At 38.1% G+C, this 144,179-nt stretch overlaps 3 protein-coding genes, 2 long non-coding RNA genes and 1 other non-coding gene across 10 annotated transcripts; 3 read left to right on the forward strand and 3 right to left on the reverse strand.

Moving 5' to 3' along the window:
- Positions 1-41,343: 41,343 nt before the first annotated feature.
- On the reverse strand, positions 41,344-43,919 carry LOC130994752 (bystin-like). 4 transcript variants are annotated; one of them, XR_009091910.1, is made up of 6 exons: positions 43,791-43,919; positions 43,521-43,572; positions 43,250-43,415; positions 42,645-42,727; positions 42,074-42,144; positions 41,344-41,654 (listed from the first exon to the last, which is right to left on the reverse strand). XR_009091910.1 is itself a non-coding variant. In XM_057919814.1 (4 exons), the coding sequence occupies exons 1-3, from the start codon at positions 43,885-43,887 to the stop codon at positions 43,277-43,279; spliced, it is 288 nt and encodes a 95-aa protein (XP_057775797.1). In that variant the 5' UTR covers positions 43,888-43,913; the 3' UTR covers positions 43,018-43,154; positions 43,250-43,276. The 4 variants fall into 4 exon arrangements, 2 of the variants coding, with proteins under 2 accessions (XP_057775797.1, XP_057775796.1); XR_009091909.1 differs by having other exon boundaries at positions 43,235-43,415; XM_057919814.1 differs by lacking the exons at positions 41,344-41,654; positions 42,074-42,144; positions 42,645-42,727 and adding an exon at positions 43,018-43,154 and having other exon boundaries at positions 43,791-43,913.
- Positions 43,920-49,156: 5,237 nt separating this feature from the next.
- LOC130996482 (small nucleolar RNA R71) lies at positions 49,157-49,263 on the reverse strand. Its single transcript, XR_009092651.1, has one exon. It is a non-coding gene; the product is annotated as a small nucleolar RNA R71 (small nucleolar RNA).
- Positions 49,264-55,690: 6,427 nt separating this feature from the next.
- On the forward strand, positions 55,691-58,295 carry LOC130994375 (protein FAR1-RELATED SEQUENCE 7-like). The gene is made up of 3 exons (XM_057919420.1): positions 55,691-55,703; positions 56,179-56,842; positions 57,332-58,295. The coding sequence occupies exons 1-3, from the start codon at positions 55,691-55,693 to the stop codon at positions 58,293-58,295; spliced, it is 1,641 nt and encodes a 546-aa protein (XP_057775403.1).
- A 724-nt stretch (positions 58,296-59,019) lies between these two features.
- LOC130994754 (uncharacterized) lies at positions 59,020-70,717 on the forward strand. 2 transcript variants are annotated; one of them, XR_009091913.1, is made up of 4 exons: positions 59,020-59,061; positions 60,883-60,947; positions 69,794-69,858; positions 70,454-70,717. It is a non-coding gene; the product is annotated as an uncharacterized LOC130994754 (long non-coding RNA). The 2 variants fall into 2 exon arrangements; XR_009091912.1 differs by lacking the exons at positions 59,020-59,061; positions 60,883-60,947 and adding an exon at positions 67,848-67,972.
- A 12,673-nt stretch (positions 70,718-83,390) lies between these two features.
- Positions 83,391-86,328, reverse strand: LOC130994753 (uncharacterized). Its single transcript, XR_009091911.1, has 2 exons — positions 86,190-86,328; positions 83,391-83,667 (listed from the first exon to the last, which is right to left on the reverse strand). It is a non-coding gene; the product is annotated as an uncharacterized LOC130994753 (long non-coding RNA).
- A 780-nt stretch (positions 86,329-87,108) lies between these two features.
- LOC130994376 (uncharacterized) lies at positions 87,109-98,715 on the forward strand. Its single transcript, XM_057919421.1, has 8 exons — positions 87,109-87,252; positions 95,701-96,540; positions 96,620-97,297; positions 97,384-97,578; positions 97,662-97,946; positions 98,019-98,097; positions 98,192-98,250; positions 98,440-98,715. The coding sequence occupies exons 1-8, from the start codon at positions 87,232-87,234 to the stop codon at positions 98,713-98,715; spliced, it is 2,433 nt and encodes an 810-aa protein (XP_057775404.1). The 5' UTR covers positions 87,109-87,231.
- Positions 98,716-144,179: the final 45,464 nt, after the last annotated feature.

The following is a 144,179-nucleotide window of genomic DNA, read 5'->3' on the forward strand; positions in this document are numbered from 1 at the left end:
TTATTGAAGTTCCCTTTCGACTAATAATATAGTTTACCTAGTTCTGTCACTTATTTTTCAACATTCGACTAGAAAAGTTGCTCAGTTTTAGTGTGAAGGACGTGTGGATTATTACATTTTGCATTTACGGCGAAGAAGAAGAATTCCTGGCGGGGATATCAAGAATAGAATGGTTGTAGCATAGCACATGCAAGTAATTTGTAACGTATTGAATATGATATGATCACAAATTGTTCGCATTTCAACACTGTAACCACGTATCAAAAAATAAATAAAAATGGTGCATGGTGCACATCTTTGGAGGGCCATCGAAATAGGCAATTTTTTTGGCTGACAAAGGACTCGTAGTTTTGTTGCACCAAAACCAAACTGAACAGCTACAACCCATGAGTGAAAAAAATATAGTTACAAGTTTCTTATTTGTTACATTTAACATTAACTTAATCTTCTTTCCCTTTTTTGGCACACATTCAAAGTGAAAAATGTTAATCCTCCATCAACGTATCGTATTATTCTCATCAATTGGAGTAATGACTAATCACAAATTCTTCCTAAATTTTGTGAAGCGTAGATCTCTCATAGACTACTTCTTGTTCTTGTCAGTATCATCATAAACGCACATTCCTGTTTCTACCAATTCAACAAAGATTATGCAACGGAATCAAACACATCAAGAGCACACAACATTAATTAAACATATCTCTCTCTCTCTCTCAACCATTTCATATAAATACCTAATAGTATTAATAAAAGGCAACGTTACATCCGCGCATTCTCAACTAAAAGCAAACACAAAAGATTAAAAACAATTATTGCAATTTGCAACCAACTATATATATATTTTGCTCAACTGAAAGTGAATCTGATTCATCACAATGGCATCATCATGGCTTCTTTTCCTAGGCTCACTTCTTTCATTCCTCACAGGTAGTTTTCCCTTCCCACAGCTATCATGCAACAGCATTCCAACTAACTAATACTCTCAATTTCAGGATCCAAAGCTGCAGTCTTCACGTTGCAAAACAGGTATAAAGAAACTATATGGCCCGGAACCCTCTCGGAAGCCGGCCACCCTCTTCTCATAAACTGCGGCCTGCAGCTCAAACCAAAATATTTATCGTGGCAATACTTTTTGTCCCACAACATATATGTTTATAGTGACAACGACATGATTTTCACTAACTTATAGTGACGATAAATACTGACAAAAATAAATTGTCACTGTTACACATTTTTGTGACGATAATATTTATTGTCGCTATATATATATTTATAGTGATAAAATTATGGTCGTCACTAACATATAGTGACAATAATTACTGACAACAATAAAATTTGTCACTGTTACGGTATTTTGTGACGACAAAAATTGGTGTCACAATACAGACGTATGTAGTGACAAATTTTTTTTCATCACTCAGATTGTCGTCACAAGAACTTATTTTTCTTGTAGTGTTACTTGCTTTCAGTTGTTTCCTTTGTTTGTGCTACACTGTTTTCAACTAAACTGGATTAACTTAAAAGTGTAACTAATTTTACAAGTGACAAATATTTTCTAAAGTTTATTCGCACTAAGTTTAAATTCCGCTACTGAGTTATTAATCCTACTGACGACTGATAGTCAGAGAGATTAATAACTCTACTCAGTTTTACAAACTAGACTAAAGCCTTACTTGGATATCAGTTAAGCCCATTGCTCGATTGTTAACCTCCTCTCATACACCTATCAGTCAACCCTCTGGGACCCCAACAATTGGTATCAAAGCAGGTTGTTCACAAGAACAGTTTGTTTTGACCTAGTTCTTACAGAACCAGATCCTCACGAGGGTTGCCTTTGTTTTCAATATTTTCTTTTCTCTTCCAACGTGCTCTGTGTTTCCACCCTCTTCTTTTGTCCCTCTCCTACTTTCTCATGGCCAGGAACACTGAAGACTCCGCAAGCGACTACATCAACATCTTCTTCCGATGAGTCAATAGGCTTGAAATTGGATCTCTGGACTCCGACTCTGATGATTCCTTCGTTTTCCCTGAAGAGAATGAGAGTCCTAAATACTCACCTCTGGGAGAAGTGAGTGTGTATGATCAAGTCTTACTCAAATACCAAGACTTGAGAAATATCTTTGAATACCTCATTAGGGAAAATCAGAGACTTGAGAAAGAGATCCGAAATGTTTGGTTTGATTAGGAAACGATCATCATATACTTTCCAGATGAAACATATATGGATAAAAGGATTGTAGAAGACAATAGGCTGATGAAGATAATGGAACTTCTACAATCAGAAAAGACGAAGCTGTGATCTCTTCTTGAAAATGCTGAGAATGATTTGAGGCGTTCATCAAAGGAACTTGAGGAAATTATTCGTGAAGCAACTCGTCAGCATACACTGACGAATCAATTGAAGAAGAGCAATGAGAAGGACAAACAAGAGAAGGAAACTCTTGTTTCTGAAAAACTAGTTGAGAACAAATCAATCGTCTCCTCCCATCCTGAAGAAGAGCTCATGAAAACATGAGTGGCATGTGAGTCATCCTGTTCATCAGCAGTCAAAGCCTTCTCCGAAGAGAATAAAGTCAAACAGATGGATAAAGGAAAATGGACTGCTGACTTGGATACAAAAGCTCACTACTCTTTGTCAGACAAATCTTCAAGAGAGACTTCAGACTCAGATGCAGAAAATCAACTCTTCCGCGCCAGATTTGGAGAATAAGATTTTGGTGACTCTTCCTCTGAACCGATGATCCATGAAGTGAGTGAGCTGGAACAAGTTGTATGCTCCTACGAGGATCTAAGGTTCAAATTCGAATACATCCTCGTGGAAAAACAGAGACTTGAAATGGATTTCGCCATGACCTCATCCAGAGTAAATGAGATCTCTTCAGTCATCCATGATGGAGACCTTCAGGAAGAGATAATTCAAGAGATCACCAGACTAGAGGATTTGATGCAGACTGAATACGACAAATTGAACGAAATTCTGACTCATCACAATTGGCTCAATTTCATTCATTCAACGCCGTGTCACTTTCTGGAAGAAAGAGTGATCAAGGAGTTCTACAACTCCATTACTCTCGATGTTGTGACTGGATTGGTCACTGCACAAGTCACAATCTTCACGACGCCTGATTTCTCAACCTCAGAGAAACATCATGTCAATATTTCACAAGCCATCACGGAAATCTTTCATCTACACTTCAACGGACTTGTTCCCAGCTTCTCTGACGAGGACACTGACAAGATCATCCTTACAACCTTAAAGAAAGATTCACCTCCTCTGGTTCAGCCTTGGCTGATGGCGGATGGTTGGGGGAGGTTTTTGGGAGCAGCGCGCAACTCTTTTACAGACTCCGGGCGAGCTTGGGTCTAGAGCTGTGTTGTTCGATCTCTGTTGGATGCTTGTCAACAGGTTTTTGGTTTGTTGGCGAGCTTTTTGGTCACCAGTTGGACTGTCATTGTGGAACTGGTGATGGGTTTTTTTAACCCTTATGGTCATTGTGCTTTTTTCGTTTATTCGCTTTCTTGCCAGTTTTTGTTTTTGTGCTCTCCGTGGCGGTGAAGGGGTCCGGAATTAGTTAGGGGCGATGGTTAGGCCGGAGCTCCTGAAGTTTTTTTTTCACCCTTCATTGTTGTTTCTTCTTTGCTTTTTTAGGTTTGTCTTTTTTAGACGAGTACTCTTTTTCCTTGATAAGGGTTTCCCATTGTCACGACCGGCCTTAGTTAGAGATAATTAATCCGGGAAATCGTGACTAGGGAAGGGATTTAAGAAGCGGGGTTTAGAAAGGGCACATTTGACTCATTCATAACTCGATTATAGACATTAATATCTAGCATTAATTCTTGAAATAAAATTTAAGACATTGAAGCATTGACGCATATAATTAAAAAAATACTCGATGAACCCGAGTAAGCATTAGATATTTCTTTGAAGAGTAATTGGCATATAGTTATAGACTTGACTAAATCATAATCAGTGTTTGCAGCGGAAGGCAAGACTGAGATACATGTATGCAGACACATATCCTTTCTGAGCCTATTCTAAGTTCGACAAAAGCTCCACTTAGCAACACTTCATCGTTCATCACAGCTCAACCTGCACATTCATAAACATATGCAGGGCTAAGTACAAAAGTACTTAGTGGGCAGTTGCCAAAAACTAAATTATAAGCTTAACATTTTATCATCAACCACAGCATCATATAAGCGACATGAATCTTCTTTCAAGTTCTTTGCATACTATCATTTTCAAATTCATAAATAGCGTAAGTGCATTCCTCATCATCAAAAGTCATATCAATAAGCATCGTGTCGTGAGGAAGACCCTCAACGAACACAGGCATCGCGCCGTGAGGGAGGCCTCCCTCAGCGGACACGGCATCGTACTGTTGAGGGAGGCCTCCCCCAACAGACGCTAGCATCGTACCGTTGAGGGAGGCCTCCCTCAACGGACGTTTGACCGGCCAACCCTCTCATTGACTCACGGTCGCGTTACATATATAAATATATATCCTGACAAGATAGCTATCCGCTCAGGAATCGATTTCGTTAACATCATCACATAAGCATTAGATAATAAGCATAAAGCATTAAAGCGTAACTCACATAGGCGTTAAATAATAAGCGTAAAGCATTAAAGCGTAACAAAGCGTGAACCACATAGGCGCGTAACAAAGCGTAACTCACTTAAGCGTAAATCACTTAAAAGCGTAACAAAGCATAAATAATAAATAATAAAAATTTAAGTCGTAATTAAGCGTAAATAGCATAGCGTATATTATTAAAGCGTGACAAGCGTAGATAATAAAGAGAAATAAAGTTTTAACTCATTTAAGCATAATAAAGTAAATAGCATAGTGTAAATTATTAAAGCGTAACAAAGCATAAATTACATAGGCGTAAATAGTATAAACAGCATAGCGTAAATCATTTAGCGTGAAGCATAATAAAGCTTAACTCATTTAGGCATAATAAAGCATAAAACTTGCATAGTTCTTTAATAGCATTTTATCTTACGCGTAAGAAATTGCCCACCTGATAGCAAGGTTTTGCTAAGGTACTGTGACTCCTTGAGTAATTCTTACTCTCGCGTTTGACCTTAATCACGAGAATATAAAATAAGACATTGGCTCGAAAAAAATTCTCAATTAATGAGAAAGCGTAATTTAACTGTGCATGAATCTTGTATGCATGAACTAATCTTCTGAGCGATAATCGGGAATTCTACTATTAATCCTCGTTAATAGATTTAGCTAATTCTCGTCTAGCGTGGTCGAATAGAACTTTAAAATCCTTAATATGAATTATTTTGAATCATTTCATCTCAACAAAACTGTAGAGACTCAACTTCAACTAATAAACTGCTTTGACTCCGAACTCATATGGAGTCTAATTTTATATCAATAGAAACCTCTTTGAGTCTAGTTTAATTGAAAAAAAAGTATGTTGAAAAACTCCAAGTAGTTTAAGAGATATAGCGATTTTCCCATCGCCTACCAGATTCGGCAGTTTCTGCCAACTGAAAGTCCAGATTTTTGAAAAATAGCAAACGTTACCGGAATGACCTAAAATTGTATATGCAGTTAGCTAACACATATATCGTTATACAATAAAAATTTGAGAGCTAAATATCAACATATGGTTACTGAAATAATTAACCTAATCATCTTCCTCATGACAGTTTCAGCAGATACTGGCAGTAGACATCTTGAATTTTAAAAGGGTAGTAAACAAAGTTCAAATGACATGAAACTTTGTACGAATATTCACCACACTCCCATCTATACCCCAGAAATTTCCCATAATATAATAGAAACGGGAATGCATCGAAATAAGGGCGTCAACTTACCCCTGTCCAAGTGAGCACTAATGGAAGTTGTTCACCGGGGGTTTTTCTGGTCGTCGTTCCGCGATGGTGTTTAGTCGCGAAGGTCTACGACTTAGTCTTCCTCGTGCGAGGTAGATCAGGCTACACAACGGTGGTTTCTCGATCCTTTTTCGTCGTAAGGATAGTGAGAAACGAAGGCCGTAAGTTGGCCGGTGGCTAAGTCGGGAATTCGACGTTGGCCTCCGAAGGATATTGCGGCCTTTGGTCAGGCAAATACAAAGAAGGCTTCGGCCTTTCGATTGTTGGATTTGGTAGCCTGAAGATGGAGGAACAAGTACACGTTCCTGGTTCACGTCCTAGTGGCTGGTCGGCGAAGAAACGGGCCGACGAAGGGAGCTCACTTGAGCTCTTGCAATTAAGAAACTTAAGATTTTACGATAATGGGGTATTGCTTTTGCGGAAGTGGAATAGGTGTGGTGACGAGTATTGAACTGATAACTTGTGAATATATAGAGGAATTTCTGCAGACAACAGAATCAAAATGGTGGAAATTTTTTTGGTACCGGGAGTTGCAACTTTTGAAGATTTGCATGCTGCAATTGTTGAAATATGCATCATTTGACAATTGTGATCTTGTCGTGAAATTTCTTCCTTGGCGTGCTGAAGCTTTTGAAAATTGAAGATGAATAGTTGTAGTAATGATATGATGAAGGGGTTGGTGTAATAGTGTAGTGATTCGACTATTTATCGTGATCTAATTTCTCATAGTTCGTACTTGTTTCTGTAATAATTCTCTAATTCTCGATAATTAAGTACTCGTCGTATTTATCTAAATTAAATCCTCAGACTTGGGATTTAATACTTGAAAGTCGGAATTAATTCACGACTTCCAAGTAAATAATAGAAATAATCTTTCTATCGCATATAAATTAATAACTTGACTTTGCTAAGTCAGTTATTAAACTGGAAAATAAATTATTGAATGATTCAATAATTCAATTGCGATCATATCACGCAATGGCATCAAATTCAGATTTCTGAGCTGAATTAGTTGATAACTAAACACTGGATTTACCGTAACTGAAGAGGCAATATAACAATTATTGCAATCACTGGTCTTAATAAAAAAAATAAAATAAAATAAAAGAGCGGGCTACTACATACTACCTCCCTTAACAAAAATTTCGTCCCGAAATTTGCATACTCCGAGATGCTTAAGGTAACTAATTTGTCCCTTATCTTCTACACTTCTTGATCGCAAATTATTTCAAGTATCTCGATCATTTTGGGTTCTTCCGGTATGGCATTATGGTTTCTGCGATTGTTATTGCTTCTCACAGAGCGACCCCTCTTAGGCGGTATTCTGATAGCAGGGATGTGTCAATTAGTACACTCTAGCATAATCTAATACAAGCCTCAAAAGAATTCTTGTAAGGTCAACTTATTATAACTTGTAAACAAGTCATGACTTCAATGACAACATTGATGTAATAAGCTTTAAGGGTCATTAGCATCTCAAATCCATGAGTCATAAAAATTATTAAGCATATAATATCACATCATCTAAATTGGATACTTAGGCATAAGTCATGGAGATTTATAGCGGCTATAAAATCACGAGTTTAAAAATTTATTCTATACGTATCACTTATCTTGTTGTCCTCACTATAGTCACCAAAAGATACAGTCGAATTTCTTGTATGTTTGCTTCTATGTTCTGTCGTAGTGGTGATCTCATATCTTAATAGCTCTATGTTCATAGGGACTCTTACCATAGGCATACTTAACCGTGCTTGCGTAAATCATTTCCTTCAAACATACCATAGCTATTGACAGTTACACACTTTGTTATTACGATAATTCGCACTTTTCGTAAACATTAACTCAAAACATGGAAGAGCTTACCATTCTGCTTCGTTGAGTGTGATGCGATGAAGTGCTGAGCTTTGTCGATTGAACTCTAGACACTTTAGTGTTCCATTCTAAGTTTGGCTTAAATAAACTCTTAGACTCAGAGCAAACGAACTGCTCTGATACCATTCTGTCACGACCTGCCTTAATTAGAGATAATTAATCCGGGAAATCGTGACTAGGGAAGGGATTTAAGAAGCGGGGTTTAGAAAGGGCACATTTGACTCATTCATAACTCGATTATAGACATTAATATCTAGCATTAATTCTTGAAATAAAATTTAAGACATTGAAGCATTGACGCATATAATTAAAAAAAATACTCGATGAACCCGAGTAAGCATTAGATATTTCTTTGAAGAGTAATTGGCATATAGTTACATGGGTAATTCTTCAAAATTTCTGAATATTTGATGAAGCAAAAAGCTTTCCCTTTTCTATTTGCTCCCGTTTACGCAGAAACGCTTGAAACTAAATGGTTTATGTTGTATAAATAGTTGTTTATCGTTTCCACATAAACTGCTCTCTTGATGCATTAGGAAGAGAGGAATGGGGTAGGATAGAGAGAATGAGTTTGGATCCACTAACGCCTTCTATGTCGACCATTGTGCTGGGTTTTCTAATACGGTTTTCTTCTTTAATGTGTTTTTCGAGCTAATATACAGAAGTAGAGTTTTACCTAGAGCGCACTGCGGGTCTCTCTCATAAAAAGAAAAAAAGATGAAAATTTATAGGGGAGAAAGAGAGTGAATAATATATCGACAGGTTTCTTTGTTGCTTCCTAACAAGTTGGTGAGAATTGACTGGAGTTCCAAGAAGTCGGCGGTGGTTCCCTGAGTGGATGACGGCGGCACATGGTGGTGGGCGGTCTGCCGCACGAGTTTGATTTTCTTCCTCTCAATGTTCACACTGCATTTACTTCTTAGTCAATTTAGTCAACACTCTATTTAATCTTTTTGCTCTGCCACCCACATTTTCTCCATTTATTCTTCACGACTAGAATAATTCGGACCCCCCCTCCCCTAAACTAATTGCTTAAATACCCCAATTAATTATTCTGGGTAGCCTTTTACTATTGAGTGGAGTTTGACATTTTTCGGAGTTTGGCATATAACCAGTTGCTTCATCAAGTATTCAGAAATTTAGTGTTCATTGTCTTGTTTCTTCCTTTTCTCTAATTGTTTGCTCATATATATATAGTCTGCATGCTGGAGACAATATATTTTATATATATCCATATCTGTAATTTATAGTTTTGTGCTGCAAATTAATTTACAAATTTATCATGTGATGTGATCAGATAGAAATGACTTAATTTAGCCGCCAATTTTAACCCAAGTCTCTCATGCCACTCGCACTATGTCTAATATATACAATCTCCTCATTCTTTCTGTCTTTCTTTTCCATTGCAAATATCGATCCCCCAAACTCTCTCTTTCTCTTTTCAATCTCCTCGGACTGTGCCGCCTCCAACCCCTAACTCGCTCTTTTCCACTGTCGACTTTGGGCCGATTGGCCAGAAGCACAAAATACAGCTGTCGTCCCAGAAGTCCAGCCCGACTGCTCACCGGAACCCTCCCAACCAGCCACGCTATAGCCGTCTCCCCCTCTGAGCATCGCCACCTACCACCATCGTTGCTCGCTGATTACAGACGGTGGCAGATCCAGCTTTTTATTTTTTTAATAAAAGAAATATAAGAGAGAATATAATATATTGTTTTAATAATCCTAGTATCCACGTTAATTGCCTAATACTTTCACTGATTTTGTTATATTAATTTGTTAATGTTTTTGTTATTTTTGTTTCATTTCTCTTTTTTAGTTAATTTTTAATGTTGAATTTGAGTCAATTCTCAAGTTAAAGTAATCTTATAAACTACTCCATCCGTCCCTCAAAATTGTGGTTTTTCCTTATTTGGAAATGACCTCACTAACTTTTCCTCTCACTATTTACAAAAAGGTGTGACACTCAATCTCTTTTGTCCACAATTTTTAGGGACAGAGGGAGTATTAATAATGAAAATTAGTTTTTTTGGCATCTGTTTTTATTTCTTCGGTTGTTTGTTCTTGGTCGTGGCGGGTGCGAGCTGGGGAGGTTTGGGGGCGATGGTTAGACCGAAGCTCCCGAAGTTGCCTCTTCCGCTCCCCCGCCATGTTTATCTTAGTTTCCTTTTTTAGACGATCGTAGACGATCACTTTTTTTTCCTATCTAGGGTTTTTCCCTCTGGGTTTTTTCTCTAGATAGGTTTTAATGAGGTTCAAACCTTAATTTGCTCCTATATATGTTCTTTAAAGGATTCTAGGTTTTTTCTTTTTCGATTTATATATAACTGTATGTATTAATAAATAAAGAATCAAGTATTTGGGTATACCAGCAAACCTATAAGGTATACCCGACACCCTAAAAACTAGCATACCCATCATCATTCATGACCCGTAATTTGATTTTATCGAGTTTTTGGATACCAAACTCCCTCAGCCCTTCAAGAGTGTGGTTCAATTAATTTTGATGGTAATACTCCATCTGTCCCATTAATAATGGTTCCCTTTCCTTTTTTATCCATCCCATTAATAATGGTCCCTTCCAAATAAGTAAACTACCCTCTCTCACAAAGCGTTGTGGGCTCCACTATTATCTATCACTTTTATCCTTTAATTACTCTTTTTTTTTTCTTAATTACCATGCCAAAAGTAAGGAGCCATACTTAGTGGGACGGAGGGAGTAAATGTTATGTGAGTATGTTGTGAACAGAAAAAATGACTCATTTTATTATAGTGTTATGCGGTGGGATAGTTTCCAAAAATAGAAAAATGAACACTTTTGTGGAACGTATCAGAATGACAAAAATACACACCATTGTGAGACGGGAGAAGTAATTCAATTGAAAGATTAATTAAAGTATGGACCGAGTTATCACGAGTTGAATCACACCAACCAAATACTTGATTGAGTTGGACTATTAGTTTATCAATCATGCCTTATCATTTAAACAAATGCATGCTTTAGTATTCATAATGCGACCAATGTGATTTTTCTATTTTAAATTATATTTGCATGCAGTTTGTTTTAGATAGATACTTCTTTTTCTATTCTAGATCTGGTATTTTTTCCACCCCAAAGATGTTTAGTAAAGTTCAATTCTTGAATTTGCAACTACTTATGCATTCGAGAGTTAAATTTGTTATTTTTTGATCTTATACATTGCTTCATTTTTTCTTAGTATTGTCTACAAATATTTATCACTTTTTATGTGAAATAAGTTGCAAGTTATCACTTTTTGCTACCTGTTGCTAACATACACATGAAGAGCATAAAAGTGTATAATTGCAGATCTTCTCATGATCATTATGAGTAATAATGTTTTCGTGCATCAAATATCTTAATTTTTAATTTTATCCAGTCATAAAATATCTTTTTTTTATACATAATTTCACTAATTATCACCATCGAAATTATCACACACACACATACAGTGGCGGAGCCATGATTTTTTTTTTGGGGGGGGGGGGGGTGTGAACTGTTACGGTGGAAATTTTTTTTTGGGGGCATTCAATACATTTTCGACATTTTTTACTAAAATACAAATATAATAATAATAATAACAACATTTTCATAGATAATATTTACTAAAATTTTTTTGGGGGCATTCAATACATTTTAGACACTTTTTACTAAAATACAAATATAATAATAATAATAACAACAACATTTTCATAGATAATATAGTTCAAAACATTTACTAAAAATTTTTTTGGGGGCATTCAATACATTTTAGACATTTTTTACTAAAATACAAATATAATAATAATAATAATAAGAACATTTTCATAGATAATATAGTTCAAAACATTTACTAATTTTTTTTGGGGGGGCATTCAATACATTTTAGACATTTTTTACTAAAATACAAATATAATAATAATAATATAATAACAACATTTTCATAGATAATATAGTTCAAAACATTTACTAAACATTTTTTTGGGGGCATTCAATACATTTTAGACATTTTTTACTAAAATACAAATATAATAATAATAATAACAACATTTTTAGACATATTATAAAAAAAAAATCAAAATTTGGGGGGCGGCTCTAGCCCCCCTGGCTACGCCCCTGCACACACACACACACATATATATTTATATATATATACATATATATTGTCATAAATAAACCCACTAACTATCACAATTTTAGCTAATTCGATTGTGGGATTTGCTCTTCATTTACCAAATACACAATAAACTTTTCTTAAACTCGTATCCACTTCATGGAGAAAGGAGTTTCGTGGACAAAAAGTATAAATTAAATTAATCATAAAACTGTATGTTTTGTTGCCTATCTTATGTATATCTATTAGAGGGATAGGATTAATCTTATGTATGTTACTATGTCTCACTCTTATATCTATTATTTAAAAAAATAAAAAAAATAAAAAATTTATTATAGTACTATAAATTATACTTAATTTTTATTTTAAAAAATAATTTTTTTTAAAAAGTACATGTCACGACTTTGAATTTATCAACCTATTATTAACTAATAAAAGTGAAATTAAATAATAAAAAATAATTATATACCCTAATTTAATGGAATAAACCCTAGACAAAATCACAAAATTAAACTATAAAGTTGAAATTGAAGAAAAAAATGTATATAAGAAAATAAATAAAATTGAAAGTGAGACACGAAGTGGGACATAAAGTATGGTAACTGAATCTCATTCCGCAAATGTGGCTTATTTACGCCAAAATTAATAATAAATGGTCCAAATTTGCAAGCCCGAAAAAATGTGGCTAATTTTGCAAAGAGCCCTAAGTTAATGGCCTACAAAAAGTTTGAACTCCTTAGATTTACAATCCCTTTTCCTCTTTGGAAACCTCATACATGGCGTGTGTCGCATTAATTACTGAATAACATTTCGGTGCCAAACTTCGAATTTTGCTGCACATACGTGGCTCATATTTTACGATATATCTACCTTAAATAACACATTTAAGTCCATCAACATTATTGTTCTAATGAAGAAGTTATCCAAAATCCAGATTACTAAAGTGAGCGCTATCGAATTAGCGTAGCTACCATATATAGCATACAGCCTCCTTAATTTCTCAAAGAAAATCGGAAAAACAATTTCTTTTAGTTAATTAAGGGTTTTTGGGAGCGGCGCGCAGCTCTTTTACAGACTCCGGGCGAGCTCGGGTCTGGAGCTGTGTTGTTCGATCTCCGTTGGATGCTCTGCAACAGGTTTTAGGTTTGTTGGCTTCGAGCTTTGTGGTCAGCAGTTGGACTGTCATTGTGGAACTGGTGATGGGTTTTTTAACCCTTATGGTCATTGTGCTTTTTTCGTTTCTTCGCTTTCTTGCTAGTTTTTGTTTTTGTGCTCTCTGTGGCGGTGAAGGGGTCCGGAATTACTTAGGGGCGATGGTTAGGCCGGAGCTCCTGAAGTTTTTTTTTCACCCTTCATTGTTGTTTCTTCTTTGCTTTTTTAGGTTTGTCTTTTTTAGACGAGTACTCTTTTTCCTTGATAAGGGTTTCCCATTGAGTTTTAATGAGGTTCGGCCCTTAGTCCGCTTTCCTGTGCTGTCAAGGATTTTTTTTAGGTTTTCTCTTTTTTAATAAAATCATTATTTAATATATTTCTTTAGAAATAAAATTTAGTATAAATAAATAATAAAGTCTTTGTGCTTAAATGGATAAGGTGTTTTTTCTGCTCAAGATAAACTTAGTATAAATTTAGTATAAATAAATAATAAATAATATTCTCGCACATTGTTGCCTCCTGTTCAAGATCTGCTTATTTTCTGTCGTGAGCTGAGAATTGTGAATTTACTCCAATAGGGAGTTAATCATGATCTAACTAATTAAAATAAATAATTGGGCTTTTTTTTTTTTCCTTTCTACTGACCATTGGCCCAAAATAAAAATGTAGTTGGGGTCCTTAAAAAAAAGGGGTCCATCTTAATTAAATTAGATTGATTATCAAGTAATTGATTTTATATAATTATAAATTAATTTTAATCCAATACATAGAGATCAGTCCACTAAATAAAATAATTTAGATCCTTATCTTAAATTCTTATCTAAACCAAGATATAGTCATTCAAGCTTCATAAGTTTCCATAATTTTTCGAGCTCTAGATAAGATAATGTTTAGAAGTCTGGTGCTCAGAAATTTGATGTGGTTTTTCAAATTATGAAATGATCAGAAGTTTCACACATAAAAGTAAGATGTGGCCTTTGGAGGTCGCGATGAGATTATGCTCAAAACCCTATATCATTAGGTCAGTTTTAGTGTTTCAAGTTCCAGATGAGATAATTCTCTCAAAATACAGTTATGGTCTTTCAAGCTTCAAATGAGATGATAGTTAAAAGTTACTTCAAATCTTTTAAACTCGATCTAGATGAGATGATGCTCGAGTGTTTGATGTGGACATCAAGAATTCACTTATCAACATGTGATCAAAATTATTTTTGAATCGTATTTGGGACTAATACGAGTATATAAATTATAAACGAGTCAGAACACTAATATCTACATACAGCTTTTAATCTTTTACTTATTTATACTATTTATTATTAATGTTTATATTGTAATGTTTGACTTTTATTTAGACAAATAATCAATTACTAAACAGATCCAGAAGGTTAAACCTTAGAACATAATTTTGAATATAACGTCTGCGATTGTAGGTGTGTGAAACAACGTCTGCGATTTATAAGATTTTTACTCATGAATATAACATAAAATGATTATCCATTGAAACTGGAGAGAATATACAACTTACATATCATATCCAAAAAAGTATTATCCTTATATTATTTGTTTTGAGAACAAAATTCTAATTAACTTTTTTTAAAAAATAGCATAGAGTCATTTCCCATTGAATTTATGCGGACTATAGACTAGTTATCCATGATATATATAGCATGCTCTTTCTTCTTAATTACAAAGCTCATTAAACATTTTCGGTGCCGGATAATAATTTGAATTGCCACAAAATGACGTTTTAATCTTGAATTTAGCAAATAGAATTAAAGTCGTAAGTTTGGCAGGAACTTCGAATATCTCTAGCTAGTAGCTACCTCTCCTCTATCACTAGAATTCCAACAACTGTATTTTGCATTAATTAGCATTTCATTACGTGGTTTATGCATTCAACTATCCAATAATTGAGATCGATATTTCATTGTCTATAAATAAACTATTTAGGATCTCATCAATCATCATCAAGATTAATTTAAGAGTGCAATATACACAAATTAAGTAAGAATATATATATATCTGAGAGCTGCAAATTAACTGATCGATATGGCTTCAAAGTTGGTTGTAGTTCTAGTTGTTATTACCGCTCTTGTTTGCTCCGCCACTGCCCGAAACCTCGGAGAATCTGCCATTAATGATGAGAAGGAAGTGATAGTTATTGTGCCAGATGAGGGAGGTATTGGGGAAGGAACTGTTGGGGGACTCGGTTATGAAGGAATTGGGCAAGAAAGAACTGAAAGAATTCCATGATAAAGGAAAAGAAAAGTTCTCAACATATTATGTATATATATATATGTACATTGCTATATTGTTTGTATGATGTAATAAAAAATTAGCAATGTCTTAATAAACGTCGTCGAATCACTTCACTTGTTTCGTCATTTTTTTGTCTTGTTTCTTCCTTTTCTCTAATTGTTTGCTCATATATAGTCTGCATGCTGGAGACAATATATTTTTATATATATCCATATCTGTAATTTATAGTTTTGTGCTGCAAATTAATTTACAAATTTATCATGTCATGTGATCAGATAGAAATGACTTAATTTAGCCGCCAATTTTAACCCAAGTCTCTCATGCCACTCGCACTATGTCTAATATATACAATCTCCTCATTCTTTCTGTCTTTCTTTTCAATTGCAAATATCGATCCCCCAAACTCTCTCTTTCTCTTTTCAATCTCCTCGGACTGTGCCGCCTCCAACCCCTAACTCGCTCTTTCCCACTGTCGACTTTGGGCCGATTGGCCAGAAGCACAAAATACAGCTGTCGTCTCCCAGAAGTCCAGCCCGACTGCTCACCGGAACCCTCCCAACCAGCCACGCTATAGCCGTCTCCCCCTCTGAGCATCGCCACCTACCACCATCGTTGCTCGCTGATTACAGACGGTGGCAGATCCAGCTTTTATTTTTTTAATAAAAGAAATATAAGAGAGAATATAATACATTGTTTTAATAATCGTAGTATCCACGTTAATTGCCTAATACTTTCACTGATTTTGTTATATTAATTTGCTAATGTTTTTGTTATTTTTGTTTCATTTCTCTTTTTTAGTTAATTTTTAATGTTGAATTTGAGTCAATTCTCAAGTTAAAGTAATCTTATAAACTACTCCCTCCGTCCCTAAAAATAGTGGCTTTATTATTATACTGAGACGTCCCTCAAAATTGTGGGTTTTCCTTATTTGGAAATGACCCCACTAACTTTTCCTCTCACTATTTACAAAAAGATTCTATTTTATATAGTAAGTGTTCTAATCATAGCCCATTAAGATTCTATTTTAACATAAAAGTGAACTGTACGAAATGTCAAAAAGATTTGGATCGGGGGCTTCCGCCCCCAAACCCCTCACAAATACTTTCAGACGCCATATTTGAACAAATATCCTCCTTAACGACAAATACCTGGATCCACCCCTGAACTACATTAATAGTGGCATCGCCTTCTCTATCTGGATCGACTGACGAGCCCCAACACCCAATAGGCTGTTGAGGCCGACACCTATCCCTCTCTTTTCTCCCTCAATCGACCAGTAAGCTACAAGATCCGCCGCCGCATTTCATGTGTCACGGTTATAGAGTAGACTTTTTTTTGAAAAAAAAAAGAGAAAATAATTCTTCTGAGAGAAAGGTTTGGGTGTTTTACCAGGATCGCCCAACGTCTTGGCATAGGTTGAAGTACAGTGTGGGATCATGGTGCTAGTGGTTGGAGCATCTCCCGCGTTCTTTTACAGCTCTCGGGTGCTTTCGAAGTTGGGATCTGGGAGGTCGGGCTTCGTTGGTTGCTCCGCTGCTGGGGAACGATCTCTTTTCCCCTTCCGGCATTGAGTTTTTTTGGCATCTGTTTTTATTTCTTGGGTTGTTTGTTCTTGGTCGTGGCGGGTGGGAGCCGGGGAGGTTTGGGGGCGATGGTTAGGCCGGAGCTCCCAAAGTTGCCTCTTCCTCTCCCCCACCATGTTTATCTTAGTTTCCTTTTTTAGACGATCGTAGACGATCACTTTTTTTCCTATCTAGGGTTTTCCCCCTGGGTTTTTTCTCTAGATAGGTTTTAATTAGGTTCGACCCTTAGTCTACTCCTATATATGTTCTTTCAAGGATTCTAGGTTTTTTCTTTTTCGATTTATATATAACTGTATGTATTAATAAATAAAGAACCAAGTATTTGGATATACCAGCAAACCTATTAGGTATACCCGGCACCCTAAAAACTAGCATACCCATCATCATTCATGACCCGTAATTTGATTTTATCGAGTTTTTGGATACCAAACTCCCTCCGCCCTTCAAGAGTGTGGATCAATTAATTTTGATGGTAATACTCCATCTGTCCCATTAATAATGGTTCCCTTTCCTTTTTTATCCATCCCATTAAGGCATTAATAATGGTCCCTTCTAAATAAGTAAACTACCCTCTCTCACAAAGCGTTGTGGGCTCCACTACTATCTATCACCATTGAAATTATCACATATTTATATATATATAGGGAGAGGTTCAAATAAGAACCACTAAATAAAATTAGAACAGAGAACCATTTTAAGCCATTCGATCATCAAGATCTACTGTGGATGCATCATCTTGGTGGATGAATGCAGATCCTGGGTTCGAATCCTGAAGGGAGCAAAAAATTTATTATTTTCGGATGCATTAAATTTAATAGCGAATGCATTAATTTATATAGTAGTTGCATTGATTTTAATGGTTCTTATGTACTCTTGAGTATGATTCATTTTATGTTTCACTTCATCTCACACCTGGACCTCTCTCTCACATTCGCTCAATTGCAACGGCATGTTTTCTTGCCTCTTCTCCGACAATCGCAAACAGCAGCGGAGAGCTGGCGTCTTCTTCAAGTGGGCATCTGATACAGCAGCGCCTCCAATCTCTACTATTCATCGAAGACTTTCCAGCAGCGCCTCCAGTCCGGAGCTCGGCGTGGCGGAGAGGCTGGAGAGAGATCCAGCAGCTGAGAGATCCAGCCTCATCGCCGATCCGCCTCATCGCCGATCCAGCAGCAGTTGAGAGAGCTCGCCGATCTCCGGTCTGCCGCCACCACCGACGACCGGCGAAGATCAGGCGTTCGGTGCAGCACAGCAGCGTCGGCCTACTGGTCGAAGAGGAGCAGCAGCAGCGCGGCTCTCCGTGGCGGCTTCCAGGAGTTCGGTGGCTTCAGCAGCGTCCGGCGAAGAGTTCTGCGCGGCTCGTCCGTCCAGACGCTGCTCGCCCTCTGATTGAGGCGGGCTGCTGGATACGGCGACCGCAAAAGCTCTGGACGCAGGCGCAGAGAGGGTTGCAGACGCTGCTCGCCCTCGGATCCCGTCGAAGGTATACACGTTCTGGTGGGTGTTGGCTGGTGTTTCTGGTGGCCCGATCTGGTGGCTCCGCCACCCAGCGTTCGCCACCTCCGCCTCCGCCCTGCAGCCATTGGTGAAGGTCCGCTCCCTTCAGGAAAATGGATTTCTTTGCTGAGATCGCCGGCACGCCGTCGAACGACCAACCGATGCCGCCAACGTCGATGAGCAAGTCATCGACGCCAACCATGCAAATCAACCAACAACAGTTGTCGATAATGGTTGATAAGTCAGGGCTGAATCTGCCGAAAGTTTCCAATAATTTCTCTAGTCATAGACATGGAGAATGTCACGACAAAGAGAAATTTGCTGCTGAATCTACTAAGGGTGTGGCTGAGGAATCTACGCCGACGACATCCAATACTAGGGTTCCGAATTTGATCAAGGAAAACAATTCTAAGAATGCATCGGCGACGGAGCTTCATCGGCCGAGCACCACTTCTTTTGCTTCGCTTCTGAGGAGACCCCGACAAATTGAACGTACGCCGGATGTGCTTGTTCATCGCTTCACTTCGCTGCAACCGGATTTCTCTGGTGAAATACCAACGCTTAGGGTGCCAAAAGAGCATCTGCTGCCCAAGATAAATCAATTTGAGCATGCTTTAATTGGTCGTCTTCTTCTTAGGAAAGGAGAGAAGCCGCGTCTCCTCACGGATCTTAAACGTGATCTTCAGGTGGCTTGGAATTTTGACAATGATTGGCAAATCATCCCCATGGGAAAGAGCTTCTACACTATTAAATTTAATACCGCTGAAGACAAGGCGTTAGTTCAGAAAAGCACCTCTTGGGAGTTACCTTTCGGAACCATGCGATTACGCGAATGGGTAAGATTCTTCGATCCCTATAAAGAAATTTCCTCACTTTGTGAAGTTTGGATGCGCATTTATTATTTGCCCTTAGAATTTTGGACTCTGGATGTCATTACGGGTATTGGAAGGGCGATGGGATCGCCTATTAAAGTTGATGGGGCTTCTGCACGTGGTGCTGCTGGTCATTATGCTAGAATTTTGTTGGAAATTGATCTCTCGCGTCCTCTTCCGGAGGCTTTGCTGGTTGACGGGGAAGAACGTTCCTTTCACGTCGAATTTGAATTCGAACAACTCCCGGCCTTCTGCTCTAAGTGTAAGATCACTGGACATTCTATTGATAACTGCAATAGAATGAAGAACAATTACAAGGAGGACAGCAGGAAGGGGAAGGCCAAAGACATGCCGCTGGGTAAAGACAATGAAATAATTAATAAGGGAGCTGCCAAGGATGTTAGGGCACCTAACTGGAAGCCTAAATCTTGGGACCAGAATAGGACTGCCCAAGCTCACAGACAGCAGATTATCACTGAAAATCAGTTTGGGGTTTTGGAACAGGTGGCTGTCGAAGAAGAGCAGATTATAAATCAGTTGGGGGTTTTGGAACAGGTTGCTGTTGAAGAAGAGCAAATTCAGACACCGCGGGGAACAAAGAACCACAATCAATCGTTGGCTTTAATTGATAGGAATATTGATTTTGAGGATGTTAATGGAGATAGATTGACATCGGGTCCGGATATCTTACAGGCGATCACTATGCCGGTTATGGAAGAGAGAGATTGGGGAGACGAGTCTGATGGGCAGTCGGATGTTGGCAATACACTGCCTGAAGCAAATTCACAACAGATCGTTATTTTTGAAAGTTCGGACAATCAGGATAAAAATTGGGAGAAACAGGAAAGGATGATGGAAAGCGCTATCAAAGCTCAGCGGATAGTGGAAACTTTCAGGAATTGTGAGGCGGAGGCGCAGGTGAAAAAAAGGGGGAGACCGCCGAAAGATTTGGCGGCAAAGAAACCGATGATTCGTGGGGAAGATAGTATCAAGAGTCGTCTCCGAAAGTCGGTGGAGCAGCAACCTAACCAGCAACCTAACCAACAGGCTGAAGATTTCATCAAAAATAAACTTTACAAAGCTTGGGAAGCAGGAGATAAACCTCGAGATTTCATTATTACGTCAGGGAGCTCGAAGAATGATAGAGCCCTGAATAATGTGGCGGCCAAGAGTTGGGCAGCTGAAGTGGAATCGGGTGAAAACCCGAACACGAATTCTCAGTCTTTATGATGAATGTCCTCGTATGGAATGTCCGGGGCCTTACGGACGAGTCCAAACGAGTTTTAAAGGAGCATTGCGACTCCTTCTCCCCTGTGATTGTTGGGATTATTGAGCCTAAGACGAATCTCAAGAAGACTTATTCAAGATTTTGGCGTTCTCTGAATCTTATTCCTTGTTTTCAAAATTCAAGACACAACATGAGTTCGAATATTTGGGTTTTTTCTCATCCTTCTGTTACTCATGATGTGATTTTCTCCTCGGAGCAGGTGGTTATCATGAACTGCAGATGGTCGACGTGGAATTTTAAAATCGCGGTGGTGCATGGCGTTAACACGTATGCTGGCAGACGTCGTTTGTGGTTGGATCTTCTGGATCATATTGATGGTAATGTTGTCTTTATTGGCGATTTTAATGCGGTGAAAGGCGCCCATGAAAGAAGTAGTGACTGTATGCCTAACTCTACTTCTTGTGCGGAGTTCTGTGATTTCATTGAAGCCTCCGGTTTCATTGAGGCGCCTACGGTTGGTCTGCATTATACGTGGTCTGGTCATAGATTTATGCCAACCCATGTGGAGTCTCGTCTGGATAGAGCGATTTATGCTGACTCTTTTGCGAATCTCTGGAGTTCGGTTTTTGTTCAAGCTCTTCCACGTATTACCTCGGATCATTCGCCGCTTGTTCTTCATTGCATGGTGGATGCTCCTCCTCGCCATCGTTTCTTTAAGTTCCTTAACATGTGGACCTTACATCCGGATTTTCTCAATACGGTGGAAGGGTCCTGGCATATGGATACCGAGATTGGTTGCCCGATTTTTAAAGTTATGCATAAATTAAAGCGTCTTCGGCAGGTTCTTCGCGAGTGGAATCGGAATGTTTTTGGAAATGTGGATTCTTGTATCATGAATACTCAACAAGAGCTTTTGGAGATTCAAGATCAGATTGCCAGGGATGGTTACACGGAGGATCTCTTTGATAAAGAAGTGGAGGCCCAAGCTAAGATCAACGTTGTGCTTTCCAGGCAGAGCTCGCTTTTACAGCAAAAAGTCGGGTGTCTTGGCTTCAAGACGGAGACAGGAACACGAAGTTCTTTCATGCAATGCTTAGGTTTCGTCGTAAACCTCACATCGTTTCTCACATGGAGATCAATGGTGTTATGAATTATGATCAGACGGCTATTGGAGATCATATCGTGGATTTTTTCTCTTCTTTGTTTTCGACTAGCAGCCATACTAATACTGATATTACGGCAGTGGAGGCGGTTATTGAGGAGATGGTTGAAAATCGTTATAATAATTCGCTCATTCGTTTGCCGGATGAAGAGGAAATTTCTGCTGTGGTTTTTCAGATGGAGCCGAACAGCTCACCAGGGCCAGATGGTTTCTCGGGTAAGTTCTTTCAGCATTGTTGGTCGATTATTAAAGTGGATATTTGGTGTGCTGTTCAAGCTTTTTTCAGGAATTCTTATCTTCCTCAAGGCTGTAATTCTAATACCTTGGTGTTGATCCCTAAGAAAGATGTCGTCAATTCGGTCTCGGATCTGAGACCGATTGTTTTGTCCAACTTTCTTTACAAGATTATTACTAAGGTGTTGGCGTCTAGACTGAGTCAGGTTGCTGCTGTTTATGTTTCCCGTCATCAGTTTGGTTTTATTAGCGGCCGTTCCATTCACGATTGTATTCTGATTGGGTCGGAAGGAGTGAACTGTATGCATCGTACGAGCCGTGGTCAAAACATGGCTTGCAAGATTGACATCAAAAAAGCTTTTGATACTCTTAACTGGGACTTTCTGCTTAACGTTCTTCGTGTTACTGGCTATGATCCAAAGTTCATTAGTTGGATTGAGATTCTGCTTCATTCGGCTAGGATTTCTATTCTGTACAATGGTCAGCTAAAAGGCTATTTTGCGTGTTCAAGGGGTGTTCGTCAGGGCGATCCTCTTTCTCCGATTCTTTTTGGAATCGCCGAGGATGTTCTTGGTAGGCTCTTTGAAAATTGTGTTAGCGCGGGCACCCTTACACCGATGCAAATGAGACAGGGAATTAATTTTCCCACTCATCTTTTATATGCGGATGATATTCTGGTTTTCTGTCATGCCACGGTCACAAACGCTCATACCATTCAGAAAATTATGGAGTATTATGGTCAAATTTCTGATCAAATTGTTAGCCAGGATAAGTCGCAAATTTTTTTTACTAGCAAAGTTCCATCTCAGACCTGCAGGGCTATACGGAGCATATTGAGGTTTTCTCAAGGCAATTTTCCGATTTCTTACCTTGGGGTTCCTATCTTTAAGGGCCGTGTGCGTGCTTCATATCTTCGACCGATACATGATCGTGTGATCAACAAGTTCGCGAGATGGAAGGGATTACAGTTGTCGATGGCTGGGAGGATGTGCCTGATCAGGTCGGTTATCCAAAGCTCCCTGACGCACTCCATGATGGTTTATAGATGGCCGACAGCTCTTATTAAGGAGCTCGATGCGTGCTGCCGTAATTTTCTTTGGATTGGCAACATCAAGCAAACGCCGTCTTGTTCTGTGAGTTGGAAAAGGGTCTGCTCGATTAAGGAGGAGGGCGGTCTCGGGGTAAGGTCGTTCGAGCTCATGAATAAGAGCTATCTCATGAAAATGGCGTGGAAGGTGGTTGGTGGGCGTGAGTTCGGATATGATTTAATTAGAGATAGATATCTCGATCGCTTTGGGCGTAGTAAATCTCTGGTGGCTGCTTCTACTATCTGGATGAGCTTACGTGAGGAAATTGATGGTTTGGTGGCGGATTCGTACTCGTATATTGGTGATGGCGATTCTACTTCGTTCTGGTATGACGACTGGCTTGGGTATAATCTTTTGAATAAATGCGGTATTCCACATTTCATGCTTCCGTTTCTTACTCAATCGGTGGCAGATTACTTCTATGATGGAGTCTGGCATTTCACGCAAGCCTTTGTTAATGCTTTTCCTGAGATAGTGTGTGATATTTTTCTCACTCCTCTGGGCACTGACGGAGATGTGCGTTTCTGGAAACCCTCGTTGCACGGGAATGTCACTACTGCGCTGGCCTTCAACAAGCATTGTCATCATTTTCCGAAGGTGTCTTGGGGTTCTTGGCTTTGGGAATCCTTTGTTTCGATTCGACGTTCCTTGATATGTTGGCGTCTTCTTCATAATAGAATGCCAACTTATGATCGCCTTATCCGCTACGGTATGATCACGCCTAACGTTTGTTTGCTTTGCTTAAAAGGAAGTGAGTCTCAGGATCACCTTTTCTGGAATTGTGAGCGTGTGAAGAATATTTGGGTTACGTTCCTTGGGTGGTTCAATTTCAATCAAGGGTTGCAAGAGAGTGATATTCATAGTTTTTTGGTGGTAGCTTGGCAGTATAAACTTAGTCCCCTCATCGGTAATTTCTGGAAAGCGGGTATCATCACGGTCATCTGGGCCATTTGGATGCAGAGAAACAATTGTATCTTTGATAATCAAAAGTTCGAAGCACATCGTGTCATCCACACTGTGAAAGTTGCTTTCAAAGAGATTGATAATAACTTTGCTAAATTAGGCTACATGTGGAATTCTTGGTCGGATTATCTGATTCTCCGGGCAGTGGGGGTTAATACCAGGAGTGCTCCTCCTCCGGAGTTTGTGGAGGTACATTGGTGGCCACCGGTGGCGCCGTGGATCAAAGTGAATACTGATGGTTCAGCGACGGGAACTCCGGGCACTATTGCGGCAGGTGGGGTGTTTAGAGATAACTGGAATGTGGTGCGTGGTTGTTTTCACTTCAAAGGTGGCTCGGGTTTTGCCTTTGAAGCAGAGCTACTGGCAGTTATCTCGGCGATTCAAATTGCTCACAATCGTGGATGGCACAGACTTTGGATTGAAGCCGATTCCACCTACGTGATACTCATTCTTAATTCTCGTTCTTTGAATGTGCCTTGGCGATTTAAGGCGGCGTGGAATAGGATTTTAAAGATGTTAGATTATTTCTCGCTGCAGGTTTCTCACATCTTTAGAGAAGGAAACAAGGCGGCCGATTTAATGGCTAACCAACAACGTTCGGAAGGGTGGTGGCCGCACGAGATTGAGGAGATTAGGGCTGCGGTTCGTCTTGACATGGCTTCGCATAGCCATCTGCGTCAGAAACGGTAGTTGGGGCTGATGTGTGGCTGTTTGGTTCTAACCGCCCGTTCAGTTTTTTTTCGTGGGGTGAGAGCCGGGATAGTTTGGGGACGATGGTTAGGCCGGAGTTCCGGAAACTTTCCCTTCCGCTCTTCCCTACTTTCGTTTTGTGTTTAGACGAGTACTCTTTTTCCTTTTCACGGTTTTTCCCTCTGGGTTTTCAGTGAAAAGGTTTTAATGAGGTTCGGCCCTTAGTCTGCTCCTTCTGTGCTCTCAAGGGTTTTTTTTTGGTTTTTTCTTTCCTTTTTTTATATAAAATCGTCATTTAATAATGATTCATTTTATGTTTATTTCTAACGCATAACTAAGACGTTTGTCACTACCGGACAAGGTGACAAAGTATTACTCACATATTATTGAGGTCTCAGGTTAAAATCCCGCAAAAAAAAAATGGTTCTTATGTACTCACGATAAGTGTGGTTCTCACTATAACCGCACCCTATATATATATATATATATATATATATATATATATTGTCATTAATAAACCCACTAACTATCACAATTTTAGCTAATTCGGTTGTGGGATCTGTTCTCCATTTACCAAATACACAATAAACTTTTTTTAAAACTCGTATCCACTTCATGGAGAAAGATGTTTCGTGGACAAAAAGTATAAATTAAATTAATCATAAAACTGTATGTTTCGTTGCCTATCTTATGTATAGCTATTAGAGGGATATAAGATTAATCTTATGTATACTACTATGTCTCACTCTTATATCTATTATTTAAAAAAAATAAAAAATATAAAATTTATTATATTACTATAAATTATACTTAATTTTTATTTTAAAAAATAATTTTTTTAAAAAAATTACATATCAAGACTTTGAATTTATCAACCTATTATTGACTAATAAAAGTGAAATTAAATAATAAAAAATAATTATATACCCTAATTTAATGGAATAAACCCTAGACAAAATCACAAAATTAAACTAAAGCATATAAAGTTGAAATTGAAGAAAAAAATGTATATAAGAAAATAAATAAAATTGAAAGTGAAACACGAAGTGGGACATAAAGTATGGTAACTGAATCTCATTCCGCAAATGTGGCTTATTTACGCCAAAATTAATAATAAATGGTCCAAATTTGCAAGCCCGAAAAAATGTGGCTAATTTTGCAAAGAGCCCTAAGTTAATGGCCTACAAAAAATTTGAACTCATTAGATTTACAATCCCTTTTCCTCTTTGGAAACCTCATACATGGCGTGTGTCGCATTAATTACTGAATAACATTTCGGTGCCAAACTTCGAATTTTGCTGCACATACGTGGCTCATATTTTACGATATATCTACCTTAAATAACACATTTAAGTCCATCAACATTATTGTTCTAATTAAGAAGTTATCCAAAATCCAGATTACTAAAGTGAGCGCTATCGAATTAGCGTAGCTACCATATATAGCATACAGCCTCCTTAATTTCTCAAAGAAAATCGGAACAACAATTTCTTTTAGTTAATTAAGGGTTTTTGGGAGCGGCGCGCAGCTCTTTTACAGACTCCGGGCGAGCTCGGGTCTGGAGCTGCGTTGTTCGATCTCCGTTGGATGCTCGTCAACAGGTTTTTGGTTTGTTGGCTTCGAGCTTTGTGGTCAGCAGTTGGACTGTCATTGTGGAACTGGTGATGGGTTTTTTAACCCTTATGGTCATTGTGCTTTTTTCGTTTCTTCGCTTTCTTGCCAGTTTTTGTTTTTGTGCTCTCCGTGGCGGTGAAGGGGTCCAGAATTACTTAGGGGCGATGGTTAGGCTGGAGCTCCTGAAGTTTTTTTTTCACCCATCATTGTTGTTTCTTCTTTGCTCTTTTAGGTTTGTCTTTTTTAGACGAGTACTCTTTTTCTTTGATAAGGGTTTCCCATTGAGTTTTAATGAGATTCGACCCTTAGTCCGCTTTCCTGTGCTGTCAAGGATTTTTTTTTGGTTTTCTCTTTTTTAATAAAATCATTATTTAATATATTTCTTTAGAAATAAAATTTAGTATAAATAAATAATAAAGTCTTTGTGCTTAAATGGATAAGGTGTTTTTTCTGCTCAAGATAAACTTAGTATAAACTTAGTATAAATTTAGTATAAATAAATAATAAATAATATTCTCGCACATTGTTGCGTCCTGTTCAAGATCTGCTTATTTTCTGTCGTGAGCTGAGAATTGTGACTTTACTCCAATAGGGAGTTAATCATGATCTAACTAATTAAAATAAATAATTGGGCTTTTTTTTTTCTTTCTTTCTACTGACCATTGGCCCAAAATAAAAATGTAGTTGGGGTCCTTAAAAAAAGGGGTCCATCTTCATTAAATTAGATTTATTATCAAGTAATTGAGTTTATATAATTATAAATTAATTTTAATCCAATACATAGAGATCAGTCCACTAAATAAAATAATTTAGATCCTTATCTTAAATTCTTATCTAAACCAAGATATAGTCATTCAAGCTTCATAAGTTCCATAATTTTTCGAGCTCTAGATAAGATAATGTTTAGAAGTCTGGTGCTCAGAAATTTGATGTGGTTTTTCAAATTGTGAAATGATCAGAAGTTTCACACACAAAAGCAAGATGTGGCCTTTGGAGGTCGCGATGAGATTATGCTCAAAACCCTATATCATTAGGTCAGTTTTAGTGTTTCAAGTTCCAGATGAGATAATTCTCTCAAAATACAGTTATGGTCTTTCAAGCTTCAAATGAGATGATAGTTAAAAGTTACTTCAAATCTTTTAAACTTGATCTAGATGAGATGATGCTCGAGTGTTTGATGTGGACATCAAGAATTCACTTATCAACATGTGATCAAAATTATTTTTGAATCGTATTTGGGACTAATACGAGTATATAAATTATAAACGAGTCAGAACACTAATATCTACATACACCTTTTAATCTTTTACTTATTTATACTATTTATTATTAATGTTTACATTGTAATGTTTGACTTTTATTTAGACAAATAATCAATTACTAAACAGATCCAGAAGGTTAAACCTTAGAACATAATTTTGAATATAACGTCTGCGATTGTAGGTGTGTGAAACAACGTCTGCGATTTATAAGATTTTTACTCATGAATATAACATAAAATGACTGGAGAGAATATACAACTTACATATCATATCCAAAAAAGTATTATCCTTATATTATTTGTTTTGAGAACAAAATTCTAATTAACTTTTTTTTAAAAATAGCATAAAGTCATTTCCCATTGAATTTATGCGGACTATAGACTAGTTATCCATGATATATATAGCATGCTCTTTCTTCTTAATTACAAAGCTCATTAAACATTTTCGGTGCCGGATAATAATTTGAATTGCCACAAAATGACTTTTTAATCTTGAATTTAGCAAATAGAATTAAAGTCGTAAGTTTGGCAGGAACTTCGAATATCTCTAGCTAGTAGCTACCTCTCCTCTATCACTAGAATTCCAACAACTGTATTTTGCATTAATTAGCATTTCATTACGTGGTTTATGCATTCAACTATCCAATAATTGAGATCGATATTTCATTGTCTATAAATAAACTATTTAGGATCTCATCAATCATCATCAAGATTAATTTAAGAGTGCAATATATACAAATTAAGTAAGAATATATATATATCTGAGAGCTGCAAATTAACTGATCGATATGGCTTCAAAGTTGGTTGTAGTTCTAGTTGTTATTACCGCTCTTGTTTGCTCCGCCACTGCCCGAAACCTCGGAGAATCTGCCATTAATGATGAGAAGGAAGTGATAGTTATTGTGCCAGATGAGGGAGGTATTGGGGAAGGAACTGTTGGGGGACTCGGTTATGAAGGAATTGGGCAAGAAAGAACTGAAAGAATTCCATGATAAAGGAAAAGAAAAGTTCTCAACATATTATGTATATATATATATGTACATTGCTATATTGTTTGTATGATGTAATAAAAAATTAGCAATGTCTTAATAAACGTCGTCGAATCACTTCACTTGTTTCGTCATATTTTTGTCTTGTTTCTTCCTTTTCTCTAATTGTTTGCTCATATATAGTCTGCATGCTGGAGACAATATATATATATTTTATATATATCCATATCTGTAATTTATAGTTTTGTGCTGCAAATTAATTTACAAATTTATCATGTCATGTGATCAGATAGAAATGACTTAATTTAGCCGCCAATTTTAACCCAAGTCTCTCATGCCACTCGCACTATGTCTAATATATACAATCTCCTCATTCTTTCTCTCTTTCTCTTTTCAATCTCCTCGGACTGTGCCGCCTCCTACCCCTAACTCGCTCTTTCCCACTGTCGACTTTGGACCGATTGGCCAGAAGCACAAAATGCAGCTGTCGTCCCACAAGTCCAGCCCGACTGCTCACCGGAACCCTCTCAACCAGCCACGCTATAGCCGTCTCCCCCTCTGAGCATCGCCACCTACCACCATCGTTGCTCGCTGATTACAGACGGTGGCAGATCCAGTTTTTTATTTTTTTAATAAAAGAAATATAAGAGAGAATATAATACATTGTTTTAATAATTGTAGTATCCACGTTAATTGCCTAATACTTTCACTGATTTTGTTATATTAATTTGTTAATGTTTTTGTTATTTTTGTTTCATTTCTCTTTTTTAGTTAATTTTTAATGTTGAATTTGAGTCAATTCTCAAGTAAAGTAATCTTATAAACTACTCCCTCCGTCCCTAAAAATTGTGGCTTTATTATTATACTGAGACGTCCCTCAAAATTGTGGTTTTTCCTTATTTGAAAATGACCCCACTAACTTTTCCTCTCACTATTTACAAAAAGATTCTATTTTATATAGTAAGTGATCTAATCATAGCCCATTAAGATTCTATTTTAACATAAAAGTGAACTGTACGAAATGTCAAAAAGATTTGGATCGGGGCGCCCCCAAACCCCTCACAAATACTTTCAGATGCCATATTTGAACAAATATCCTCCTTAACGACAAATACCTGGATCCACCCCTGAACTACATTAATAGTGGCATCGCCTTCTCTATCTGGATCGACTGACGAGCCCCAACACCCAATAGGCTGTTGATGCCGACACCTATCCCTCTCTTTTCTCCCTCAATCGACGAGTAAGCTACAAGATCTGCCGCCGCATTTCATGTGTCACGGTTACAGAGTAGACTTTTTTTGAAAAAAAAAAAGAGAAAAGAATTCTTCTGAGAGGAAGGTTTGGGTGTTTTACCAGGATCGCCCAACGTCTTGGCATAGGTTGAAGTACAGTGTGGGATCATGGTGCTAGTGGTTGGAGCATCTCCCGCGTTCTTTTACAGCTCTCGGGTGCTTTCGAAGTTGGGATCTGGGAGGTCGGGCTTCGTTGGTTGCTCCGCTGCTGGGGAACGATCTCTTTTCCCCTTCCGGCATTGAGTTTTTTTGGCATCTGTTTTTATTTCTTCGGTTGTTTGTTCTTGGTCGTGGCGGGTGGGAGCCGGGGAGGTTTGGGGGCGATGGTTAGGCCGGAGCTCCCAAAGTTGCCTCTTCCTCTCCCCCGCCATGTTTATCTTAGTTTCCTTTTTTAGACGATCGTAGACGATCACTTTTTTTCCTATCTAGGGTTTTTCCCCCTGGGTTTTTTCTCTAGATAGGTTTTAATGAGGTTCGACCCTTAGTCTGCTCCTATATATGTTCTTTCAAGGATTCTAGGTTTTTCTTTTTCGATTTATATATAACTGTATGTATTAATAAATAAAGAATCAAGTATTTGGGTATACCAGCAAACCTATTAGGTATACCCGACACCCTAAAAACTAGCATACCCATCATCATTCATGACCCGTAATTTGATTTTATCGAGTTTTTGGATACCAAACTCCCTCCGCCCTTCAAGAGTGTGGATCAATTAATTTTGATGGTAATACTCCGTCTGTCCCTTTAATATTGGTTCCCTTTCCTTTTTTATCCATCCCATTAAGGCATTAATAATGGTCCCTTCTAAATAAGTAAACTACCCTATCTCACAAAGCGTTGTGGGCTCCACTACTATCTATCACCATTGAAATTATCACATATATATATATATATATATATATATATATATATATATATGGAGAGGTTCAAGAAAGAACCATAAATAAAAAAAGAACGGAGAACCATTTTCAGCCATTCGATTATCAAGATCTACGGTGGATGTATCATCTTGTTGGATGAATGCAGATCCTGGGTTCGAATCCTGAAGGGAGCAATTTTTTTTATTTTTTTGAGTGCATTAATTTTAACAGCGAATGCATTAATTTTTACAGTGAATGCATTAGATTTGATGATTCTCACGTTCTCACAAATAATGTAGTTCTCTCTAGAACCACACCATATATATATATATATATATATATATATATATATATATATATATTGTCATTAATAAACCCACTAACTATCACAATTTTAGCTAATTCGATTGTGGGATCTGTTCTCCATTTACCAAATACACAATAAACTTTTTTTAAAACTCGTATCCACTTCATGGAGAAAGATGTTTCGTGGACAAAAATTATAAATTAAATTAATCATAAAACTGTATGTTTCGTTGCCTATCTTATGTATAGCTATTAGAGGGATATAAGATTAATCTTATGTATACTACTATGTCTCACTCTTATATCTATTATTTAAAAAAAATAAAAAATATAAAATTTATTATATTACTATAAATTATACTTAATTTTTATTTTAAAAAATAATTTTTTTTAAAAAAGTACATATCAAGACTTTGAATTTATCAACCTATTATTGACTAATAAAAGTGAAATTAAATAATAAAAAATAATTATATACCCTAATTTAATGGAATAAACCCTAGACAAAATCACAAAATTAAACTAAAGCATATAAAGTTGAAATTGAAGAAAAAAATATATAAGAAAATAAATAAAATTGAAAGTGAGACACGAAGTGGGACATAAAATATGGTACAACTGAATCTCATTTCGCAAATGTGGCTCATTTACGTAAAAATTAATAATAAATGGCCTAAATTTGCAAGCCCGAAAAAATATGGTCTAATTTTGCAAAACGCCCTAAGTTAGTGGCCTACAAAAAATTTGAACTCATTAGATTTACAATCCCTTTTCGTCTTTCGAAACCTCATACATGGCGTGTGTCGCATTAATTACTGAATAACATTTCGGTGCCAAACTTCGAATTTTGCTGCACATACGTGGCTCATATTTTACGATATCTACCTTAAATAACACATATAAGTCCATCAACATTATTGTTCTAAGAAGTTATCCAAAATCCCAGATTAATATCGAATCAGCGTAGCTATGATATATTATATATAGCATACAGCCTCCTTAATTTCTCAAAGAAAATCGGAACAACAATTTCTTTTAGTTAATTAATTACGATTTAGGTACGTGGATGCATGAGGAGGAATATACAATAATTGATGATCCATAATCAATGTCTATAAATACAATCTCCCATTAACTCTCATGCATCATCAACATCTAAGAGTCAAGATTAGTTTGTAATATAATCTCTATAATTCTCAGCAAATTAACGATGAGTATGGCTTCAAAATTTGTTCTGGTTTTTGTTCTGAGCGTTCTTGTTTGCACGGCGGCTGCCGGCCGGAACCTTGGTGGCTCTGACTCTGAGAGCGGTTCTGCAGCCAATGACGAAAAGTTGATATATCCAGAGATTGGTGGTATCGGCGAGGGTGGTATTATCGGAGGCGGCGAAGGCGATGGTGGTGTAATAGTAATTCCATGAAAATTTTCAAGAAGCTATCAAAATATTATGCATACATAAATACCAGCTGGGCCAGTTGCTAGATTGTATGTAGGTGTGTAATAAAAGTAGCATGGTCTTAATAATGATAGTGTACTTAAAGAATTTTATACTCTATGTGCTATTATACAGTATACAGCTTCAAAACAATGTTGGAAATTAGGGTTTCTGACGACCCAAATTGATAGTTTATTATATATATAAATAAATCTCTTCTTGTCTATATATGTGACATTTTCATGCTCACTTTGAAAACTATAAATATAGTGATATTTAAGAACTTGTGCACGTTTAGCATATGTGATTTTATACTATGTAAATAAAATACTTAGATATTATTATATAGTTTTGAATATTTTTATTAATTAATTGTATTTATTAAATTGACTTATTCATTTGACTATAATTGAAATTTAAAAAATGAATCAATGAAACTATTAATGAATAAATTTACATGTAAGAAAGTAATATTCATAATATACCTCTAAATAAAAATGCAAAAAGATCTATGAAAAACATCCTAAATTGTCAAAGTATGGAGCAAGACGAATTTTAAATATTTCTTGTTTGATTTTGACAATTGAGGATCTTTTATTCTTATTTTTAGTTTGTAACAGAATATTATTCAGCGGCATATTGTCGTCACTTGTAATCTAAATGTAGTCAGCAATCATTTTCTTGGCTACTCTTCTTTTTTTCTTTTGCGGTTCTGTAGGCTGCAACTCCATCGTAGATATTTTTCTTTCTAGACGCTATTATTTTTTTTATTTCTTGAGTGAATGTTTCTTTTCCTCCTCTTAAGTTGGCTTTTCTTCTATTTCTCCAACATTGATGCTTTCCATTGGTTGCATCTTGTGGATTGCATTTTGCTACAATATTGAGATTTTCCCGTTGGTCGAATTTTATAGAGTTGAGCATCGTCATAAAACGCTTTTCTGTGTAGGCTTGTGTGCTTAATCTTCTATAGTATATCGCAAAATCTCCTGTACACCCGGGTTGTACCCGACCCGGATCCTGACCGGATCTGACTATCCTGCCCGAATGTCACGTGTTAGTTTTGTTCTCAACCTTACTTTGTATGTCATAGAAGTATAGTTGAAAAAATGTTGGAGATGTTTATTGTGGGATCAGTCTAGGAAGATCATGATAAATCATTCCTTGTGCTCGAAAAGAATAAACTCCCCGTCTTGCAAATGCAAGTTCTTTATCCAATTTTACACCCAACGAAGTAAATGAGAATATAGTATTATAAGTACGAATATTCCTTTTGAAACTAATAGCTTCTTTTGACTGCATGTACTATAAACAATTCATCCAACTCCGGAGAAACTTCAGAAAATGCAAGTTTAATTTTTCCATTATCACAACAAAAAGTAGGAGGTTCATATTCAATCAAATACCCTTTTCAATTCATGTAGCAATGAACCTAAATAGATAAACAATATAATTAAAAAAAAATCATAATGTATTAAACATATTTTTATCTTAAAAGAATGTAATAATTACAATTCAAATCACTTGCATTTCGTTTACGTTTCTTTTGCTTTTGTAGATTTCTTTTTTGTCTATATATCTCATTAGTTGCAATATATAAATATAAATATATTAATTTAAAAAATATTTATGTTGTGTGATATTTGGTGATTATAACATAGACAATATATATATATGTGTGTGTGTGTGTGTGTGTATTTTCCTTAATATAAATACTTAAAACCTTATCCGCTCATGCTATAGAAAATACCTATGAGCTTGTTTTGCCCTATGTAACATCCATGCTCATAATTAGTACTCCCTCTCATCCCCTATAAATATTCATAGTTGATAACGGCACGAGTTTTAATAAAAAGTTGGTTGAAGCATTGATAGACGTGGAGAAAGGGTCCCACATTAAGGGTATTGTATTAAGTAGATTATGAGTAAATAGTGTAAGTTAGAAGGATAAAATTGTAAAAATTATGTGCAGGATAGTGTCCAAAAATAGAGTATGCATAAATTTGGGGGACGTACCAAAAAGAAAAATTATGCATAAATATGGGGGATAGATGGAGTATATAAATTTCAAAATCCTGCAAATTAATATTCCCTCCGTCCCACTCCGATAGGCTCATTTTCCTTTTATGGATGTCCCACTCCAATAAACTCATTTTCCTTTTTGATAAAAAAGTTGTACTTAATTGGTGTGGACCACACCACTTTACTACCACTTTCCTGTTGATGGCCAATTTCAACGCTTCAAGTTCTTGAAATTGTATGGCTGTAAGCTGAGATGTTGGAATGCAGATAGTTGTCATTTTCCAAATCTGGAGAAGCTTCTTCTTGTTGATCTATATGAGTTGGAAGAGATCCCATGGGGTATTGGTGAGATAACAACACTCAAACTTATTCAAGTGGATGAATGTTCCAGAAACTCTGTCGCGATTTCAGCAATCAAAATAAAAGACGAGCAACTCGAGTGTCAGGGCAATGATGATGACCTTCAAATCCAAATTCGTGTCTCACAAGATGAACTGGAAAGGTTCATGGCAATGGTGGAAACAGAGGGCCTCACACTCAATAATGTTCAATTTAATCAATATGATTGATCTTCTTTCTTTTGATTGGTACACATCTTGTGAGGAAAAATCTTAATCCTATCATGATTTGTTTGTGTAAGTCTTTTTCTGAGTTTTCACATTGAGGCTCTAGTTTGGAGTTGGGCATACTACTGGTATGGTAACATCAAAGAAACAATTCTAAATGGTTTGATTCATCATTCTTTGGTTTCTAGGAGAGGGGCTGAGAAAGCCGTTGAAGAGCCCATTCAAATTTTATTTCTGTGATTTGTTGTAAAATCTGCCCATTAGATGGTTATATCACTAGTTGTTTTGTTGTTTTTGGGTACGTATCTATGTAGAATGCCGGGCAGAGAAGTCATCGGCGTTCTCGGTTTTGTGCTTGAGAACTTCTCCCCAATTTTCTATTCTATTGGTGAAATTGTTATTCTGCGTATAATATGAAAACATGCTTGAATGTTAAATTAGTATTGTTAAAGATTATGCATGTGATGTGATTTATATCTATATTAATTAGCTAAAGTAGGATGGTTGCTGCTCTCTGTTTTTTCTCGACTATGAGGATTGTTGTTCATTCTATACAAGAATAAATGAAATTGTAATAGCTACCTGTTTTGTGGAATTCTTGTGGATGATTGTGATGTTAAGATTTATAGAGTGGGGAAGAAAATGGTCTGAGGTGATTCAGATGAAGATATACATATACTGATATACTGTTGTGAAACAAAAAATGAAATCGTAATAGCTACCTGTTTTCTGGCTTAATTTTGTTCAACAATCTTGACTTTAATCTAATAGGGAGTCAATCATCTAACTAATTAAAACAAAATTGGGCTTTTTTTCTACAAACCATTGGCCCAAAATTAAAATGTAGTTGGGCTTCCTAAACAAAAAAAAAAAGTTGGTCCATCTTCATTAAATTAGATTGATTATCAAGTAATTGGGCTAATATAATTATAAATTTCAATCCAATATATAGAGATCAGTCCACTTGAATAAAATCATTCAAATTCTTATCTTAAATTCAGTTCAAAGTTTAATCCCCAATAACTCAATTTTAACTTACTTAATTTGGTTATTTAACAAAGAACTAGTCTTCTATACATCCGAATGCAGGCATTCATATAAGCAGCGTAGCGGTATATATATTTTCTACATATTATATTATTATTATCTTAAATAATCATTGCCAGTTTTGACATTTTCGAGGTCCAATAATCTAAAGATAATTATCTTTCAAGCTCCAGATGGTGATACCCAGAAGTCCAATGATTAATAGTCAAGCTCTAAATAAGATGATGTTCAAAAGTTAGAGGTGGTCTTTTTAAATAACACAATATTTACAACGTTTTATATTCAAAAAGTTAGACGATAATGTTAAGAAATTAATCTTGCGTTCTGAAACCAGATATAGTCATTCAAGCTTCAGATGATCAAATGATGCTCACAACAAGTCCCATGATTTTTTGAGTTCTAGATAAGAATCATAAGATGATGTTCAAAAGTCTGATGCTCAGAAGTTTGATGTGATCTTTCAAACTTCAAAATGATCAGAAGTTACACACACAAAAGTAAGACGTGGCCTTTCGAGATCCAGATGGCTCAAAAGCATATGTCACTAAGTCATTTTTAGTTTTTCAAGCTCTAAATGAGATGATGCTCATAAGTTCGATTCTCAAAATATAGTTCTGGTGTTTCAAGCTTTAGATTAGAAGATGCTCGAAAGTCTGACGCATATACATCAAGAATTCACATATCAACATGTAATATAAATTATTTTTAAATCGTATATGGGACAAATACGATACATACCTAGATGGTATTTTTCTATTTTTTAATCTTTTATTATTTATATTATTTATTATTAATATTAATTTTGTATTGTTTGACTTTTATTTAACGAATAACCAATTACTAAAAGGGATCCAGGTGGTTAAACCTAACATAACTTTTAATTACCTTTGTGCTCCGCCTCAATAATCGATTGTATGCGGGTGAAGCAACAATTGCGATTTATAAAACTTTTACTATTAAAATATAACATAAAGTGATTATCCATTGAAACTCGGAGAACATACAACTTATACATCATATCCAAAAGTATCATCCTTATATTATTTGTTTTGATCAGAACAGGTCATTTCCTGTCGAATTTTTGCGGGCTATAAACTAGTTATCTATTATATAGCATGCTCTTTCTTCTTAATTACAAATTAAAGCTCATTAAACATTTTCGGTGCCTAACTTCCTCATGGCTGATAATAATTAATTTGAATTGCCACAAAATGACTTTTTAATCTTGAATTTAGCAAATACAATTAAAGTCGTAAGTTTGGCGGGAACTTCGAATATCTCTAGCTAGTAGCTACCTCTCCTCCATCACTAGAATTCCAACAACTGTATTTTGCATTAATTAGCATTTCATTACGTGGTTTATGCATTCAACTATCCAATAATTGAGATCGATATTTCATTGTCTATAAATAAACTATTTAGGATCTCATCAATCATCATCAAGATTAATTTAAGAGTGCAATATATACAAATTAAGTAAGAATATATATATATCTGAGAGCTGCAAATTAACTGATCGATATGGCTTCAAAGTTGGTTGTAGTTCTAGTTGTTATTACCGCTCTTGTTTGCTCCGCCACTGCCCGAAACCTCGGAGAATCTGCCATTAATGATGAGAAGGAAGTGATAGTTATTGTGCCAGATGAGGGAGGTATTGGGGAAGGAACTGTTGGGGGAATCGGTTATGAAGGAATTGGGCAAGAAAGAACTGAAAGAATTCCATGATAAAGGAAAAGAAAAGTTCTCAACATATTATATATATATATATGTTACATGTACATTGCTATATTGTTTGTATGATGTAATAAAAAATTAGCAATGTCTTAATAAACGTCGAATCACTTCACTTGTTTCTTCATAATTTTTTCTTGTTTTTCTTCCTATTCTCTAATTGTTTGCTCATAGTCTGCATGCTGGAGACAATATATTTTATATATATCCATGCATGTCTGTAATTTAATTAATTATATTCCTGTATATTTTTTAGCAGTGCTGCAAATTAATGTTCAGAGTTATCATGTATAGAAATGATTTAATTTAATGGTGCTGCAATACCGATACGTACCGTGAATGCTTTGTAATTAAAGAAGAGATTTCAATAATTTGAAAAGAAAAAAAAATGAAGAAAGAAAATAGAAAAGGAAATATAGAAATTACAAATTTTGCACGTATAAATTGTAAGACATAGGATCCCAGAACGTGATTCAATGTATGTACCGCACTTTATGTCCCACTTTTTATCTCATTTTCAATTTTGTTTAATTTCGTATATATATTTTCTTCAATTTCAACTTTAATTATATGCTTTAGTTTAATTTTGTGATTATTAACTAGGGTTTATTCCATCAATTTAGAATATATAATTATTTTTTATCATTTAATTTCACTTTTATTAGCTAATAATAGATTGATAAATTCAAAGTCATGGTATATAGTACTTTTTCAAAAAATTAATTTTTTAAAATAAAAATTAAATATAATTCATAGTATTATAATAAATTTTATTTTTATAAATATATATTTTTAAATAATAAATATAAACATGTGACACAGTGGCACACATAAGATTGTGGGACACTGAATCTCATCCTATCTTTATATGTTTTCAATGTAGCTTGTTGAATTGATGGAATGCGAACAACTATTTATTATAGCAAGTGACTGTCATAGCTCATTAAGATTCTACTTGGACATAAAAATAAACTGTATGGAATGCTAAAAAAATTTGGCTCGGGGCTTTCGTCCTCGAACCCTTTGCAAACACTTTCAAACGTCATACTTCAACAAATTCAGCCCCCTAACAACAAATCCCAGATTCCACCCCTGAGTATAGCAGCAGTGGCGCCGTCTTCTCACTCTCGATTGACGAGCCACAACACCCAAAAGGCTGTCGCCAAGCCCTCTCTCTTCCCTCTCAATTGGTCAGTCACCTACAAGATCCGCCACCACATTTCGTGTCACGGTTTCGGCGTATGATTTTAGTTTGAAAACAAAATAAAAGAATTATTTTATTTTATTCAAATCCTATTATTAATAAATAAAGAATCAAGTATTTGGGTATACCCGCAAACCTACTGGGTATAACTGATACTCTAGAAGACCCATACTCAATCCCGACTCGTAACTTGAGTTTATCAAGTTTTTGAATACCTGATACCCGCTCATGTATAGGGTCAAGTCGATAAAATTTGATACCGACTACCATTTTGACACCCCTAATAAGATAGAATTGGAATTTTGGGATGAGAAATATAATACACCCTAGCTCCGTCCTTCAAGAGTGTGTATCCATTTTGATGAAACAAATTTTAATAAATATTAGGTGAGTGTGTTGTGAATGGAGAAAATGACTCATTTTATTGTAGTGTTATGTGGTCGAATAGTTTCCAAAAATAGAAAATGTATACTTTTATGGAACGTACCAGAATGACAAAAAAAATACACACTCTTGTGAGACGGGGGGGGGGGGAGTAATTCAATTGGATGATTAGAGTACGGGCCAAGTTATCATCACAAGCCGAATTATGCCAACTAAACACTTGATTAAGTTGGATTCGTTTATCAATCATACCTTATCACTCAAACAAATGCCTGCTTAGTAATCAGAATGCTATTCAATGTGATTTTTGTAATTTTAATTATACTTGCAATGTGTTTTAGACAGATATGTACTCCTTTTCTCTTTTGGTATTTTTTCCACCCCAAAGAGGTTTTTGACCGAATAAATCCCAGGCCAACTTCAAAATATTCTCTACTTTGATTGAGAATGAACTAGGGGACGTGCAAGATACCTCTGGAAAGCTAGAAGAGTCTAGTTTCCAACAAAAAAAAACTGAGTGAGTATTGAGTGTGCCTTCCGGTGTCAATTTTAGTAAGGTTCAATTCTTGAATTTGCAACTTATGCATTCAATAGTTAAATTTTGTTGTTTTTTGGTCTTATACATTGCTTCATTTTCTCTTAGTATTGTCTACAAAATATTTATCACTTTTTATGTGAAATAAGTTGCAAGATATCACTTTTGCTACCTGTTGCTAACATACACATGACAAGCGTAACAGTATATAATTGCAGATCTTCTCATGATCATTATGGGCGCATCAAATATTTTTTTAGTTTTCTATTTTAGTTTTATTTGTTCATAATTTTTTTTTTTTTGACATAATCTCACGAATTATCACTCTTAAAATTCTCATATATTTACATATATTAATGGACCCATGTACTTAAACCCACTAACTATCACAACTTTAACTAATTAAGTTGTTCGTGAGATCCCTTCTCCACTTACCAAATACACATATATGCAACTAACTATTTCTTAAAACTTGTGTCCACTTCATGGAGAAAGATGTTTTGTGGACAAAGAAAGTATATCATAAAATTGAATATGTTTCGTTGCCTATCTTATGTATAGCAATTATTTGTTCAACTTCTTTCCGACACGGGATTTAAATTAAGTGTATTTGACAATAAAATGAATAAGTGAGATGTTTCCTTACTTACATTAATTTATTGTATATAAAGAAATTGATCAACTTAGTTAGGACGGAAGGGAGTAATTAACAATCTCTTTTCCTCTTTGGAGAAACCTAGCTCACAGGTACATGCTGTGTGTTGCATTAATTACTGAATAACATTTCGGTGCCAAACTTCGAATTTTGCTGCACATATGATACGTACGTGGCTCATATTTAACGACCCCACCACTTAAATAACACATTTAAGGCCTAAGAAGTATCCAAAATGAGGGCCATCGAATCAACGTAGCTACCATATATAGCTTAATTACAGCTTCCTTAATTTCTCAAAGAAAATCAGACACTACTAGAAAAACGCTCATAGATAACGGATTTTATGAGCAAAAAAACCGTTGTGTATAGTGGTGTTATCTATTATAGGTGTCATACACAACGGTTTAAAAACCGTTATCTATGAAGGGAAAAGATAACAGTACAACCACACATACATAACGGTTATAAAACCGTTATCTATATTGATTATACATAACGGTTTTCGATTGTTATGTATTATGATTTATCCGTTATCTATTCCATAATATATATTTTTTCATATTATAGTTAACAGTTTTTTATACTTTTTATAACGGTTTAAACCGTTATCTTTGTAAGAAAAAGATAACGGTTTTCGACTGTTATGTATTAGAATTAATCCGTTATGTATTATATAATATTTCTTTTTTCTCATATTATAGATAACAGTTTTTTATACTTTTTATAACGGTTTAAACCGTTATCTTTGTAAGACATAGATAACGGTTTTGTATGTATTAGATGACAGTTTTTCGCATATTTTTTATTTATTCTTAATTTTTCCTTTTATGTATATCTAAAAATCAATAAAAAAAATTCAAATAATAAAATAACATTGACAAGATAATATTAGCATATATAACATAGCATCCAACAATTCGAGCTACACAAGTTGCCTGTTAATACATGTTTTACTACATGAAGCATCTGGCAGAGCAACTCGTTTCTTCTTGGAGATGGGTACTGGAGCTGAAGGCAATCTATGCCGGCTCGCTTCTTTTCCATTCAGAAGCTGCTGCTTTGTGATTTTAGCACGCTTTAGTGAGTTTGGCGCTTGTACAAGATTTTGTTCTTGCACAGGTGAATTCGCATCCTTCGTCTTCACAAGGTATATATGCCTTTTCCGTAGAAACCTGATTATTCCATTGTTATTTTGATCAGTGCAACACGAACATGGGGGATACCAAAATAAGACAGCGATGAACTAGGCATTTTTACTCGTCAATATTTGACAATGCGCGGAAACATATATCTGCGGAGAAGCCACATATACAAAGATAAACGTATGTATTTGGCTTCATACCTGATTGAATATCATGCATTTCATTGCTCAAGATCATAGCAATCCAACATAAAAAGCAGCAAAATCGCTACAAAACACTACTCCAACAAAGAAGGAAACATATATTGCAGACAAGATGTGGACCAAACCATTGATTTCCAAATTGTGTGCCATCAATATATAAAGCAAAGAAACCATACGACATACACCATGAGAAAATCTTGAAGGCAGTTAGATTAAAGGCATACAGTATCTAATCAAATTGCATACCGAATTTCAGCAGTGAGCATCAGCTTCCTCTCTTTCGCCGTCTCCAATTTGCTTCTCATAACATCAGCCTCCTGCAATATCATAAAGTTATGAAATTAATCTCCTAACAATCATTCAGCAACGGAAATTTCTATCTTAATCCATCACATCTACCCAAAATCAAGAAAAATATAAACGTAGAAACTCTTCAGACATCTCAACATGAAGAACAGAAGCATAAGCTCCTAATCGTATGTGAGAAATAACTCATATAATCTCACAAATTGTATTAGACCTAAAGAGCCTTCCTTCAAGATGAGATCTAATAACAAAAGATCAAGATGTAAAGAGAAATAGGAATACAAATTAAGGGATTAACAAACAATCAAAAAACCAATAGACAAACAAGAACAAAATGAGGCTGTATTATCAAGCCACTTCATAAGTTGGATACATGACATAGATGGATACATGAAGAAACCAGTTGTCTCAAACATATGGCAGCATGCAAGACATAGATGGATACATGAAGTATAAGGCACATTTAATCTAAAAAGCAAACAACAAAAAAGAGATTGGGCACGAAAATCACCTTAGCCCAGCTGCCGCACTCATTTGGCTAAGTTCCTTGCCCATTTCATCACTGAAATCTGAGTTCCCACTTGCTCTAATCCCCTAGCAAACAAACAATATAGACGCCAAGCAATTAATGAATAATTATATTACTTCAGTCTGTTCAGAGCTTCAAGCCCATCACTTGCAAGCAACACTAAAGTCTTAAATTGAAATTGCAAGCAAGCTCATCCATCAAAGTCAACAACTGACTCTTAAGTCTAACTAGTGTCATAGTAGCAAAATGTTGGAAGCATCGCAAAGTTAGTATCAACTATCAACTAGATGTATTTCCATATTATTCATGCTTAAAAACAGACAGGAAACAATCTACTTTGGAGTTCAATGAGTGCTAATGAGTGCCTTGTTGCATATCACGATCGAAACAGATGAAACCACTGAAAGACTCAACGCTCTAATCGTCCCCAGCTGATACTTCTTGCCTTCACTCATCTTCACACTCCACTATCTGATCCCAATTTCTCAGTATCTACTCATCAAACACAAATTTCCAGTCACGCGTCCGCGAAACTAATCACCAAAAGAGAAAACAAAGTAACATTCACATACCTCATTAGTTGTTACCTGAAAGCAAAGCAGTGTTCAATATTCTCAATTCAGAATAACCAAGAAAACAAAGCAAACTAGGGCTGTCTTGTATAAAACTTCTTCCCAGAATTGCAGAGAAGGTACGTGCTTGAAAGCTTTGGGCATCTTGCCAGAGGTGTACTTGTTAAGCAGTTTACCAACCCTGCATAATACATATGCCACCCAACATCAGTAAAATCATTAGCAAGGGAGGAACAAGCAGAAATCACACTGTAGTTGGTGATTGGTGACAAGGCTATAAGCATACCCCTTGTACAGCTCAATGATGGAGTTGTCCAATTTCGGCATTGGTTGTGCTCCTACACACAAACACACAACATTCAATAAACTTGCCAATAGCAGGACACAAATTGTCATCATTTCGTAAATTGAAAAGCACCTATGTTCGTATTAGCAATACAAAATATTTCATGAGTATAACAACCCCCAACATTTGATTTTAGTACCAACTTTAGACACCCCATCCAATATGAAAGGAAGAACAGGTTAATTATCATCAGCAAATTTGAACTCATACCAGATGAAACTTGGGCATCTTTTTCCTTGATCTTCTCCACAATGATGTCAGCCAATGTTCGTTCAGGGCGATCATCTTTTGATAGAAAGGCATCCATCAACTTTTCTTCCTCCTCATTAATATCATCCTTCATATCATAAGAGTACAATTAGCACCAAGCGATGGCTTCAACTACGCCTTCAACAAAACAAGCGTTCTGGAAAGATCTAACTACCAGCTCCACTAGATTTCTTGTTGCTTAATCACTCAATGGTTCTCTCTCTCTCTCTCCTCTTGTTACATTCCAAACCTTTTTCTCTCTTTCACCTCTCTATCTTAGATATAACTAAATTAATCTGACAGTCATAAACTGATTCCAAATCCACTGTTCTGCTTCAGCTTCTGTTAGCTTGGCTGCTGCAGCAAGTAGGTCAGCGGATGGCATTTCAGGCCCAATGACCCTGTAGGAACCAGCAGCAAGATCATCGAATAATACAGGTACAAGCAAGCTCGAATAACTAAACCAACATGGTAGGCTGCATTTAAATAATATTTGAGGTCCAACATCTTCTCAAATCAAATAATGTTTCAGGTAATGCTAAATAGGTAGCTATGCTGTGTAAACTATGCTGACAACGTGACTGTCCAAATAATCTTCATCTCACCTTTCTTTCTCAAGTTTTGATTTCAACCTCATCCAAACTAGATTTGATCTCCGAAGAAACATTGTAATCAGACTGGTCTCAGTAACAGTATGAAGAAATGAAAGTGATTATGTATGAGAATGTGTTTCATTCTTACAATTGAGGATAATAGAATAACAAAGAGATAATTCAAAAACTTGAGCAAAATAGCTTGACAAAATTAAAAAATTTGAGCAAAATAGCTTCAGATAATTTAAAAAATTCGAGCAAAATCCCTAATCTAAATCATATTGTTACCAACAAAGTTCAAAAATTAGGGATTTGGAATGAGATTTGCGTAAGGGATGAATAATTAGGGATTCTACCTTGGTGGTGGCTATTGTAGAAGGCGGCGGCGACAGCGACAGCGGCGGCTCCTAGGGTCTGCGATTGAGAGCTCGACCGACGACAGCTGCTAGGCCTAACGGACGGAGAGAGAGAGACGGGTGCGGTAGGTGGCAGATGGAGAAGCAAAAAGCCCGATCTGCTGCTGCCGCTGCGAGAAGAGCGGCGTCGGCGGAGGAGAGGGGTGGTCTGCTCGTGCTCGGTGGAGGGGAGAAGGGTGCTCCGCCTCTCGATCTGCTGCTGCGAGAAGAGCGGCGTCAGAGGCGACGCGATGCAGGGTGGGTGGGGGCAGGGGCGGTCACTGACTCACTGGCACCGGCGTCCGGCTGCTCGTGCAGCGTCGTCCGGCGCGGCGTCACCGGGGGGAGGCGGCGGGTGTGTTAGGAGTATTGGAGCAGAAGCTTGAAAATCAGATTTTGAGTTAGGTTTCAAATTTTACCTAATAAAAATATATATTTATGAAAAAAAATAATGTTAATACATAACAGTTATATAATGCATTTCTTAACGGTAAAAAAACTGTTGTAAAAAAGTATTAATAGATAACGGTTGACGTAACGGTTTATCAAACCGTTATGTATGTAACTAATAGATAACGCTAAAAGATAACGGATTACATCATACTGTTATATATTGTTATGGATAACACTACATAGATAACGGATTTCTTCAAAACCGTTGTCTTTTCTAGAAAATGCGCTCATACATAACGGTTTTTTAAAAAAACCGTTATGTATGAAGTGTTATGTATGTGAAATTTTGTAGTAGTGAGAACAACAGTTTAATTTCTTTTGGTTCATTAATTACCATTTAGGTACGTGGATGCATATACAATAATTCATGATCGATAAAAAATGTCTATAAATACAATCTCCCATGAACTCTAATGCATCATCATCATCAACAACATCTAAGAGTCAATCTCTATATAATTCTCAGCAAATTAAGGCGATGAGTATGGCTTCAAAGTTTGTTCTGGTTTTTGTTCTGAGCGTTCTTGTTTGCACGGCGGCTGCCGGCCGGAACCTTGGTGGCTCTGAGAGCGGTTCTGCAGCCAATGACGAAAAGTTCTTTTTTCCAGGGATTGGCGATGGAATAGGTGGTATAGGCGAGGGTGTTGTCGGAGGCGGCGATGGTGTAATAGTAACTGAAATTCCATGAAAATTTTAAAGAAGTTATCAAAATATTACCAGCTGGGGCAGTTGCTAGATTGTATGTAATAAAAGTAGCATGGTCTTAATAATGACAATGTACTTAAAGAATAAAAACTCTATATATGTGATATTATATATACTGTATACAGTATTCCGTTTCAAAACAATGTTGGAAATTAGGGTTTATGACCAGTGGCGGATCCAGGATTTTTAAAATGGGGGTGCAAAAAATAATGGGGTAATAGCCGCTAAATCCATGAGAATTTTTTATTTTCAGGTATATATCATGACCCCTCAATTTGACTTCAAAATACATCAATTTATAATTGGTTCTGATTTTTCCCTCGATTTAGGAATCCGGCGAAATCGAAACTAACGTGGACGCCGGAATGCCAACGTGGCAGCTGGAATAACCACGTCACACACACACACACACACTCCCCACTCTCTCTCTCACACACCCCACTTTCTCTCTCTCTTACACGTCACCACTCTCTCACAGCTTCACAACTCTCTCTCAACTCTCGGCTCCGCCGCCCTCCCCCTTGACCGCCACCACAGCTCCGGCCGGTAGCTTCGCCGGCCCAGAGCCTCCTCCTCTGCTCTCTCTCGCTCATCTCCTCCACCTCAAACAGATCGAGCTTGAGCTTCCGCCTCTGCTTCTCTCTCTCGCTTATCTCCTCTGCACCTCCGTCTCCGCCTCTCTCCCCCCTCCGCCGCCCTTCACAACCTCCAAATTCATTCCACAACACCAAATTCACAATTATCTCAAACGGCGACGTCGAACCAGGATGGGAGGGGGGTCGAGCCCTGTTGTGAACAAGAATTCAGAGAGAGATAAGCTCTGGTGCAGGGCGTCGAATTCTCCGGAAGAGCGTGATTTATGCTTAATTTACTCTATTTTTGAGGGTTTATACGTGCGTGTTTAAAGATAATCTTCTGGAATTTGGTGCGTTTATGGTGTATTTTATGCTTTGTAGGAGATTTAGGCTCTCGAGATGGAAGAATGCAGTTTTGGATGAATTTGGATGAATCTGGCGTTTTTCAGAGGAACCGACATCTCCAGAGCAGAGAAATCACCATTCCACTGGAGTCAGAGGAATCAAGCCTCCAGTGCAGAGGAATCTAAGCAAGTGCGGAATCGCCAGAGAAATCACTTCGCCAGAGAAATCAACATGTCAGAGAAGTCGCTAGCCAGAGAAGTCAAGTCCTCAATTTCAGAGGAGTCACCATTCCTCTGAAGAAAGCCAGAGCGGAAAATGTCAGAGGAGTTGCTTCCCCGCTGACCAGAGGAGTCGAGTGCCAGAGCGGAGGAATGCCAGAGAGATCATCATTCCGCTGGCAAACCATTTCTCTGGCGAGGTCAAAGAAATCGTCTAATCCTCTGGCGTGACCCGTTACTCTGGTGACATCCATTCCTCTGGCGAGAACTGCGAATTTAGCACGAGTGGGAGTATTTTCCAGAAGCGCACATCCAGCTGGAGAGTTGCCTTATTTCACACGATTCTATTACCTTTAGAATTCCACTTTGCATGGCAACTTCCATGGTGATCCGAAGGAAATCTAAAATCTATAAATAGGTTCTCTTTTGACCTATTCGAGTAGAGCACCAACCCTTCGAACCCAAGCATTCATACTTTAGTTTTTAGCTTTAGATTTTTATTGTTTTCTAGTTTTCAAGGCTTGGATCAAGATTGAAGATTCAAGTCGCTACTTCAGTTTTCATTCAGTTTTTATATAATTCAGTTTTTATTATTGCTTTCTTCTTAATTATGTTTATGTTTTATTTAAGCATGTCTGGCTAGTTTCCTTTAGCTGATTCTAGGGTTTGTAAATAGTTGATTGAATTTATGTGATTTATTTGTTAATACCTTTGTGCCTTCCAGTTTATGATTCATAATTCCTGGTGCTTAATTTCTTGTGAATTATTTGGCCAATAGTTTGCATGTTTAGCTATTCGGTTTGAGACCTAGCGGAGATAACTGTTTAGCGGATTCAGGAATGTATGATATGATTTTAACCTTGAGACCTAGCGGAGATAGGTGGATCATAGGGAGCTATTCTTAGGAGCTATTGGGAGTTAGTAGATTTTTTTGAGACCTAACGGGGATAGATAATTTACTAATCCACGATCGTTGCTGCTCTAGCGAGAGTAATTGATTAATTAAGTGATCTCTCATCATAACTGGATTAAATTGGTACATAGGATTAATAGATTTATTGCATAGATTTAGTTAATGAATTTACTACCCTATGATCAGTTGTCTTTAATATTTGATTCTTCTACAGTGCTTTTATTTACTACTATTTAAGTTTAGTGTTAATTAAACCTTCCTACTTTAGTTTGCCTGAATATTACTAGAGTTTAATTAGGATTACTTAGAGTGATTCGTTATAATAGTCCCTGTGGATACGATACTCGGTTACTAATTATTTGCTACAATTGCATCGTGTTAGTTGCGATATTTGTTGCTAAGAAATTAATGATCAACTTTTTGGCGCCGTTGCCGGGGACTATTTAGAATTTACTTTAATATTTCTGATTAGACTTAAGCATTATTTCAGGCGTTGTAAGTTTTTATTTTATTTTTAGTTTTTAAATTTCTGTTTTTGTTTGTTGTCTCAGGCGTGTATGAACACGAGATCCAAAGGAAAGGAACATCTAGTACCTTTGAACTTGGAAATCGAAAAGCAATACAAAAGAGACAACCGCGAAAAGAAGAAGCAAGCAATGGCAGAGCAACAGAATAACATGGACCTTGAAACTCTTGTGCGAGCCGTGACACACCTTCAGAGGCAGCTAGACGAAGAGAGAGAGCGCAACCGGGCTCCTCCACCAGAGCCACCACTGAATCACATGTATCAGCCTCGAGTTTATCAATTCCAAGGAGGCAGCTGGGGACCAACTGTGCAGGCTAACACGTTCGAGCTGAAGCCGGGATTGATAAACATGGTGCAAGCTGAACAGTTTAGTGGAGCGGCTTCTGAAAATCCGCATGTTCACATCACTCAGTTTCTAGATATCTGCGACACTATTAAGCATAATGGCGTGCCACCAGATGCCATCAGAATGAAGATGTTTGGATTCTCTCTCAGAGACAGAGCAAATGAGTGGTTCAAGAGTTTGGACAGAGGTGCTATTACTGGATGGGAGGATTTGTGTAGAGCTTTCCTGGCAAAATACTTCCCTGCTTCTAAAGCTCAGAAAATCATTGCAGAGATTTCTCACTTTTCCCAGCTAGGAGATGAGACCATTCATGATGCCTGGGAAAGATTTCGTGAGCTGCTCAGGAAATGCCCACAACATGGTTTCACAGAGGATCAGCAAATCATTCACTTTTATAATGGTTTGACTGGTCTGACAAAAAGTATGGTGGATGCTACTGCAGGTGGATGTCTTCTCCATAGAAATACAAAGGAAGCTTATCGTGTGATAGAAGAGATGGCCTCCAACAGTTATCAATGGCCGAATGACATAAATCCCACGAGAAGAATTGCAGCTGTGAATGAGGAGAGAGATGATTTTAAGGAGAAATATGAAGCTCTTCAGAAGCAGTATGAGTTGGAGAGAAAGGCACTGCTAGCTAAAATTCCTCAGCAGCCGGGTTTACCTGATGTGTCGCAGTTTGAAGATGCTAATTATGTCCAGCGGCAGTACCAATTCAATAGACCAAACTATCAGGGACATCCGGGTGGAAATCCCCCATATCATCCAAATAATAGGAATCATCCAAATTTTTCCTATTCAAATCCCAACAATGTTTTGCAACCTCCACCAGGATTTTCTATTTCTAGTGGGGGAGTAATCAATGAGCCAAAGAAAGATTCAATGGAGGAAATGATGAAGCAAGTATTGGTAAAGGTCATCGAGATGGAGGCAAACTCGGCAAACTTGGGAACCAAAAAGTTCATCATGGAGCAAAATGTGTCAGCACTGTCCAAGCAAGTGCAGATATTGGAGACTCAAGTTGGTCAGATGGCCAACCAAGCAGCTGCGCAGCACAAGCCATGCCAATTTCCTAGCAACGCTCAGTTCAATCCGAAGAGCCAACATCAACAGCCTCAGCAAAATCAGCAATGTCATTCCATCCGGGTGGTTGATAATTCAGTTGAGGATGAAGAGCAGCGGAATCATGCAGAGCAGAGGAATCACCATTCCTCTGTAGAGCAGAGGAATCGTACAGAGCAGCGGGATGGCAGGGACGGCAAGGATGGCAAGGAAAAAAATGTAGAGATTATGGAGGATGATGACCTGGAGACGATTGTGTGCGATTCGCCACCTACTTCTAAGGTATCGTCGAATACCTCTGCTGTTAAGAAGCCTATTCCTACTCCTACATTTCCCAGGCCAGAGTACAAGCCTGTAGCACCTTTCCCTCTTCCATCCCCGAGGCCAAGATTAGATGAGCAAAGCTCCAAATTTTTGGAGACATTTAAGAAGTTGGCTGTGAATATTCCTTCCGTGGAGATCTTGAGAAATAAGCCAAATGAGGTGCAAATTGTGAAGGCTGTGATGGAAAAGAAGAGTGCATTCAATGAATTTGAGGAGGTGCTCGCAGTGAAGGAGTATCAGTTGGCTCCAAAGAGAGAAGATCCGGGTAGCTTCAATATTCCTGTGAAGATTGGAAAGTCATTGTTTGAGAAAGTAATGTGTGACACCGGAGCAAGCATAAATGTCATGCCTCTCAAAGTGTATAGGAAGTTGCAGCTGGGGGATTTGAAGCCAACTAACAAGACAATTCAGCTTATTGATAAGTCTTGTTCTACACCTCTAGGAGTTGCGGAAGATGTGCTTGTGAAGGTGAGTGATTTTTTCTTCCCAGTCGACTTTGTAGTGTTGGATATTCCTGAGGATCCAAAGATGCCTTTGCTGTTAGGGAGACCTTTCCTTGCCACATGTGGAGCAAAGCTAGATATGCAAAGGGGGGCGATGACATTGGGAGCCTATGGGGAAACTGTGATTTTCAAGAAACCTCCACCAAAGGAAGTTCCCCAGAATGAAGTGGTTAATTTGGCTGACAGTTTTCTAGCAAAGTCGGAGGATGAAGAAGTTGAGAAAAATGAGCTGCCCAAGGATGAAGCCAAGAAAAAGACTCCAAAACCAAAAGAAGTTCTGACTTTTGAGATGTGTCTGTTTTTGGAGCATGATGGGGGGTCTTTGAAAACCCATACCCCCAAGAAGAAGAAAGTGAAATTCCGGATTTTTCGGAACAAGAATGAGAAGGGGGCAATGCTGGTGGAGGATGTTCGAGCCAAGAGAAGTGTTTTGGTGGAGAGGGCACCCAAGAGTAGAAAAGCTTTCCAATGGTTAGAGTGTTGCTTCCGACCTCCATGAGTTTTTGAGGTATCGTCGAGCTCTAGACGTTAAATTAAGCATTTGTTGGGAGGTAACCCAATTGTTTTTCTTTGTTTTGTTTTCCTTTCTTTCTGTTTCATTTTGTTTCGTTTTGTTTCTCTTTGTTTCTTTGTTTAGTTTGGGGCAGGTGTTTCTCTACCAGATTTCTGGTGGTCTTCATGTTCCAGCGCAGCCGCTCTCTTCGCTGCACTTTTCCACGCTGCACATGTCCAGCGCAGCCATTTTCTTCGCTGCATCTGTCCAGCGCAGCCACTCTTTACTCTGCCCAAGGCCGCAAACCCACCTTTTCACCGCCTCTCACGAAGATTCAGTTTTTCATTGCCGATAATCAGGGACGTTTTCTACACTCTTCGTATTTCTTTTATGCCCTGAGGACATGGCATGCTTTAAATGTGGGGGAGTGGTGTTTTGTTGCTTATATTTTTCAAAAATTGGGCGAAATTGATTTTTCTATGCTTAGTTTTTTGTCTCGAATCTGGCTAATTTTTATGAATTTATGGAAGAGAAGATGGTTTTCGATGTGCATTTTGGGTTTGTGAATGAATGGAGGATATTCTTGTTTTACTTTTGATATATGTTTCTTGTTTGTGCAAAGAATTATGAATTTTGTTGCAACACTTTTGTAAGTTAGTAAAACGTGATTTGTCCGGTAGATGCTAGAAGGAGTGTTGTCATTGTGATTGCCTACGATCGTATCTTATCTGTGAAAATGTTGGACGAATTGCCAACTTCAAAATTGCCAGCTCTGAAACATCTGGCCTGTTCTAAAAACGTGATAGCTCTGAGTCTCTGCTCCTCTAGTTTAACTATGAGCATGAGAAACCACGTGAAAAGACTTTGGATTACATCCAAATGGTTTTATTTAATGAATTATGGCTTAACTGTCGAAAATTCTAAGCACACAAAGTGTGAAAAATTGATGATATTGATTATAAAGGCGATCACATTAGGGAATTCACTTCTAGCGGAGAATTGGGTCTGATCGAATTACTTGCATTACTCTTTTGTTGCTTCTTAAACTTTGAGTTACTTGCATGATCGAGACATGTGTGTTGATTGTAAAGTGTTGAATTGACTTTGTGAATGTTTGGATGACAATTTACATTGTTGAAATCAATTTCTTCCTAGGATTCATATAGATTTTGCTTGAGGACAAGCAAAAGGCTAAGTGTGGGGGAGTTGATTTATGCTTAATTTACTCTATTTTTGAGGGTTTATACGTGCGTGTTTAAAGATAATCTTCTGGAATTTGGTGCGTTTATGGTGTATTTTATGCTTTGTAGGAGATTTAGGCTCTCGAGATGGAAGAATGCAGTTTTGGATGAATTTGGATGAATCTGGCGTTTTTCAGAGGAACTGACATCTCCAGAGCAGAGAAATCACCATTCCACTAGAGTCAGAGGAATCAAGCCTCCAGTGTAGAGGAATCGAAGCAAGTGCGGAATCGCCAGAGAAATCACTTCGCCAGAGAAATCAACATGTCAGAGAAGTCGCTACCCAGAGAAGTCAAGTCCTCAATTTCAGAGGAGTCACCATTCCTCTGAAGAAAGCCAGAGCGGAAAATGTCAGAGGAGTTGCTTCCCCGCTGACTAGAGGAGTCGAGTGCCAGAGCGGAGGAATGCCAGAGAGATCATCATTCCGCTGGCAAACCATTTCTCTGGCGAGGTCAGAGAAATCGTCTAATCCTCTGGCGTGACCCGTTACTCTGGTGACATCCATTCCTCTGGCGAGAACTGCGAATTTAGCACGAGTGGGAGTATTTTCCAGAAGCGCACATCCAGCTGGAGAGTTGCCTTATTTCACACGATTCTATTACCTTTAGAATTCCACTTTGCATGACAACTTCCATGGTGATCCGAAGGAAATCTGAAATCTATAAATAGGTTCTCTTTTGACCTATTCGAGTAGAGCACCAACCCCCCGAACCCAAGCATTCATACTTTAGTTTTTAGCTTTAGATTTTTATTGTTTTCTAGTTTTCAAGGCTTGGATCAAGATTGAAGATTCAAGTCGCTACTTCAGTTTTCATTCAGTTTTTATATAATTCAGTTTTTATTATTGCTTTCTTCTTAATTATGTTTATGTTTTATTTAAGCATGTCTGGCTAGTTTCCTTTAGCTGATTCTAGGGTTTGTAAATAGTTGATTGAATTTATGTGATTTATTTGTTAATACCTTTGTGCCTTCCAGTTTATGATTCATAATTCCTGGTGCTTAATTTCTTGTGAATTATTTGGCCAATAGTTTGCATGTTTAGCTATTCGGTTTGAGACCTAGCGGAGATAACTGTTTAGCGGATTCAGGAATGTATGATATGATTTTAACCTTGAGACCTAGCGGAGATAGGTGGATCATAGGGAGCTATTCTTAGGAGCTATTGGGAGTTAGTAGATTTTCTTGAGACCTAACGGAGATAGATAATTTACTAATCCACGATCGTTGCTGCTCTAGCGAGAGTAATTGATTAATTAAGTGATCTCTCATCATAACTGGATTAAATTGGTACATAGGATTAATAGATTTATTGCATAGATTTAGTTAATGAATTTACTACCCTAGGATCAGTTGTCTTTTATATTTGATTCTTCTACGTGCTTTTATTTACTACTATTTGAGTTTAGTGTTAATTAAACCTTCCTACTTTCGTTTGCCTGAATATTACTAGAGTTTAATTAGGATTACTTAGAGTGATTCGTTATAATAGTCCCTGTGGATACGATACTCGGTTACTAATTATTTGCTACAATTGCATCGTGTTAGTTGCGATATTTGTTGCTAAGAAATTAGTGATCAGAGCGGCATTTCCCGTCGAACTGATGGGGGGAAATTAGGGCTCACCCTTTTGCCTCGATTGTGGGAGAGTGAGGTGCAGAGACGAGGAGGTGAGATGGGCTGAAGCAGCGGCCGTTTGCCATTCTTCAGGTTGCAGCGGCGGGATTTCGTAGGGAGAGGGGTGGCCGGCGTCCGATGAGGAGCGTCGTTCTCGGCTGGGCCTGACCTCACCGGAGGAGGAACGACGGCGGCGAGATTGGAGAAGAGAGAAAGGACTGGCTTGCGATCTCTGATTTGGAAAAATCAGGGCTCGATTCTTCGTCTTTGTGTACGGAAAAAAGAGAGGAGGGGGCAGCGCTGTGCTTGGCGGCATGGACCAGTCGCCGGAGGAAGGGCGTTGGTCTAGTCGGCGACGGAGACGGTCGAAAAACGGTGGTGGCGCCGGGGTGGAGAAGGAGGAGGGTTTGCGCAGGGGGTGGGGGAAGGGGAGGGGGTGACGTGGCTAGATTAGGGGATATAATTAATAATTTTACTCTTAATTAAATATAAACTAATTTTAATTAATAATGAAACGACGTCGTTTTGTCTAAGTACTTGCCACGTCAGTTTCAATTTCGCCGGAGTCCTTCGCCGTGGGAAAAATCAGTCAAATTAAAAATTGGTGTATTTAGCCGCCAAAATTAGGGGTCATGATATATACCAGAAAATAAAACTTTCTCATGTATTTAGCGGCTATTAACCCAAAAATAATCTTATAAACATTGGTGGAGCTAGGATTTTTTTGAGGGGGCCCGGAATTTTTTTTTTAGGCCTTCTATACATTTTAGATATTTTTTTTACTAAAATACAAATATAATAGTAATAACTCTGCATTCCAAATGCAAAATGTGTACTTGCAACTTTTTTGTTTAATTAAGAATTGAGGTAATTGATTGATTAAATGATGAGCTTGATCAAAAGAATGAAAAAGAATGAGATGATGAGCTCTCTTTTTAGTTGGGCCAATGGGATTTAGGATTTTAAAAACTGAATTTCTCTTTTATTTTGATTTAAAACTTTTAATTGGGGGTGCAAAAACTAAATCTAAAATAATTTATATATGAATATTAATATTACTATTTTTTTTTTTTGGGGATGCAGCTGCACCCCCATGTTCCTAGCTGCATCCGCCACTGTTTATGACGACCAAAAATTAATACTCCTAGTTTATTATATATATATATATATATATATATATATATATATATATATATATATAGGGTTAGGCTAAAATAAGTACTAGAGTTAAAATATATATTAAGAACCATTTACAACCAATGGATCAAATTAATCACACGGCTATAGTTGATCCAAATAATTATGATGAAATATTCGCTGATTACATAGATGGATACAAAAGTAATTTAACAATTATCGGTTATAATACATTCCTTAATTTAAGGGATTGTATATCAAATCCACGATTGATGATTTCCTATATTTTTATTTACAATATCACACTAACACATACAATAACCAAAAAAAGATTGTCAACTAAGCGTGAATTTCAAAGACTGCCGCCATAGATATTCCTTACTAAACGTGAATAATCAAACTTCAAATCTAGCCTCACATGGAGCCTCAAGGTATGCTTTTTTTTTTATACTACCGAATAACTAAAAGATAAACATTTATTTGTTTTGTTGCTAACAGTTGGACGAATTTCCATCACCTTTTGTATTAATCCATTGTTTCGTAGTCAGTTATTGATCGATTTCGGAATTCAAAACTATATTCTATGTTCGAATCAAAAACTATATTCTTTCGTTTGAAAACGTGGGATGTATGTATGTATCGTGCTTGATTTTCCAGTATAAAAATCCACTACTTCAATTTATGGCATCATGCATTATTCTTGTGTTGAAATATATTATCTGCCAAGTTAGATCCAAATTGGTTGGTATAATCAAGCACGATTTGTGATTTAGTTAATGTGTCTTTCAATATCACTATGTCTGATTCTAACTCTATTTGTAATTGTCAAGTTAGTAGAAATTATATTGATCGATTATGTGAATGTAAGAGCAGGAGTTTGAATTATCACATGAATTTTTATGTCAGATGCTGTGAATGAACAAGGACAAGACAACCAATCTCAAACATATATGCCTATAGCTGATGATGTTTGTAGGTTGCCATATGTAGGGCAAGTTTTCAGTTCTTTAGAAGAGGCATTTGACTTATATGGATTGTATGGATATTCATGTGGGTTCGATGTCCGCAAAGGCACGACCAGGAAAGGCAAATATGGTCAGATAATATATCAAACATTTGTTTGTATTAGGGAAGGAATTAACCCGGGCACCAATGATGAGCATGCAGAGACGCAATCAAAAACTAAAAAGAGGCGACGTAAACCATCTACCAGGTGCGATTGTAGAGCAAATGTCATAATGAAAAGACGGGACAGTGGTGAATACTATGTTAGCGTTTTCAATGAAGCTCACAATCACGAATTAATTTCTGAAGATTGTCGCCATTTCATGAAATACAATCGGAAGCTTGATTCTTCACATCAACTGTGTGCTAAGGTCAATATTGGCCCAATGCGTGCATTTAGACTATTCAAAGAATTGGTTGGAGGCTATGAACATGTGGGGTGCACAAGCAATGATTTCAAAAAAATTTCATACCAAATGAACAGTTATCCGGATGGCTCCGATGCTCAGTTGCTGTTGGAAAGATTAATCACTAATCGTGATCTTGATGACCAGTTCAAGGTTGAGTACCTGCTAGATGAATGTCAGAAGGTGAAGAGCATATTATGGAGCGATGCCATTGGTGTACAAAATTATACTCCCTCCGTCCGCCAAAAGTAGACCATTTTTACTATATTGGGCGTCCGCAAAGAGTATACCACTTTCCTTTTATGGAAATGGTCCCACCACTCACTTTAATCTTTTATTCTTACAAACACTCTTTATTTATAAAAAAACTCACCCCAAATTCAATCTCAACCACACATCTAATAAAGTGATGGGACCATTTCTCCACTACATCAAAATCATCACCAATTTTATTAAATCCCGTGCCCAACCAAAGTGGTCTACTTTTGGCGGACGGAGGGAGTAACATTTTTGGAGATTCTGTTTCGTTTGATGCAACATACACTACAAATCGGTACGTGCTTTTACATATTATTTAATACTCATACTTATGCATACCAAATGAACATCACTCTATGTTTGAATTTTAATTAAATTTTATCTTGCAGATACAGCATGATATTTGTACCATTCACCGGGAAGGACAACCATGGCGGTTGCGTTACATTTGCAGCCGGGTTACTAACCAGGGAGGATGTGCATTCATACTCATGGATCTTGAAACAATTTGTCGACTGCATGGGCCACAGTCCAGCCATGTTGATAACAAACCAAGATCCGGCATTGAAAATTGCTGTTGAAAACGTGATGCCTGATACAAGACACAGATGGTGCATGTGGCACATAATGATGAAGGTAGCACTAAAGCTTCCAATATCACTTCGTGAGAATGCTGATTTGACGAGCAGATTATATGAAGTGACTTGGTCGGAGTTGGACGAACCTAGCGAGTTTGAAGAAAAGTGGTTAGGGGTCATAAATGAATATGGTCTGGCAGACAATTCGTGGTTTTCAGACATGTTCTCCAAGCGCAAGTATTGGATTCCAGCATATTTCCATGATTTGAGGATGAGCGGACTTTTCAGAACTACGTCCATGTCAGAAAGTGAGAATAGTTTTTTCCGTAAATATTTGAATCGGAATTCTAACTTGGCTTCTTTCTACATCCACTATGAAAGTGCAATGCAGGCTCAGAGGTATTCCTACAAACAATTGTGCATGACTGGCCAGACAACCACTCCTAAATTGAAGTCACACAAGCCCATAGAGCAGCATGCGAGTCGCATCTATACCACGAATTTTTTTTTGGATGTGCAGATAGAGATCACCGAGGCATTCAACCGTTGTCGCATAAAATCCATGGACACAGCACACGAAGACCATATGTATGCAGTGGATGACAGATCCAATGGGGTGTCCAATGTTGCTTATAATATGGTAGCCGATACCTTCACATGTTCTTGCAAACTATTTGTGAAGAAAGGATTGGTATGCAGACACATGTTTGTTGTGATGCATAACATTGGTCTCAAAGCTATTCCTGAGAAGTACATTCTTGATAGGTGGCGGTAGAATGTTGGAGCACATTTCATTTCAAATGGCCAAACACAATCAAGCAATAAGCCGCTAATGTCAGAGGTATTTAGATGCATTGCAATCGCTGATGGGAATGAGGAATTATGTAATGACCCGACTTTTAATTGAAGATTTAAAATCTTCTAATTACTGATTTAAGGATTGATTATGGTAATTAGGGTTCAGCATCCATTAATAAAATACGAACTTATATGAATTTCATAATTTATATATGTGATGATTTATTTTTATTTTCAATAGATGATGCACTCAAAATATATTTTGAGTCCATTAATTTATTGTGGAGAATTTAACACTGAAGTGTTAAATATGAATCTTTTATCGATTGTTTACTTAAGCCCATGAGTAATTTAATTTATGTTAGAAGCAAGCTCAAATGGATTTTATGCTTCAATAAGAATTAGGCTTATATGTCTTAATGTATTTAAATGAGTTTGGAACCATATAATTATATATTAATCTCTTAGATTTTTTTTTAATGATTAAATTTGAATAAATCCTAAGCATGCTGAATCCTAAGCATGCTGAAGAATACTACGCATGCTGAAGAAATTCTTCAGTCATACAATGCAAGCTGAAAAAGAATTCTGTGTTCATACTGGTCAGTTGAATAAATTACACGATCCTCATCCATCCAAATCACCCCATTTTTCTTTAAAACCACAGCCACTCTCACCATTCTCACACCACCATTTTCAATTCCTGCAGCAAGTTCACACAGCAACTACACCACCAGACCAAGGTTTTCTTCTTAAACTGAGCTCGTTTATTTTGAGCTCTCTATTTCATTCAACTGTTGCAGAGAACCACCAACACATACGAATTTCTCATATTCCATTTCATGTGCATATGTAGCCTGCCTGTTTATAAACGGAATTTACACATACAAATGAAGGGTTGAAATTACAGGAATGAATGTTCAAGTGCAGTATGCTCGATTGAAGAACATTTACAGTATTTGAAAATGAATTCAGTAAAAAGCCTATTTCTATGTGTTTGACTGAAATATGGGGTGAGCCCCTGTTTTGTGTGAGATCCGAGGGAGACGGCAGCCGCGGTGGCTACCGGTGGTCAACGGACGGCGACGGAGCCGCGGTGGCTTCCGATCTGCCAAAGAGGGGGAAGGGAGATAAGTTTTCAGATTTTATTTTAGAAAAGGGAAAGGATGAGGGAAGGAAAAAGAAAAGGAGAGAAAGGAAATTAGAGTTACCTGTTTCCAGACGGCGGTCAGCGGCGGAGCCATGGTGGCTCGTCGTCGGCGGCGGCGGCGGTAACGTGACAGCCGTGACGTCGCCGTTGCTCCGATTCAGCCAAATCGAAAGAGAGAGAGAGGAGTTTTCAGTTTTAATTTAAAAGGAGAAGAAAATGAGGAAAGTAGAGAGGGAGTTAGGTTTTACCTGCTTCACGGAGGCGGCACCGCGGTGGTTGCTTCGCCGGAGGCTGAGAGAGGGCGACGGAGGCAGCAGCGACGGTGCACCGCTTTGACGGCGGCGTGCGTCCTGTTTCCAGCAGATAGAGAGTAGAGGAGAGAGGACGAGAGTTTAGGAAGAAGAGAGTGCCGAGAGAGAGAGGGAGAGCCGCGCCGCTCGCCGGCGGCGACGGCGCCGATGAACGGCAGCGGCAGCGGCAGCGGACAATTCGTCCGAGAGAGAGAGAGTGTTGGGGAAGGAGGCTATGTGTGTGTGCGTGTGATGTAGGAAGAAGGAATAAGAGAAATAGGGTTTAGGTATTGGGAGTGGGCTTGAGAATTGGGCCTATGATGGGCCGATTTTTAATTAAATTGGCTGGGCTTTTTATTTAATTATGTTGGGCTTTCTGTTGGGCCGAGACTTGGGTCGATTTTAATAAGTGTTTGGGCCTTGGGCTTCTATATCTGTTGGGCTCGGCCCTTTTAAATAAAAATCTGATGGGCTTCTTTTATTTAAAGGATTTGGGCTTCTTTAATTTAATTGTTTGGGCCTTATTCAAAGAAAAACATGATAGACTTAATTTATCTAATTAATTTGGGCTTATATCTATTTAAATTATTTGAGCTCTTAATTATTAATTTAAATTGAGCTTGATTAATTTAATTACATATGAACCTTTAAATTAATTATTTAAATGGAGTTCATTTATTTCAAGTATTTTTTTTTATAAGTGGACTTTAAAATAAAATATTTTTGAGTTAAACTCTTATTTAATGAATTCTTTTCAAAAGGCTTATTAATAAGGTTTATTTGAAAAAGATTACATTGTTTTAAATATGAGAAAGCATGATCTATGATGACATAATTTGTTTATGTAATATTATATGATTTGTTATTAAATGACGGAATATTTAACTTGATGGCGTGAGTAGAACGAGTTATGATTGATGCGCATGATGATGTTAAAAAAAAATAGTTTCGAACCTAAATGATAGTTATGTGATAGATGTTTTGAGTTTAAGGTTTTGAACGAGACAAGATTAATATGGATGTTAGAACCCTAAAATCATTAAAGGAGATAGTTTAGTTTAGAGACCTATCTTCCTTTCTTACACGACTTTCTTCTCGAACTTATCGACTCTTCGTCAATAAAGGTCCAGACGGGAAGTGAAAGCTAAAGAAGGAGGTAACTCTACGCCCCTAGTGGGAACGGAATGAGGTGGGCTTTCTTAAAACACGTATATAGAGATCCCCTGGATACAGGCCTCTTATACGAAATGAAATGAATGACATGATATAACTGTGATATTTCAAATGATGAATGATTATTATGAAATGAAATGTTTATGGAAATGATTAATTGATGAATGGTTCTTATGAAAGGAAAGGAAATGTTTATGAAATGATTGTCTGCCAAAAATGTTTATGTTTTATGTATGTATCCTATCTGTGTTGGTTCGCCAACTATAAAGGAAATCGAATTCGGACCCTACGCTAGACGAAGGTTTGCTAGTAAGGGTTAACGTGTACACTCATGGAGACTGTGTGTCGCTTGCGACCGGTCTTAGCGTCCGTGGAAGGAGGCCTCCTTCCCGGCGTGTAAAAGGAACAGATATGGATCATATAGACTGAAAATGGGATGCGCATCCAACTTTATGAAATGAAAGAAAATGTTTAGTAAGCACAGGTCCTTCAAGTAAAACCCTGTGTGTTACTGTTGGCAGTACAATAAATGATATAAAATGTTATGTTTCCGGCATATGTTCACTGAGTATTATTACTCAGCCCTGCATGTTGTTTTCCCTAATGTGCAGGTTGAGCGGGTGATGGAATGGAGTGGAGTTGAGCGGATGTACCTTTTGACATAGAACAATAATGTAACCTTGAGTATACATCTTCATATGTATAACTCACACGTATTTCCGCTGCAAGATACTCTGATTATGCTAATGTTTTATATTAAGTATGATACTCTTTTGTTGGGTAATCCACTTCGACGAGCCTTCCCAAACGAACGTCTTATTTTTGTCCAAGTGATCAGTTATGATCCTAGTGTTATATAATAAATGTCTCTTTTCGTAAAATGTTTGATTGTTAAGTAAATGCCCCTTTCTTTCCCCGCTTCTTAATCCCCTTCCCGAGTCATAACCCCGGTTAAGCCATCCTTAGGGATTGCGGGCTGTGACAAAGTGGTATCAGAGCAGTTCGTTTGCTCTGGCCCAAAAATTTTCCTTCAAAAGCCAAGTCTAGATCGAGTCATTTGACTTAAATGAATCTTATGACACCGCTCAACGCTCCATTGCATCACGCTCAATCAAGAAAAAGGTAACTGAAGTTACAATGTTTAATTATGTTATGGTTTTAAACTGTTGCAAGAACATGATTGTGAAAGATATGCTATGAATGAATGTTGAATGATTTACGTTGGTATGACAGGTTTGATGCGTACTATGTTAATACGATTCGAGGAATGAATGATAATGAACACGTTTTCAAGGAATGTAGATTGTTATAAGTTTTATGATCACATTTGCAAAAGAACATAGATTGATGGATTTATAGGGTATCCCTATAACCTAGATGCTTGAGAATGACGAAACAGAAAATTACTGAACACCTCGAATGTTTTGGTTTCCTTCGGGAGACTGTAGTTTCGTTAAAACTCAAAGATAGACTGAAAAGATACGTGCCACGATGATAGTAAGTCAACGAAAGGAGGCATGAGACAACTTCAAGATGGACGTTACACCACGAAGGTTTTTAAGCATAGTCTCTACGTTCGATAGTTCACACCTGACAGAACATCGAATTAACTTTGTTTCATGATGAGTTATAGAAAGAATATGGTTGGACTGTTACATTACTATGTTGTAATATATCTACTTATGGAAGAATGTTGAACGTTCGGAATATAAGTCTAAGAAATAGGACCCTATGCTTCAGCTATTAGCTTACTGTTACGAACTTAAGTTTTGTTATGTATAATATGATGAGAAATTAGAAGACCCAGAATTACCAAGTTCGGGATGATGTTTCCCGTGTAACTGGGAAGTGATTATGTTGGACCTGGCCAGTCCACAAGATCCAAATCTCAGTAGACGTCTTTTGGGTTTATAAACCCCTGTATTTCAACTTCAGTTTAAAAATCAGATGGGTTCTCACTCTAGGTCATTTTGTTCGACCTGGTAGTTACTCCTTTCTACCCTCTGGTTATTTATTTGAGTCTCTTGAACAAATTTTCTGCAACACTTTATTCTGATATCATTTGAGATTTGAGTTTTTACAACTTTTGAGTTGCCCTAGTAGATTCTTTTGAGGTATACGACTAAGAAGTGTTAGTATATTGACTTAGTAAGTCACCCAAACTATAGCTTGGTTAACTGTCCATCAGTTTGTGTCTAAAATTAGTTGACATTAGTTCTTCTCCTTTGATTATTATCAACCATACATTTTGTTAGCAATTTATAGTACAAACCGTAAGGTTTGAGAATAAGGACTTGAGTTATTTTGTCTATGCTGATTTCACGATGGAATCATGGAAAAAGTGTTACGCATGTGATATGAGAAAAGGAATGTATTGATGATCCTTTTTTTTTTTAAAAATAGAATGTCTGGTAGATGAGAAGCTAGAAACGAGATGGGGACAAAAATGAACCATTACGAAAGATGGATGAACTTTTTCTCGAGTAAAGCTTGTTATAGCTATGAAACCAAGAATCCAGTTGAGGGTAAACTTTAGATTAAGACAATGAAGAGAACCTTTGCTTTCCTTGTATCGCACAAGAACGACTTCATGTGTTGAATTTCAGTTGACTAGATCTAAATTTTGGTGAAAAGCCAAAAGAAAAGCAATGACTCAAGAATGGTTAGCAAACTTGTCTTAGTAAGACTATAAGACGAACACATATTACATATATTTTTTTTATATATCTGCGATAGTAGGAGAGAAACGAAAAATGTTCAATCTAAAGCAAAACAGGATATCTATGACCTAGTATGACCACATTTGTTGTGGCATGTCCGTTATACCCCACAATAGGTGGACATCAATGAAAAGATCCCGAAGAAATTTCGCCCTGGCCTAAAGTATGAGATAAGAATGGCACTCGCCAACCACGATGAGTTTACGTACTTTGAATTGCTCAGCAAAACTCTAGACGCTAAGGTAGTTATGCCTGGGGATCACCCGTCACAAATTCAAACTAAACAAAGTGGTCAAGACATGAAAAACTTTTCACCCGTAGAAGGGACAACGATAGTAACGCGTAGTTATATGAACCTATAATTGAATGTAGGATCACTTAAGGTGGTAGCGAATAACTTGATGTTATACCAATATGGAACGTAGATGTAACCCTAGGAATGGACTGGTTAGCTGAGAACTATATGCTACGATTTATGCATTAAATGGGAAATCTCCTTCAAACCTTCAAGAATAGACGCATTAAGTTTTCAAGAGATAAGTATAAGGAGAGAATATCAGTTATTTCATACATACAAGCCATGAAGGTGATAAATAAGAAACATTACCAAGTTTTCCTTGTATACCTAAACGGAGGAGCTAGAACAGAAAGGACAGTCGAGGACGTAAAAGTTATACGTGAATTCCATTATGATTATCCGGAGAACTTACCAAGACTGCCACCCAATAGACAATTAGAATTTACCATCGACCTAGTACCAAGATCGACACGTGTATCAAAAGCATCGAACAAGATGACTCCAAAGGAGTTGGAGAACCTAAAGATCCAATTGCAGAAAACGACTAGACCTAAGTTTGATCATGTCTAGTGCATTCCCATCAGGAGCGCATATTTTGTATGTTATGAAGAAGTATGGTACTTTAAAAAGGCGCACAGACAATAGAGCGTGGAACAAACTAATACTCATGAATGAATATCCTTTACCGAGGGTAGATGAATTGTTCGACCAACTCAAGGATGCAAGTGTGTTTTTCCAAAATCGATTTTAGGATCGAGTATCATTAGCTAAAAGTCATACAAGAAAGTATACTCAAGACAAATTTTAGAATGGGTTATGACCACTACAAGTTTGTAGGTGTGCCATTCAGGCTAACAAATGCCCAAATATATTCATGGGCATCATTGATAGAGTATTCTACCTTCACCTGGATAAGTTCGTCTTAGTGACTCCAAGAATGAAGATGAACATAAGGAACATTTAGGGACCATGTACACAAATACTATTGGGTGAGCGAATTTATGCCAAATCAGTAGGTGTGAGTTTTGCTCAAGGAAGTGGCATTTTCTGGAACATATTGAATGATTTGAGTTTATATATGTGTTTATATTTATTAAATATTGCACGTATAATTTACTTAGATTAATTTGAACACCAAGGTTCAAATTTGATGAAGGCCGTGAGTCATAAGGCCAGAGACGAGCGATGCTCGATTTTAATTGAGTTATTTTGAGCATGCCAATGTGTTTAGAATAATTAAAAATAATTGTATTTAAATTTTTGGAATTTATTTCCATTAAATACAAATTTTCTAACTATTCGATTATTAAGTTGAGATATGTGGAGTATGTGAAGTCCTGTAAGTGAACTAGCAGTGCATATGAGTTAATGCTATGTTAGTAAGACTATATGAATTATTTGAGTATTTATGAGATGAGCATGATTAGTAAGTTATTGCGCTTTTTGAATTGCATGAGAAATGCATATAAAATGGCTAAGTATGAGAAATTAGCATGGATGAGATTTATTAGTTTAAATGAGATAAATAAATTAGAGAAGCATGTTAATTAATTATAGTTGGAATTTAGTATTTAATTACAAAGTCCGAGATTTAATCGACAGCTATGAGCATGATAAATTGTTAAGATATAATTTATTATTTGAGTTTGATATCGATTATGTGTCTAAATGGAGTGAGTGTGAGAGTTATGATTAACGCACATAAATGTTGGTATCTGACACTCGAAAAATTGGTGTCGAGTATAAATGATAGTTTACTGATAAAGAGTTTTGATGATTTTGAATTGTAGTGCTAGAGATTCTAAAACCTGATAAGGAATTTGTAGTAGCTGATGAGACAAAGAGGATGGGTTGAACCCGTAAAGGATTATGATTTTGGTATTAACCATCACATGGACAAGACCAATGTAGTAGATGATACAGTGAGCCGGAAGGCCTCGTCTAAGATATGATAAGATGAGGATAGAAGTGATTAAACCACCCAGCTTGAGGAAAATTGTGGTAGGAGCACGAAGGAAGGATGAGAAGTTAAGAGTAAGAATAAGGATAAGAAGTTTCAAGAATTACCACGAGGAATCAAATAATGCTATCTTCTTTGAAGGGAAGATATGCATCTCCATGACAATGAACTTAAGAATAAGATAAAGTCACGGCACCCTTATACTATCACCAGGAAGTACTAAGATGTATTAAGATCTAAAAAAAAAAAAAAAAAAAAAAAATTCTAGTTAGGAGGAATAAAACGAGATGTAACCTCATTTGTTGAAATATGTCTTGCGTGCTAGCAAGTGAAGGTTTTACAACATATCATATTGTTACTTTGAGTCTTCGAGCTCATAAAGTCAAGCTTAATGTCGTGTTTGGGACAAACCGAGCCCTTAACGAACCAATGAATTTCGTTGTCGTGATGGATTTTTCGAATCCATCAGACTTAAGCAAAGGCTGTCACGAAAGGGGGCAATCAATGCCCACATGACTCGAGATTCCTTCGATGAATGAATAAAAGTTTAAAACAACGTTTTAAGCTGACTGCCTACATGCTCGAAATGGTTGGTCTCCTTACAAACTGTTTAAGTTGCCTTAAGAATGCTTTAGAGATATTAGTCATTATAGTTTCGCTTAAACGACATAGAAATTACTAATAAGGTATGTTGAAGACGACCGAGCTAAACCGGGGTGAAAGCTGAGAACATGTTTTTGCCACTCTTTGTGAGACATATAATACCAGTTATCAATCGACTATCGATAGGTTGGCAAATGAGGCGTTATACCTTAGGAAATATAGATCACCACTTTGTTGGGATGAAATGGCTAGACGATTGAAATCATCCGTCAAAATTTGATAGTGAATAAAATAGGGGCCATAATTGACAGAGTCATATGTTGACAAATGACGAATTGACCTATGATGTGAAAATGGAGAGATAATTTCCATAAAAGTTTCTCCATCAAGAGAAATCATTGGACTCAATGTGAAGGGTAAACCTAAACTCCGTTTTATAGGCTCATACGAGATTGTAGAAAGGATAGGCCCACTGACTTACTGGTTGGCGTTAGCGCTAAGCTTTAAGAATGTGCGTAATGTATCCCATGTGTCGCAAATAGAGAAGTATGTTTACGATTCAAAACAAATGATCCATAAGAACAACATTGTTATTAGTCAATATTTGAGTTACGAAGGAAGATCCAAATCTATCTTAGATCGGGAAGTTCAGGTACTAAGGACTAAGTCGATACCGATAGTAAGGGACCTATGAATATATCATGGTCAAGAATAGACTACGGTCTAACAGGAAAGTGAAGTACTCAGAGTTGTTTTCTGCGGTACAAATTTCGGGACGAAATTTCTTTTAAGGGGGATAGTATGTAATGACCCGACTTTTAATTGAAGATTTAAAATCTTCTAATTACTGATTTAAGGATTGATTATGGTAATTAGGGTTCAGCATCCATTAATAAAATACGAACTTATATGAATTTCATAATTTATATATGTGATGATTTATTTTTATTTTCAATAGATGATGCACTCAAAATATATTTTGAGTCCATTAATTTATTGTGGAGAATTTAACACTGAAGTGTTAAATATGAATCTTTTATCGATTGTTTACTTAAGCCCATGAGTAATTTAATTTATGTTAGAAGCAAGCTCAAATGGATTTTATGCTTCAATAAGAATTAGGCTTATATGTCTTAATGTATTTAAATGAGTTTGGAACCATATAATTATATATTAATCTCTTAGATTTTTTTTTAATGATTAAATTTGAATAAATCCTAAGCATGCTGAATCCTAAGCATGCTGAAGAATACTACGCATGCTGAAGAAATTCTTCAGTCATACAATGCAAGCTGAAAAAGAATTCTGTGTTCATACTGGTCAGTTGAATAAATTACACGATCCTCATCCATCCAAATCACCCCATTTTTCTTTAAAACCACAGCCACTTTCACCATTCTCACACCACCATTTTCAATTCCTGCAGCAAGTTCACACAGCAACTACACCACCAGACCAAGGTTTTCTTCTTAAACTGAGCTCGTTTATTTTGAGCTCTCTATTTCATTCAACTGTTGCAGAGAACCACCAACACATACGAATTTCTCATATTCCATTTCATGTGCATATGTAGCCTGCCTGTTTATAAACGGAATTTACACATACAAATGAAGGGTTGAAATTACAGGAATGAATGTTTAAGTGCAGTATGCTCGATTGAAGAACATTTACAGTATTTGAAAATGAATTCAGTAAAAAGCCTATTTCTATGTGTTTGACTGAAATATGGGGTGAGCCCCTGTTTTGTGTGAGATCCGAGGGAGACGGCAGCCGCGGTGGCTACCGGTGGTCAACGGACGGCGACGGAGCCGCGGTGGCTTCCGATCTGCCAAAGAGGGGGAAGGGAGATAAGTTTTCAGATTTTATTTTAGAAAAGGGAAAGGATGAGGGAAGGAAAAAGAAAAGGAGAGAAAGGAAATTAGAGTTACCTGTTTCCAGACGGCGGTCAGCGGCGGAGCCATGGTGGCTCGTCGGCGGCGGCGGCGGCGGTAACGTGACAGCCGTGACGTCGCCGTTGCTCCGATTCAGCCAAATCGAAAGAGAGAGAGAGGAGTTTTCAGTTTTAATTTAAAAGGAGAAGAAAATGAGGAAAGTAGAGAGGGAGTTAGGTTTTACCTGCTTCACGGCGGCGGCACCGCGGTGGTTGCTTCGCCGGAGGCCGAGAGAGGGCGACGGAGGCAGCAGCGACGGTGCACCGCTTTGACGGCGGCGTGCGTTCTGTTTCCAGCAGATAGAGAGTAGAGGAGAGAGGACGAGAGTTTAGGAAGAAGAGAGTGCCGAGAGAGAGAGGGAGAGCCGCGCCGCTCGCCGGCGGCGACGGCGCCGATGAACGGCAGCGGCAGCGGCAGCGGACAATTCGTCCGAGAGAGAGAGAGTGTTGGGGAAGGAGGCTATGTGTGTGTGCGTGTGATGTAGGAAGAAGGAATAAGAGAAATAGGGTTTAGGTATTGGGAGTGGGCTTGAGAATTGGGCCTATGATGGGCCGATTTTTAATTAAATTGGCTGGGCTTTTTATTTAATTATGTTGGGCTTTCTGTTGGGCCGAGACTTGGGTCGATTTTAATAAGTGTTTGGGCCTTGGGCTTCTATATCTGTTGGGCTCGGCCCTTTTAAATAAAAATCTGATGGGCTTCTTTTATTTAAAGGATTTGGGCTTCTTTAATTTAATTGTTTGGGCCTTATTCAAAGAAAAACATGATAGACTTAATTTATCTAATTAATTTGGGCTTATATCTATTTAAATTATTTGAGCTCTTAATTATTAATTTAAATTGAGCTTGATTAATTTAATTACATATGAACCTTTAAATTAATTATTTAAATGGAGTTCATTTATTTCAAGTATTTTTTTTTATAAGTGGACTTTAAAATAAAATATTTTTGAGTTAAACTCTTATTTAATGAATTCTTTTCAAAAGGCTTATTAATAAGGTTTATTTGAAAAAGATTACATTGTTTTAAATATGAGAAAGCATGATCTATGATGACATAATTTGTTTATGTAATATTATATGATTTGTTATTAAATGACGGAATATTTAACTTGATGGCGTGAGTAGAACGAGTTATGATTGATGCGCATGATGATGTTAAAAAAAAATAGTTTCGAACCTAAATGATAGTTATGTGATAGATGTTTTGAGTTTAAGGTTTTGAACGAGACAAGATTAATATGGATGTTAGAACCCTAAAATCATTAAAGGAGATAGTTTAGTTTAGAGACCTATCTTCCTTTCTTACACGACTTTCTTCTCGAACTTATCGACTCTTCGTCAATAAAGGTCCAGACGGGAAGTGAAAGCTAAAGAAGGAGGTAACTCTACGCCCCTAGTGGGAACGGAATGAGGTGGGCTTTCTTAAAACACGTATATAGAGATCCCCTGGATACAGGCCTCTTATACGAAATGAAATGAATGACATGATATAACTGTGATATTTCAAATGATGAATGATTATTATGAAATGAAATGTTTATGGAAATGATTAATTGATGAATGGTTCTTATGAAAGGAAAGGAAATGTTTATGAAATGATTGTCTGCCAAAAATGTTTATGTTTTATGTATGTATCCTATCTGTGTTGGTTCGCCAACTATAAAGGAAATCGAATTCGGACCCTACGCTAGACGAAGGTTTGCTAGTAAGGGTTAACGTGTACACTCATGGAGACTGTGTGTCGCTTGCGACCGGTCTTAGCGTCCGTGGAAGGAGGCCTCCTTCCCGGCGTGTAAAAGGAACAGATATGGATCATATAGACTGAAAATGGGATGCGCATCCAACTTTATGAAATGAAAGAAAATGTTTAGTAAGCACAGGTCCTTCAAGTAAAACCCTGTGTGTTACTGTTGGCAGTACAATAAATGATATAAAATGTTATGTTTCCGGCATATGTTCACTGAGTATTATTACTCAGCCCTGCATGTTGTTTTCCCTAATGTGCAGGTTGAGCGGGTGATGGAATGGAGTGGAGTTGAGCGGATGTACCTTTTGACATAGAACAATAATGTAACCTTGAGTATACATCTTCATATGTATAACTCACACGTATTTCCGCTGCAAGATACTCTGATTATGCTAATGTTTTATATTAAGTATGATACTCTTTTGTTGGGTAATCCACTTCGACGAGCCTTCCCAAACGAACGTCTTATTTTTGTCCAAGTGATCAGTTATGATCCTAGTGTTATATAATAAATGTCTCTTTTCGTAAAATGTTTGATTGTTAAGTAAATGCCCCTTTCTTTCCCCGCTTCTTAATCCCCTTCCCGAGTCATAACCCCGGTTAAGCCATCCTTAGGGATTGCGGGCTGTGACAAATTATCTACTTGGCTCGTAGCTGAACTTAAGAAATGGGCAGATGCAAACGAGCCTCGGTCTTTGAATTCTGTAAATTCAAAGGAAAGAATCTTTCAGATGTTCTAAAGTTCCAAACTACCCACTGAAATTACTATTCATCCACCCGATCCTGTAAAAACCAAAGGTAGTGGAAAGCGTTTGAAGTCAACATATGAGAAAGAACTTCAGAAGGCCAAGAAACCAAAGAGGCTGTGTCGGAAATGTGGACTTAGGGTGCGTCACGACTCGCGCAATTGTGGCAAAGTAATTGAGGAGGACAGTGATGATGAATAATAATCATATTTGAATTTGAATTTTTATTAGATACATTGAGTTTTAGAGTATGCTACATTGATGAACATTTTATTTATTTTCTATATTTCGAATAACATAAAACGAATTCTTTTGGTTTTATTATATGTTTTAAATTGTTTTATCATATGTTTTAATTGAATTTCAGCTACAGATAAATGAATAAGTCATAGTTGTAAACGAATTACTCCTGCTAAATTCAATAAATTCTGCAGTTATACTAAATTTGCACATCTGCTTTGCACCCAACCTGAAAAAGGATTTCAAATCATACTAAATTTAATAATTATTCACGCAAAAAATATACTTAATTCGTGCATAATATGAGTAAGCTTCTCAATATTACTAAGGAAATAACTATTCATCCTCCTGATCATGTTAAGACCAAAGGTAGTTGCAAGCGCCTTAAGTCGACCTCTGATAAAGAGCTTTACTTAGGTTATTCATACGCATGAACATTCACGTTGCTATAAAGGCTATTCATACGCATGAAATTGCTACAATTCTCATTTATGAATATTCACGTTGCTCTTAAGGTTATTCATACAAATGCACAAAATATTCGCACCTGTAGTCATATTTGCATTATGCCACATGACACATCTCTATTCATCCTCCTGAACATTTGAAGACCAAAGATAGTGGCAAGCGGCTTAAATCAACCTATGACAAAGAGCTTGAGAAGGTTATTCATACACATGCATAAAATATGCATGTGTATTCACGTTCCTATAAATGTAATTCATACGCATAAAACTGCTACAACTATTATTTAGGAATATTCACGATGATATAAAGGTTATTCATACGTATACAACAAATATTCGCGCCCATAGTTATATAGGATTAACTGTTATTCAAAATATTCATACACAACTAATAACATATTCACACACATTCTGAAAGTATTATATTATGCTAAAATTATTATTCATGCATCATAAATAAAATCCACAACTTAATTCATTAAAATAATGAATTATACCAACATCTTTAGAAAATAAAACAACAGACATGTGTCTAATTACCAAATTTATTACTTCAAATATTCAGTGTAAATAACAAAGCCAATAACGTGCAATGTCTACGACAAAATCGCCACAAAAATATTGTACTAACGCATTTCATAAATATAACATTCATCTGTATGGTCTCAACAAATTAATTAGGTGGATCATTTCCCAAGCAACGTGACGTCGATGTTGAGATTTGGATCATCAAAACTAGAACCAAAGCTTAATTTTGCACTTTCTTCCATTGCGTTGCGAATACTGTTCTTCTCCCACGCAATAAGTGCTGCACAGTACCTCACTCGCAGAAGGTTAAGTTGTTTTCTCAGCTTTGGAGCCAAACCACATGTCCACAACGACGAAGAATCGCCCATGAATGTCTCCATGTGCCTCATCATATAAACACCCATGTCATTGATATTCTTAGCGTCCCCCCACTTTATGTGTACAATTGCCAACTTAGATCGCTTCACAACATTGCTCTTATGCACATGTCCCTTGTATGCCAAATAATCTGCAAGCATATTTTTCTGTATATACATATATAAATAATGAAGGTGAATTAGTGTACAATAATAATAATAAAAAAAAATAGCTGGTAGCTGGTACATATTTGGCTCATACCACAAGATCAGTAGATGTTCCATATTTGGCAGCCTGACATATATCTACCAATTCATTCTGACTATCCAAAACGTACACCTTTTCCTTCTTGATATCCACGCAGAATGTGTAATACTTCAACACTCGACACATAGGGAAGAAAAACTGCACATAATTTAAACATCAAACTCATATATTACAATATGAAACAATATATAAGCATAATTACCAGGTCTATATTCTCGATAGACATATGCTCGATTCGTGATATCTCAGCATCCAAAATCCTAAAAAAATATCTCTTCGCTTATTATATGCCAAGTTACATGGAGGCTGTATTGTTGATTCCAGCTGGAGTTAATTCATAAAAAATATCACAATGTCAGCCACACTAATTCATTTATACTTGAACCAACACAAAAATACTTGTACCACGTTAATCCATATTTATAGGTGAAGTAAGCTTCTTACGCATACTCCAACTGTTGCAAAAAAACGAGCCGGTGAATTGGTAGACCGCAAGAGCTCATTATAATTCAATAGCAAACACCACGCGTTTATCACATCAATATCCACAATGTTTCCCATGTGTAGAGTACGAAAATTCATCCTTCGCAGGATAGTATCTCCGCAAGCGAACAGTACCTCGTCACTGCAGACAAAACAAAATATAATCTTGTACTTTAAACAAAATACTAACTAGATTAGAGATCATTATAGACATATTTTGCACGAGGAATGCTAAAAAAAAATATATATATATATATTTAATATATATATATATTTATACTCTTCCTCGTCCGCATTGTATATGGCAAACATCCCCAATAATTTCTCTTTTTTATTCAGCCTCTTGCTTGCATTGACACTCCTTTCAACGTAGGGAGATAAGTTGAAACTAGATTTCTTAAGTGCATCTTTTCCCCTGCATCTATTTGTCAATGGAGAAGGTTGAAATGGAACCACCTAAATATACACCAACATTAACAAAAATTCTCAGTTTACCATTTGATATTCACAAAGAATATCAAGAGTACACAAAGAATATCAAAAGTACAACCAATTTGGAGACTAAGAGAGAAGGGTTTGGGGGGGGGGGGTGAGCAACAATATGTGTATATACGTCATTTGATATCATTCGGTGAACCTCAAAGTTAAACACAACTTCTCTAACTAATTTATGTACCATATAGGCTAACATCAAAAAATAGCTACAGTAGCCATACATACATTAGGTACGAGAGGACGCAAAACGGTACGCTGCTGTGTTTTTGCCCCAACGCACACACGCAAATCCTGTTTAAGATATCATATATTACAACCATATCGAATTCAGTCAAATTCTACCACGACGTAACCTCTTTACCACATTTTTGGGATTTTCAAAAACAAAATTTTCTTTCCCACGCTTTGCTATGTTTGTCATCGCTAAACGACCGGTTTGCATTGCGTCTCCTAGAACCACATCTGCTTCGCACCCAACCTGCTAAAGGGTTCCAAAGCATGCCAAATATAAGAATTATTCATGCAATAATACTATAAATTCGTGCGCAAAATGTGTAAGTTTCACAGTAATACTAAATTATACTATATATAACATCAATCGATTACTGATTTCATTTGCGATATGTCAATAAATTTACTTACCTCCAAATTCGCTTGCCCACCAACTTCGGCACTCTTAGAGATAGCACTCCCCACGGCAGGCTGTTTAGGGGCAATAAAAACATTCATAAACACTTCCAACACAATTCATGAGATTGATTTTTGATACGCAAGTTAATATCTTTAAATACCTCAACAATCGAATTCACACCATCACCACCATTATTTGAGTTATCAATCCCCAATGCTGGCTGTTTATGGCAAATGGAAAAATTCATTTAAGATAAAAATATTCATAAACACTTCCAACACAATTCATGAGATTGATTTTAATATATAAATAATGTGTACTTTAATATATATCCACTTAAGATAAATCTATATATTAACTGCCATTGCTTCACAAGCTCAACATACTAATGATGCTTACATTCAAGCTCTACTAAAATTAAACTTTAAATGTTATTATATAACTCCACTTAACATAACAGCTTAGTATCTTACGAATGTTTCATTAAACCAACAATAAATATTACTCCCTCCGTCCCTGAAATAAGTTCCTCTTTTTCCATTTTGGGACGTCCCCCAAATAAGTTCCTCTTTCTTTCTTTCCATTTTTGGCAAACTACCCCACCACTAATAATACTTTATTTATTCTTACTTTTTATTTTTTCACCACTCCCAATACTAATTATAACACTTTTTCACCTTTTCACCACTCCCAATACTAATTATAATATATTTATCTCCACTATCAATACATTTTACCACTTTTCCTTAAAACCCGTGCCGTCCCCAAAGAGGAACTTATTTTGGGGACGGAGGGAGTACTATCTAACTCCCAATATCGTAAGTAACTAAAGTACAATACATATCAAACACTTACATTAATCCCATCAGAAAATGGAACTCTGCTCGATCCGCCGGCTGTTCGTATGTTTTGTTCCTGGAAATAATCATATTTTTCACCAATTCAGTTCAATATAAAAAAATAAAAAAAAAATTAAACTACAAAACCATACTTCAACAACCACAGATCCGTCCGTGACACGTGTCTGCACATGTGGAATAGGACCACCAGATCCAGTGCTTCCACCAATCAAGGCACCCTGAATTGATCAATAATAACTAATTTAACTTACATTTTTTAAACACAAACAATTGGTACAACCAAAATATTTTACCTAATAAACAACTATAACTCAAACATGTGATAAGGCACGTATTAAACTTATATTACTTTTGAAAAAAAAAAAAAACAACTGCCAAACAGTATAGAATTATAGCAACAAAACACCACCTTTGACGCTGCATTTACCAGCCCTTCGGTTTCAGTATCAACCACATTCACACCATTCTTCGGGTCCACTTCCATCAGTTGAGTTGCTCCAATACTAAAAGAGGGAATCTCATCGATTAAACCTGACCTTGATGAAGTCTTTGGTAGTAATTCTATGGCTGATTTGACAAATTCAGGATCATACCAAACATCGTCAAACCATGCAATGTTCTGATCCGGAGTACGAGTGTCGGGATCCGAGGTCTCTCTCTGTCCAACCTCATGTGCAACTTCAGCATCCAAGGATGTATCACCCGTGCTAGGATCATCAGCTTCTACATTTCCATCCTCGCAATTAATAACCTTGTCGATAGGCAACGCTGTCAGTGTAATAGGTGCATGAAGTAGCAAATTCTTTGCTTCTTTAAACTTCAAGATGAACTCATTCGAAGCTAAAGTTTCCTCGTCCGCTGAGTTAATGGCCAGCAGTATCTCATCCCTCACACGTTCAAACGTTTTCAGCTTTTTCCCAATAATCGCAGTAATGGACTCATCCTCAACTTCAATTGGATCGAGAATAATACCATCACCAAAACGACCACAGTTTATCTCATCAAGCTCCCTGTCTTTCAGTTTCTTTGTGCACCAATTCTTAAATAAAGGAAAGCTCCTGCTTACACGTACTCTTGCCCATGTAACCCTATCCACGTAAAACACCTGCATTTATTACATAAATTAGTACACAAAATTTGCAACCAAAGCAATAAAATAAAAGTGGATTTTGCCATCTTACCGCGAGAAACATAATAGGCCCAGTGTACATGGATTGTGTATCCTTTTCCCATTTACCTTTGCTCTCAACCAAAGAATCAACTACATACTCGCACCAATTGAAGTCACGCACAGCTGTCAAATCATCTAGGCTCTTAATAACCCTAGGAATGACAGATCCATGCGTGGTGCTCTCTATCAGGCAATGTGTAACCATCACTAGAAAATGCAGCTTGAACCATCGCCCCCCATCCACAGAAGCTATCATCGCGTCTTTAACATCACTGATTTTTATAGTCTTTCGATTTTTATCCGGAAAACAGATTACCCACTCATCATACAAGTCTGTAGTCTCACTCTTATCTAGAAGTTCCAACGATCTATCACCACGAGGAAATCCGAGTATGCGATAGGCATCCTCATCTGTCACCTCAATTGTCTTCCCAGATGGAAGCACGATCTCCGACCTTCGGGCATGGAAGCAATCTAGCACCCAATAATCTAGCTTTGACGGCATCTCCTGGATTGTAAGATCAAGGACGGACCCGAACCCCAATGATTTAACAGCCTCTTTCTGGACGTCGTTCATCTCCTTAACAGCTTTCAATAGAACGCATGGCGTACTCCGAATGTACAGAGAGGGGTAATCATCATAGCTCTTCACTTGTAACTTAGTGTAGTTTCCCATTGCAAGCTTTCGCTTGTCAATCCTTTTCCTCTTGGCAGGAGCTACCGGAGAAACAACTCCAACATCAGGAACAACCAAACTACCAGCAGCATCTTTGCCCGATGTCTCACCCAATTTCCTCTTCAATATTTCACCAGCTAAGAAAAATGTGCTTTAAGTTAAACATACTAACATTCAACAAAAATTTTCAAACACATCTTACACATATAAGGCACCTCATCTTAGCACATAAGTCAATGAATACAAATAATTATGAAATACATTTTCCAGTATTTAAACATACCACCAAGTATCGATCGCTTAAAAGCTAATAATGCAGGATCATTCCGATACTTCGTAGGAACTGCATAACAAATTAATTGTATAATCTATATTTCAGTATAATGTACAACTTTATACTATATCACATAATTCTTTATTATTAAATAATTATAATATCACACCTTCATTCAAACGTGCATCGCCTAAATTCGCCTCTTTCCCCTTTCTGTAAGTAGCCACTTTCTCTTTTCCCTTCACACTACCTGAATGAGCAAGTAGTAAAGTTTGATACATATTCATACAAAAAACAATTCAAAAAATATTACTAAATCAAAGCAAAACAAGTATGCTACAAAAAAAACAAAATTCCGAATGTGAAAAAATTCACGAATTGTTACTGGCATATTAGCACCACAAACACATATATTCACGCGACACCTAATAATACAAATATATAAACTAAACAAAACAAAAAAAAAGCGCACGAATACTAGTTCAAATAACACGAATCACGTAATGAACCATTACGAATACAAAATACCAATAAAATCACTCAATAATAAATCAAACTCATATGTTAGTCACCAGTTTGCTAACACATAATTGAAGCTACTGATATGTACCAGTGGTAGAAATGAAATAACGACTTCACACAAAACAAATATATTATTAGAATGACAGTGACATAGCCCACTTATGGACATTTACTTATATTTACAAAATAATATTCATGCCCACGCCGCACAATATTCACACGACACCGTAGAATAAAAAATATATACCGTATGCATAAACAGTAACCAATGAACGAATTTTACCTCAAAAACCACGAATCACGAATAAAACCATGCCTAGTATATACAACGGAATGAAAATAGCTAAGAAAATTATCACAGAAAACATTTATATTCATATGTTCGTACAGAATTTAAAATGTTCACTTAATTCCAAAATTACCTCTTGTAACACGAGGACTACCCTCAACGAAATCACTAGCATCATTCACACCTTTCCCTTTTGATTTGCTTTTGGGCGTCCCTAAACAATAATAAATCAGTTAAAAACAACACAAGCCACCAAAAAAGGCAAAATCATTCATTGAATCAATACTAGCCAATAAAAATTCGTCACCTTTTTTTGAAGCAATACTACCATCACGGATTGCCGACCCGTCAACAATGTTTTTCCCCTTGTCCTTTTTTGTACGATTTCCTTAATATTTACAGCACACACAAATTATTACAACACTAACAAGTAAAGCAAAACAATAAATACCTACAAAAAAAATCCAAACTAGAACAACAAACCCCAAAAACAAAAAAACGACGCACATTCTCAAATTCATCCATCAAATACTAGGTTAAAATCGATTTTCAACAACCACAAAATATTGAATAATTATACGACACTAGTCTATTTTCCATCCCCACAAAAATTAGGGACCACCAAGAATCAATTTTCCTTCAACATGACCAAAAAAATTGACAGTTCGTACCCCCCCCCTCCAAAACGATGCATTTAACTTTCATTAAAATCAAGAAATCAAAAATTCACGTGCAATACAATCGGATTTCATATCAAATCTCACCGGTATTACTACCCTTTGTTATTGCCATCACCGGAACAACCTAAACGATCTACAAACGTCCGGAACTAAGGTTGCTTTCAGATGCGCCGCCTCCACTCTCCCGTCGTCCACTTTTTTTTTTTTTTAAGAAATGAGTTCGAGGGTTTGTGAATCGACTGATTGGGGTAGTTCGATTTAGGCTGTATATTCATTTAATTCGACCATTAAATCATAATTTCGCAGCTTTTGTATTTTTTGATTCACGCAAGTAATTATGAGATATCCATCTGCCATGAAATCTTTATTCCCAATCAATACAGCGTTATTTAAGGGATACGAATTGTATTCCAGTTTTCTGTATTTAATACGTCAAAAGGTTACGAATCAACCGTAGATCTTGATGATCTAAGGGCTGAAAATCATTTATATTTTATACACTTAAGAGTGTTTTTATTCTAGCACTCCCCTATATATAAATCCCTTCTTGTCTATATATGTGACAGTTTTTCATGCTCACGTTGAAAACTATATAGTAACTTTTATTGTATTCTTGATATGTTATAATATACATGAATTAACTAATTTATTATATTAACTATACGCAAGTAAATGCCCTTTCAGTTAACTTTGCATTTCGGCCTGGTCGTATACACGAGCAGGAAGAGGGTGTTTGGCCGAGCTTATAAGCTCTTTAAAAAAACTTTTAAGTTGTTTAGAAGCTTGTAAACTCCTTTAAAGTTTGGCAAAAGTGCTTGGTGAGGCTGTCTTCTTAGGGTTGGATCGGGAGGCAAGTTCTTCTTGTTCTTTATACGCTTCTCGCAGGGCCGAGCCGACTTCTGCTTCTGAGAAATCACGGTAAGCACCTGCGCAATCGACAACCTAACCACCCTCAGCACCAGTTTCGCCTTCAGATCTTTTGGCTGTGCCAGCAGCTCTTTCCATAAAAAAAACTATTGAGATTGTGATTGAAAAGTAAAAATCGGATGATAGTGTCATAGTGATGTTGGAAGATTACAAACATAACCTTTTATATAAAGAAAAAAGATTAAATTCCGAAATTACTTCATCCATAGGATCATACGATTCACGATTTCATCTCCATTCTCTCAACATATAGAATATTTACACTCCTATTTAACACATCAAAATGAGGACTATAACTTCCTTCACGGACCGATATAGGAGTGTAAATGTAAAAAATTAATGGAAGTCATAGTCCTCATTTTCAAATTCCATAACATATAGTCCTCTTTCTGAAAAACACTAAAAGTTACGATCATGTTTTAACAATTAGCTCAATATATATATAAAGTTGCAAGATATCACTTTTAGCTACATGTTGCTAACGTACACATGACAAGCACACATGTGAATAATTCCATATCTTCCCATGATCATTATGGAAAGGGCTGTAAATAAACCAAGCTGCTCACGAATTATTCAGGACTCGACTCGTAAAAAGGTTGTTCGAAATTCATTCGTCTCCTACATAAACTGAACTCAAGCCTGAACATATTTAGCTCATAAGCTCGCGAATAGGTCCTATTCATGAACATATTCACGAATAATCACACGAATAGTCTCGCGAATATGTTCATGAATAGGCTTGCTAATATGCTTTAAATAGGCTCGCAAATATGTTCATGTGGCTGATTTTGTATATTACATTGGTTAAATAATTTCTCAATTATATATTCAAAATATATGTGCATATTAATAATCAACAAAAAAATTCGTCCAAAAAAAATAATTAACTAATAATAACTCATTAATATATAATGATAAAGTAATAAAAATAATACTCATAAGTCATAGTTAAAAAATAAGTTACAACTAATTAACTTCTACGACAAATTATTTATGAGATAAAAATAAGTTATAAGTTATAACTCCTAGATTTATAAATATATGAACTATAGATTAAATCAACTACAAAATAGTTATCAATCGAGCTTGATCTCGACCCTCGAATAAATGTAAAAATTAGCTCTATATATATAAAGTTGCAAGATATCACTTTTAGCCACATGTTGCTAACATACACATGAGAAGCATACATGTGTATAATTCCATATCTTCCCATGATCATAATGGAAAAGGCTGTAAATAAACCAAGCTGCTCGCGAATTATTTAGAGCTCGACTCATAAAAAAGTCGTTCGAAATTCATTCGTCTCCTAAATGGAATGAACTCGAGTCTGAACATATTCAACTCATGAGCTCGCGAATATGTTCGGCTCGAATCTATTCGCGATCACGGATATGTTCACGAATAGGCTTGCTAATATTCTTTAAATAGGTTCGCAAATATGTTCATGTAACTGATTTTGTATATTATATTTGTTAAATAATTTCTCAATTATATATTCAAAATATATGCATATTAATAATTAACAAAATTAATATTAACTCATTAATATATAATGATAATAATCACTATAATAATAAAAATAATACTCATAAGTCATAGTTAAAAAATTAGTTACAACTAATTACTATGACAAATTATTTATGTGATAAAAATAAGTTATAAGTTCTCCTAAATTTATGAGTATATGAACAAAAATGAACTACAAAATACTCCCTCCGTCCCTAAAAATTGTGTCCTAATGGGGTGGGCACGAATTTTAAGAAAAAGTATGGTAGGTGTATTTGAGTGAGATTGGGTCCCACACATTTTTGTAAATAGTGAAAAGGAAAGTTTGTGGGGTCATTTCCAAATAACAAAAGGTCACAATTTTCATGAACGTCCCGATATAGTAATAATGTCACAATTTTCAGGAACGGAGGGAGTAGTTATCAATCGAGCTTGATCTCGAGCTCATATAACATTCTTCGTGAACCAAGCTCGAATTTGATCTCAAATAACAATTTGCGGAAAATCATCGAGCCATACATGAGTCAAGCTGGATCTCGAGCTCGCTCTAATCGAATAATTATCGAATAGGATTACAACCAAGCTCGAGCTCAATATTTATTTGTCGAGCCAAGTTCGAGCTCAATTTAAGGTCCGAGCCCAGTATAAGTTTAACAAGCCGAGCCTGAGCATGGAGGTACATATTTGGCTCGACTCAACTCGGTTTATATACAACCCTAATTATGGTACGTAGCACTCTCTTCCTCCATAAAATATCTTTATGATGTTCTATTTTCGTTTGTTTACAAGACATCTTTCTATTGGGTTGGAATTAAATCTACCCACATTGATAAATCATCTTACAAAAGTACCCACCCAATAAGTCAAAGACCGAAAAGTGTACTTGATGGTGATGGCTTGCTTGGTTTTTTGTAAAAGTTCTTACACTTTTCTTACACAAGTACAATTGTGTAAGAAAATGTGTAAGATAGGTAGTTAAAAATGCACAAAACCAGATAAATGTGCAATTATTGTAAAGTCACGTGAGGTAAAATGCCCTAAGTTTGAAAATAATGAAGGTAAGTTTGTGTATAATAACACAGTAATACGAGGATGTAAAAAATTGTAATTTAAGTATATTTGGAAACAAAAAAAAAAATTCTGAACCTAATGCATACAATACCCGCCAGTAAATCATAGCCGCTCGCAAAAGCCGCCGGTGTTTTATCCCGGCGGCTTTTGGGAGCGGCTATGATTTACTGGCGGATATTGTATGCATTAGATTCAGAATTTTTTTTTTGTTTTCAAATATACTTAAATTACAATTTTTTACGTCCTCGTATTACTGTTTTATTATACACAAACTTATCCTCATTTTGTATTTCTTTTTTTAAAATATATTTTATGAAGTAGAAATACATAATAGGCTTGTATTTTGACAAATTTGGATTATAGTGGGGTAATAAGTCTCGAATTTTTTATTTTATTTTATTTAACATGAATTAATATAGCGTAACACATAAAATAATAGAAAATGTTGGATAAAAAAAATATAAAATCATATATTATGAAACAATAAAATATTAGAGAGCCTACCACATACATACCCGCCAGTATTTAGTATCCAAAATAAGTATCCGCGTGAAAGAAACCCGTAGCGGCTACATCTAGCGGCTACGTTTTACTGGCGGGTATTATTACCATGTCATTTATAACTGGTTTTTATATCACAATATACATAAATTTTATTTATTAGAGTTCATATTAATGGTTGTTGTATTTTTTTAAAATTTGAAGACCTAAGTCTAATTCAATTGTGATTGGACAATTCAACCGGTAACTCTAGGATGGGAATCTATAGGCTTTGCAGAAAATTGTAATTCACGGGTATTGGAATAGAGCGGGCACGGCTTTTGTGAGATTTCTTTGACCACATTGAAGAAGAGATATGGTCGAAAAATTGGGTAGGGCCCATTATGTCACAGCCCGCCCTAACTAGGGATAGTTAGGCCGAGTGATCCACGACTAGGGATGGGGTTAAAGAAGAAGGGGAAGAAAAGGGGCGTCATTTATAGCCGTAAAACTTACTCATCTTAATAAAACTCGTCATTTTTATTCATTAATACTAAATTGAAAACAGTCTATGAAAGACTGCATAAAAGTTAATTAATATCATTAATCAAGTTATACATCATATGCAACCATTCTCTTAAGACTCAAAGTATGACATAACATACTATAACATCAACAACATCTTGCAGCGGAAAGTAGCTAGACATATGTATGAAGACATATTCTAGACAGGTTAACTATTTATTAACAACCCTGGAGACTCCGCTCATTGCAGCACCATCATCACATCAGCTCAACCTGCACATTTAGAAAACATATGCAGGGCTGAGTACAAAAGCACTCAGTGGGCACGTATGCCTAGGTATAAAAATACATGCTTCAAAACTATAAATTGTCATGCCATCATAATCAGTACAGCAAGGGAGTTTTTCGCTAAAAAGGCCCAAGCTTACTAAGTTCATTTGTGATTCTTAAAGTTCGTCTGATCAGACTAAGTTCTTTTGTAATCTATCATATCTGAAACTGTGTGCCGGAGAGGTGGCCACCTCTCACGGTCACTTGACCGGCCAACCCGCTAGATGACTCACGGTCACTGGTGTACACTAGTCCTGGCAGGATAGCTATCAACTGCTCAGGACCCGAATTCGATTGCATCATTGGCAAAGCCAAAGCAGATAGATATCATACTAAAATTTAAACATTTTATGGCAAGACAATACTTGAAATAACTTTAACTCAAAGATTTTGTCATGAAATAACTTGCTCAAAGGTAGCATTAAACTCGTTTGATAGATATATAAAACTGAAATTAACAGTTAAATCATCTCATGCATTCATTCGTATAAGAGGCTTACGACAAGCAGGGGATCTCTATATACGTATAGTAAAAGTAATGCCCACCTCGTTGTGTCTCTGTATCAATGAGTAACGTCACTCTCTCCCTCAAGTCGTTACTTCCCAAAAGGACCTTCATCGTTATGAAGAATTGGTGAGAAGTTATAAAAGAAACCTCGATTAATAATCTAATCTCTTTTATGAAACATTAGTATCTCTAATGTTCATCTCTCTTGATTGTTAATCAATATAACAATTATTATCTCTCGTCATTACTCATTAATTATAACATCCTTATGTTATAATTAGCAGCGCTTCAATTAAAAGAAATATTTAACACATCGAAAAGTCCATTTTCTTAGCAGATCTATTCGCTCTCATCTCGTCTAATTAACCAATTAGAAAGTTAAACTTTCCATTAGGCATGTATTTGAGTCACGGGTCAACAAGAATTGACTATGCTCAAATTCTAATTTCACTAAAAATTTCGGCATGACCTATTCATATATAATGTCAGCCACGAGATTTCAACGCGTGAATCTCACTACGTGAACTCGTCTCTCGACTCAAAACTTAGCATCTTGACTTCTTTTCAACACAAACCAAACAATTCAAAATCATCAAAACTCTTTATCAGTAAACTATCATTTATACTCGACACCAATTGTTCGAGTGTCAGATACCAACATTTATGTGCGTTAATCATAACTCTCACAACTCACACCATTTAGTCATATCGTATCATCCATCAAAACAAATATAATCAAGTTGTTTTCTAGAAAGTTTTGCTGTTTTTGTGTCATCTTTAAAAATTCATAACAACCAACTCAATCATCATAAACTCTCATACCAATTGATCTCAAAACTTCATGAAGTGTAGTTCACTCTAAAAATAGTAGTTAACCAAAAAGGTTAAAGGTTTTTGGAGATATTGCTCTTTTAGTGCAGGCTGTCAAAGATTGACAGTTTCTGCCAATTTTGTTTAGGCCATTAGAAACCAAGGCAAACCTTAATAAAATTCCATCAAATTTAATCATCCAAAACTAAAGGTATCCTTGAAGATTTGGTTAAAATTTCACAAGAGAAAACGTTCATATGATCTGCCAAATAAACAATGAAACTCATACACTTTTACTGTTGGACAAATATGACAGCAGAACAGGGCATTTTTGAAATAATAAACTGCTCTGTTTCAGAGGTCATAAAAATCGAAATCTTATGTTTTTAGAAAAGTATTGAAGTCTAGTTTCGTTTAAAAAAAACGGTGATGCAAAATCCTTCATGGATTAATAGATATAAACGTTTTTGTGAAGTCTACCAATAGTTGACAGATTCTGTCAAGGATTTTTCAAAATATCTTTAAAATAACAAACATCATCCAAAAGACATGAAAGTTTTCAGCAACGAAATACACATATCATAGATAAACATACTAAAATTTCAGAGCCATCAAGCAATGAAAACTCATCGAAACATAAGCTTGAAACTGCTGTAAAATTTTGACAGAATTCCAGTTTTAATTTCGTTCAACAATTATCATCCATAAATTGTAAATCAATTAGCATGCTCATGTGATATCGTAGAACACATATACACAATAATATTCATTATGCAACGTCTCAAACTTCACGAATTTAAATAATCATACTCTAAAAATTTATACAATTTTCGTGCTTGGAAAAATACGAATTTAATATATATCGATTCTAGCATACCCCTAAGCACAAATATCAAGTCAAAACGATCAAACAAAAATCGAAAGACAAGCTAATATGTGAAAAACGGGGCTGCCCTCATGGGTTTCATAGCTACGGTTCGTTCCGTTCTTACTCCCTTCATTAAACATGCTCAACATTTACCCAAGAACAACATACTAAAATTTCACGACGATCCGACGTCGTTTCAAAATAAAGTCGAGAATCAACGTTTTTCGACGTCGACGAAAATCGAAAAGAAAACCATCAAAACGTAGGTAGAGATCTTACCTACTTAGATACGTGATCGAAAAGATGATCGGCGCTCGTCTCGGTGCTCAAATCGGAAGTCAAAAGCTCCGTCCAAGCTTAAATGGAAAATGGTGTGTGTAGTGTGTGTTTTAGGTGCCAGTGTGTGTGTTGCGTGTGATTAGTGAGTGAGTGCAGTGTTTGGCTGATCTCAGTCAACACTTGGTGAGGGAAAAGGGGTTTGGGCGGTTGGGGGGTGGTTAGGGGTAGGGTAGGTTTAAATATTATAGGGTATTTAATCCTTTAGTCGTTAAATATCTCGTTTCGTCTCGTTTTAACGACTAACTACCCATACTCTTCGTTACTCGCCCTCTCAACTCCTACTCACTTTTATTATACTCATAATTCTATATAAATATAGAAAACGCAAGCTCGTTCTCGAAATTCTGATAAACGAGCTCGGTTCGTTTATCGAGAAATCACAATTTACTATTCACTCGTCATCCAAAAATAAAAACTTTCATTATTGGACTCGTATCGAAAAACTAAGAATATTTCTCGATGACGTGCACGTAAGATTTTGAAAGTCGACAAAAAGACGAAATAGCAGTATTTTACTATTCATCGTCAAAAAGTCAAAATTTTCAAAAATGTCTTAACGGACTCAGATCTCACTTCCGAGTTCACCGTTCTCATTCAAATAATTATCTCGAATTATTCGAATACTCAAACTCAATTTCGGATATAAAATCTCACATCATCCAAACATCATCAAAAGAACATCTCAACATCTTAAAAATAACAAGGGAACTTCATATAACTCCTCATCTCTTTACAAAGTAAATCAAACAAGGGATCTATACCCTAATTACTCAAACTTAAGCAATTAAACACGTCATCAAAAGCACGGGTATTACACATTAGGGTAATTTTTTATGTTAAATTAGGGTAGAAGGTTGAGAAGCAGCCGCACTAAATTTTTTCAAACGGATACTTCATTTTTTCGTGTGAGAGTGAGAAGCAGCCGCACTATCATTTTTTCAAACGGATACTTCATTCGGTCTTCTTCAAATCCATTCACGCCATGGCTTCTTCTTCAAACCAAGTAAGTATACTACATTTTTAAGTATTATTTGGTATATGTTTGGTCAATACATCGTGTTTATGTTAGATGAGTTTATTTGTTATTTGTTTTGTATATGTTAGATATATTTATATGTTGGGAATCTATATGTTTTGTATATGTTTCGAATTTTGTATATTTTTAAGTAAGTACTCCCTCCGTCCGCCAAGATTATGTAAAAATTACTATATTTGGCGTCCGCCAAGATTATGTCACTTTCCTTTTATGGCAATGGTCCCACCATCCTCTTTAATATTTTATCATTACTAACACTCTTTATTTACAAAAAACCCACTCAAAATTCAATCTCAACCACACATCTCATAAAGTGGTGGGACTCTTTCTCCACTACATCAAAATCATCACCAATTTTATTAAATCTCGTGCCCAAGCAATTTTACATAATTTTGGTGGACGGAGGGAGTATATGTTTTGTATGTTTCGAATTTTTATATGTTTTGTATATGGGTGAATTTTTATGTTAGAATCATTATGTTAGAATTTATATGTTTTTATGTTAGAATTTATATGTTTCGAATTTTTATATGTTTTGTATAGTATTGAATTTTGATTTAGATATAGTATTTGTTAGATTTATTTATATGTTTCGTATATGTTAGATATAGTGTAGTTGAGTGTTGTTACAAGTTTGAGTATAGTTTGAGTGTTGTTAGAATTTTTATTTAGTTGAAGCATATTTAGATATATTTAATCGTCTATTTAGATCATTAGGTTAATTTTATTGTATTACGCATAAAATAATAACGTTTTATAGGTTATTCAGAATTTAAAAATTTATAACATATTAATAAAAAAATATAGAACCACAATTAACCAATATCCGCCAGTAAATAATTTTTTTAAAAAGTAGCCGCCGGGTTTGAAAAAATCCGGCGGCTACTTCTGAAAAAAATTATTTACTGGCGGATATTGGTTAATTGTGGTTCTATATTTTTTTATTTATGTTTCTAGTAATTTAATAGTTAATTATGCATTATTATTAGTTGATGTTTGTTAATTCATTATGTTTTGTGCTCGACGATCTCACGTCGACAGCACGATCCAGCAGCTCAGGTCCGTCGACAGCAGCTCAGGTCTTCTCGACGATTTCACGATCCAGCAGCGCGGCGATCCAGCAGACGCAGCACGATCCAGCAGCAGCTCACGATCCAGCGCCGGCGCCTCTCCCAACGGTTCCGGCGCCGACGCAGCAGCCCACCGGCAGAAGGCAGATCACAGCAGCAGCAACTCGTCCCAGAAGCAGCAGAGATTGAGCTAGTCCGGTCCAGCAGCAGCGCTCGAGCTCGAGCCGCCCGAGCTCGACGTCGACGTGTTTGATCGCCGCTGGAGCTGCTGCTCGACTGGAATCGCCGATGTTGCTGCTGCTCTGGTAGGTGAGATCAATTTCTGGGCTTATTTGTGTTTGCCAATAAGGTGTTTGATGAAATGCCAGTGAAAGCTTTTTGGTTTCTTTTTCGAATTCCGGCGTCCTCTCTAACTGCATCATGTCGGGCAAGGGGGGCCTGAACCTTCCACTCGTTTCTAACAATTTTAACCCGAATGCTCGTGCTGTTTCTTCCCCAAGGAAACACCCTAGTTTGGTTTCGCCTGCTACTTCTGCTAATCCGAACTTGGCTTTGAACAAGGCCAACGAACAGTCTGGAATGATGGTCTTTTCTGATGGCTCAAAGGGACCTCAACGTACGCTTGTGGTTCCGGATGGTACTTCCCTTACGCAAGCACAAGGGATTCCCAATTCTAACCCTAATGGGGCGGCGGCTTCCTCTTCGACAACTATTCCCACGAATTCGCTTCGTCAACAAGTTACTGATATGGGAGAGAAGATTGATGCCCACAAATCCTATGCGGAGATGGCTTCTAACAGGGGCCAACGACGCTCTGACGTAGCTGCTCATAACTTTCATGCACTACGTCCCATGAAGGAGGGTGATCAGTTCTGTTTCAAAATGCCCAAAGATCTTCTTATCAAACAAATTTCGGAGTTTCAATACGCTTTGACAGGAAGACTTTTGCTTCGTAAAGGTGAAAAACCGAAGCCGGCAATGATGTTAAAAAAGGAGTTGAATGATTTATGGGGAATTGCTTCTTCTTGGCAACTTATTCCCCTTGGAAAAGGCTACTACACTTTGGTTTTTCAAAGTGAGGCGGACAAAACCTGTGCCAAGGTTAAAAACACTTGGGAACTTCTTAATGGTCATCTTCGACTCAGGGAATGGTCAAGGAATTTCGATCCCTTCAAGGAGCATTCTTCGTTGGCTAATGTGTGGGTGAGAATACACTATTTGCCGATAGAATATTGGCACGCGGAAGTGTTGGCTGGAGTTGCGAGATATATTGGGCATCCTATTAGAATCGATGCGGCTTCAGTGAAGAAGGATTTTGGACAGTTTGCGAGGGTCTTGGTCGAGTTAGATATGTCTAAACCTCTTCCTACTTCTCTTCTTTTTGATGAAGGAGATTTCGCTTTTTATATTGAGTTCACTTATGAAAAGCTCCCACTTTACTGCAACAGGTGCAAAATAACAGGACACTCTCCTGATAGATGTTTCAAAGCTATTCAAAAGGAAACTGACGAGCCAACTACTCACGTCAAGATTGCCACGCAACAACCAAGGGGAAAACAATGGCAAGAAATTGAGCATATTCAGACTAGGAACAACGAACATGAAGCCGCCTTGCATGAGCATGGAAATCAACCTGTCGGCGATCAGCAGATTCAGCAACATTCGGTTAAAGAGAAGCAACGCTCGGGGACTACGATTGGAAACACTTTTGCTGTGTTGGAAAACCTGAGAGGTGAAGAAACTGGGTTACAAATCTTGGAGGCTGAGCAGATAACTGATAAATCCGCGCGAGTTCAGCAGCAAGGATCCGGTGAGGACAATGAACCAAGAGCTACACCTCAGAAGGTTTCGCAGCCTTCGCATCGAGGCTCTTCGCCTCATCTGTTGGAGCAGGAGGAAAATGCTAAGAACAGAATCAGTGGTGAGAATGTTAGATTTCAGTTGAGGAATAATGAGGATATCAGAGGGCCGGATATGCTGGACGCTATCACCAACAATGTGGAGACATCGGTGTACGATAGGCCGCTTGAAGTTTATGTTTCTGAAAGTTCGGAAGAGGAGGAAACAATTGAAGCGGATGTTATAAGTGAGGAAATTCATTCCCGACAGCAACCAACTGATGCGATTGCTTTTGAGAATGCTATGAAGGCTCAGAGATTGGAACAAATTCTGGCATTGGCTAAGGAGCCAATTACTTCGGATATGGCAGCTAAGCGGCGCGGTCGGCCTTCAAAAAAACAGATCGCAGATCGTGCAGCGGAACAAATCTCAAAACAGTCAGAGGAGAGTATAAAACATCGACTTCGAAAAGCTGGAGATGCTGGCAATAAGCCGGAAGCTTTTGTTATTGACAATAGCAAGAAAGACTGTATTCAGGCGATGGAGAATGTCGCCCGTGAAAGCTGGGCGGCTGAGGTGGAAAGATGCGGAGGCTCCTCCGCACATTTCAATCAATCTTCATGAATATAATCGCCTGGAATGTCCGTGGTTTGACGGACGAATCCAAGCGGTTACTTAAGGAGCATTGTAACTCCTTTTCTCCTATTATCTTGGGTTTGATTGAACCTAAGAAGGCGTTTCGTAAGGTGAGGCAGAGCTACTGGAATTCTTTAAATATGGTGCATATTCATCAAAATTGTCGAGCATCTAAAAGTTCAAACATTTGGGTTCTTGCTCACCCTGATGTGATTACAACCATGGTTTTTTCCTCTGACCAATCTGTGATCGTTGATTGTATTTGGCAAACTTACAACTTTCGTGTAGCTATTATACACGGAGCTAATGACCAGATCCTCCGCCGTCAACTTTGGCATGATCTTCTCCATTTCACGTCGGGTAATACTGTCTTTATTGGTGATTTTAACGCAGTAAAAGGCTCTAATGAAAGGATCAGTTCTAGGTCCCCTTCAAGAAGCTCATGCTTGGACTTCTGCGCTTTCATTGATGATTCTCAATTCATTGAATCTCCTACTGAAGGGATTCGCTTTACCTGGTCTGGACGTCGGTTTCTTCCCCGTCATGTTGAATCTATCCTTGATAGAGCGTTTTTTTCCAAGGGTTTTGCTGATTTATGCGATTCTATTGTTACCACGGCGCTTCCGAGGCTCACCTCTGATCATTCTCCGTTAGTTCTGCAGTGCCGTCATGTTACTCCCTCTGGCATAAGACACTTCAGATTTCTGAATATGTGGACCCTTCATCCTTCGTTCTTAGATATGGTGAAGAATTCGTGGACGGTTGATGTTAACACTAATTGTCCTATTCTGTGTGTTATGTTGAAACTCAAGAGGCTGCGTTATGATATTAAGGTCTGGAATAAAGATGTTTTTGGCAACGTGGATAATTCGATTGGTCTATTTCAGAATCATTTGGCGGTCACCCAGAACCAGATTTCTGAAACTGGATATACTGATGAGCTTTTCGATGAGGAGATTCGTTTGCAAGCTGAGCTTAATGTTGCGCTTTCTAGAAAAAATAATTTTCTTCAACAGAAAAGCCGTGCCTCGTGGTTGCAAGATGGGGATAGAAATACGACTTTCTTTCACAGAATGATAAAATTCAAACGGAGGAATACTTTGATTACTCGCTTGAATATTGATGGTGTGGATGTCTATGATCCGAGTATTATTGAGCAGCATATCATCGGGCACTTCTCGGCTCTTTTCATGGATGATGGAAGCCCGAGCGCTGACCCTTTGGAGATTGAGGCGCTTTTTGATCTGCCGGTTTCGGATGCTCAGAATAATTTTTTGGTCAGTATTCCTGAGGAGAGTGAGATTGCAGCGGAGGTCTTTGGAATGGACGCTAATAGTGCCCCTGGACCCGATGGTTTCTCTGGTTCCTTCTTTCAGACTTGCTGGGAAATTATTAAGACGGATGTTGTAAGTGCTGTTCAAACTTTTTTCCGGTCTTCTTATTTACCTACTAGTTGCAATTCTAGTACAATGATTCTTATTCCAAAGAAGAAGGATGTTTCAACTGTTGCTGATTTGAGGCCCATCGTTCTGTCGAACTTCTTCTTTAAAATCATTTCCAAAATCTTGGCGTCAAGGCTTAGCAGGATTGCGTCCACTCATATCTCTAATAACCAATTTGGTTTCATTAGTGGTCGCAACATTCATGATTGCATTATGCTCAGCTCTGAGGGATTCAACTCGATGCAACGTACGAATCGGGGTTCGAATATGGCTTGCAAAATTGACATTCGTAAGGCTTTTGACACCATTCGCTGGGAGTTCATTATGCAAGTTTTGAGGGCGAATGGATATCATGAGAAGTTCGTCAATTGGATTTGGATCATTTTTAGCTCTGCCCGGCTCTCCATTCTTTACAATGGTCAGCTTTCGGGGTACTTCTCTTGTTCTCGTGGGGTTAGGCAGGGTGATCCGTTGTCGCCGATTTTATTTGGGATTGCGGAAGACGTCCTGAGTCAACTTATCAACAGTTGTGTGGAATCGAAACACCTTGGTCCGATGGGTTTCAGTCGGGCCACTTATTTTCCAACACACTTATTTTATGCTGATGATATTATCCTTTTTAGCACTGCTACGGTTCGTAATGCTCGCAAGATCAAGGAAATTCTGAATTATTATGGTTCGATTTCTGGTCAGGTTTGCAGTCAGGATAAATCGAATCTCTACTTCGCTAGGGGCGTAACTACGGATAGGAGAAGGGCTATTCAGCGTGTCATGGGTTTCTCTGTGGGGAATCTTCCGATGACGTATCTGGGAGTTCCTATTTTTGTTGGTCGTCCGCGGCCTCGTATCTCATGCCGATCTTTGATAAAATTGTCCAAAAGTTTGCAAGGTGGAAAGGTCTTCAACTGTCTATCGCAGGCCGTTTATGTTTGGTGAGGTCTGTGATTCAGAGTTCGATTGTGCATTCGATGATGGTTTATAAATGGCCTAAATCGTTATTGCATTCGCTTGACCGTAAATGTCGTAATTTCATTTGGACGGGCAGCATTGATCAGCAACCGCGTTGTTCTGTTAGTTGGAGACGGGTGTGCGCTCCTAAAGAGGAAGGTGGTCTTGGCATTCGTTCTTTTACTTTAATGAATAAATCTTTTTTGATGAAGCTGGCATGGAAGATGATAAAAGGTGATGATTGGGCTCATCGGATTATGAGGTCCAGATACCTCACGACCTTCAGCTATGCTAAACAAAATATTGCTAATTCGACTATTTGGCTCGGCGTAAAAAATGAGATTGATCCCTTGGTGGTTGATTCTTACTCTTGCATCAATAATGGTGCTAATACTTATTTTTGGAAGGATGATTGGCTGGGTTATATTTTGGTGGATAAGCTCAAAATTCCTCACTACATGCATGATTATCTCCATTTCTCTGTGAAAGATTACTACTATGATGGTCTGTGGCATTTCTCGGCTTCGTTTGTGAATTATTTTCCTGAAGTGGTGGCTGATATTTTATTGATTCCTATGAGCGAGGAAAAAGATTCTAGATATTGGAAGCATTCGCTCAAGGGGGATGTCTCGGCGGCTTTAGCCTTCTCTAAGAATTGTCATTGTTACACTATGGTGAAATGGGGGACTTGGATTTGGGAACCGTACATACCGATTCGTCGTTCGATCTTATGCTGGAGGATTCTTCATGGGCGTCTTCCAACCTTGGATACTCTTGTTAGACAAGGTATGGTCACTCCTAATGGTTGCCCCTTTTGCTATATGGATGCTGAAACCATTGAACATATCATGTGGAGCTGTCCTCGGATTAGTTACATTTGGGAAACGTTTCTGGTCTGGTTTCATAAAACGGATCTGTTAAGTTGCTTGGATATTCACACTTTTTTAGTGCTGGCTTGGAATGCTTGCTTCAGCCCCCAAATTTTGGCTTTTTGGAAAGCAGGCATTATTTCGATCCTTTGGAAGATATGGGACTGTAGGAATGCGCTTGTTTTCGATGATCTCCGTTTTGAGGCTCGGTCGATTCTTGCTTTTGTTAAAGCTTATTTTAAAGAGATGGATTCTAATTTTTCACGGCTTGGTACCATCAAGAATACTTGGACTGACTACGTGATTGTTAGAAGTCTTGGAATTGGCAGTCGAGCTGCTCCTCCCCCTCGCATGGTGGAGGTTTATTGGTGGCCTCCGGTGACTCATTGGATTAAGGTCAACACCGATGGCTCTGCTAAAGGGGCTCCTGGTCGTATTGCCGCGGGAGGAGTTTTTAGGGATAATTTTGCTTCTGTCCGTGGCTGTTTTCACATCAAGGGTGGTAGTGGGTTTGCTTTTGAAGCTGAGCTTCTCGCGGTTATTACTGCTATTAATATTGCTCATGATCGTGGCTGGCTCCATCTTTGGATTGAGTCCGATTCGATGTATGTGGTGCGGTTGTTGGAGAATCGCTCCACGGATGTTCCCTGGCGTTTCTTAGCTTCCTGGAAGCAGGTTCTTCGTCGTCTTCATGGTTTTTCTTTGATTGTTACTCACATCTTTCGGGAAGGAAATCACCCCGCGGACATAATGGCCAATGATGATAGACAAGAGGGATGGTGGCCTTATGCGATTGACGATATTAAACATGCGGTGGCTCGTGATTTTTCTACCCATAGCTTTGTTAGAATGGTGCTTTAAGGTGTTAGTGTTTGTTTCGAATAGGTTGGATGCTTTTCGCGACAGGTGCGGTTGCTTCGTTGGGGTTTCGATTGTCTGCTGGTGTTGGGATGGTTTTGCAGGAGGGTGGGCGATTTCTGGTGTTAGGGTCGGGGTGTCAGCGGTGTCTTTTTTCAGTGCTCGGGTGAGCTCGACACTGGGAGCCGACTGGTCGGACCTCTTGGATCTCCGTGATCGGCGTGTTTCTACCGTTTCACGTCGAGCTTGATTGAGGAGCGGAGGTTTTCGTCGTCGATGTGCCGCCTCTTGGAGTGTTATCTTCTTCTTCTGTTTGCATGGTTTTTCTTCGTCTGCTGATTTTCCTTTTAGTTTCGCTAGTTGTGGCTGGTGTCGTGCTGTTTCTGGTTTTCAGTTTGGTTCCTTTTTGGTTGGTCGTGTTTTTGCTTCTTCTTTGCTTGTTCTCTTTTGTTGGTTTGCTTTGATGTGTTCGGGAACCGAGCTGCTTAGGGGTGATGGTTCGGCCGGAATCTCTGAAGTTGTCTCACTTCCGTTCCCACACAGCTCCTTTTTAGACGAGTACTCTTTTTCCCTTTTAAGGATTTTCCGACCAGGTTTGCCTTAAAAGGGTTTTAATGAGGCTCGGCCCTTAGTTTGTTGTTTGTGCACTCAAGGGTTCTTGGTTCGTTTTTTCTCTTTCTCTTTTTAATAAAATTTAATTTAAAAGTAAATTCATTATGTTTTGTAAATTGAGTTATTTTTTGTATTGAATAGGTCCGTTATTCGAGACCCGAGACGATCAATCGTCCAACAGTTGAGATCAGTACGTACTACAATATTAAGTACCTGTCGACAGTAGCGGGGAGACTACAACAAATTGGCGATTTTGAACTGGAGAATACGTTCAGGCAGGGGTGCTTTGGTATGATGTTGGATTGGCAGCCGGGCCAGAAGTGCAATGCTGCATTGCACCATATTGTCTCTCGTCATCTTAAGATGACGAGAGACGATGAGGATGATGAGATCTGCTTCAACATCAACGGGAGGAAGGTTGACTTTACTCCGAGAGATTTCGCTCTCGTGACAGGATTGGCCTTTGGGGATGATCCTTTTGATACTTTGGCTGAGCACGATCTGAGCGAGGCTCGGACATTTATACAATTTTGCCGCGGGAAGCATGTGTCAGTGCAGGGGCTGGCGGATATATATTTCGACACCGCCAGTCGAGTGGTTGACCCCGACGGCGGGTTCTACCTCCGTGTGGCCCACTTGTTGGTGCTACACGCATTTGTATTAGGAGTGGACGTGCGACGACCCGTGCAGTCCTGGACTTGGAAGCTGGTGGATGATTTGACAGCCTTTTCAAGATTTCCTTGGGGATCGTGCGCGTATAGGAGCTTGAACTACAGGTTGAAGAATACCACAATTAAGAATGATAAGACCAAGTACCACTTCTACGGTCCTTCTTGGGCCCTATTCATTTGGGGTCTTGAGGTTATTCCCGACTTGGCAGCAGCCATAGCCATATGCAATGCGGGAGTTCACCCTAGATTCAAGAGGTGGACGTTCGTGAAGACCAAGGTCGATGGGTTACAGAGTTTATTTGAGACAGAGGTAATAATTTAGTTGTTTATTTGTTAATATTATTTTATTTTATGAATATTAATGTTTAACTACCTTTTTTTGTTTCTAGGAGAACGGGATATGGGAGATGATCCCCGATAAGTACGAGGTCACGACGCATTACTGGCGATCGGTGGCAGGCGTCAATGCCGGGCCAGGGGTTCGAGTACCAGAGCCGGGAGTCTTTGGTCATAGGCAGCCTCGGGCGCGTTACAGTGGTGGGGACCGCAACGAGCCTACTATTGAGCATCAACCACGGCGTCGCAGTACGAGACAGGATACTGGCAAGCGCCCGAGACGACTAGTAGTGGACACCTCATCGAGCAGCAGCCATCACGATCAGAGCGGGGGCGATCACCCTGTAGATTCTGGTCGAAGGTCTCACAGTCACAGAGCCCCGAGGCCTAGGCACGAGGATCAGAGTAGAGCTCCTGCACCATCACAGTGGAGCGAGCAGGATTGGCAGCGCATGCAGCACATGATGCGCGAGAGTGAGGGACGGATAGCGAGGAATGTGGAGGTCAGCCTGTTCACGAGGATTAAGAATTGGTTCGAGGAGAAGTTGGATGCTATGCATTGCCGATGCTCGCATAGCACTGATGTTCATGTGCCCAGACCTGCTCCACGATCTCACTCTGACAGGAGACGCGAGCCCGAGCCCGAGCCCGAGTCCGAGCTGGCGCAGCGAACATCCTCAGAGGCCCCATCGCATCACCGATCCCCTGCACACGAGTCTCCTGCACAAGAGGCGGGATATACTACTGGTGATGGCATGCACACCCCACAGTGGCAACATGATCCGTTTGGTGGCTCGACTAGTGGGGGGATGTGCAGACTCCGCACATGGGTGTCCACCACTTGCCCATATTCGGTGAGTCGAGTTCTTATGGTGGGCCACGCTTCTCGTGGGCTGAGCAGGGCACGAGTTCAGCATACCCGCTTGAGCTGCCTCGTTCTTCGATGCCGATCCTTAGAGATGCCGGATATTCTCAGGCAGAGATGCACGAGTATTGGAAGCAGTATAGTGGGGTATGTTGTCGTTGAATTAAATTTACAAGTCATTTAAATTATGTCAACAATTTTTAACTTGTGTTGTTTTAAATGAATTATAGGGAGTTTCTGAGGCAGTAGATGTTGTTCCCCTCAGTATTTGTGCACCAGAGGTTCCACGCAGAAGCCAACGACAACGGAACCCGTCGGCTGCACTTCGGTCACCATACGTGCACAGCGCCGTGCCGAGACCCGTCGAGCAACAGTATGTTGACGGGTTTGAGCGTATGATGGAAGCTGGCCGCCGTGGACACTACCAGCCGGTGGTGGTGGCAGAGAGCGAGCACCCTCTCCCATATAACTTTTGGACCCAAATGCAAAACACGAGGACTAACCTCTCGAGCAATGTTGGTTAATTTATGAAGCAGTTTTTATCATGTAAGTCTGTTTACTTATTACTAACATTTAAGTACGTGCAGGCTGTTGATATGTACATGATGACGATGAGATCGAGGTTGATGAGGGGTGCTGACTATCATATTGGATACAGAATTATTCGTAAGCATTTAATTAAATATTATGCTATTATAATCAAATATGCTTTTAATATAATGTTTAATTGCTGCAGAAATATTTGGATGATGAATTCAAGGAGTTGCTGTCAGCATGACGCACTATGTTTCCCTCGAAGGCAGAAGGACGGCTTTCGAGGTCCGACGCAGTTTATTCTTCGTGGGTACCGCATCCCAAGAAGATGTATCTGGTGTATGGGCATGGGGTATCTTCGATTCATGGGGATTGGATGCATGCCACAACGGTACACATATATATCTATAGTATAAATATGTTGGAGTAGTTCATTTTTTATTTCCTCTTCACCAATTGCATTTGCGTGTGCAGCTCATTTTGCCTATATTTGTGCTGGGACGTTACATTACATGCCGAGTGGATTTGCTGAGGGGTATTTGCGACATCTTCGATTCGCAGTTGTTCAAGACCTTGCCGCAGAAGCGCTTCGATGTGATCGCCGCTCTATATCTGCTGCAGTGCCTGTTGGGTAAGCTGCTTGACGTGTCCAAGTGGTTCGAAAGGACACGGATTGTCCAAAACCCGTTGGAAAACCTCTCATGGCGAAGGTTGAAAATCCAATATGCCGAGGAGAATGAGCAGTTTTAGCAACCAGATCAATGCAGCTCCGGTGTTTATGCGTGCATGTATGTGGAGCGTCTGATATCAGGCTCGCCGAGCCTTGCGTGGGGCAATGGGCACGCCGCCGACTATAGGCGCAAGATAGGCAGTAGCATCTATGAGTTTTGCATCCCCGCGGAGCAATAGATTATGTATTTCAACATTTAAATAATAATTATGCAAATGACGTTTTGATTAGATGTTGGAGTATCTGTTTGAGTATGTTTCTATGAGTTTCCACTTGCATCCTACATAAAATTATGAAATAAGATGATTTACTAAAGTACCCGCCAGTAAATGATTATCCGCTATCAGTAGCCCTTGCAAAAATGTCAGCGGCTACTGACGGCGGGTAATGAATTTCTGGCGGGTACTTGAAAATTTCATCTTATTTGATAGTTTAATGCATAACCAAGCTATCTCTGGGTACGTTATGCTATTAACTAAACTTTTATATAAAACATTGTTCACTTCTCCAAAGTCTCATTCATAATTTCAACTCATAATTGTTAAGACATGTCCATGTTGGTCATTACTAAAGGCGTGTGTTTTCTGCTTCAAATATTTCAAATCAGGCAGCACAACAGCTTCTAAAACATCAAAAAACTGCTAAAATTTTAAGTATCCGCCAGTAAATGATTATCCGCGCCAAGTAGCCGCGGATGTTTTTGTTGGGCGGCTACTAGTGCTAAACACTGAATTACTGGCGGGTACTGAGAAATTCGTGGTTTTTGCTAGTTCATCGATATTATGCAAGTGATATCGCTTCGAAATTTATTCAATCCAATACTGCCAACTTCAGAACATCAATTACTGGAATGAAAAAACATCAATATCCATCGAATATAATATAACAAGAAATTAAACTACTGCTCCCAGCCCGTACCCTTGCATGCTCTACGTGTGTGGCCAGACGAGCCACATAAACCATAGGTTTTGGGTGCTCGTTTTCCCAGACTACTTGATGCATCCGCTGTAGTAGTCCTCTGAGTCGCCCTCTCACCAGCTGAAGGAATTCTAGATTCTCTTGGTCGACCAGCTTGTCGCCGAGAAAGGTTTGGCAAAACAATATCAGTTGCAACTTCAAACGGAATTTCCCAATGCTCTAAGGGAGGCAAGTGATTTACTGAACCGGAGTATGTTTGAACCAGTGAACTCCGCAGGTAGTAAGCTTCCACGTAATCTTCCACTGGCTCTTTTTCCTCACTGTGAAAAGAATGATTATATTTAGTAGGCATCTAATAACTGTAATTTTATAATAAAATAGATTTAGCATATGTAATGGCTGCGATCGCATGAGAACACGGCATGCCGTCCAGGTCGAATTCATTGCATTCACAGCTCTTCGCTTGAAGGTCAACCACGAAGCGACGATCACCAGCACGAACCCTGTATTTTCTCTCGGAGGTCCTCTTCGCAGTGTAACGACGACTCTTTGAGATCTCCGCACTTATCTTCTGTGTTGCCTCTGGAGTAAAAACATCATCGCTCTCTTCCGCAGACGCAAGTCTGTCATTGAACCACTGCTCCAGAACCATCCTGATTGCCTCTAGCATGGAGCATATAGGAAGGCGTCTGGCCCACAACAAACGGGCATTCAAAGCCTCGGCAGCATTAGATGTAAGAAAACTATAACGGGTCACCGGACTTTGTGATCGTGCCCACTTCTCAGAACCTACGCGCATCAACTTCCCGTACGCCGCCGGCTTCAATTGAGCCATAGCCGACATTGCACGTGAAAATTCTGAGTCCTCATAGGCGTATGCAGCCTGGCGGAAAAGCTCAACAACAGCTTGCCCGTAGCCCTTAATTTTGTTCTGCAAGTGGTAGTAGCAAAGACCGTGAGTAGCATTTGGTAACTCGCTCTTCACAGCATTAGCAATGGAGACATGCGCATCAGAGACAACTAGTAAGTTGTCTCACATTTGACAGGAACCACTTCCATGACTCATCATTCTCGATCGGCCCGACACCAAATGCCAACGGAAAAACTTGCTCGTTTGCGTCTTTTGTCACGGCGACGAACAAAATACCATTGTTCTTCCCCTTCAAGTGTGTGCCGTCGACCACAATCACTGGTCGAAGCGAAAAGTAGAAAGGTGAGATGGAAGCCGCAAGAGCAAGAAACAGATGTTTGAACCGGTTGTTTTCGCCTACTTCCAAATCCATCACGGTGCCTGGATTCGCTTGACTTAGGGCATACAAATATTTGGGCAGAAGAAGGAACGAATCATCAATTCGACCGTATATCTTCTCTAAGCTGAGATTTCTTGCACGCAGCGCGACATCATATTTGATTCTGATGCCAAATTCACGTAACAACTCCGCCATAATAGATTTCGGCTTAATGACCTCTCCGTCATCGCGTATTCTTTTTTCCACATAAGATGCAACCACATTCGAATGTGCCTTTATTCGTTTCAAAATGCCCAATTCCCCTTGGCAAGAGTGCTCTTTAAACTTATGCACTCCCCACATCCCTCCGCCGTGACAAGATGCACGCACATCGAACTTGCACTTATCAGAGTGCTTGCACTTGTAATAGAGGCGTCCATGATCTGAGCGTTCAACTTTTGCCTCAGCCCCTTGCTTCATATTCCAGAAGCCAACAGCAAGGACGAATTCTTCTTTACTGTTGTAAAAAGAGTTCTTCCCCAAATCAACAACTCTGGACAGGTCACTCTCGCGAGCAACGAGCGAAGTCGTGGCGTCCACTGGAATCAACGGAACTATCCAATTAGATAGATCACCGGTCGAGTCCGTCGGATTTCCGTGACGGGTTCTACTTTGTCGGATCCAACCTGCTCGCTCGGTCGCCGTGAACTCTATCAGATCATCGTCTAATAAATCTTCAGAGGCGGTAGAATCTGTGCCCGACTCGTTCGTTGGATCGTATTCTTCGTCTTCTTCATCAGAATCGTCATCAGGTTCTTCGGCTTCGTCTTCAGGTTGTACGGCTTCATCCGTCCGCACCTGGTTGAATCTCCCGCATATTTCATTCAGATTCCATGCGGATTCGTCCAACGGTTGCTCATCCCATGAAAAGTATTGTGTTGGAGGCGTGCTCTCGCGACCATGATACGACGTCTCATACTGACTAGATTGTGCTTCATCATCTCCGTATCCCGAAGCCTGGGCAAAATCAAAAGTAGGGATGTACGTTTCTTCAACCGGGTCGTTGTTGTGCTCAACGTACACCATGGGATATTCGGTAGTTTCCAACAAGCCTTGCACATCATCGTCGTCAGTCAAGCCACATTTCGTCTCCCTTCCAAATCGATTGGTCGCCAAATAATACAATTGATAGTTCGGGCTCAACGAATGCGTTGTCATTACATTGTTGATGCTGTATATCAGGCTCGCAACTGTTTCATTTAAGAGGGGAAGGACCTCCGTAGCCCCGCCAACATAGTATATACCATCGACGACTCCGTTGTATCTCACATATATGTATCTCACGAATTCCATCTATAAAACCACATAAAATATAGTATTAAAATACGCTTAAAATGTAACACCCCGCCCATTTATATTATGATTAGAATTATTTTTGAACTTAGATTTAAGATGATTCACGCCGGATTGAGAAAAAGAAATTATTTTAATTCCAACAAAAATGATTTACAAAAGCATTTGTAAATTTAGTAATTTAATTTATATGTGTTGCATATTTATTTAATTAAGCATTCAAGCATTTTTATGAGTGAGCTTTAATTTTATTTGGGCCTTAAGCTTTTAATTTTTGAATGAGAACAGTGAACTCGGAAGTGAGATCTGAGTCCGTTACGATGTTTTTGGAATTTTTGACTTTTTGACAATGAATAGTGAAATACTGCTATTTCGTCTTTTTGTCGACTTTCAAAAATCTTACGTGCACGTCGTCGAGAAATATTCTTAGTTTTTCGATACGAGTCCAATGACGAAAGCTTTTATTTTTGGACGCCGAGTGAATAGTAAACCAGAATTTCTCGATAAACGTGTAGATCTCGTTTATCAGAATTTCGAGAACGAGCTTACGTTTTCTATATTTATATAGAATTACGAGTTTAATAAAATTGAGTAGAGGTCGAGAGGGCGAGTAACGAAGAATGTGGGTAATTAGTCGTTAAAACGAGACGAAACGGGATATTTAACGACTAAGTGAGATAATATCTTAAATATCTAAGGCTACCCCACCAAAACCACCCCCCCTAAACCGCCCAACACCCCTTTATCTACCTCACTCACGGCTGAATTCAGCCAACACACTCCAATCACCTTTTCTCTCTCACACACAAACACCAAGAACACACACTCCCTCCATTAAAGCTTCTTCAAGCTTTTGAGCTCCGATTTGAGCACCAAGACGAGCGCCGATCATCTTTTCGATCACGTTTTTACGTAGGTAACTTCTTTACCTACGATTCCATGGTTTTTTTTCGATTTTCGTCGATGTCAAAAAACGTCGATTCTCGACTTTATTTTGAATTGACGACGGATCGTCGTGAGTTTTTAGTATGTTGTTCTTGGGTAAATGTTGAGCATGTTTATTGAAGGAGTTAAGGTTGGTTCGAACCATAGCAAGGGAACCCAAGAGGGCAGCCCGGCTATGTTCTTCGTCGTCGTCACTTGTTCTTCGATTTTTGTTAATAGTTGTAACTTGTGTTTGTGTTTTAGGAGCATGCTGGGTTCGTTCTTTGTTTATCATTGTTTTTACCAAGCATGATAGATTGTAGGTTGTACAAATGGTTGTGCTATGCGTGAACTTAGAAATTCATATTAAGGTTTTCTTGAGTTTTGTGTTCTAAGTTTGAAGTTGAGCATGATAAGTTAAGTTTAAAGGTTTTGAGGAGTGTTAGATCGAGAGAGAAGCTTGAGTGTTGTTTATGTTGAGTTGGTGCGTGAAGTCCAGCTCTGGCATCGATTCCTCTGACGTTGATTCCTCTGGAGTGATTCCTCTGGCGTCGATTCCTCTGGCGTCGATTCCTCTGGAGTGATTCCTCTGGAGTGATTCCTCTGGCGTTGATTCCTCTGGAGTGATTCCTCTGGCGTCGATTCCTCTGGCGTTGATTCCTCTGGCGTTGATTCCTCTGGAGTGATTCCTCTGGCATCGATTCCTCTGGCAGTTGATTTCGCTGGCTAGGCGATTCCTCTGGCTAGAGTGATTCCTTTGGCTAGGCGATTCCTCTGGCTAGGCGATTTCTCTGACAGGGCAGTTGAGTTATGTGTAAATGTTAGAGTTTGCATGAACTAGGCTGTTGTTCGTGTTCAGTTCCTGGAGTCATGCATTGCATCATGTTTTAATTGGTTTTTATAATTTCAATTACGAGAGAAAGACGAGTAAGAATATTGTTGGTGTTCTTGACTCAAGAGAATTGTTTTCAAATTTTTATTCATTAAATTTTGAAAACCCGGCTAAGTGAATCATAGAATGTTAAGCACTTTACCATGACTTGGTTTAGATTTAAGAGACCTATTAAGAATAGATTTCTTGTAGGTCAGGAGGATTAGCACTGCTATTCCGATTCAGAGTTAAGATTTAACGACAGGCATTGCCTAATCAGGTGGGCTTACTTTCCAAATGTATAAAGTATGATTGAGTTATTAAGCTCTAAATGTTTCAATGAAATGCAAATTATTTATTCAATGAAATGCAAACTGTTTATCCAATAAAATGTTTATGTGCACTCTAGGCTCGCCACAACGAATCAATTGAGGTTCTCTTATGGCCTAACACGTTATTTGAGAATTGTGTACACTGTTAGCTGACTCGGTGGGTTGATCTCCATTCGGGCACTAACTAAGAGGCGTTATAAGGGTGCTTGCTGGATGTGTTCCGAAGCATATAATGTAAGGGCCTGCCTGGGTAGCGTCCCGAGGTCAAAGTAAACTTGTCTGGGTTACGCCCTCAGTTCAAGTAAATGGGAGAAACGGATCCGTCAGTGGCTAGAGGTCCGGGATCACAGCGAGTAACAGAAAGGGAGTGTGACATTTGCGCACAAATAAAAGAAATTATTTTAACATGTTTAGAAGTTATTTAAAACCTTCTAAGTCATGTCAAGTATGATTGGATAAGCTGTCTTTAAGAACAAAAAAATAATATGAAATGTTTATGAAAATGTATGCCCACTGAGTACTTTAGTACTTAGCCCAAAAATACTTTCAAATGTTTTCAGGTTGGCTGGCTGGTGCTGACGGGGCGGAGCTGAGGCTAGGGTTCAACTTCCTATTAAGACTTCCGCTGTAACACTCAATAATATCTAGTCTTTTGTTTTCCCTAACTTAAGGCTTTCATATTAAATTTCAAACGATATCCCTGATCAAGTTTAGACTCTAAACTCCTAGATTTAGGCTAATGAATGTTGGTTATCAGAAGCATGACACTAAACTTGTGATCCAAAGGGGACTAGCCCGACTTGTCATTTTATTCGGGTTTTAACAAGGTTGTTCCTTGTTTATTTATATGATTTTAGTCGCACCTCGATTATATTTATTCATTCAAGAATTGGGGTGTGACATAAAAAGTTCAAAGCATCACAATAAGCACGAAAAATGAAGTAGCCGCTAGAATATTGTTAGCCGTCACCAGTAGCCGCTGACCTTGTGGGGTCGGCGGCTATTGTCGTCGTCTAATGAAATTCTGGCGGATACTTCATTTTTTTTTGTTCAAAACATTCAATTATATTAGAAACAGGTTTAATATTTCCCTAACATGCTTTTAAATTTCAGATAATAAAGAAATTCATTAAAATAACGTAAAACATGCTCTCGACGTTAAAAACAACATACGATTAAACATGCAAACTATAATTTATACAAACAATACAGGAGAATCACCTTTTCGGGCTGAAATTCAACACAAATTGCCTGCTCTCGCACAAAACCACTCAAATCTTTAGGGTATATTTTCTTAAATTTCTTTTCTGAAATTCAGGGTGAGTATTTCAATTTGTGTTTTGGTCATTCACAAATGCAGCCTTATAAGGACTAAACTTGATTCCTTAGAAAAAGTTCACGTGAAGTGTAGTGTTCATTCAATACGGCTTCAATCTATTATTGCATGTCACCTCACGCATGCATAAAATTAGCATTAATGCCCCACTACAACCAAAATTTTTGCAGAGTCACCTTCTCAGTATGTACTTTTAATTTTTTACTAAAAAATTAACAAAAAAAAAACAACAAATACAAAAGAGGAATGCGTATGTTATATTGAAACATTCATAACAAGCCGAAAAATTAAAAATTATACATATTTTGACACAAAATAATATTTTCTGCCTAACAGACCCAATACCCGCCAGAAAATCGTACAACGGAGCCAGTAGCCGCCCTATCTTTTTGTTAGCGGCTACTGATGGCGAAAAATAATTTTATGGCGGGTACTTTACTTTTTGGCTATAGAATATTATTTCATTTCCGAATATATGAATTTCCAAATAATTGGTATATAATTTCTTATTATTTTATGTGCAAGTCTATTATTTTATGTGCAATCAAATCATGCATAAAGTGAGTGTTATTACCCCCACTATAATCCAAATTTTGGCAGATTCACTATCTCTCATATTTCTCATCCATGTGTACTTCTTGTACTGTAAATATTTCACTATCTCTCATATTTCCCCTTGTAAAATTAAATAAAAATCTAAAAATAACGGTACATATGTAACAATAAAAATTCACGAAGGATAAAAATTCACTATCATGTTAATTATGAACAATTTTGTTTTTTTGAAGCGAATAACACAAGTACCCGCCAGTAATTCGTAGCCGCTGAATAGTAGCCGCCGGTCACAAAAGTGAGCGGCTACTGCGGCCGGCTACGAATTACTGGCGGGTACGTGGTTCATTGGTCTCAAAAAAAAATTTTGCTTAAGAATTGACATAATCGTGATTTTTTTGGCCTTCGTATTAATGTTTGTAACACACAAACGTCCCCTAATTTATTCAAAATTTTCAAATCTATTTAATCTTATAATGCATGAAAGTGACGTGAGTTGACATTTTCTCACATTTTGTACCAATTTTAACTGTTTTCTTACACAACTCTTACACAATTTCCATCATCATCAACTTTTACACAAAAAACCAAGCAAGCCATCACCATCAAGTACACTTTTCGGTCTTTGACTTATTGGGTGGGTAGTTTTGTAAGATGTTTTATCAATGTTGGTAGATTCCCCTATTAACACCTTTCTATTTCCTTTTTGAACATATATAATTTGATTATCACTTTTAAAATTCTCATATAATTACACATATTGTCATTAAACGGACCTACATAAACTCATTAACTATCACCACTTTAACTCATTTGTAGAATACTTTCTCCACTCATCAAATACACAACTATTCTTTCTTGCCTATCTATGTATAGCAATTAATTAACAAATTCTTTTCCTCTTTCGGAAGCTCACAGGTACGCGTGTGACGCGTTACTGATTAACATTTCGATGCCAAACTTCGAATTTTGCAGCACGTATGCTATGTGTGGCTCTTATTTTACGATCTACCTTAGAAAACACAATTAATGTCATCAACATTATTGTTCTAAAAAAGTTATTCAAAATGCAGATTAATAAAGTGACCAACATCGAATCAGCATAGCTACCATATATAGCATATAGCCTCCTTAATTTCTCAAACAAAATCAGAACAACAATTTCTTTTGGTTCATTAATTACCATTTAGGTACGTGGATGCATGACGAGGATATACAATAATTCATGATCGATAAAAAAATGTCTATAAATACAATCTCCCATTAACTCTCATGAATCATCATCATCAACATTCTAAGAGTAAAGATTAGTTTGTAATAATCTCTATAATTCTCAGCAAATAAGGCGATGACTATGGCTTCAAAGTTGGTTCTAGTTTTTGTTCTGAGCGCTCTTGTTTGCAGCGCCGCTGCCGGTCGGAACCTTGGTGGGTCTGAGAGCGGATCTGCAGCCAATGAAGAAAAGTTGATATATCCAGACATTGGCGGCGAAGTTGGTGGTATCGGCGAGGATGGTATTATCGGAGGCGGCGATGGTGGTGTAGTAGTAACTGAAATTCCATGATTTTAAAGAAGCTATCAAAATATTATGTATACATATATACCAGTTGGGCCAGTTGCTAGATTGTATGTACGTATGTAATAAAAGTAGCATGGTCTTAATAATGACATTGTACTTAAAGAATTTTAAACTCTATGTGCTATTATACAGTATACTGCTTCAAAACAATGTTGGAGATTAGAGACGTTTATGACGACCCAAATTAGTACTATTATATATATATATATATATATATATATATATATATATATATATATATATATAGGGTGGGCTTAGGGCTGGGAATCGGGTCGGGTTCGGGTACCCTACCCGAAAAAATCGGGTACCCGAACCCGAAAATCCCCTAAACCCTATACCCGATCCCGACCCCGAAATTGAAATCGGGTACCCTAATACCCGACTCGGGTACCCGAGTCGGGTATTCGGGTACCCTAAATTACCCGAAATTCAAATCAGCAAATTCAAGCGAAATTCAACATTGCCATAGTGAAATTCAAGGACCAAATTCAATTATTCAAAGCAGCAAATTCAATTATTCAACATTGAGTCATTGACATAGGAAATTTGTATTAAAGAAGAAGAAGAAGAAGAAGAAGAAGAAGAAGAAGAAGAAGAAGAAGAAGAAGAAGAAGAAGAAGAACTGGTGTTGGAGCTCGAAGGCGGCGCGGCGCTGCAGGGCGACGACGGGCGAGAAGGGCGAGGCGGGCGAGAAGGGGCGCCGCTGGCGAGAAGGGGCGTCGCTGGAGAATGGCGGGCGAGGCGAGGCGAGGCGAGCAGATCCCGAGGCAAGGCGAGGCGAGGCGCTGGAGAAGGGTCGCCGGATTTCTGGATTGAGAGGGGCGAGCGAGGGGCGCCGCTGGGTGGGTCGCCGGAGACGGGAATGAAATCTGAAATGTGGGGGACGGCCGAGCGGAATTGGGATTTGGGAAAATGGGAAGGGCCCGGCTGGGATTTGGGAAAATGGGAAAATGGGAAGGGCCCGGCTGGGATTGGGATTTATGCTACCGTAGCATAAATCAATTCAAAATTAAATGGGAACTTGGGAATTTAATTCGGGTATTTCGGGTATACCCGATACCCGATCGGGTATACCCGATACCCGATTTTCTAACACCCTAAATACCCGATCCCGACCCCGAACCCGAATTTTTCGAGTATAGGGTACCCGATACCCGATTTTTTCGGGTCGGGTATCGGGTACCCGATTACCCGATCCCGAAATTCCCAGCCCTAGGTGGGCTACCGTGAGAACACATCTTAAAATAAAAAATAAGAGCAATTTTTAATGTATGAATTTTATGTAGAACACGTATGAATTCGCTATATAAAGATATGAATTGTGAAAAATAAATTGTTGCTTCCTTTGAGATTCGAACTCGGGACCATAAATCCATCCAACAGGGTTACGAATCAACCGTAGATCTTGATGATCTAAGGGCTGAAAATGATTCTTATTTTATATCTTAAGAAATGTACTATTTTAGCCCTCCCCATGTATATATATATATATATATAGAGAGAGAGAGAGAGAGAGAGAAAGGTTCAAGAAAGTACCACTAAATAAAAGAAGAACGAAGAACCATTTTCAGTCATTCGATCATTAAGATCTACGGTGGATGCATCATCTTATTGAATGAATGCAGAACCTGAGTTCGAATCCTGAAGGGAGCAATTTTTTTTTTTTTTTTAGTGCATTAATTTTAACAGCGAATGCATTAATTTTTACAGTTGATGCATTAGATTTGATGGTTCTCACGTTCTTACAAATAATGTAGTTCTCTCTAGAACCACACCCTATATATATATGGAGAAGATCAAATGAGAATGGACAAATGTGGTGAGAATAGAGAATGATTGCATATATAAGCCAATATATATGTTGCATAAGCTTCTTGTAATGACTGCATAACGAAATTCAATTAATAATTAGATAAAATTTTCGTTCTCTCAAGGATTCGAACCCAGGTAAAAATTTGGTGCAGTATTATACTACAGCTTATGCAATCATTCTAATTTCTTTTGAAAGATAACATTCTCAGTATAACTCATCCATATATATATATATATATATATATAGGAGAAGGTTCAATGGAAAAATGAATATTTTGAAAGAAGAGAGAAGGAATCACATCCATTGAATTTTCCAAATCCTATGAACAAGATTACATCTCTGATTACACGTCCAATAATCATAAAAGGACATCTTTGTAATTTACAAATTAAGCATATCCATTATTACCATTAATATTACTAGTCATATCTTCTTATTTTTAGAAGATTTCTTATGAAGATACGTTATAATATTGCACGTTCAACAAATATTTATGTCATGTTCATTAAGCGTGACATCGACGTTCGATGAAACACTTCATTGGTTAGCTGTTTCTTAAAGCATAGTATTTTTTTGTGAATTATGTTCATATAGAATTTTTCCACTAATATGAAGTTCACTCGGTGTTTATTATATCATTGCAATATTGAACCACAAAAATATATATTTTATTTGGTTATGTGAAAATCGTCCTACAATGTTGTTAATCATTTTTCATGAACTTGGTAAACCTCGTCAATGAACGTGGATGATACCATGTTGCTCCACGATTGTCTGAACATGATTAAACTTATTTCGAACATGGAATCTAAATATAACGAACATGCAATCTACATCCAATGAAACAAGATCGCAAGAATTTTGGAAGTTGAGAGATTTCAGGGATTTGATATTCTATACCAAAGTCTGTACATATCATGTTTACTTAAATGACCTTATGAACGAAAATGTATTTTTATTAAAATTAAAAAAAATCTTTTAATCTCATCCATTGATCTAATGTAATCCTAATGTATAAGGGGATTTTCTTGTAGAAACCAACCCTATATATATATATATGTGACAGTTTCATGCTCACGTTGAAAATTATATAGTGATTTTTAAGGTATTCTTGATATTTTATACTCCATCCGTCCCGGCTTTTGGTATCCAGTTGAGAACGGCATGAGTTTTAATAAAGTGACTGATGTGTTGTGAGTGGAATAAGGGTCCCACATTTTATGTGAGAGTTAAAATAATTAAAGTGGAGTAAGGGCCCCACCTACTTTTACCAAAAATAGAAATGGATACTAAAATGTGGGACGGCCAAAAAAGGAAAGTTTGATACTAATAGCTGGGACGAAGGGAGTAATATACATGAACTAATTTATTATTAACTATACGCAAAGTAAATACCCCCTCAATGGACTTTGCATTTCGGCATGGTCGTATTCACGAGCAGTTTGAGGGTGTTTTGCTAAGCTCTTTAACTGCTGAAATAGAAATTTTATTAAAAGAAAAGAAAACAAAGGAAAACCTAGACCCAAGAGAGCACAGGCGCAAGTGAGGGCCGGGCCTCATTAAAACCTCTTCAAGAAAAAGAGGGAAAAAAGTGTCCGTCTAAAAACAGCAAACAAACTGGCAGTGAGCGGGAATGGCCCCCTCAAAGGCTCCGGCCGAACCATCCCCCTTAGGAGGCCCGGCTCCCCAACCAGGGACAAGAAAACAAAGAAAACAAAGAAAAAACCCCAGAAAGAGAAAGCACTCCAACAGCCCAACGGAAGAAACATGAGCGAAGCTGGAACCATCGCACAAAGAGATCCCTGTGAGGGACCGCGCAGCAACCAGGACCTAGCATCCACCTGCAACAACAAAGCACCGAAGAGCAAGCCAGAAGAAAACACAAAAAAGTACAACAAACCAAACACCCAGAAACAGCGAAGAGCGAGGAAAAGAACGCCCACAAGCCTAACCAAAAGTCAGTTTACAAGCAACTATTACAAAGCTAGGGCGGAACACTGACTACTCTCCACTCACAACACCAACCAATCTAGGTCTCACAAGAAATGTACCGACCTCTGGTGGTGTGCGAAGCTAAAGCTTTGAGGTGCAACAAAAAACTGATACAACTCCAACCTCTCAGACCCAATTTTCCGTTATGGGTGAGTTTTCTAATGCATTGGCCTTTACAATCAGTTCCAACCCATAAAGAAAAAACATCTCCATAAAAGAATAATTTCAACAAACAGGTCAACTTCACGGGATGAATACTTTCGGGGGAAATCCAAAATGTTCCCGCGTGATTTCCCATGCTCATGATAGCACTGAACATCAGAGGAGCAGAGACCCAGAGCCAACGAAACTCAACACAACCAAATCTTACATACCAGAGAAATATATTAGGCAATGTAATGAAAACACTTCCCATAACATCAACTGGACAAATCGGGACAAAAAGTTGCTCACCAAGGTGTTGCACCCAAAACCTTAGACTAATAACACTACCAAGGTAGCAAATACCAAGAGAGACATAGACAACAGCCGAAACAAAACACAACTCCAGAATCAACCAGTGAACCAACCCCATCAAAGCTGAAGCACTTGACAGCCAACAATCAATCCAGCAAGGGGGATCAGACCCCCCACACCACAAACAAGCAAGCAAAAAGCATAAACAAACAGAAACCAAAAGAAAAGGGCAGAAAACCTTCCCTGAAAAAGAAGAGCGCCCCACCAAGAAAGCGGCTTTTAGGAAACAATCCGAACATAAGGAAGGCCACGCTTGTCATCCCGAACCAGCAGCAGGATATCAGAAATGGTAAAAAACCAGAAACCCTCCTCGGACACCGAGGAAGCCAGAAAGTCAGTAACCCAATTCCCCACATGAAAGATGTGGGAGATCGTAATGTGTAGACCGACAATGTTCTGAATAATCTTCATCCACTTGCTGTAGAACCGCCAAGGGACAGTAGTCGAGCGAGCCCGGAAGAGATCCGCCAGGTACGTGCAGTCCGTCTCAATCCAAATGTAATCCCAACCCTGAAAAATAACCTGTTCCAAAGCAATGATAAGAGCGAAAAGCTCAGTCTCAAAAGCTCGGCCTCGGCCACCAGAGAAGTGAAAGCACCCAATCACCGAGCTAGAGTCGTGAATAATGCCACCAGCATGAATACCGAGCGGGGAGCCATGAATCGAGCCAGCGATATGATTAGGAGCTTATAAGATGTGTTTGACAAAAGTGTTTGGTGGGGAGGCGATGCATAGCGCGAGTATTCTAATTAGGGTGGGATCGAGAGCCAAGTACTTCTTGTTCTCATATGCTCGCAGCGTCGAGCGGACTTCTGCTTCGATAAATCACGGTCAACACCTGCGCAAGCGACAGCCTAACCACCTTGATCTTCAACAGCTTGTTTGGAGCGCCGCAATTCACCTCGCCACCCGCAGCAGCGCCAGCTCAGTCTTTAGATCCTTTGGTTGTGCCAACAGCTCTTTCCATAAAAAAAAACTACTGAGAAGCGTGTTGCTAGTAACTATTGAGAAGTAAAAATCGGATAATAATGTCGTATTGATAGGGACACGAGCCGAGCTCGAGCTCAATTTAAGGCCCGAGTCCAGTATAAATTTAACAAGCCGAGCCCGAGCATGGAGGTATTTAGCTCGACTCGGTTTGTATGCAAGCACTCTCTTCCTCCCATCAAACATATTTCTGGTTTTCTATTTTTGTCTGTTTACAAGACATCTTTCTATTTCCTTTTTTAACATAATTTCACTATCAAATTCTCATATATGTACACATATTGTCATTAATGGACCTACATAAACTCAATAACTATAACCACTTTAACTCATTCGTGGAATCCTTTCTCCACTCATCAAATACACAACTAACTTTTCTTTGTTGCCTATCTATGTATATATAGCAATTAATTAACAAATTCTTTTCCTCTTTCGGAAGCTCACAGGTACATGCCGTGTGTCGCATTACTGATTAATATTTTGTTGCCAAACTTCGAATTTTGCCGCACGTATGCTGTGTGGCTCATATTTTACAATCTACCTTAGATAACACAATTAATGTTGTTCTAAAAAAGTTATCCAAAATGCAGATTAATAAAGTGAGCACCATTGAATCAGCATAGCTACCATATATAGCATATAGCCTCCTTAATTTTTCTCAAACAAAATCAGAACAACAATTTCTTTTGGTTCATTAATTACCATTTAGGTACGTGGATGCATGACGAGGATATGCAATAATCGATGATCCATAATCAATGTCTATAAATACAATCTCCCATTAACTCTCATGAATCATCATCAACATCTAAGAGTCAAGATTAGTTTGTAATAATCTCTATAATTCTCAGCAAATTAAGGCGATGACTATGGCTTCAAAGTTGGTTCTGGTTTTTGTTCTGTGCGCTCTTGTTTGCAGCTCCGCTGCCGGCCGGAACCTTGGTGGCTCTGAGAGCGGTTCTGCTGCCAACGACGAAAAGTTGATATATCCAGAGATTGGTGGTATCGGCGAGGGTGGTATTATCGGAGGTGGCGATGGTATAATAGTAGGTGGAATTCCATGAAAATTTTAAAGAAGCTATCAAAATATTATGTATACATATATACCCGCTAGGCCAGCTGCTAGATTGTATGTACCTATGTAATAAAAGTAGCATGGTCTTAATAAAGATAGTGGACTTAATGAATTTTAAACCTTATGTGCTATTCCGTCCGTCCCAGCTTTTAATATCCACTAGTACGACCATCCGTGCGATGCACGACAAAATCAAAATAAAATTATATTTTAAATAAATAAATATAAATATTAAACATAATCAAAATATAAATAAATGCAAAATATGGTTTAAACATAAAATTAATATTAATTTCTCAATAAAATTCTGAATTTAAAAACGTAATTTTCAACTATGTATAAAGTGTAATGATAATTATAGTTATTAAATAATTTTAAATTATTTGAAAATGAAAATTGATATACACATTATTATTATAAATTATTCCACATAATAATAATTAAATAGATATTTTTATAGACAGACATAAATGAAAAAGTTGTAAAATTTTAACAAAGGGAAAGAAAATAAAATATTTTAAAATTTTAACAGCATTTTCATTTTAAATTTATTTTTGATTATTTTTATATCATATTAAAGATCTTGTTACGAACTTAAACTTAAGATGCATATCGAATATTTTTTCATAAATCAAATTTGACGATATTTAGAAAAGAATTAAAATTATATAAAAAAGTCATAAAAAATAGTGAAAAAATTGATGGGAGAAGAGAGAGAAAAGTGGAGGGAAAAATTGGAGGGAGAAAACTCATTTTTCTATGACGTTTGAGAAATATGTGAAGAAGAAGGTTGGCTCGGTGTTTCTAACAACCGATGGTAAAGAATAGCAGCGCTGCATGCATGCGTTTCACTTAAATTAAGAATTCTTTCTTTTTATAGTTGTATTTTATAATTTTGGGTTTAAAATTAATTGTTGGACTCAATCAAATGTGGGATTAAAATTAGTGTGAATATATGAATCTAGCCTATTTCATATTGTAAACTTAAAATTTAGCCTATAGGATTAAAATTTAAAATTTTAGCCAGTTTTTGCGTGAAATGTCCGAAATGCCCTTGTATAAATAGTGAATTCTGCCATTTGCCATGTTGCAGCGTGAATTCTTCTTCTCTCCTTCAATCCTCTCTCTCTCTCTCTCTCCCCCTTCGGCTCCCCCTCTCCCTCTCGCTACCCGTCCGCCGCTCGTCCGCAGCGCCGCGCGGCCACTCAATCTCCGGCAGCACCGCACAGCCACCACCACCGCGACGTACAGCACCTCTTTCTCATCTCCTCCGGCGATTCGACAGATCTCTCTCGATTTCTCTCTCCCTTGACAGATTCTTTATAATTTTCTAGTTTCTCTCTGTGTTGGTGGAGGTTTTGGAGCTGGTGGAGGTTTTGGTGGTGGAGGAGGCAGGTTGGGATCTGTTGCCTCTTCTGCAGATCTGTTGGGGGACGATGATCCCTCCGCCGCGGGATGGATGATACCGGCAATGAGATCCGGCTGCAGGGGGACCATCGCCGAGTGCCTGGCCGACGGAGACGACGAGTTCGAGCTCGAAAGGCGTAGTGCAGCAGCGAGCGGAGGAGCGGCGAGCGCGCGGAAAGGCGCAGTGCAGCGGCGCCGCTCAGAGGCGACGCGTTTTCCCAGGCAAAAAAAACCCTAGTTCCATATCTGAATAATTTTGGGGATTTTTGTCTTAATTCCCTGAAAAAAACTTTATATCTGAGACGTATGTGAATGATTTTCATTCTAAGATCTGTTGAGATTGTTGATTCGGAGATTGAATGCTGAGATTGTTGATTCGAAGGAATTGTTGTATTTTGATTGTAGATTGAATTGATTCAGATAATATTTTGTTGTATTTTGATTGTTGATTTAGTGGAATTGATGTATTTTGATGGTAGATTGAGTTGTTGTATTTTGGTGTTGTACACAGTTTGATTGAGCTATATAATTATTTTTTTAATATTCTTAAATTCACAACCAAATTTATGAATTCACAGCTTAATGTTTTTGAATTCACGACCAAATCTATGAATTCACAACTTAATATTCTTGAATTCACAACCAGATCTATTAATTCAAAACTAAAACTCGAATTCACAATCAAAATAAATTCTAGTTTTAGTTGTGAATTCAAACTTTAAAAACTCAAATTCACAACTACTTGAATTCACAGCCAAAATAAATTCTAGTTGTGAATTAAATTCAGGTTGTGAATTCGACTGATTGTGAATTCACAACCAACATAAATCTGGTTGTGAATTAAATTTTGGTTGTGAATTCGTTTGTTGTGAATTCACAACCAAAAAATTCTAGTTGTGAATTCGACTAGTTGTGAATTAAATTTTGGCTGTGAATTCGACTAGTTGTGAATTCACAAACAAAAAATTATGGTTGAGAATTCGACTGGTTGTGAATTGCGGGATTTTTTAAAGGGGTGATGTAAAGTGGCCATTTTTTTAATTTTTAATGTGGAAGGGTATTTTGGTAACAGTGGCCATTTTTTTATGTTTTTATTTTAGTGGACAATTTTTAAGTTTACTATTTCAAAGTGGCCATTTTAAAAATCCACTCTTAAAATTAATTGTTGTATTTATTCTGTTAGAATATAAAGTTTTTTTTTTGAAAGGTTAGAATATAAAGTTTTGGGCAATTAATTAATTTTATTTAATGTGCACAACCGCCATCACTTCCGCAATGTTGGATAAAATTATCTTTAATTAGGTAGTGGTGTAAAAATATTTTCCAATATTATTTTCATATCTAGTAAACACATGATAAAAAGGAAGAAAAATATAATATATTTTCATCTTTTCTTATCCACCATTTTCTAATAAATATTTTACAACCAAAGTAAACGTTCCTTTTAAGTAAACTCAAATTGCACCTAGTATTTTATAAATCAAGATTTAAATACAAAAATATAATTTCGTACGCCATTTTCAAAATCCTAGCTTTAACCCTAGTGTGCCACTCACATTGTTTTTGGAAGATATAGAAAAACTCAAGCTATGGTGCTCAGAGCAGCCCATTCAAATGAAGCTTGAAGTGTATCAAATGCCGAAGAGTGAGATTCCATCTCCAAAAGCTTTTGTTGCCTTTTTTTTAATTTGAAATTCTAATTAGTTTTATATGTCCACCGTCCACGTCTGATATGGATGATATTATGCTTTTGTTTTTGGATTAAGCTTAATCGATAAAAATCACAGATTAAGGAGAAGAATCAAATTTGATGGGAAAAACTATCAAAGTTGATTGCATTTGGTCAAAAATGGAAGAATAAAACAAAAATTGGAGCTTTATAAGCTTTGCCCAACTTTGACGCTTTCAGCTTCGTCACAACCTTGAAGCTCAGCTCCGCATAACCTTGATGTTTCAACTCCGACATAACGTTGAAGCTTAGCTTCGCACAACCTTGCTCTACACAACCTTCGCGGTCAGCTCCGCATAGCCTTAGCTCTGACAACTTTGGTGATCCATCCTGCTAAACATCAACCTTGACGATCAGCTTCGCCAATTAATCACAAACCTTAATAATCTACCATGTCGTTCACCATCCTTTGTGGCTAGATTGCCAACTTTGGATGTCATGCCCCGCCAACCTTGTTGATTAGCTCCAAGACAAAAATAATCTAATGAGATTTCGGCCAGGTTGCGTTAATTAATGAGCCTTGGTATTAGGTTTACTTTGTAACATATAAATAGGACTCCTCATGTGTAAGATTAGGGAGATTGTTCTTTATTCATCGACTAAAAATAAAAACACTCTCAATTTCTCTAGTTGCGGTCCAAATTCGGTTTTTCTTGATTTCTTAGTTTGATTTTTCAATTTTCTAAATGCTATATATATTAAGATTCAAACTCAACTCACCAATGTGGGCTTACCAGTACCACATTGGAGTTTCGGTGAGACCCGTCAAATTTGTGTTGTCAATTTCTTTTCTTGAGAAACAAATAATATATTTTTTTTTTAAATAATGGGTATTTTTCCGTAATTACCTTTAATTTGGGATATTTTTGTGAAAAGTCAAAAATAACGAAACATAAACAAATATACACCCAAAAAGTTATGAGCCATATATGTATTACTGTCACGACCGCACTTGCTAAGGATAGCAAATTCGGGAAAACCGCGACTAAGGGAGGGAATTTAGGAGCGGGATTTAGAAAGGGCATATTCGTTTTCTTGATGACTCGACTTGTATAAAGAAATCAATCGAAATATCTAGATATCAACGAAGGCCGCAAGGGGACCGTACATAATATTATCCCAAAACGGGGTACTCAATGGTTTTAGTACATTATTAAATAATACATATTGTTTGACAAATGACATAATATCTTAACATAATCAGTGTTCGCAGCGGAATAACAATCTGAGTATATGTATGAAGACATATACTCTACTCTGAGGTAATCATCCTAGATCGACAAAAGCTCCGCTTGCACACTACATCCTCGATCACAGCTCAATCTGCACATTTAAAAATACATGCAGGGCTAAGTACGGGAGTACTTAGTGGACACTTGCCGAAATTTACATACATGCATAATATTTTATTGTCAAGCCTTTCAATAGTAGTAAGATACGAGGGTTTTCCTTTAAAGACTCGTATTTACCAAAAATAATATCATTTCTTTCATCAATAACCTGTATAGGTATTTTATATCATTAATCACCATATCAGTAACTCGTGCCGAGAGGGAGGCCTCCCTCTACGGACACTATGATCGGCCAACCCGCTAGATGACTCACGATCACAAGGGTGTACACTAATTCCGAAGGGATTTGCGGTCCCATCCAGAATCCGAATTCGATTAACATCAGATAGGCAATTAATAATAAAACATAAAGCATTTAGGCATTGACAATATCATTTAAATTCATAAGCATAAAGTTTTAGCAATTCTAATATATAATTTTAGTTTATACATAGAAAGCCCACCTGAATAGCAGACTCACGGTTTAGCTCTAACTCTGGTGCTTGACCTTTAATCCGAGAAAATAAAATAAGATTCTAATTCTCGAAAAATCTCAATAAATGAGGATGCGTGAAATGATTATGCATGACTCATATTCCTTTAATTACATTATGAGATGCTAATCCTATTTAAGGAATTAAAGCTCGTCTTATGAGGTCGGATTATTAATCATTAATAATCTACTCATCTTAAAATAATCTAATTCACTTACTAATTAATAATTAGTAAGTCTTAAAATCTTCTCTAATTAAACTTAATAGAATAATTATGAAGGCCCAATTAAAATAAAAATAATCAAGGCCCAAAAGGAATTTAATTCGAGCCCAAATGAACAAATTCGAAGCCCAATGCATAAATAACATTAGGCCCAACATCAATTTAAATCCTAGAGCCCAACAAATGAGGCCCAAGATAATAAAATCATGAAGCCCAATAAGTGAGCTCATCATCACCCTTAAAATAATTAGTAAATTTTAATATTAATCACTAATTAAAATAATTAGGATTAATAAAGAGGCCTAAAATAATAATTCTTATTGGGTTAAATAAATAAATTTCATTGGGCTTAATCAATTAAATCGTAGGAGCCCAAGTAATATAAATTCGAGACCCATTATTAATAAATAATAGGAGTCCAAGTAATAATTAATGTGGACTGGAAAGAATTAATCTTAGTCCAATAGACAATTTAATCGGCCCAAATGACGAATTAACAGCTGGGCTGAACTAAACAAATCTGAAACAGGCCCAATAGAATTAAATAAATTCCAGCCCAAGAACATTAAATAAATTCGGCCCAGATAGAAATAAAAAGATGGCCCAATGAATTAATCCCCGGCCCAACAAATAAACTGAACCAGGCCCAAGAAAAATAAAAGCCCAAAATCCTCCCCATCCCTAACCAATCGGTTTCTCTCTCTCTCTAATATTTCTCAATAATTCACGCCAACATCTCCCTTTTCTTTATTAAAGTAGATCTCTCTCTCTATCTTTATTATCAAGAAGTCTCCTCCTCATTCCTCAAAGCCGATCTCTCTCTCAAAAACCAATCTCTCTCTCTATACTCTCGAAACAGTCGAGTCCTTCCTCAAAATCAGTCGAGCTCCTTCTCTGCTCCGACCGGCGTCGGCTGTCGCTGTGCCTAGGTCCGGCGTGGCCGTACCTGCCTCTTCCTCCTTATCCTCTCTCTCTCTCGCTCAATCCAGCCATCTCCTCTTTCGAATTTCCGCCGCCGCGGCTCTTCTCTTCAACGGCGAGGAGCGTCGCTTTCTGTTGCTCCGGCGACTCACAGCGAGGTCGCCGCGTGGAGCTGCTGCCGCTGACTACTGCTGTTCAGCTCTGGGCCGCGACCAGCGGCGCTTGGCCTTCGGCCGCGCCGCCCCGCTCAGCCGCCTGGAACTGCTGCTGCTCGCCCGGAGTCGCGGCTGTTGCTGCTGTTCACCGAGGAGTCCGCCGACTGTTGCTGTTCGTCGAGTTGGCCGCCGACTGCTGCTGTTCTGGAGTTGGCCGCCGACTGCTGCTGTTCTGGAGTCGCGGGCTGCTGTTGCCGAGTTCCGACAGCCACCACCGTCGTCGGCTGCCGCTGCCTCGCCCAAGGCCGACTTCTGCTGCCAAGCACCGAACGCCGCTGCTGTAGGGAGGCCGTCGCCGCTCACTGCTCTCACGCACACGTTTGTGCCGACATGACGGAGGCAAGGGTCGAGCCATGATCTCTCGGCTCTATTGTTGCTGTTCGGTTAATGGCGAGAGACGGCAGCACACGTTGGCGCCGCCTCGTTCGTTCTCCTCCATTTCTAGTCATCTCTCGGCCCGACTGAATAGGGCCGCGTCCCTCGTTGTTTAAAAGCTAAGTTTTTCAAGTTTCGTTCTCCTCTTATTCTACGAATTATAGGTGTTGTTGTGCTAAGTAAAAGGCTGTGTTTGTTCTATAAGTTCTGGTGTTCCTTTCTCTATTCGCTTGTGAATACAGAGTGCCATGTAACTAATTAATCATGCTCATTATCTACTGCATTTCTAATATATGAAGCATGCTCTACTAAGATATGATATATGTATATGAAGAGAGTGAACTAAGATAGCATGAAATACCTTGAATGGTTTTGTTGGTTGGTTATTGTTTGAATGAACTGATACTTGAAAATGCTTTGGCAGAGAATGATGAAGAGCAGTGCAGTCTTTCCTCTTTTTGCTAGGAACGTTTGTGGAATGGGAATGAGGAGATTATGCTTGGTGATTTCTCGATGGAAGGAGTAGATTTGTTGCTGTGATGAAGAGGGTGAATGAGGATGAATTTATACTGAACTTAAGGAGAGCTGATTAGTGTGAAAGGATGATGAATAGTACGGCTAAATTGTTGAGCGTGGTTGAAGAATTATTGAGGGAGCATTAATTGCTGTTGACATTCTTGAGATTAGTGAGCGTGGTTGAAGAATTATTGAGGGAGCATTAATTGCTGTTGACATTCTTGAGATTAATGAGCGTGGTTGATGAATAGTACGCTCAACAATCCTAGGAGATTTGCTGAATTCTTTTTTTTTTTTTTGACTATGTAGGAGTGGAAAAGAAAAGCTAAGCACGGGTGAGAATAGAGTGGCTGAGGGAGCATGGCGTGCTAAATTTAAAACACGGAATAATATCTAAATTAATAACGTAGATTAAATTCTTCACAAGTCGGAATAAATTCATGACTCAAGAAATAATAATAAAAATAGAAAAATAATTCTACTGTGATTAATAAATAACATGACTTAGCTAAGTCAGTTATGAATCTGAAATGAATAATTATTGGTTTACTCAATAATTCTCATCGCGGTTTTATTTACGCGAAGCTACTGACTTGGTAATAAAATAATAATCCTGCTTAATTGAATATAATCCAGTGTCATAAGCTGAATTTAAATCATAAATAATTACTGGGCTTGATTTACTGAAAGATGAACTAATAATTATCGTATTCCTGGATTTAAATATAATAAAAGAGCGGGTTGTTACATACTACCCCTCTTAACAAAAATTTCGTCCCGAAATTTGCATACCTATGTGAAAAGTTCTGGGTATTTTTCTGTCATCTGGTCCTCAAGTTCCCACGTTGCTTCTTCCGGTCCATGGTGTCTCCACAGTATTTTGACTGACGCGATCGATTTATTCCTTAACTCTTGCACCTTTCGGTCCAAAATGGCTTCAGGTTTTTCCTCGTACGTCAAGTCTGGGTTAAGAATCATTTCATCTTGGTGAATCACGTGTTTGGGGTCAAACACGTACCGTCTCAGCTGTGACACGTGGAACACATTGTGGACGTTTCCAAAGCTAGGTGGCAGTGCCAACCTATACGCTACGGGACCTATTCTTTCAAGGATCTCATAAGGTCCTACAAAACGGGGTCTCAACTTACCCTTAACACCGAATCTAACGATCCCTTTCGAGGGTGATATTTTAAGGAAAACCTTGTCTCCAATCTGAAATTGTAGTTCAGTTCGTCGGGTATCAGCATAAGACTTCTGTCTGTCCTGGGCCTCTTTAATTTTTGCTCTAATCTGGCGGATGGTCTCGATCATCTCGCTTACTGCATCTGGCCCAAGGATTTTTCTTTCACCCACTTCATCCCAGTAAAGTGGTGATCTACATTTCCTTCCATACAGCGCCTCATAAGGTGCCATATCAATGGTTGCCTGGTAACTATTGTTGTAGGCGAATTCGATCAATGGCAGCACTGATTCCCAACTTCCTCCTCGGTCTAGCACCACTGTCCTCAACATATCTTCAAGGGTCTGAATTGTCCTTTCTGATTGTCCATCTGTTTGAGGGTGAAAGGCGGTGCTAAAGTTTAATCTCGTTCCCAACTCTTTCTGCAAACTGATCCAAAATCTAGAAGTAAATTTTGAATCTCTATCTGAAGTAATGGATATTGGTATTCCATGTAGCCGTACAATCTCACGAATGTACAGTTGGGCTAGTTTCTCCGATCCATGGGTAATTGGAATCGGTATAAAATGAGCGCTCTTTGTGAGACGGTCTACTATTACCCAAATAGATGTGTTGCCCCTATTTGTCTTGGGTAGACCCGTCACGAAATCCATCGCTATGTGCTCCCACTTCCATTCTGGAATTTCCAATGGCTGTAATTTCCCATATGGTCGTTGATGTAAAGCTTTCACTTGCTGGCATGCAAGGCAACGCTCTACAAACGAGGCTATATCTCGTTTCATCCCGTCCCACCAAAATTTCTATTTTAGATCTTGGTACATTTTGGTACTTCCGGGATGAGCGGTATAGGGCGTGTCATGAGCTTCACTCATGATCTCGTTTCTCAGTTCCTCGTTATGGGGAACACACAATCTTCCTTCAAAAAGAACTGCGTTATCCGTTGCCTCTTGGTAGCCTCCTGGCGTGCCTGTTCGGATCTTGAGACGAACTTTTTCCAAGCTCTCATCCGCTCTCTGGGCACTAACGATCCTTTCTCTGAGGTCTGGGACGGCTACTAGAGTTGCAATAATTGCTCTTGTCGTTGCCGGTGGCTGAACCACTTCTATCTTTAATTTGTCAAAATCCCTTACAAGCGTGTCCTCTTGAGTGAGAAGAAGTCCTAACTCGGATTGAGTTTTACGACTTAAAGCATCAGCTACTACATTAGCTTTTCCTGGGTGATAGTTGATACCGCAGTCGTAATCCTTCACGAGCTCGAGCCATCTCCTCTGTCTCATATTCAAGTCTTTCTGCTCGAAAAAGTACTTAAGGCTTTTGTGATCAGTGAAGATTTCACATCTAACTCCGTATAGATGGTGTCTCCAAATTTTCAAAGCATGCATAATTGCTGCCAGTTCCAGATCATGAGTAGGGTAGTTCAATTCATGTGGCCTTAGTTGTCGCGAGGCGTAGGCAATGACCTTTCCTTCTTGCATCAACACACAACCTAGCCCATTTTTGGACGCGTCCGTGAAGATCACGTATTCTTTATCGGCTGCTAGAACTGCTAGCACTGGTGCAGTTGTCAATTTCTTCTTCAGCTCTTGGAAGCTGGCTTCACACTCTTCGTTCCACTTATACTTGATTCCTTTGTGAAGTAATTGCGTCATTGGTCTCGCTATTTTAGAGAATCCTTCGATGAATCTCCGATAGTATCCTGCCAAACCTAAGAAACTTCGGATTTCATTAGGTGTGGTTGGTGATTTCCACTCGCGCACTGCTTGCACCTTGGCGGGGTCCACCTTGATTCCATCTGCTGATACGATGTGCCCTAGAAACATTACTTCTTTCAACCAAAATTCGCACTTGCTGAATTTGGCGAACAACTTCTCCGTCTTTAATGTCTCCAGGATGATTCTCAAATGATTTTCATGCTCTTGGTCATTCTTAGAATAGATGAGGATATCATCTATAAACACTAAGACAAATTTGTCTAAGTATGGATGGAAAACTCGATTCATGAGATCCATGAATACTGCCGGTGCATTTGTTAGACCAAATGGCATGACAATGAATTCATAGTGACCATATCTTGTGCGGAAAGCGGTCTTAGATATATCACCTGGTCTGATCTTCAGTTGATGATAACCAGACCTTAAATCTATTTTTGAGAATACACTGGCTCCTTTGAGTTGATCGAACAAATCATCTATCCTTGGAAGAGGGTATTTGTTTTTAAGCGTCAGTTTGTTCAACTCTCGATAATCAATGCACATTCTCATGGTTCCATCTTTCTTCTTGACAAAGAGTACAGGCGCTCCCCAAGGCGAGACACTGGGTCTGATGAAACCCAAGTCCAAGAGTTCCTGTAGTTGCACCTTTAATTCTTGTAGTTCCTTTGGGGCCATCCTGTACGGTGCCTTTGATACTAGGGCAGATCCAGGTTCTAGATCAATGGTGAAATCTAGTTGCCTGTCTGGAGGTAGTCCTGGCAATATTTCAGGAAAAACTTCTGGAAAGTCTCGTACTATTGCCACATCTTCCACCTTCTTGTCTTCACTAGCTTCCCCGTTTAGGTAGACGAGATAAGCTGTGCTTCCTTCCTTCATCATCTCTTTTCTGGCTTGTAATGCGGATATCACTGGTACTCTTTTCTTCATACCTATGCCGTGAAATTCCGTCGGTTCCTTTCCAAGTGGTCGAATAGAAATTTTTCGTTCACTACAAAGGATGGTGGCGTGATTCTCAGCTAGCCAGTCCATTCCTAGGATCATATCTACGTCCCACATGAGCAGAATATTAAGATTGTTCGCTACCATCTTAAGTTCTCCTATTTCAAATTCTACGTTCGAGCAAACATGTGTGGTGGTAGATCTTTCTCCTGAGGGTGTAGTGATTCTTAAGGCACACTTAGCTCGTTCTGATTCGATTTCTAAGGTATCTACGCAAGGGGCAGATATAAAAGAATGCGAGGCACCAGTATCGAACAGAATCATTATGGAAAAACCTTTAAGCTTGCCCATACCTGCCAGGTTTCCCTGGTTCTTCTCGGGCTGGTTTTGGGTGAGAGCAAAGGCTCTCGCCTGCTGCAGCAATGGTTGCTGCCGCCTCTGTTACTGTTGGCGTTGTTGGTGCTTGTGTTGGTATTGCTGCTGGTATGGCTGTTGTTGGCGGGGCTGGTGTTGGTATTGCTGCTGGTATGGCTGTTGTTGGCGGGGCTGGTGTTGGCGGGGCTGGTGTTGCCCTTGAACTGCTTGCAGGGGCTGGGCATAAGTGGCCCTGATTGCCGCGCCCTGCTGTTTGTTGGGGCATTGTGAGGAGTAGTGGCCCTTCTGGCCACACGTGTAGCAACTGTCAGTTCCAGCCCTACAGACACCACGATGTGGTTTGTGGCATTTTGGACAAAGGGGAACTTCATTTTGTCTTTGGCTGCCTCCAGCCGGGGCAGGACCCTGTTGCTTCCCTTGTCCTTGTTTCTGATATTGTCCCAACGGCGCATTTCCTTGCCATGGCCTCTTGTTAGTCTGGTTTTCATTTCCTCCATGGTCGTTCCAGTTGCGCTTCCCTTTAAAGTTCTGAGGGCGTGCAGGTGGGTTGGCTGGCGTTGAGGTCTGTGGCGGAGCCAACCTTTCTACTGGCATCGCAGCTTCGATGTCCAGTGCCCTGTTCAAAGACTCAGTGTATGAGAGTCCACCATGACTAGCTAGAGTCATCCGAATCTCGTGCCTCAGACCGGCACAAAATTTCTCCGCCATTTTCTCATCAGTATCCACCTGTTGTGGAGCATAACGCGATAGATCGCAGAACTCTCTGTCATACTCTGTCACCGTCTTCTTCCCTTGTTTCAGGCTATAGAACTCAGCCTCCTTCTTCTTTCTGTAGCTCTTGGGAATATACTTATCATATAATCCCGTCTTAAAGTCTTCCCAAGTGTATGCTGCCCATTGTTCGGGAGTCAGAGTCTTTCGGCGGGCTTCCCACCAAAAGTCAGCCGATCCGGCTAGTTGGAAAGACATACACGAGAGTCGCTCCTCTTCTGTGCAGTGTAGGAAGGTGAAGATACGCTCCAAGGTGCGTATCCAAGCTTCGGCCTCGGCTGGGTCGCCTGTCCCAGTGAATGTGGGCGGATTCTGTCGAAGAAACAGTTCTTCAGTCCTTCTAGCAGGGGGTGGAGGGGGTGGGGTAGGTTCCCTGTCGTTTCGCCGTCCCTCAGGTATTTCATCACGATTTCCATTGTTGTTAATGTTCCTCCTAGCGGGGCGACCTCGTTTAGGCGGCATTCTGAATTACAAACACCCATTTTAACACATTCTATACAGGAGTCTCTAAGGCAATTAATAAAGAACTGTTTGTCAAATTTAACTTATCATAACTCCAAAACTAAAATATAACAGGAACCGTTGCATGCACAAGTCACATTATTCAAAATTACTATATTCTTAACTGACTCGTGAAGAATAAAACCCGTAGAGAAACATAAAACATACACGAGATCGTCGTAGAAAGCCCATGCTAGGGTCATTTTTATCTCATGGAATATTGCCTCATCGAGAGCTTTTACATCGTCAACCCAAAATGTAAGTAAAGTCTATCTAGTACTTCCTATGATGCATCGGCTTACTAGTTAAGCAATCACAAAAGGGTTTTTATTCACAGAACGTCCTAGAGACCAACATTTCCGTACTAATGCTAGCTAGAAACAACATAAATAAAATCATAGTCATTGGAACGAATTATCGTTTCCGGAGTATATCCACAAGCTAAAACTATCAAATCTGTGAACTCTGAGTCGCGGTACGACTGTTCCTCGGTGACGCCAGGGGGTCCTCCTCCGGATCCTCCTCGGGGTCCTCCTCCTCATCCTCCTTGGGGTCCTCCTCCTCATCCTCGCCCGGCTCCCAGCTGGGCAACAGAGTCTCTCCCTGGCCCTCGCCTGTCTCCTGCATGATCTGGGCTGAGCGGAAGATATCGTCCACAATCTCACGGATCGGATCGTCTCTGGTGCTGATCCTGGCCGTGGCACGAGGCTTGATCGGAGCTGGAGTTGGCACGGGCTCGGGACGAGTAATCCTCATCGTACCATACTGTGCTGTATCGTCATCCTCCTGCATAGGGTATTTGCCCCTATCTAGAAACTCCCTCATGTTGGCCATGACCCTGTCGACATCTGCCATGGCAGCCTCAAACCTTGCGTCTATCGTAGGTATCAGTGGTGGTGGAGTAGCAGTAGCTCGGATCGCTGAGTCAGGAGGCGATGGGAAATCCCTACGAGCCCGTGGACGAGAAGGGCCTGTCTCGTCATCGTGCCTACCACGGCGCCCTAGAACTGAGGCACGTGGTGTAGAATCTCGTGGCAAGGCCATCGGAGACTCAGGGGCAGTAGCGGGTGTCTCCGCTGGCAAAGGCGTCCCCACCTGTACGTAGTCTCCCGGAAGGATGTAGGGCCCTAGAGGGGCGCGGCCCCACAAAGTGAAACAGATCTGAAGCTCCGCAATAAAGCTAGGGAAGTCTCCCATGAGGTCGTGGTAATCTTCTCGGCGAAAGATGTAGTGGGCAGAAATCTGCCTAGCCCATCCCTGCCACTCGGAAGGTAACAGTAAGATCAACCTCTGGATACCGTCATACCCTGATACTCCATGTGCACTCGCCTCGACCCAGTGTCTGTGAAAACCTGCGAGGAACTGTCCGAGGTTATCCCCGTGACATGGAGCATAGGTGCGGTAGGACTGCTCGACCTCCTCTGGACTAGCCCATGGGGGCAGTGGTCGTCGTCGGGTGAAAACAGTCCTCGCCATCTAACAAAGGAAGTTCTATCGTCAAAAGTAGCACACGACAAGTAACTTAAGGCGATAAGGTTCTAAATATCTAAAATCGGAAAACAAGTTCGGTTCAATAACCATAACGTGCAAAAACACCTCATCATCTAAATCTAGCATTTACACAAGTCATACAGGTTCTTAATAGTTAATCACAGATTACCTAATTCGACTATCATATAGTTCTAGTGTCGTTGTTTACCGAACTTAGGGCTTGTTATGTGATGATGATATTTTCTTAAATCTAGCAACGAGCACTAAAAGTTTCAACAAAATAAGTTCAAAAGGCCAAGCTAATTCGAGATCTCATCGTAGAAAAACACTCGAATATTTAAGCTATGCCCATGCCATCAACGTACTATTGGCGTTCGTTACGCTGCTCAATCTTCATGCTCATGGTTTCATCATGCGACCCTTCGTGTGATTCTTCTTTCTCTATTTCGACCGTCATTGTCGATGTCATCGTAACATGAAGAAAAAGTTAAGGCATCTCCCTAAGTTCTCTTCTATGTTCCGTCGTGAGAGTGAGCATATATAACTTAACAGTTCTATGTTCTTGTGATTCATACAATAGTCATACTTATTCATGCTTCATACATTTCAAGAAATTAACTTAATTAAAACTTGAAAGTACTTACCATAACCTCCGTTGAGCATGACGAGATGTAGTGCCAAGCTTTTGTCAACTAGTTCAAAAGTGTATTAACTTACTTAATCTAGACTCAACTTAGAAGGAATGAGTAGTACTCAGAGCAAAAGAAATGCTCTGATACCATTCTGTCACGACCGCACTTGCTAAGGATAGCAAATTCGGGAAAACCGCGACTAAGGGAGGGAATTTAGGAGCGGGATTTAGAAAGGGCATATTCGTTTTCTTGATGACTCGACTTGTATAAAGAAATCAATCGAAATATCTAGATATCAACGAAGGCCGCAAGGGGACCGTACATAATATTATCCCAAAACGGGGTACTCAATGGTTTTAGTACATTATTAAATAATACATATTGTTTGACAAATGACATAATATCTTAACATAATCAGTGTTCGCAGCGGAATAACAATCTGAGTATATGTATGAAGACATATACTCTACTCTGAGGTAATCATCCTAGATCGACAAAAGCTCCGCTTGCACACTACATCCTCGATCACAGCTCAACCTGCACATTTAAAAATACATGCAGGGCTAAGTACGGGAGTACTTAGTGGACACTTGCCGAAATTTACATACATGCATAATATTTTATTGTCAAGCCTTTCAATAGTAGTAAGATACGAGGGTTTTCCTTTAAAGACTCGTATTTACCAAAAATAATATCATTTCTTTCATCAATAACCTGTACAGGTATTTTATATCATTAATCACCATATCAGTAACTCGTGCCGAGAGGGAGGCCTCCCTCTACGGACACTATGATCGGCCAACCCGCTAGATGACTCACGATCACAAGGGTGTACACTAATTCCGAAGGGATTTGCGGTCCCATCCAGAATCCGAATTCGATTAACATCAGATAGGCAATTAATAATAAAACATAAAGCATTTAGGCATTGACAATATCATTTAAATTCATAAGCATAAAGTTTTAGCAATTCTAATATATAATTTTAGTTTATACATAGAAAGCCCACCTGAATAGCAGACTCACGGTTTAGCTCTAACTCTGGTGCTTGACCTTTAATCCGAGAAAATAAAATAAGATTCTAATTCTCGAAAAATCTCAATAAATGAGGATGCGTGAAATGATTATGCATGACTCATATTCCTTTAATTACATTATGAGATGCTAATCCTATTTAAGGAATTAAAGCTCGTCTTATGAGGTCGGATTATTAATCATTAATAATCTACTCATCTTAAAATAATCTAATTCACTTACTAATTAATAATTAGTAAGTCTTAAAATCTTCTCTAATTAAACTTAATAGAATAATTATGAAGGCCCAATTAAAATAAAAATAATCAAGGCCCAAAAGGAATTTAATTCGAGCTCAAATGAACAAATTCGAAGCCCAATGCATAAATAACATTAGGCCCAACATCAATTTAAATCCTAGAGCCCAACAAATGAGGCCCAAGATAATAAAATCATGAAGCCCAATAAGTGAGCTCATCATCACCCTTAAAATAATTAGTAAATTTTAATATTAATCACTAATTAAAATAATTAGGATTAATAAAGAGGCCTAAAATAATAATTCTTATTGGGTTAAATAAATAAATTTCATTGGGCTTAATCAATTAAATCGTAGGAGCCCAAGTAATATAAATTCGAGACCCATTATTAATAAATAATAGGAGTCCAAGTAATAATTAATGTGGACTGGAAAGAATTAATCTTAGTCCAATAGACAATTTAATCGGCCCAAATGACGAATTAACAGCTGGGCTGAACTAAACAAATCTGAAACAGGCCCAATAGAATTAAATAAATTCCAGCCCAAGAACATTAAATAAATTCGGCCCAGATAGAAATAAAAAGATGGCCCAATGAATTAATCCCCGGCCCAACAAATAAACTGAACCAGGCCCAAGAAAAATAAAAGCCCAAAATCCTCCCCATCCCTAACCAATCGGTTTCTCTCTCTCTCTAATATTTCTCAATAATTCACGCCAACATCTCCCTTTTCTTTATTAAAGTAGATCTCTCTCTCTATCTTTATTATCAAGAAGTCTCCTCCTCATTCCTCAAAGCCGATCTCTCTCTCAAAAACCAATCTCTCTCTCTATACTCTCGAAACAGTCGAGTCCTTCCTCAAAATCAGTCGAGCTCCTTCTCTGCTCCGACCGGCGTCGGCTGTCGTTGTGCCTAGGTCCGGCGTGGCCGTACCTGCCTCTTCCTCCTTATCCTCTCTCTCTCTCGCTCAATCCAGCCATCTCCTCTTTCGAATTTCCGCCGCCGCGGCTCTTCTCTTCAACGGCGAGGAGCGTCGCTTTCTGTTGCTCCGGCGACTCACAGCGAGGTCGCCGCGTGGAGCTGCTGCCGCTGACTACTGCTGTTCAGCTCTGGGCCGCGACCAGCGGCGCTTGGCCTTCGGCCGCGCCGCCCCGCTCAGCCGCCTGGAACTGCTGCTGCTCGCCCGGAGTCGCGGCTGTTGCTGCTGTTCACCGAGGAGTCCGCCGACTGTTGCTGTTCGTCGAGTTGGCCGCCGACTGCTGCTGTTCTGGAGTTGGCCGCCGACTGCTGCTGTTCTGGAGTCGCGGGCTGCTGTTGCCGAGTTCCGACAGCCACCACCGTCGTCGGCTGCCGCTGCCTCGCCCAAGGCCGACTTCTGCTGCCAAGCACCGAACGCCGCTGCTGTAGGGAGGCCGTCGCCGCTCACTGCTCTCACGCACACGTTTGTGCCGACATGACGGAGGCAAGGGTCGAGCCATGATCTCTCGGCTCTATTGTTGCTGTTCGGTTAATGGCGAGAGACGGCAGCACACGTTGGCGCCGCCTCGTTCGTTCTCCTCCATTTCTAGTCATCTCTCGGCCCGACTGAATAGGGCCGCGTCCCTCGTTGTTTAAAAGCTAAGTTTTTCAAGTTTCGTTCTCCTCTTATTCTACGAATTATAGGTGTTGTTGTGCTAAGTAAAAGGCTGTGTTTGTTCTATAAGTTCTGGTGTTCCTTTCTCTATTCGCTTGTGAATACAGAGTGCCATGTAACTAATTAATCATGCTCATTATCTACTGCATTTCTAATATATGAAGCATGCTCTACTAAGATATGATATATGTATATGAAGAGAGTGAACTAAGATAGCATGAAATACCTTGAATGGTTTTGTTGGTTGGTTATTGTTTGAATGAACTGATACTTGAAAATGCTTTGGCAGAGAATGATGAAGAGCAGTGCAGTCTTTCCTCTTTTTGCTAGGAACGTTTGTGGAATGGGAATGAGGAGATTATGCTTGGTGATTTCTCGATGGAAGGAGTAGATTTGTTGCTGTGATGAAGAGGGTGAATGAGGATGAATTTATACTGAACTTAAGGAGAGCTGATTAGTGTGAAAGGATGATGAATAGTACGGCTAAATTGTTGAGCGTGGTTGAAGAATTATTGAGGGAGCATTAATTGCTGTTGACATTCTTGAGATTAGTGAGCGTGGTTGAAGAATTATTGAGGGAGCATTAATTGCTGTTGACATTCTTGAGATTAATGAGCGTGGTTGATGAATAGTACGCTCAACAATCCTAGGAGATTTGCTGAATTCTTTTTTTTTTTTTTTGACTATGTAGGAGTGGAAAAGAAAAGCTAAGCACGGGTGAGAATAGAGTGGCTGAGGGAGCATGGCGTGCTAAATTTAAAACACGGAATAATATCTAAATTAATAACGTAGATTAAATTCTTCACAAGTCGGAATAAATTCACGACTCAAGAAATAATAATAAAAATTGAAAAATAATTCTACTGTGATTAATAAATAACATGACTTAGCTAAGTCAGTTATGAATCTGAAATGAATAATTATTGGTTTACTCAATAATTCTCATCGCGGTTTTATTTACGCGAAGCTACTGACTTGGTAATAAAATAATAATCCTGCTTAATTGAATATAATCCAGTGTCATAAGCTGAATTTAAATCATAAATAATTACTGGGCTTGATTTACTGAAAGATGAACTAATAATTATCGTATTCCTGGATTTAAATATAATAAAAGAGCGGGTTGTTACAATTACTCCCTCCGTCTCATAAATAGTCCTAATATATCGAGAGTGATACGAGTTTTAATAAAACTAGTGTACCTCCCGCGTTATGCGCGGCGAATGTGATTTTAGACTCTTATAATATTGTGGTGGGTATTAGATTCAACGGGCAAGTTTATGAAAAAGTGAAGATAAATCGAGCTAAGAGCTAAGAACTAAAAATTGGGTGCAAAAAATATGGAAAAGAAGATAGCATTTGTTTATTTGATTTGCTCTTATGGAATGACTTGTTTATATTTGATCTGGGGTGGTCTATTTATAGTCTATTATTGAGATACATTACTAAGACCCATTTAGTCTGATTTCGAAGCTCAAATAAAAATATTTGAGAAATTCAAATCATTGATTGCCACGTATTTCAAATTTGTATATCTGTAGTCAGAATATAAATCTTTCGCTTTCCACTTTAATTCTGATTCTCCTTTAGCCTCAGATTTGCGGCTTTATCTTAATGTTTCGTATTTCCGCTGAAGTTAGATCTGAATATATTTGAGCGCTCAATTTCATCCTCATCACGTAAGTTGTGCATATATATGCTTTATAATATCAATATCAACTAATAAAATTAAAATTTGATATAAGAACAATTAATTATAATTTGAATTTTTAAAACTTTGTACTTATGCATAATCTTCTCTATTTGATTTTTAATTAACTTTATTAACTTTCAATGCATTTAAAAAATTTAACTATATAATAATTAATCATTAACCTTCTTTATTTTTGTTAGTTAACTCCACATAATTTATTTATTGCTAGGTTTTAATTTATATATATTTTATATATCATTTAAATTAAACAAATAATTATTGAATTCGACAAAAATAGATACACTCTTATTATTATTATTTAAATAATGTCTACATATATGATATATATCCTTATATAATATGGCCATTTCATTATAACTTCCTTCATAGACTAAACTATAATATATAATTTGATGTCCTTTAATAGTATTGTTATTTTTGTAAGCATAATTTTTTTTTTTACATAAAATAAAAAAATACATAATATAATAAATCAAAATATTAGAAATAAAAAAGAAAAATAAAAAGATAAAATAAGACAAAAACAATTAATGAAAAGTTTAAAACATGTCCAATTTTTTGAAAAAAAAAATGCTACATAAATAAAAAAATAAAAAATATTTAATTGATTGAAGCAATTATATTATATTTATTTATTTCAAATTAAGTATATATCAAATTAAATATTTTTCCGTGATCTTTCATTTAAGATGCATATATTATCCAAAATGAAACTACTCACAAACAATAAAATTGTGTTTTGTTTAAATAAAATAAAAAATAAAATATTGCACACTCCTCATCTTTTTTGAAAATACATCTAGCCCATATTACATGATAATTGATTGTATATTATATTTTTTAAAAACAATGGAGTATATATTAATAGATATTTTAATTACTATATTATCCATATTCGAAAAACAAATTATCAACTTTTCTATTTGTATGTAGAGATTTAATAACCAATTACTTGTATGTGAGTATTGAAAAAGTAGTTGTGTAACAACCCGCTCTTTTCATTATTATTTAAATCCAGTATTGCGCGTTTATTAATCTATCTTTTAGTAAATGAAGCACTTTATGAATTCAACTATGTTTCTGAATTACGTATTTTGGAGACAGAGTCACTACACTAGCAGTATGCATTTATTTATTTTCGCGTGTTTAAGACCGCGACGTGAATCATTGAGTCGATGAATAATTATTATTTAAAGTTATAACCGACTTAGCGAAATTGTGTTATTTATTAATCAAGATGGAGTTTATTTCTTTTATCCATATTGTTACTTAAGTTGTGGATTACTTCCGACTTTGAAGCTAGTTAAATCTACGGATTTAATTTAAGTATTAGGACGACGAACGAATTAAATCTATGGATTTAATTTAGCAATCTATCGATATAACAATACAAACTAGATATCGAAAAACATATTATTAGAGCGACCAATTTTTTTGACTGCGAATGAACGACATTACAAATACAGAGCAACCAACACTGAAGGATTTTATTTAGATCACATATTTTAAATCACATCACACCTTTTTCCACCTTTACAATCCACCTTACACCTTACACCCCTATCCACCTACCCACCTGCCATCTGCACAAAGGAAACGAAGGGAGAGAAAAGGGGAAAATAGGGCATGCAATACCCACCTGCTGCACCCCTCTCCACGCCATGCAGCTCCAGCCATGCCCAAGTACACCTAGGCTGTCCATCAGCCACACTACAACCATGCCCTCCCTTTAGCACTCAAGTGCATATCAACCGAGCTCTCCTAGTATAACTTCACTTTTCAATCCTCGAGCCACCTCTTCCTCCATTCAGTACTTAGAAACTTCAGCAGCAACAGCAGGAAGCTTCATCTCTCTCGACGCCTTGCACGGAGGGGAGTAGAGCGAGATTCTTGCTGCCCACGTACAAGGTAAGACTCGGTTTTTATTCCCACCCTTCGCCATGTTTCTTTCCACCTGTTTCGACTTAAGAACACCATCCATATCATTCTCCAGTTTGCACCTCGACGCTCGAAGAAGCGAGAGAGAGACTATCGTTCTTTACCCGACCAAAGCACGCTATATACCAAGGTAACATTCGACCTCAGTTGCTACTCTTGTCGACATGAATCACGCTCGCAGAAATCATGATTTACATGTTGTATACGAGTGAATGAATGCATGGTTAGTCACATCCTTGTAGAACCAACAACATGTAGCCTTCATAAACTACGAGAACCTTTAACTCATAACTGTCACACCCCAATTCTTGAATGAAAAAATATAATCGAGGTACAACTAATTCATAGAAATAAACAAGGAACAACCTTGTTAAAACCCGAATAAGACAAGTCGGGCTAGTCCCCTTTGGATCACAAGCTTTGTTTCATGCTTCTGACAACCAACATTCATTAGCATAAATCTAGGAGTTTAGAGTCTAAACTTAATCAGGGATTTCATTTGAAATTTAATATGAAAGTCTCAAGTTAGGGAAAACAAAAGACTAGATATTATTGAGTGCTACAGCGGAAGTCTTAATAGGAAGTTGAACCCTAGCCTCAGCTCCGCCCCGTCAGCACCAGCCAGCCAACCTGAAAACATTTGAAAGTATTTTTGGGCTAAGTACTAAAGTACTTAGTGGGCATGCATGTTCATAAACATTTCATATTTTTAAAGACAGTTTATCCAATCATACTTGACATGACTTAGAAGGTTTTAAATAACTTCTAAACATGTTAAAATAAATTATTTTATTTGTGCGCACATGTCACACTCCCTTTCCGTTACTCGCTGTGATCCCGGACCTTTTAGCCACCGACGGATCCATTTCTCCCATTGCACTTGCCCTGAGGACGTAACTCAGACAAGTTGAATTGACCTCGGGACGCTACCCAGGCAGGCCCTTACATTACATGCTTCAGAACACATCCAGCAAGCACCCTTATATCGCCTCTTAGTTAGTGCCCGATGGAGATCAACCCACCGAGTCAGCTAACGAGTGTACACAATTCTCAAATAACGTGTTAGGCCATAAGAGAACCTCAATTGATTCGTTGTGGCGAGCCTTAAATAGAGCAGAGTGCACATAAACATTTTATTGGATAAACAATTTTCATTTCATTGAATAAATAATTTGCATTTAAATGAAACATTTAGAGCTTAATAACTCAATCATACTTTATATATTTGGAAAGTAAGCCCACCTGATTAGGCAAAGCCTGTCGCTTAATCTTATTATCTCTTAATCGGAATAGCAGTGCTAATCCTCCTGACGTTCAAAGCCTACAAGAAATCTATTCTTAATAGGTCTCTTAATCTAAACTCAAGTCACGGTAAAGTGTTTAACATTCTATGATTCACTTAGCCGGGTTTTCAAAATTTAATGAATAAATAAATGAAAACAATTCTCTTGAGTTAAGAACACCAACAATATTCTTACTCATCTTTCTTTTGTAATTGGAATTATAAAAACCAATTAAATCATGATGCAATGCATGACTCCAGAAACTGAACACGAACAGCAGCCTTAAGTTCATGCAAACTCTAACATTTACACTTCAAAACTTCATCATGCTCATCAACCATCCTAGAACACAAACACATCAAAACCCTCAACATGCATCATCTTCAACCTCAAACTTTCATAAAAAAAATCGGCAGCCTTGAACTTCAAACTTTGGCAGCCAAAATCTTCATAAAAACATGCTATTTTCATACTTGTAAGACTATGAATTTAAAGCACAACAATCCTAGCATGCTCCTAAGCACAAACAACAAGTTACAACAATCAAAAGGAAATCGAAGGATGAAGAACAAAAGCGGGCTGCCCAACTGGGTTCCCTAGCTACGGTTCGAACCGATCTTAACTCTTTCATTAAACATGCTCGACATATACCCAAGAACAACATACTAAAATTTCACGACGATCCGACGTCGTTTCAAAAATAAAGTCGAGAATCGACGTTTTTCGACGTCGACGAAAATCGAAAAGAAAACCATGGAATCGTAGGTAGAGATGTTACCTACGTGAATCTATGATCGAAAAGGTGCTCGGCGCTCACCTCGTTGCTCAAATCGGAGCTCAAAAGCTTGAAGAAGCTTTAATGGTGGTGTGTGTTCTTGGTGTTTGTGTGTGTAAGAGAAAAGGTGGTGAGTGAATGGGGTGGGCTGAACTCAGCCGTGAGTTGTAGATATAGGGAGTTGGGCGGTTTGGGGGAGGGGGGGGTGGTTTTGGTGGGGTAGGGTTAGATCTTTTAAGATATTATCCCACTTAGTCGTTAAATATCCCGTTTCGTCTCATTTTAACGACTAATTACCCACATTCTTCATTACTCGCCCTCTCGACTCCTACTCACTTTCATCACACTCGTAATTCTATATAAATATAGAAAACGAAAGCTCGTTCTCGAAATTCTGATAAACGAGATCTACACGTTTATCGAGAAATTCTAGTTTACTATTCACTCATCGTCCAAAAATAAAAACTTTCATTTTTGAACTCCTATCGAAAAACTAAGAATATTTCTCGACGACGTGCACGTAAGATTTTTGAAAGTCGACAAAAAGACGAAATAGCAGTATTTTACTATTCATCGTCAAAAAGTCAAAAATTCCAAAAACGTCGTAACGGACTCAAATCTCACTTCTGAGTTCACCGTTCTCATTCAAATAATTATCTCGAATTATTCGAATACTCAAACTCAAGCAATTAAAAGCTTAAGGCTCAAATAAAATTAAAGCTCACTCATAAAAATGCTTGAATGCTTAATTAAATAAATATGCAAAGCATATAAATTTAATTACTAAATTTACAAATGCTTTTGTAAATCTTTTTTTGTTGGAATTAAAATAATTTCTTTTCTCAATCCTGCGTGAATCATCTTAAATCTAAGTTAAAAAAATAATTCTAAACATAATATAAATGGGCGGGGTGTTACAATAACATAGACGAACGTGAATAACCACAGCATGCTCACATAGGTAGAGAATTAAGGTCTGTGTTTACACGAAGAGGTCCGTAGGTTTTTCACCGTATCGCTAAGTGAGAATCGAGGCGAGATAAGAACGGAGAGTTTTGGTTTTGGAAACTGGAGTCCTCGTCGTCTTCCCAGACCAGTCCAGAGCAAAGCGGAGAGCGTGGTAGAGCAGAATGAACATGCCAGAGCAGAGCCAAAAATGCCAGAGCTGACTTTGGAAGCCAGAGCTGACTTTCCAGAGCTAACTCGCCAGAGCTTACTTTCCAGAGCTAACTCGCCAGAGCTGACTTTGGAAGCCAGAGCTGACTTTCCAGAGCTAACTCGCCAGAGCTAACTTTGGAAGCCAGAGCTGACTTTCCAGAGCTAACTGGCCAGAGCTGACTTTGGAAGCCAGAGCTAACTGGCCAGAGCTGACTTCCAGAGCAGAGAGCGAAGAAGCAGAGCAGAAAGTGCGTAGCAGAGCAGTCCATATGTCATATAAGTGACAAATGATAGAAGGCACAATAAGTGAGTAAAAACCACACATAAGTGAGATTTGAGCTTAATAGAGTAGAGCACTCTCTACTATATTCCTTTTTGAGTGCTTTGATGTTCATGAGGTCGTGATATTAAGTGTGTCATATGTGACAAATGATAGAAGGCACTAGGAAAGCCCATTTGCCCTGCGTTTCATTGCCTACCCATACATTAACCCCTAGTGAGCCATTTTTGAAGCCTTGACCATTTTTGTTCTTACTAGTCACTAAATATTTAGCCAAGGCCTGTTTTGGACTCTCTCTTTGGCCCAGTGATGCATGTCTAATTTTGAACTTTATTCCATTAATTACTAGAGAAAGTTAAGTTGTGGTTGCATGTGCCGTTTGCCCAAACTGCTGTCTTGTGCTAGATGATAAGGGTCTGTGATCCGTTTGGCCAAACAGTGGCAGTGAATTCAGATTGAGTTTGGGAGACAATTTGTGGGGATATTTTGTAGATGATGATTGCATGTTGATTGGAGATATATAAAAAAAAAAGGGTGCTGCTGAAAAAGAAAAAAAGAAAAAAAAAGAAAAAAAAACATAAAAAAAAGGAAGCACACAAAAAACTAACAAAAACACAAGATAAAAAATAAGACAAAGAGAAACATAAAGAAAAAACAAACACAAGGGAAGGACATCACCGTGCACGCTGCCTTGTGGAGATGCCGGCAGAGGGCGGCGGTTCTGGAGGGGGTCGCGGCGGCGGCGGTGTTTCAGGCGGAGAGATGCGAGTGGAGATGGAGGGTGGTAATGGAGGCTGGCGGTGGTGATCTCCCAATGCAGACGAAAAGATATGATGGCCGGAACATGGAGGTGTTGGATTGTGGAATTGGATAGCAGCGGCGGGTGCAGGTTGGAGATGGAGGCAATAAGTATGTGGCTGCGGTGGCGGTTCTGGAGTAGGTCGCGGCAGTGGTGGTGTTTCACGCGGAGATATGCGAGTGGAGATGGCTGGAGTGGGTTTTGAAGGAGGTGGAATTGAGAGGGAAACGATGGGGGAAATTTTGACTAGGTCAAATCCTCCATCAAATCCCAGAATTGCAGTTGACTCCACCACACTTAGCATAGTGTCCAATTTGACCCCAAATTCTCCAGAATCTTCAAAATGACACTCAAACCCTACCTCTTTCAAGTCTACCTTCGATGGCTTCACAACAACTGGCATAATCGGTTCTGTGCTGGTCGATTTGGGCATCCTGCTCGATAGGTGCCGAATTGGAATTTCGTCCGTGGAGTATAGCTGCATGATAATCTCTCGAATAGCATCATTCTCCTCTGTTTTGGCATCCTCATCATTCAGCACACTGAAAATAACTTGATCGAGCTCATCTTCCCTGAAATTCTCAACAACATCATCAACCAAAGGATCAATCACAGTCATGAAAATAGATTCAGGATCCTCTTCGATTTCTGTTTCTGCCTCTGAATCATGATCCGTTTGGGCAAACAGATCCTCTTCCGCAGTAGAGGCACTGAGATCAGCCATGAAAAAAAGGTTCCGTCTGGGCAGACAGAGCAATCTCCGAATCCAACAGACCTTGCAGCTTCCTTTCCTTAACCTGGAGTTTTTTTTTTTTTTTTTTTTTTTTTTTTTTTTTTTTTTTTAATCCTGCTAAAAAAACAACAGAAAAAAAATAAATAAAATAGAATCAATAGGAAAAAGAAATTAATTAACACCGTTCCCCGGCAACGGCGCCAATTTGGTGGACGTCGTATCCCACCAAATAATTCCTGCAATAGCTAAGAATTAGTATAGTTAGTAGCAAGCAGGGTCGAACCACAGAGAACGGGTAATTGCAATCAAATTCCTAAAGATCTAATTTTTGGTGTAGCCACCACGCCTTAAAGTGATATAAAAATTAATTAACTAAGAAAACAAATTAAATCAAATAAAATAACACTAGAAAATAATCAAAGAGAAGTAACTCGGCTCGAATAAATCCATATTAATTTAATGACTCTGATCATCGACGCAATGATTAATTAATCCCTATCAACCAACCAGTTATAGGATACCGTGATACGCACTAACATACCCCAATTCCTACTGAATAAATATAATCAAAGTCAAACTAGCTCTATATCTAAAGTTGCGGCTGCTCTCAAAACAAAAGAGTCCTAATCTATGCGGCTGTCCCTTTATTAAACAACTCAGGGATTAAAAAAAAAGACCTAAGTGGCCGATCTTTTAGCTCCAAACATGGGCTGATTGGTACTCTTAAAACATAGGCCCAAAATTAATCAAAATAAGAGTATTAGGCTCTAATTAAATTTAGAATAAATAACTTCAAGCCCAATCTCTAATCTTCTTCCAAAATCATTCTAACTTGATCCAAAATTCTTGACTTTCATCATCTCCCGGCATCCACGAGCTTCCACTCTCCATCCATGCAATTCCTACGCCAAATTACCATAAACTTGGGTAATATCAAATAAAAACACACGATAAATAACTCGAATCTAGACAACTAAATCACACACATCACCTACTTACTGTGTCGATAGACGGCTAGATACGCTAGTCCTGCTTATTTCCCTTATTAAAATATAACCTAGCTGGATACGCCAGTCTTAGATTTAATATTCTAATAGCATTAAGATGAAGGAACCCAATTTAGACCAATTATCCTAGATACGCTAGTAATAATTAATCCACCAATTTATTCCTACTACGAACATGGTAGCTTTATCACTAATTAGCCCTATTCCAACAATTACGGATTGGGGGAACCAATTGACTGTAATCCAATTTAATCTAAGTTGATCAGGCTTAAATAAAATCAGAATTATCTTTAAACTCAAGGAACAAATCGAAATCAACAGGAATCAATTATATGAACAATTAGGTCTCACAAATTATTAAATCAATACTTCATTATTCTCGCCGAATTAAAAATTAGCTACTCATAATTAAACTAAAAACAATAAAATAAATTAAAGCAAACAGAAAATAAATAACAAGCAATCACGAAAATAATCGAATTAAAAAGCAAACCAACTCTAATTTTGAAGAAAAGAAATCACGTCTGCTGCAATTCCTCCAAAGTAGTCGCCAAGTTCGAAAGCTCTAACTAATCTATTAATCTCATGAAAATAAAACGTGTAGTGCATAAAATAAAACCTAACCTCTAACTAGTCTATGCGGTTGTGTCTCAAACTAAAACTAATTCCTAATCTAATGATCCTAATGTGGCGGCTCGGTGGGGAATAAAAGGCTAAGGGATTAATCCCTAAAGTGCCGCCCCATTGCCCAACATGGGCTTTCGGCCTTAATCAAAACAAAAACCCAAAGTAATTAAAAACATGAGTTTTAGACATAATTAAATTTAGAACAAATAACTCCAAGCCCAATCTCTAATAATCTCTTCAAAATCATGCAAACTTCATCAAAATTCTCGACTTTCATCATCTCCCGGCATCTGCCATCGTCATTCTCCATCCACGCAATTCCTGCCCCAAAATACCAACAACTTTGGTAATATCAAATAAAATCACACGATAAATAACTCGAATCTAGACAACTAAATCACACACATCACAGAGCAGATCGCGAGAGAGAGAAAAGAACATAGGGTGAATGAATCGTTTAATTATTTCTTTTCCCTTTGCCTACACGAAGGGGGATTATTTTAAATTGGTAGTTTAGAACACCCTAATGAAAGCAAATCATTATAGTTAATTACTTGACCTTCTGGAACGAAACCTATGGTTTGAATCTGATAACCGGTCTAATAATGGAAGTTTCCCTAGTTATTTTCTAAGCATGATTTATTAGAGGGAATATGGGTCATGCATGATTTCTTCAGGCACCCCTTTTACTTGGAGACTTTCCTCGAATTAAAGCCTTACGCTATTCTTTTTCGAATCAAGGTTGAACGTAAGAGTTAAAGCTTAGCCACGAGCCTTTACTACCAGGTGGGCTTTCTTACGTATAAACTAAAACCATATATTAGAATTGTTAAGACTTTATGCTTATGAATTTGAATGATATTGTCAATGCCTAAATGCTTTATATTTTATTATTAATTGCCTATCTGATGTTAATCGAATTCGGATTCTGGATGGGACCGCAAATCCCTTCGGAATTAGTGTACACCCTTGTGATCGTGAGTCATCTAGCGGGTTGGCCGATCATAGTGTCCGTAGAGAGAGGCCTCCCTCTCGGCACAGGTTACTGATATGGTGATTAATGATATAAAATGCCTGCGCAGGTTATTGATGAAAGAAATGATATTATTTTTGGTGAATACGAGTCTTTAAAAGAAAACCCTCGTATCTTACTACTGTTGAAGGCTTGACAATAAAATATTATGCATGTATGTAAATTTTGGCAAGTGTCCACTAAGTACTCCCGTACTTAGCCCTGTATGTATTTATAAATGTGCAGGTTGAGCCGTGATCGGGGATGTAGTGTGCAAGCGGAGCTTTTGTCGATCTAGGATGAGAACCTCATAGTAGAGTATATGTCTTCATACATATACTCAAATTGTTGTCTTTCCGCTGCAAACACTGATTATGCTAAGATATTATGTTATCTTGTCAAACCATTATGTATTATTAACAATGTATTCAAACTCGTTGAGTACCCCTTTTGGATAATATTATGTACGGTCTCCTTGTGGCCTTCCTTGATATCTAGTTAAGTTCAATTGTTTCCCTTATACAAAGTCGAGTCACCAAGAAGCTAAACATGCCCCATTTCTAATCCCGCTCCTAAATCCCCTCCCTTAGTCGCGGTTTCCCCGAATTTGCTATCCTTAGTAAATGCGGTCGTAACAAAATGGTATCAGAGCGTTTCTTTTGCTCTGAGTACTAATCATTCCTTCTAAGTTGAGTCTAGATTAAGTAAGTCAATACACCTTTGAACTAGTTGACAAAAGCTTGGCACCACATCTCGTCACGCTCAACGGAGGTTATGGTAAGTGCTTTCAAGTTTTAAATTAAGTTAATTTCTTGAAATGCATGAAGTATGAATAAGTATGATTATTGTATGAATCACAAGAACTTAGAACTATTAAGTTATATATGCTCACTCTCACGACGGAACATAGAAGAGAACTTAGGGAGATGACTTAACTTTTTCTTCATGTTACGATGACATC

The sequence above is a fragment of the Salvia miltiorrhiza genome, chromosome 7 (genome assembly GCF_028751815.1).
Source record: "Salvia miltiorrhiza cultivar Shanhuang (shh) chromosome 7, IMPLAD_Smil_shh, whole genome shotgun sequence".
Taxonomy (NCBI): Eukaryota; Viridiplantae; Streptophyta; class Magnoliopsida; order Lamiales; family Lamiaceae; genus Salvia; species Salvia miltiorrhiza.

Bases quoted from the DNA above. Each gene is read 5' to 3' on its own strand.
- LOC130994752 (XM_057919814.1), bottom strand. From the start codon at position 43,887: ATGGATGCCTTTCTATCAAAAGATGATCGCCCTGAACGAACATTGGCT. The intron at 43,573-43,790 runs GTATGAGTTCAA...GTTTGTGTGTAG, and splicing joins AGATGCCCAAGTTTCATCTG to GAGCACAACCAATGCCGAAA. The intron at 43,416-43,520 runs GTATGCTTATAG...TGTATTATGCAG, and splicing joins ATCATTGAGCTGTACAAGGG to GGTTGGTAAACTGCTTAACA.
- LOC130994375 (XM_057919420.1), top strand. The intron at 56,843-57,331 runs GTACCTGCTAGA...TTTATCTTGCAG, and splicing joins GATGACCAGTTCAAGGTTGA to ATACAGCATGATATTTGTAC.
- LOC130994376 (XM_057919421.1), top strand. From the start codon at position 87,232: ATGGCTTCTTCTTCAAACCAA. The intron at 87,253-95,700 runs GTAAGTATACTA...TGTATTGAATAG, and splicing joins TGGCTTCTTCTTCAAACCAA to GTCCGTTATTCGAGACCCGA. The intron at 96,541-96,619 runs GTAATAATTTAG...TTTTGTTTCTAG, and splicing joins AGAGTTTATTTGAGACAGAG to GAGAACGGGATATGGGAGAT.